The sequence below is a fragment of the Schistocerca gregaria genome, chromosome 4 (assembly GCF_023897955.1).
Source record: "Schistocerca gregaria isolate iqSchGreg1 chromosome 4, iqSchGreg1.2, whole genome shotgun sequence".
NCBI lineage: Eukaryota > Metazoa > Arthropoda > Insecta > Orthoptera > Acrididae > Schistocerca > Schistocerca gregaria.
The window spans coordinates 266,105,638-266,249,816 of record NC_064923.1 but is presented as its reverse complement, the minus strand read 5'-3'; the positions used below and the strand labels follow the sequence as shown (position 1 = coordinate 266,249,816).

The following is a 144,179-nucleotide window of genomic DNA, read 5'->3' as shown; positions in this document are numbered from 1 at the left end:
ACATGGATGTATAACCAATTATTGTTAAATAATAAATTTGTGTCAACATGGCTTAGACCAAATAATGTTCCTACACCTTCCCCATCCTGGCTCGGCTACCGTCTGTCCATTACAAATGCATTCATAGTTCATATAGGTCCTCCTGCCTACCAGAAAGTTTTAAACCAGCGGAACACTCCACTCCATAGAGGTAATTCATCCTGGATACTTTCTACTTTTCAGTACTACCAACGTTCTTTACGCTTAACCCAAATTCCTTGTTTAGAAGCCTTTCAGTTCTGCTTCAGATAAAGTAATTACATACTCATCAAATATCACTAGCGGACAATGTGATAATCTGGTCTAAAGCCAATGACTGTGGTTATCTATTACTTTCCACCAGCGTGTTATGAAGCGTGATGGATACTCCAAAAACTATTGATGAGTTTGTGGGTAGTGTGGGATGTATGTGTATGTTTCTCACGAACGAATGTATGTGAAGGGAAGAGAGGATTAAATCCGCTGTCAAGACGCACTCTACTCCTTTCAAATAGCAAAAAGTAAACATGAAATGAAATTCCCAATCCAACGAAAAGATTATAGGTAGCAGTCACGCGCATTCACTGTACGAGACAATGAAGAAAGATTATGAATTAATCACACGGCAATGGTGAAGAACACTACCTAAATGAGGGACACAAAATGAAATTTGAGGAAACTGTTCTTGTTGCCAACATTTCCGGTTTGTGGAACAGCATCTATAAAGAGGCGATTGAAATTAGGTTGGCTGATAATTTAATCAACAGAGACAATGGGTTTCCTCTCAGCAAAACGTGGAATCCTGTATTTTCTCGCATCAAAACTGAACGCTCTTCGGTGCGACCTTGATTGCGATATATCGTTGCCAGCAGTGTTTCACTAAGGGCGGCGCCACCTCCCTGTTTTGGAAGACCAAAACCGTGATGGGCGACTCATGCGCCGTGTACTGAACGGTGGCCTGTATAGGACATCGATTTGCAACCTGGCGTCACTTCTCAGTGGGACTCATCAGCAGAAGCAGCATTTTCCTGAAGATGGCGAACAGTTGCATCGCCGAAGTATCGAGTCGAGTCGATTTTAGGATCCGGCAGCAAACCCGAAGAGACTTTCAAGTGTGGATTATTTTATCAGCGCCCAATATCTGACTGTCCTCCACGTGTCCCGGGGCGGTGGACGTATGTAAGTGTGCCACGCGATGCGGCGCCGGCCGAAAAGCAGGGCTGGCGAGCGTCCTTGGCTTATGTCAGGGCCGTGGGCACGGCATACGCTCACACACGGGCCGTGCGGACGCGGCGTGCCTCACGTCCGGTGCAGCGCCGGGTTACGCATGCCTGTTTTATAAGAGGGAAAGCGGTGACGCAAGCGAAAGCAAAGCCCCCGTAACACACCGGCTGGACTTTCTCCAGCTAGCCCCGCAGCGGCCGTGCGGAGTCGGACGCCGGCTGGTATTGCCGCGCACTTCCGCGTCCCCGGAGCGCCGGCCGTAGTCAGGAAACCAGCAGGAGAATTGCGGTCTGTGCGGCTGACCAGCAGCGCACACCTGCCTGCGGTCGCAGCTCTTCCGCTTTCACGTCGGTTTCTCCCAGTACCGATCTCCGTAGTCACAAGTTTCAAAACAACTGCCGCCCGCGCGTTGCAAACGATGTTGACGTACGAAGGATACAGGTAGTCATAGAGTTTTTGTTGGTTATGTTGTTGTTGTTCCGGTCATCAGTTAAAAGATTGGTCAGATGGATCTCTCCACGGTACTCTATTACGTGAAAGCTTCTTCATCTCTGCATACGTACAGCAACCTACATTGACTTCAACCTACTTACTGAATCCATGCATTGGTCTCCCTCTACAACTTCACGCCACGCTGCCTTCCATCACCAAATTGGTAACTCCATAACGCCTCAGGACTTCCTTATCAACCGATCACTGCACCATCAATTTTGTTTTTCCCTAATTTGAGTATGTATGTATTGAACTGGGGACCTAGAAACGACGGAGAGGATTCGTTCCCGCCCTAGCCCTCAGTGGTACAAACCCCACAACAGGTTACAGCAGTCCACTCACCCCACCGCCGCCCCACCCGGTGCGGCCCCCAGTGAACGCACTCCCCCACCCCTCCCCGGGAACATCTCATTCCAGAAGAGTGTAACCCCAAATGATTGCGTGGTAGTGTAATTAAAGCGTACGCGTACATGGAGACAGTGTTTGCGCAGCAATCGACGACACAGTGTAACTGAGGCGGAAAGATGTCAAGGTGAAATGCAAAACATTATTCCTGCACAACCTCTAGACTTAGTCGCTGTTGACTTCAATGGGCCTCTTCCAAGGAGTAGGAGCGGCCACTGCTACATTTTTGTCATGGTGGATGTGTTGTGTGTTGTTGACTACACACAAAGAGACACCAGCTACCGAATTTTTCTCCACCAGCAGCTCGGAATATCCTTGAACTTACAGTGATCTCGCAAATAGGAAACCAAGAACCAAAATTAGATGACCGGAAGCAGTTTTTAGACCCTGTATTTTAAGTGGGCTTCAGTGAACATTGCCCTCAGTACGACACAACAAGTTTACAAAGCAACACATTTCTGATTTGAAGCAGAAAATGGATGCACTTAAAAAAAAACGCATTGTAACCCATTTCTTGCATCTCTCTATGGTTTTCTTGTCCTATTTTGACTGTTGTAGTGTTTGATGTCCTTCTGTGGTTTTTCCTTTCTCCTGGTATTGTGGTGCAGATCTGCTTTGTTTTCTTCTTTCCCTTGTGGAATTGTTTTAACGTTAGCTCCTCTTATATACGTAGAAAAACATCAACAAGTTTCTGGAAACTCCTGTATGGCACACAAACAGTGAAAAGAGTGTATGTAACTACAGATATATAGTTCAGATGTTTAGCAGTATAAGGGGAACCAGCCCGCATTCGCCGAGGCAGTTGGAAAACCGCCTTAAAAACCATCCACAGGCTGGCTGGTACACCGGACCTCGACACTAATCCGCCGGGCGGATACGTGCCGGGGACCGGCACGCCTTCTCGCTCGGGAAATTTGAGTCAGTACCTGCTTATTAGTTACTCGATCTATCCATCTAATCCTCACAGTTCTTCTGCAGCGCCCATTTCATATGCTTCTATTTTCTCCTTCTTTTCTGAACTGTTTATCGTCCTTGTTTCAGTTCCATACATGGCTGCACGCCATATAGTCCTTTCATGAAAGACTTTCTGACACTTAAATCGATATTCGATGTTAGCACATTGTTCTTCTACTTCAACGTTTTACTTGCCATTGCCAGTCTACGTTTTATATCGTCTCTGCTTTGGCCATCATCAGTTACTATTATGCCCAAATAGCAAAACTCATCTATTAATTTTACTATTTCATTTCCTTACACAATTCCCTCAGCTATCCTCATTTAATTCGACTGCATTCCGTTACCCTTGTCGTGCCTTTGTTGTTGTTCATCTTATAATATCTTTTCGAGATGCTGTACTTTCTGTTCAATAGCTCCTCCAAGTCATTTGTCATCTGTGACAGAAATACAATGTAATAAGCAAATCTCAAAGTTTTTATTTGCTATCTCTAAATTTTATTCGCCATTCCATATTTCTCCTTTGTTTCCTTCACTGATTGTTCAAAGTACAGACTGAATAACATCGTCTGCGATTATCAGGACGCAAACAGATACGAGTGTAGTCCGCGAAAAACACCCCACTCCAATTCTGGGTGTCTGTTCTACATGATTTCTTGCCTATCTGTAACGGAAATAAAAGAAAGGTTGAAGAGTGGAATTAAAATTAAGGTGAAACGATATCAAGATAACGTTTGCTGATGGCATTGCTATTCTCAGTGAAAGTTAAGAAGAATTACGGGACATATTGAATGAAATGAACAGTCTAATGAGTACAGAATATGGATTGAAAATAAATCGAGGAAAGACAATAGTAACGAGAAATAGCAGAGATGAGAACAGTGAGAAACTTAACACCAGGGTTGGTGATCAGGAAGTACAAAAACTTAAGGAAATCTAATAACTAGGTTGCAAAATAACCGATGGACGGAGCAAGGAGGGCATCAAAATCAGAGTAGCACTGGTGAAAATGGCATTTCTGGCAAAGAGAAATCTCCTGGTATCAAACATAGTCCTTAAACTGAGGAAGAAATTTCTGAGAATGTACGTTTGGAGCACAGCATTGTATGGTAGTGGAACATGGACTGTGGGAAAACCAGAAAAAAAGGGGAATCGAAGCATTTGAGATGTGGTGCTACAGGAAAATGTTGAAATTTAAGTGGACTAATAAGGTAAGGAATAAGGAGGTTTCTCCAGAGAATTGGCAAGGAAAAGGATGTGTGGAAAGCATTGACACAGAGAAAGGAAAAGGTTGATAGGACATCTCTTGAGTCATCCTGGAATAACTTCCTTGATAGTAGAGGAAGAGATTAAAAACCGTAGAGGAAGACAGAGACTGGAAGACTTCAGCAGATAATTTAGGATGTAGTTTGCAAGTGCCACACTACCCGCCAGGATAGCCTAGAGCGCTAACGCGCTGCTTCCTGGACTCAGGTAGGCGCGCCGGCCCCGGATCGAATCGGCCCGGCGGATAATGACGAGCGCCGATGTGCCGGCCAGCCTGGATGTGATTTTTAGGCGGTTTTCCACATCCCGCTAAGTGACTACCAGACTGGTCCCCATGTTCCTCAGTTACACGGCTCGCAGACATCTGAACACTTTCGCACTATTCCATGGATTACACTTAACGCAGACAGTTGGGGTACACTAATTCTCATCCCGGGGGGTACGGGGTGGCAGCAGGTAGGGCATCCGGACACCCCTAAACATTAACAACCCACGTACGATTAACGACGGCTGACCCTGCGTAACAGTGGGACAAGGCTCATAGATAGTTGCAAGTGCCACTGTCAGATGAAGAGGTTGGCGCAGTAGAGGAAGTCGTGGCAGGCCACATCAAATCAGTCAGAAGACTGTAGACTCATAAAAGAAAACCTGGAGCCCACGGTGTTGTGGTGTATGACATGATGCTCACTGTGGTCATCGGGAATGGAGATTCGTATCGTGTAGTGGTCTCCTAACAGTCTGGTACGATACGTCGAGTCCTATAGCCTCTTCGAACGACGAGTTCTGTTCTAGAGCACTCAGACTACGTTTCCTTTGACTCAAAACTCGTAGATATCAATCATTATGAGCACGTGTAGAACGTGAACGACCTGCGCGAGGTAAATCCTGAACGCCACCGATTCGAAGTCCGCAACACTTCACTTTGACTCCGGTGCACAGGTCGAGCAACTTCCTTGATTGACAAACTTTCTACGCATTTGCATGATGCGGACCCGATCGTTGGTCGCACTCCACTGTTCCATAGACGTCTCTACAGCGCCCCTACTGCGATATTTTTCAACTGAAATGCTGCAGTCCATTCGAATGCGGCGTTGTACCCGTAGATAACGATCATGGTAGCTGTGTTTATGTTCACAAACAATGTCATAGGTGACCTTCCGATCGGTACAGCAACAGTCACAATATCAGCACACCTGGGCAACATATGGGAGTGATGCGAAACTTTTAATGATGTTGAAAGTTCTCTATAAACAATAAAAATATGAGTGAAAGTTCTCTTTCGAACTGTTTCTGATAGTAAGATCTGAGTTGTAATAATAAATGAACTGTCGTAATATGAAGACAAAGTTGCATTATAATAACTAATTGTCGTAATGAAAAGGGAAGTATTTCATACTGTAAAAGTTATCAATCTGACTGCAAGAATTTTGAACAATATAAACTGTGTGTATAATGAACTTTGACATAAAACCTACAGTAATTAGGTCTGCAAAACTGATCACAAAAACTGTCCCTGAATGACATAAGTTGTTCCTGATCGAATAAACTAAAAAAAAAAATATTTAGTCCTTACCTCTATTCTGCGCAAATCTGGATTTCGCGTTGCAGTACTACTCTGTCTTACGCGCGGCTGTGCTCAAGTTGCAAATTACTGTATCTACATAGATACACTCATGAGGTGCAACGAGTTCTCTGTTAGTTGAACGCACTTGGTTCCTTCACCATTTAAAAAAATGGTCGAAAGTAGGTAATAAAATTAAATATGGGCCTAAATGACAAGACTAAGTTTTTTTATATCCTGTGAAAAAATGCCCATACCTGATTTCAAATTTAATGAACGTCTTAACATCACATTAATACACTTTCCTATCTTTCAAATGTAGCAACTCTCAGCACTATAACCAAGTTAGTTCGATGGCGCAGCAATAGTGAAAAAAAGTGACATCATTATAATATTTACCTCTGACATTCCGCTTCTGGTATGCACTTAATTCCATTAAACTTCCTCCATCACAAATCAGTTTTCGTTGCAATCTATATATAATTATGTTTATTAAACACCTTGATAAACTGAGACTTTATATTTGAAACGTAACATTACAATTGCTTCCTCACTCCAACACAGCTTAACATTATCTGCTCCTGCGCCTCCGCGCACACCAAAGATAACAACCTAATTTCTGCGATACAGCTTTGCAACATCGCTTCTCGCTCACAATCGATTCATATACCAAAATTATACATGACACCTATCAATGTGCGTGTATTCAATTTTTTCCCGAGTAAATAAGAGTGTTGTGGTTTTGCGTGTCTTTTGACTGACTGTCGTTCAACTGCTTTTTTCCCGCAGATATTGTCGGCAGAAGTTCATAGGAGCCAGTTGTAGGTGGTATAAGAACTGATAGCGGTGAGCATATCGAGTAATGTGGTCGCGTTTCGGAATTTTTCCAAAAGAAGCCAGGTTGATACAGGATTTACTTATTGAAATAGGAATAGTGAGAAGCTAAACCACGTCTCGCTGGTCTTATCGAGGCTGACAATTTTTATTTAAAGTGATTTCAGATGTGTGTCACCACGGACAATTAATTCGTGTCTCTCAATAAACGCTTCCCACCAAACCTGTGGAGCAGTCTTCTTCCGCCTATCCGACCTTACGACGTGTTCTGGCCTCACATCTGCTGAGCAGTACGTTGCGTAAGTCGCCTCACTCAGTGCAGACCGCCACGACTGCGCAGATTCTGACCGCGACCGCGAGTGTGGTTTTCGCGCGATGGCGTGGGAGATCCGAGGCACGGACGAAAGAAACGTTCAGTGAAAGAAATCTGCATTGTACCTGTTCCAGAAGCGTCCCTCGTCAAATAGCGCTATGTCGTCGTTCTGGAAATGTCTACCACGCAGTGGTTCTTCTTCCGAAGAAAGAGGAAGAGGCCCGCATCTCGTGGTCGTGCGGTAGCGTTCTCGCTTCCCACGCCTGAGTTCCCGGGTTCGATTCCCGGCGGGGTCAGGGATTTTCTGTGCCTCGTGATGGCTGGGTGTTGTGCGGTGTCCTTAGGTTAGTTAGGTTTAAGTATTTCTAAGTTCTAGGGAACTGATGACCATAGATGTTAAGTCCCATAGTGCTCAGAGCCATTTGAACCATTTTTGAAAGAGGAAGAAGTAACTTGGTATCAGGTGAGGGCTGCTGCAAAAATTGATAGGCCAAAAAAGAAGGGTGTGTGAATGTCTACAATGCACAACGAACTGAGGCGTTGTAGTGTAAATACACGCCCATGGACAACTTAGCGCGATGGTTCGTCTTGACACTTTCCCGTATCCCCGTCAAGAGTTTCTGTACCAAGCTCCCGTGACGCTTCGCCCCCAGCAGACGTAATCTGTAAGCATTATCCCATGACAGTTCCCTCCCCCTACCCCACAAAAAAGGAAATCAGCATCACCTTACCTGATTATGGTTGGGTAGTCTCCTTTTTCGGTGGATGTGAATCCAAATGTTGCCACTACTTGTTTTGCTCTTTCGTCCCTGTGTCATGGTGATAAATAACCCAGCACTCGTCCAAACTGCTTAGAATTCTAACGAATTTATCTCTATTGTCCTTACGCAGCAGCAGGGTTTCCGGTGCAGCTTGAATTCGGCTGGTTTTGAGCAGCCGCAGAAGCCATTGGGAAGTGACGTTTGTCAAGTTGAATATCTTTAAGGATACTGAAAATTAATCATTGACTGAATTTCAATTTTTCTATACTGCGTCGACTGCGATAAGGTGGTCTTCGAGAACCTGTGATCTACAAGTCTCATGCGATTCCTTGTTCTGTTAGGAGAGATGGTCTACCACTCCTTTCGTCGTTACTCAGACTTCTTTGACCACACTGGAACCGGCTGCGCCAGCGAATTAGTGTGCCGTATGGTGCATCAGTGCTGTAGACCTCCATCAACTCGGCATGTATCGTTGCAGTGTTGTTTCCTCGAAATGCGGAAAAAGCACTAACGCACGATACTCCATTACATAGATGAGTCATTTTCCTTTGTTACCTGTAGTGGCTTACTACGGTACAGTAGCGTGAGGATTTCAATGTTTACCAGGACCACAGACACATACCTGCCAACAAAGATGACAGTAACTACGAAAGATTTACTTTCCGGGGTATTAATCACAACTTTATGACGATCCCTCAAATTTTGTTTCCAACAGCTGAAAATAATAAAATGGCAACGTATTCATTGTAAAGGTTAAGCCACAACTTAGGAACAATCCCAGATGGCTTGAAGCTGTGCCTGGGAAGGAAACTTTTCTGTCTATCCCACCTAAACTGCCTCAAAAGAAAAGTGAAGCACCCAGAAGACATCGTCGGATATCAATGTAACTTTGTACACGTATACACCATCGGTGGGTATGTAAAACATTTGGAGTTGCAATTCTGTGCGACATGTAGTATGGCCAGAGGACTGCATTAGTATTATTCGTGATTAGCGTTGTTACTAGGCCTGTTAGGGCCTATATGGGACGTGAAAAGTGACAGATGTTGAGGGATCACAGTGAAGGGCACTGAGATGTGGCGTACTCGTGTGAGACAGCGTTATCAGCACCTGACAGTTCAAACGGAGCCTCATTACGGGTCTCCATTTATTCGGGTGATCGAATCGTGCAATATCCAGATTTTTGAGGCATTTGGAAATGACAGAGGTCCGATGTTGGACTACGTTGGCAGGCGTAGTCGTCGTCACGGTTGTGGTCCACCATGTAAGACCCCCACAAGGCAAGACCGCCGCATCGTGCACCGAGCACATCGTAACCCTTTCACAGCTGCGTTTGTCATTTTAGAACAGTAATGGACACCCAGCAACTTTCTGTGTCATCCAACACCATTGGTCGGACACCAGCAGCAGCCAGACTATGGAATTACCGCTCCATGTGAAGGCTGCGTTAGCACCATAACACTAATGGCGGTGTTTGGAGAGCGACCGTCAGTGGAAGGCCGGGACTGTTGATGAATGACGTCGCATTGTATTCAGCGGTGAATCGCCACGCTGTACTAACTTATATGAGTCAAGCAAAATTTGTGACTGGATGAAGATTTTTCGGTAGGGAGGACGCAGCAAGTTATCTTGGACGAAGAGCCTTCGACAGATGTAGAACTAAATTCGGACGTACACGAGTGAAGTACGATGGGTCCCTTGCTGTTAATGTTGTGTATTAATGACTTTGCGTTCAGTAGTAACAGTGATCTCAGACTTTATGCAGATGATGCAGTTATTTAAAGCGAAATACAGTCTAAAAGAAGCTGCGCAAGTATTCAGTCAGATCTTGATACGATTCCAAAGTGGTGCAAAAATAGGCGACTTGCTTTAAATGTTCAGAAATTTAAAACTGTGCACTTCACAAAGTAGATTTCTTACAAATCATTCGTGCGATCAGTCCTAGAATATTGCTGAAATGTGTGGGACCTGTACTATGTAAGACAGGCAGGGGATTTTGAACGTATACAGAGAAGAGTAGCACAATGGTCACAGGTTTCTTTGATCCACGGGAGATTGCCACCGAGATGTCGAAACAACTGAAGTGGCAAAATCTTGAATACAGACGTGAACCATCATGAGAAACCCTACCTACAAAGTTTCAAAAGCGGGCTTTAAACGATGACGGTAGGAATATACTACGACCCCCTAAAGACCCCTTCCGTAGGTACCGTGAGGGCATGATTACATTATCTACGGTATACATAGAGGCATTTGAACAGTCATTGCCTTGCTCCTTATGTTAACGGAGTGGGAGAAAACCCCTGTTAACTCGTACAGTGGGACGTACCCTTTGTCATGCACTTCACAGAGGTTTGCACAGTGTGAATGTAGATGAAGGTGACCATTGTCGGCGCATATGGCGGTGACCTGGCGAGATGTCCCATTTTTCCAATGTTTTAGTGTGGCACAGTGGTGTTATTCATGGCATTGTGTGTGGGCAGCTATCGGGTATGATTTCTGGTCACTGCTGGTAGTGATTGAGAGAATTCTGGCTCCACAGTGGTTCATCTCAGAGATTCTATGTCCTCATGTGTTACCTCTCATGAGACAGTATCGTGATGCCAGTTTTCAATAGGACAATACTCGTCCACACGTGACATGCGTCTCAGTGAACTGTCTGCGTAATGGTGAGGTATCCCATATCTGCCCTGATAAAACATTTGTGGAACCAGCTCAGACCACAACTCTGCCGCAGTGCCAGTCGAATATGTCAAGGATCAGCTACAATATACCGAGAGAGGTTGCGTAGTGATTAGCTAACTGGACTTGCTTTCGGGAGAACGACGGTTCAAGCACGCGCCTGTCCATCCTGAGTTAGGTTTTCCGCGATTTCCCTGAATCACTTGAGGTAAATGCCAGGATGGTTCCTGTGAAATGGCACCTTCTTTAATTCAGTGGAACCGATGACCTCGTTGTTTCGTCCCCTCCCCCGAATCAACGAACCAACCAGCTACAACAGTTGTGGGCACAGGTTGCCTCAGTACAGGATACAACGGCTTTATAACACACTTTCTAACTGAATCAGTAGAAGCATCCAGACAACTTCATGCTGAAGAGGAAGCTCATACTACCTAGTTCTTAGGTAATTCAACTAGATTATGTAATCGCTGCAGCAACATCATACCTCTCAGCGCGTGAAGTTTTATTGCCTTTCTCGGTACTTTACTTTTTTTTGTCAGCAGTGTGCTGAACTGTGTTAGCGAGAGGGTTCCGTTGGTTATAGATAGAGTGGTTGAAATCAGGACGTTGGAAGCGCGGAGTGGTGCTGCTAGAGATGGTAATTAGGGTTTTCTGTGGATTTACTCCTATTTTCCACGTATTGTATCACTCGACCATAGCATTCAAGTGTTGTTCCAGGGAGCCGTGAGAAAATCTGAATCTACCGTAGTCGGAAGTCGAAGAATCAGGTTGGTTGGACGGTTGATTCGGGGGAGGGGACCAAACAGCAAGGTCATCGGTCCCATCGAATTCAGGATGGATGGGGAAGGAAGTCGACCATGACCTTTCATAGAGACCATCCCGGCACATGCCTGAAGCGATTTCGGGAAATCATGGAAAACCTAAATCAGGATGGCCGGACGCAGGTTTGAACCGTCGCCTTCCCGAATGCGAGGCTGGTGAGGTAACCACTGCGCCACCTCCATCGTTGCCATGGGAGAGTTGGAGGTGTGGTGGGCAGCTCGATAGACGATGTCATCAGAGTATTGTAAGAGGTAGTTGGTGGGAGGCGAGGGGAGGGGAAGAGTGAGTACTGTCAAACTATTGCAAATTTATGGAGAGTTTATCGCCGTAAATATTGCCGACCGTCTGTTTGAAGATGTCTCGTGGTTGATGGACTGTTTGATCTGTGTATTACTGGCTGGAGGACGGGACGTGAGTGGCGTCTTGTTTGTTTTTATTCTTATGTTTGCACAAGCCGGTAATGTCTTCGTAGAACTGAGGACAGGCAGCCAAACTGCTGGTAGCCTAAAGCCATTGGTACGATAAAAACTGTTCGTACCTTTAGCAACCTCGACTGACTTCACGTTTACATTAGTATAGTGCTTTCGCTAAAACAGAAACATTAACGAAATCTATACCCTGGCTGAATGTTCCACTGCGCTCTGTTACGGCTGACTTACTGAATTGCTCGACGCGTACAGGTCATTTGTGCTCTTTTAGGAATAGGCCTGTGCATCGATTCGGAAGATTGTAGTGAGAATTGTGTGGTACCAGTACCCAAGAACTTCTAACGACATGCAGTAATATTTTGAGTATTAGGAAGAGCAGTTGCAGAAATCTATGGACTTGGATTGGTCCTACTTTGTTGGCAACCACCACTGATTAAACACATTTGGTTCCGAACAAATTTGCTTCGTGAATCTCGTTCCTAATGTGTCAGACATCATACATTTTCTGGCAAAACACGTAAATATACCTGTAGCAAAGCCCTCCTCCACTGCCAGTGAGTTGATCGAGCGAACTGAATTTTGTCGCAAAGTAAGGAGCCAGTTTGAGTTCGAAAGACAGCCTCTTACTAATACATCATGACGATGAGGTGCTTAGCGTTTTTTTCCGAACTTATAAATGCTTCAGTATCGGCTGACAGGACTGCACCGAGGGCTTGGCGAGATAGGTCCCTGCCAAATGCGGAGGCACATAGGGGGCGCCAGAAACTGATTAAAAAAATGATAAAAAACTATTGAAGATCAAGTATGTGTGGTAGCATACTCGCAAATTTAAATGTCTTGTCTACGGAACGCGACACAGATGCTAAATTCGAGGTCACTGGCATAAATCATTTTTTCCCTCAAAGCAAGGATAACACCTAAAAATTACAGGGGAATTCAAAAAGCAACTTGCGCATAACATCCAACGCTAGGACCATTGCGCAACAAGAGCAGCGCATTCTCAGAAGAGAGAGTAGATCTTCCGGGTTTCCCGCAAACGCAGTTCCGCTGCGGTACGGATTACGGGGACCAAATGCAACGTCACTTCCAATTCGGCCAAAGTTGCAAAGACTTGGGTCATGCTGATCGGAAAGAAGGCCATTGACATCGGACAGAGACGACCATGTCCACAGGCAATCGGGAAACTCAGTCACTGCAATCGCGAATTTTTCAACGTTGAGGACTTCCACACAGAGGTTCTCGAATGGTGCCATGACCAAGGACTGGACTTCTATCGTCGATGATGCTACGTTCCGGTCATTGTTTACGGAGATCTGGTGACTGTGTTGAAAAATCGTCTAATATAATTAAATTTTCCTCGATACATTTGAGTCTCATCTTTATCTACGATAATGATGGAAGCTGAAGAAATGATTAGATTATATTCAGTTTTCGGTCCATATACACAAAAAATGAGATGATTCTCGTGGATGTGGAACATGCCAGAAAGTGTAAATAAAAACATAAAACATCTGATCATTTGTCAGGAGATTGTCGAAATAGGTTAATACAATGCTATAAACTGGAATAGCTAACATTTCCAGAATTAGCACGCTGTCAGAATGAAACATTGTTATGTACTATTAATAAATTTATCATACACAAAATACCAAATCTTGCCTGTTATGACCAAGAGCAGTCAAAACCAAAATCTAACTGACATTTTCACTTAAGCTGCCATAACAGTCTCTGTTAAGATATTCATCTACAGAACAGAAAGAGTTACCTATCAAAAAGTGTTTCAAACTCTGATTAAATTGTGTTTTAACTGAAACCAAGTTTTTAATGGTTCCTGGCAATTTATTGAAAATGTGTGTTTCTGAATATATGAACCCTTTTGGGACCAAGGTAGTGATTTTAGGTCTTTCTATAGATTGTTCTTATTACTAATATTGATACTATGTATTGAGCTATTGGCTGGAAATGGAGATGTATTACTTGTAACAAAGTTCATTAAGGAATAAATAAACTGAGAAGCAGTGGTTGGAACACAAAGTTCCTTGAACAGGTTCCAACATGATGCTCTTGAATTTACATTACAAATGATTCTTATCACACGCTTTTGTACCATAAAAACTTCTGCTCGATTTGATGAGTTGCCTCAGAATATGACCCCATATAACATAATAGAATGAAAGTAAGCAAAGTATGCAAGTTTTTTATATTCAAATATTCCACATTTGACATCATTCTCACTGCAAGTACAAACTTTTTTAGGAGCTTATGGAGTTCTGTGGTATGCCCTATCCAGCTGCATTTAATATCGAGTTGTAATCCCAGAATTTTAACACTATCAAACTCTTCAATTTGCATATCTCCATACTTTATATACATGCTGGAAGGAAGTCTCTTACAGATTCCGAATTGCATATAGTGGGTCTTCTCAAAGTTTAATGACAGTGCATCAGCTTTAAACCACTTATTAATGTCAGTGAAAATTTGATTAGCAGCTATTTGTAAATCTGTACTTGACCTGCTACTTATTGCAATGATTGTATCATATGCAAAACAAGCTTAGCATCTGGCAATGTAACAGATAAGAGATCATTAATGTACACAAGAAAAAGCAATGGACCCAAGATGGAACCTTGAGGAACAACACATGTAATTAATTCCCAGTCAGATGAAGAGTGACTGCTTACTGCACAGGTATTTCGCAACGACACCCTTTGTTTCCTGTCAGATAAGACTCAAACCATTTCGCAGTCTTGCTGGTGACACCATTATACTCTAATTTACTTAAGAGAATGCTGTGGTTCACACAGTTAAAGTCTTTCAATAGGTCACAGAAAATGCCAGTAGCCTCTAATTTATTATCTAATGAATTAAATACATTCTCACTATAAGTATAAATAGATTGCTCTGTATCAGAAACCTTGAGAACTCCAAGCAGTGACTTGAAAAATGTATTATTTGCGGTCAGATCCATGAGGAGACGCTCGAACACAACTTTTTCAAATGGTTTTGAGAAAGCTGGCAAACGTGAAATTGTGCGATAGTTTGATGGTATGTCTTTATCCCCCTTCTTGTAAAGAGGCTTAATGGGAGTAGGACGTCAAACAGGCCGTCTTGGAGCAGGAGAGACACCACAGGACATTTTAATTTCCACTGCCTATACCTTTACGAATAAATTCACAAAACTTTGGCAGCATGATCAGGAAGGATTCAGGATTCACAATCATAGCAGTGGAAGTTCAAAAACATAACAAAATAATTTTTTTATATGTGAAAGTTCATCTTTTTTCACTTCTATTGCGTTTGTTGCTATAGGTACACGTTTCTTCATAAGTAAGAGAGTTTCTTCGATGGATTTTGCATAGCATACAAACCATACTTACAGGTGTATGAAACTCTAGAAATTATTTAATTTATGGAAAAATGAATGTGCTGTTACATTTTAAACTTCATGTTTAGAAAAAATTCAAATTTTATAGTTAATTATCTCAATTTTACCACAGTTCTTAACAGATTTAGAAAATTGTAGAGTTTCATACACTTGTAAGTATGGTGTGTATGCTGTGCAAAATTCATCGAAGAATCTCCCTTACTTATGAAGAAAAGTGTACCTATAGCAACAAATGAAGCCAATGGTATGTGAAAAAGGTGAGATACAAATGTAAAAAACTAATTATTTTCTTATATTTTTTAACTTCCACCACTATAAATGTAAATCCAGAATCCTTTCTGATCATTCTGACAAAGTTTTATGAATTTGTTTTTAAAATTATAGACAGTGGAAATCAAAAATTCCTGTGGTGTCTCTCCTGCTCCAAGTCGTCCCGTTTGACGTCCTACCCCCCTTAAGTTCAGCACATTCCAGCCAGTCTGGAAACGTTCCACTGATAAGAGATTGATTACACAAATAACTTAAGATGGAACTCAACTCGCATGAGCACTCTTTGATTAACTTCATTGATATGTTATTGTACCCACTGGAATACTTAGCTTTTAAGGATTTTATGATGGATGCTAAATCTTTGGGAGATGTGAGTGTCATTTCCATTTTACTGAAGTTATTATGAAAGACTGGTCTCAGATACTCCATTGCACTGTTCACCGAACATGATAACCCCAAGCTGTCAGTTGCTGAAATTAAGTACTTGTTTAAGAGGCTTGCAACACTACATGCACTTATTACCAAAGTCTCATTTATTTTTAGAGCTATCTGTTCCTCTTCCTTTTTGGCTCGACCTGTCTCTGTCTTCACTATTTCTCATACAGTTTTTATTTTGTTGCCTGATGTAACTATCTTTTTCACATAATAAAGCTACTTCGATTTCTGGATTACTTGCTACAATATTTTGCTGTGTTCTTTGTAATGCATCACAATTCTAACATCAGAGCTGTTCCTAGATAGTAGATGCTGTATCCTTTTTGTCCCACATGATATCTTTATTCCTTGTGTAATCCACAGTTTATTTTTTGACTTCTGTGTGATTTGAGTTACCTTTAGGGGAAAACAATTTTCAAAAGTGGAGGTAACTTTGTTAATGAATGCTTTGTATTTTCCATTTGAGTCAGAAGTATTGCAAACATCTATCCAGTTCATGTATTTGAGCAATTTCCTGAATTTCTCAATTTTTTGACTTATTTATTACCCCTCTGTACTCAGATTTAATAGATTTTTATCCTGACAAGTTTCATCATTTAAAACAAGATGCTGCATGTCATGATGAGATAGCCCATTTACTATTGGTTTTGAGATATGACGTTTTCCCTAGATTTGTCTACAAAGATATTATCAATGGCAGTCTCAGATCATTTACATATCCTTGTAGCAAAGTTCACAGTAGGAATTAAATTGAATGATAGTATTACTGACTGCAATAACTGTTCACTGACAGAGCTTTTCAATAAATCCACTTTAAAATCATGAGCAACCACTACTTCCTTTTTCATTTACTATGAGATGGGACAGCAGAGCTTCCAGATTTTTTATGAAGTGGTTAAAATTCCCTGAAGGTGATCTGCACACATATATATATATATATATATATATATATATATATATATATATATATATATATAAAGGATATATTATGAAATAGCACTTATGTTGCACAAGTTTTCAAGTGCTGCTCTGAGCAAAATTTATTAGTATCAATATTCTTGAAATCAAAACAGTTTCTGATAAATGTGGCAACTCCTCCTTTCTCCATATTTTCCCTACAGAAGTAAGAAGCTAACTTGAATGATGTAACATTAACATATCTGTACCAGTGGTCATATGATGTTCAGAGAGACAGATTATATCAACTGGTTTGCTCAACTCTAATTCTTCAACACAAATAAGTAACTTATTAAGCTTACCTCCTAGTCCTTGGATATTCTTATGTAATAACGATACATGATTTTGTGCACTGGTTGAATTACAACTGGGTGAACCTAATTTTCATGCCAATTTTTGGGTATCTCTAGTTTCAATCAGAGTCTGTCTGCATGAATTATGTACATTAAAATTTGCTTTCTGGCTGCATGTGTTATCAATGTGAAAGTTATTTTCAACCTGTCTGTGAACAGCTTTTGTTTCTGCCCTCCCTACCCCAAAGAAACTGTTGATCTGTCACTTGTAACCACTGGTATTTTACCACTTGTGACAGTGCCCCCCTTAAGTTATTTGCTATTAGCCCTGACAGTTTTCCCTTTCCTGTTGAGGCGAAGGCCATGTCTAGAGTAGCCCCATCTGCTGATAGAGTCAACAGAAACCACACTGATATGAGATCCCATATCTGATTCAAGTAGTTGTTCCACCTCTAAATTAACTCTCCTAACAGAAGAGTTTAAATGAGGCCAGTCTTGGCGCCCCGGAAGCCCAGCACAAGTATGTCTTGTTGCTGAAGCTATTTTTACCAGGTCACTCTCAGTTGAATAACTAGGTTTTCTACCTACTGTCCGTCCCACCCACTATTACCACCGTGTTGTTCTTTGTGAAGTCCTTGCAAAGTGAACCTACAAGTTCGGATACTAATTCAAAAGTTCTGCGGAAACAAAAACGATATAACTTGTACTGTTCACGTGAAGAAATAAAAAGTTTTACTTCTTTTTTAAAAGAAAAAGCTTACCCAATTTGTAACTTATTAACTACAGTCATATGTTTAATTTGCTGTGAACAATATTTTGACCAATTTAATTATTTTAAGTCCTATTTCTGAATAGTATTACATTTTTATTAAAGCTAATTAAAAATATTTGCATACAAAAACATTCAGAAGTTTTGGCTCTTCTCCCAGAGGCACAGAATCACATTGGTACGCAGTCCATTGATGGTTCATGTTTAATTGCATGAACTAAGGGCGCCTGAGTATACAAAAGTACGTTTTTCTACTTTTTTACCAGAATAATCATAACCGCATTTTTTATTAATCATGTTTTCAGATAAACTCACTATTACTTTTCTTATTCTCTGGCGATAGTGAGTAACTTCCAGTATCACCAGTGTCTGACTACGGTTAAATCAAGATGTTACTTACGCATTCTGCCCTTACTTCCTGTCGTTTTTATTATCGTCACTTTCAATGGGATTTCTTTTCGTCAATATTAATTAAGATACCCTTCAAGTGATTTCTAAAACTTTGACTATTACGTCAATAATGTAATTACTCACAGCCTGATTTTCGTGGCCTGGAGGTCAGGTCTCAACTAGGCAAACTTGATTTGAACAAAAATTTTAATGGATTAAGGGTACCTACCATCAAAAATATCCAATGAACCTTAAGGTTCTCACGCATAAACGACCTCACTCGCGTACAGAAACATTTGTGTTTGACTTTGTTAGCCGACTCGGACGTTAGTATTTTATTGTATTAGTATTAGAGTATATTGTTCGCAAACATATATGATAGCACTTATTGGTCTTTTCTTTAGTGTTCGATGTACACTGAGGTGTCAAAAGTCATGGGATACCACCTAATACCGTGTCGGACCTCCTTTGCACGGCATTGTACAGCAACTATACGTGGCTTGGACTCAACAAGTCGTTGGAAGTCACTTGCAGAAATTCTGAGCCTTGCTGCCGTTCATAATAAAGGAAATGTGGCCTCGACCGGATTTGTGCACAAACTGATCTCTCACTTATGTACCATAAGTGTTCGATAGGATTCATGTCCGGCGATCTGGGAGGCCAAATCATTCTCTCGAACTGTCGAGAATGTTCTTCAAACCAACCCCAAATAACTGTGACTTGGTGACATGGCGCACTGTCATCTATAAACGTTCCACCGTTTTTTGGAAACATGAACTCCACGAATAGCTGCAAATGATCTCCAAGTAGCCGAACAGAACCATTTCGAGTGAATGCTCGGTTCAGTTGGACCAGACAACTCAGTCGATTCCATGTAAGCACAGCCCACACCATTATAGAGCCACCACCAGCTCGCACAATGCTTTGTTGACAACTTGGGTCCATGACTTCGTTGGAGAGTGCGCGACACTCGAAACTTCCCAGCAGCTCTTACCAACTAATATCTGGACTCATCTGACCAGGTCTCGGTTTTACAGTCGTCTAGGGTCACGAACCCAGAGAAGGCGCTGCACAAAACGTGCTGTTACAAAGGCACTCGCGCCGTTTTGCTGCCACAGACCTTTAACGCCAAATTTCGCTGCACTGTCCTAACGGATGCGTTCATCGTACGACCCACATTGGTTTATGCAGTTTTTTCACGTTGTGCTTCTTCTTAGCACTGACAAGTCTACGCAAAAGCCGCTCTCGGTTGTTAAGAGAATGCCTTCGGCTACTGAGTGGTTAGCGGTGAGAGGTAAAGCCTGACATTTGGTACTTTCGCACGCTCGTCAAACTGCGGATCTCGGAATATTGAATTCCCTAACGATTTCCGAAGTGGAATATCCCATGCGTGTAGCTCCAACTACCATTCGGCAATCAAAGTGTGTTAATTCCTGTCGTGTGGCGAAGATCACTTCGGAAACCTTTTCACGCCTATCACCTCAGTAGGAATGACACCTCCACCAATGAATTGTCCTTTTATACCTTGATACGCGATACTACCGCCGTCTGTATATGAGAATGTCGCTATACCATGAGTCTTGTCACCTCAGTGTACTTGTCCTTATCGGGGACTATTTTTGGTATTTCATTCCATATTCTGTTCCTGACCTTCTCACCGGTTCCAGTCTTCCCACCTCATACATTACTGTGCATCTGTGACATTTGTTTCTCACTCGTATGAAGAGGCTCCATGCGATAGCTTGTTCAACAAATTTTGCAACATTCTTGCCTTGCCTGTGTTATGTATACTTTCGTCCCTCAGCACCCACCGCTCTTCCTCCGTCAAGGAAGGCTCTGACGAGCCAAGTCGCCCACTGCTTTGCTTTTTAATCCCTTTTCAGGTAGGCCTACGTTGGATACGAAAGATGACCGGATATAAAGTGGATTAATCTCCGAGATTGTAAATATCATCCGCCAGCATTTCTTTCTTGGTCAGAAAATATTTCATGAACAGTTCTCCCAGCGTCGCTGGCACCCCAAGCAGCCTGCCACTCTCTCATTAACTTATTCCTAATTTTCTGTCAGTACTACCACTTAGAAGATCACGGACTTTCTCTCTACGGCATCTCTGCTCTTCTCCTTCTGACGACATAGTCAATAGTCCGTATCCCTACATTCATAGTGCAAAGTTTTTTGCACGTGAAACTTTGAGCGAAATGTCGGAGTGTCTAACACACGGGACTTGTTTTCGGCACGTCAGGAAGCAAATCCCCACAAGTCATTAAGATGTGTTCTGCGTTCCTGTCTCTTGGTACAGGATGATTAAAAAAGAAAAAAACAGATTTCGATTGTTTCTTATGGGCAAACTATAAAAGATAGAAACACATTGCGCATGTCAATAGATAGAGAAGGGTTCAAAGTTTCAACACAGCTGCGCTTATGTTTTATATACCAATGTGGCAACTACACCACAAGAGAAATCATTTTGTGTGCACGATGTCAATCCATTGTTCTAAAGTAACGTGCATTCCTCCGTCGATTCAGCAAGAAGCCGCCTCTGCACAGGTATCTGTATGCATGACTAGCATACAAAATTCTTGGAAATTGGTTCCATATGCAAAGGGAAGAGCGCTGTCGATGACGGAAGTCTGACGAAAATATCGACTGTATCCGATTTGAGTTCACACGCCCTCGGAAGTCCACCAGACGGGCAGGTCCGGAATTTCAATTTCCTAAAACAACAGTGTGGCTTATTCTGACAGGACGCCTATATATGAAGCCGTATAAGCTGCAGTCACTGCAGCAATTGCGATCCGGCGCCCATAACAGAAGGTACGAATTATGCAGTCTAATTCTACAGGATATGACAGAGAACACTTTTCCCAAACGATTCATCTTTCCGAACAAATCGACATTTCAGCTATCGGGTAAAGTAAACCGCCGTACTGTATGAATTTTGGTGTCAAAAAATCCTGGGGTTGTCGTCAAATATGAAAGATACTCATAGAAAACTGAATGTGTTTTGTACCTTTTCTATCCACAAATTTTGTGGACCTTACTTTTTACACCGAGGAAACTGTTATAGAAGTGTCATACCTGGACATGGACAGAAATGTCATACCTGGACATGCTGCAACATTGGTTGTTTCCTCAACTTCGCAAAGATTCTAATGATTTCAGCTTAATGATTTCAGTTTTATGCATGACAGCGCCTTAAGTGAGGTTATCTTAACAAGCCATCTCACAACGTTGGATTGCAAGAGATAGACAACAAGACTTTGTTCACTGCTTTTGGCTTCCCATGTCACCAGACCTCACACCTTGCCATTTTTCTCCGTGGGTTTGTATAAAAGACAGAGTCTTTGTCCTACATATGACAGATACTCTTCAAGAGCCGAGAAATATAATTGTTAGAACTGTCGATTCCTTAACACGGGCCTGTTGATTCGTGTGTGGAATGAAAATGGGCTACCGTTTCCATGTTTTTTAAGCAACGCATGAACGCGTGGTATTCATGTTGAGTGCAACGTCGTCCATACGATAGTTTGCAGGGGAAGGCGGGGGGGGGGGGGGGGGACTAAACCTGGGGCTATGGAGTACTTTTAATATTTTGGAAGACAAATGGCGACTTGTAAGTAGCCAAAAACAGTTCCACTTCCAACTCTGTTAAAAACCTGCGTAATCTCGACATTTAAATCACTTTTTCTGTAAAAAAACACCTGTCTGCGCAATATTTTTTTCCTTTCCCGGAGGGTTAGGGCAGGGCCACAGGCCCTCCTTGCCCCCGAATATGGGCGCCTTTAGCTGAGCGTACGGTGTAGTGCGTGTGTGTGTGTGTGTGTGTGTGTGTGTGTGTGTGTGTGTGTGTGTGTGTGTCTGTGCGAAAATAAAACTTTGAATCTCCCTCCGTCCGTTAGAATGCACAATGTGCTTCTTATGTTTTTCTTAGTTTCTCAGTAATAAACAATTGAAATATGTTCTTTCTTTTCGAATCACACTGTATATTTTTTCCATAGTTTTCCCTAGTAGCAAATGACTAGATGGTTCCTTCAAAAGTGCGCAAGTGAGTTATTTTTACGTTCATCACCATATCGACCTTGGGCTTCGTCTCTACTGATTTCGTCGTTGAGGGGATTCCAACACCATTTTCTATTCTTCTTTCTCTTTATACCTACAAGAAAAATGATATTTTCCATCGTGGTTAGGTTTGAAATAGGCCTGTTTGAATAACTTGGCCCCGAGGTCCCAGCAGACCATTCCAGTTTAAGCACAAACAAAATTTTCTGTTGATGATTGTGAAAAGCTAAATTGATGGTGAATACAAGAACGGAACAGAAATTATTTTTACCTTCTCCTCACCGTAATAAAGCGCTCTCCTGTCCTCGGTGAGGGAAACTGCCTCCAAATGCGGAAGAATCAGCAATTGGCAATGGCATGAGGATGCAGAAGGCAATTCAAACCACTGCATTAAAGAAACATAATGTGTATCCACAGAACATGTGGCCTGTAACTGAAAAAGTGTCATAACGATCTCTGAATTGGCAAAAGATTCCGAAATAGTGCCCCTTTCGGATCTCCGGGACGAGACTCCCCAGTAGGAGGCGACCATGAGAAAACGGTTGAATAACCAACGTTCTAAGAGTCGGGGCGTGGAATGTCAGAGCTTGAACGTGGTAGGAAAGCTAGAAAATCTGAAAAGGGAAATGCAAAGGTTCAATCTAGATGTCGTAGGGGCCAGTGAAGTGAAGTGGAAAGAGGATCAGGATTTCTGGTCAGATGAGTATAAGGTAACATTAACAACAGTAGAAAATGGTATAACGGAAGTAGGATTTGTTATGAACAGGAAGGTGTGGCAGAGAGTGTGTTACTGTGAACAGTTCAGTGACAGGTTGTTCTTATCAGAATCGACAGCAAACCAACACCGCCAACGATAGTTCAGGTATACATGCCGACGTCGCAAGCGGAAGATGAAGAGACAGAGAAAGTGTATGAGGATATTAAAAGGGTAATACAGTATGTAAAGGGGGATGAAAATCTAATAGTCATGGGGGACTGGAATGCAGTTGTAGGAGAAGGAGTAGAAGAAAAAGTTACAGGAGAATATGGGCTTGCGACAATGAATGAGAGAGGAGAAAGACTAATTTAGGTCTGTAACAAGTTTCAGCTGGTAATAGCCAATACTCTGTTCACGAATCACAGGAAGAGAACTTATACTTAGGAAAGGCCGGGTTACATGGGAAGATTTCCGTTAGATTACATCATGGTTAGACAGATTCCGAAATCAGATACTGGATTGTAAGGTGTACCCAGGAGCATATATAGACTCAGATCACAATATAGTAGTAATAAAGAGTAGGCTGAAGTTTAAGAGATTAGTCAGGAAGAATCGATACGTAAAGAAGTGAGATACAGAAGTACTAAGGAATAACGAGATACGTCAGAAGTTCTCTAAGGCTTTAGACACAGCAATAAGGAATACCTCAGAAGGGAGTACAGTCGAAGAGGAATGGACATCTCTAAAAAGGGCAGTCACAAAAGTTGGAAAGAAAAACATAGGTACAAAGAAGGTAACTGCGAAGAAACCATGGGTAACAGAAGAAATACTTCAGTTGATTGATGAAAGAAGGAAGTACAAAAATGTTCAGGGAATTTCAGGAATGCAGAAATACAAGTCGCTGAGGAATAAATTAAATAGCAAGTGCAAGGAAGCTAAGACGAAATGGCTGCTGAAGAAATGTGAAGAAATCGAACAATAAATGATTGTCGGAAGGACTACTTAGCTTATAGGAAAATCAAAACAATCTTCGTTGAAATTAAAAGTAAGAGTTGTAACATTAAGAGTGCAAGGGGAACTTCGCTGTTAAATGCAGAGGAGAGAGAAGATAGGTGGAAAGAGTACATTGAAGGGCTATATGAGGGGGAAGATTTGTCTGAAGTGATAGAAGAAAAAACATGAGTCGACTTAGAGGAGTTAGGGGATCCAGTATTAGGATCAGAATTTAAGACAGCTTTGGATGACTTAAGATCAAATAAGGTAGAAGGGATGGATAACATTACATTAGAATTTTCCAAATCATTGGGGAAGTGGCAACAAAACCATTATTCACGTTGGTGTCTAGAATGTATGAGTCTAGCGACATACCATCTGACTTTCGGAAAAATATCATCCACGCAATTCCGAAGACCGCAAGAGCTGACAAGTGCGCGAGTTATCGCACAATCAGCTTAACAGCTCATGCGTCCTACTTGCTAACAAGAATACTATACAGAAAAATGGAAAAGAAACTAGAGGATGTGCTAAATGACGATCAGTTTGGCTTTAGAAAATGTAAAGGCACCAGAGAGTCAATCTTGACGTTGCAGTTGATAATAGAAGCAACACTAAAGAAAAATGTAAAATGGTGCAAGATGTTTGAAATTGTGAGAAAAATACCGGTCAGGAAGAGACGGGTAATATTCAGTATGTACAAGATCCCAGAGGGAATAATGGGAATGGACGAACAAGATCGAAGTGCTCAGACTAAAAGGGTGGAAAACAGAGATGTAGTCTTTCGCCCCTACTGTTCAATATGTACATTGAAGAAGCAATGTTGGAAATAAAAGGAAGTTTCAGGAGTGGGATTAAACTACAAGGTGGAGGATACCAAAGAAATGATTCGTTGATGACATTGCTATCCTGAATGAAAGTGAAGAAGAATTACGTGATCCGCTAAATGGAACGAACAGACTAATGAGTGAACAATATGGAATGAGAGTAAATCGCAGAAAGACAAAAGTAATGGAAAGTAGCAGAAATGAGAACAGCGAGAAACTGAACTTCAGAATTGATAGTCACGAAGTAGATAAAGTTAAGGAACTGTGCTACCTAGGCAGCAAAATAACCAGTGACGGATGGAGCAAGGAGGACATGAAAAGCAGACTAGCACTGGAAAAAAGGGCATTCCTGGCCAAGAGAAGTTTACTAGTATCAAACATAGGCCTTAATTTGAGAAAGAAATTTCTGAGAATGGATGTCTGAAGCACAGCATTGCATGGTAGTGAAACATGGATTATGGGAAAACCGAAACAGAAGGGAATCGAGGGATTTAAGATGTGGTGCTAGAGACGAATGTTGAAAATTAGGTGGAATGACGTGCGAAATGAGGAGGTTCTGCGCAGAATCGTAGAGGGAGGGAGTATGTGGTAAACACTGACAAGGAGATGGGACAGGACGATACGACATTTGTTAAGATATCATGGAATGACTTCTATGGTACTAGAGGAAGCTGTAGAGGGCAAAAACATTAAAGGCAGAGATTGGAATACATCCAGCAAATAATTGAGGACGTAGGCTCCAAGTGCTACTCTGAGATAACTTTGGATCAGAAGAGATTCTCTCTGGTTTCGAGCAGCTAACAGAAGTGGTAAAGGCTGCTGGTCTTGCTTGCAAGATGAAAGCAGAGCTGACCATTTGCAGCTTAGTCGACAGGACCGATTGCGGTCCTCTGGTACAGAGCCGACTGGAGGGTCTCAGACGGTTCTGCGATCGTGTAGGCTGCAGATTCCTCGACTTGCGCCAAAGGGTGGTTGGGTTTCGGGTTCGCTGAGTAGATTAGGAGTTTACTATGCGCAGGGGCGACTACACGGTTAGGAGGGGCTGTGTGGCGTCGACTGGGCGTTCACCAAGGTAGTGTTATAGGCCCTTTGCTATTCCTTATCTATGTAAATAATTTGGGAGACAATTTGAGCAGCCGTCTTAGGTTGTTTGCAGATGGCGCTATCGTTTATCGACTAATAAAGTCAAAGAAGAACAAAACAAATTGCAAAACGATTTGGAAAAGATATCTGAATGGTGTGAAAATTGGCAGTTGACCCTAAATAACGAAGGTTTGAGGTCATCACCATGAGTGCTAAAAGGAGTCCGTTAAACGTCGGTTACACGATAAATTAGTCAAATATAAAGGCTGTAAATTCAACTGCATACCTAGGAATTACATTTACGAACAACTTAAATTGGAAGGAACACACAGAAAATGATGTGGGGAAGGCTAACCAAAGAGTGCGTTTTATTGGCAGGGCTCTTATAAAATGTAACAGACCTACTAAGGAGACTGCCTACACTTTGCTTGTCCGTCCTCTTTTAGAATACTGCCTTACCAGATAAGATTAACGGAGTACGCCGAGAAAGTTCAAAGAAGGGCAGCGCGTTTTGTATTTTCGCGAAATATGGGAGAGATTGTCACTGAAATGATACAGGATTTGGGCTGGACATCGTTAAAAGAAAGGCGTTTGTCGTTGTAACGGAATCTTCTCCAGCGGAACCTTCTTCCAATCACCAACTTTCTCCTCCGACTGCGAAAATATTTTGTTGACACCGACCAACATAGGGAGAAACGATCACCACGATAAAATAAGGGAAATAAGAGCTCGCACGGAAAGATATAGGCTTTCGTTCATTCCGCGTGCTATACGAGACTGGAATAATAGAGAACTGTGGAGGTGGTTCTATGAACCCTCTGCCAGGCACTTAAATTTGATGTGTAGAGTATCCGTGTAGATGTAGAAGCAGATGATATGATGAGCTTGGCACAGGAGCGGAATTCGTGGAGGACCACATCAAACCAGTCAGAAGACTGATGACACAAAAATACAAAAAAAAAAAAAAATACCGTGACTAATGATACTGTGACATTGGACACGCCCAAACAAGACATTCATTCTCATGTGATTTATTTCTTTTTATCGCAGTGCCATTATTATCTTATCCGCCGTAAAGTGATGCGTAGCAATATGTACCTTCCTCGGCCCTGAACATCAGTAGTTCCTCGCTACTTCGCGAAACTGCGAGACACCAGACTAGGAAACGTCCGAAATGTTCGGTAAAGTTCCGATTATGCTGTTCGTTCGAGTTAACTCGAAATACAGTCCTATCATGGATCCACAAGGGAACTTCTCGGGCACAGAGGGGAGCAACAGTTGCAGTAACTGTTCATTCAGGATTCCGTTCAACAAGGGTTATTTTATGTTGTCACATACCATCGGGACATCTTCCACTCAACGAGCCTCGGGTAACTGGCGTGACCCACCAACCACTCAGAGGGATCTACGCCGAATGGCCGTTGAGGAGTGTGACTATCTGGACCAACAGTGCCCTGATGAACTTGTGGATAGTATGCCACGACGAATACAAGCACGCATCAATGCAAGAGGACGTGTAAGGTGTCAGGCAAATCCAACACCTTCCATGAAAACCCTGACATGATAAGTAAATCCAGTAGTATGTCACATAGCTCCGAATAAATCGTGACATTAAATTAACCAAGTAATACGAGTAACGAGTAAGCAAATGGAATACCACAGACTAACACAAGAATGCCTAAATGCATGTCGTACCTTCCCACTGTGAGACCGAAACAGTTCAGAGGGGAGAAACGAGAACAGAAGCCGAGAGCAGAACCGTGTTAAGCTAGAAGGCCCTACGATAAGGGACGGACTGGACAACCACACCGCCAGCCTACCTGTAAGACTACCACCCGCACGTTTTAGCGTGAGACTTTTTCGCGTCTCTGTTACGTCAAGGACCACCCCCCCCCCCCCCCCCTCAGCCCATGTTAAAAGCTAGAGCCCTCCAGCAAAACAGTACAGATCTTACGATAACACAAAAAGGTCCACTACCACCCGCAAGTTTTAGGGTGAGATTTTTTCGCGTGTCTGTTACATTAGGACCACCCGCCAGCCCATGTTAAAAGATAGAGCCCTCCAGAAGAACAGTATATATCTTACAATAACGCTAAAAGGACCACACCAGCTGCAGGTTTTAGCGTGAGACTTTTTGGCGTCTCTGTTACGTTGCAAACTTTAAAAACATTGCCCCACCACGAAAAGTATAACGTTTCTCATTGGATAGACAGAATTTTTGTAGGCGGAGCTTAAGGTTAACATTGAGACCCTGATTGGTCAGATGAAAACACAGCCAGATAGTTTTTTTAAACCAACTTCGGTAAATTGTAGTAAGGAGAAGTTAGGGGAGAGTTGCTTCCGAGATGGCGAGGTGAGCGGAGCTGTGCTGCCCGCCGCTGCCCTGACGCTGCCTAAACACCGACAAGGTAATGAACGCACGCGATGCCACATTTTTGAGCGCATAAGGCTTCACTCAGAACTGCAGAAGTCTCATCTGTTACACCCCCGTTTTGCTTAATACTAGTGTCGATCGTTAATTAAAACTCATGGTGTTCACATTTGCCACTTGAAGTAAAGATCTGAAACGCGATGATTTTTCTGTTATATAGTTATTGAGAAACCACATCAGCCACTGTAATTTACGACAAGTTAAATAAGTAATTAAAGATAATTGAGGGTCACTGTAGACCATTTTGATAGTTTTCTCATTTGTGAAACTTAAATTAAACCTAGATTATAGATGTGATATGGCATAGGTCATCCTTCGATCGATTGTAGAACTTGGAAACCCATTCAGGGAATATTCGTTCACATTTTTGTTGAACGCAGTTGGTTTTTACCATCCTGTATTAAAACATTTCCTTTTATCAATAATGCAATTTATAAACAATGTTTTGTGAGTAGAATAAAATTTCCAATGGTAAACGTAACTGCTTTTTCGACGTTATTTTACCAGCTAACTAAAATAGGAAAGCCTTGAACCCTTTCCACTAAATTTAATTAGTATTAAGATTCTTTTACAGGGAGTGCAGTGGAGCTGACGCTGAGATCATTTAGTATTTGGTTATATCATCGCTAGTCTCACTGAACTCTTCTGAATTCTACATGTCATGTGTGGTCTGGCGTCTCCTTACCAGCAACAGGTCCCAGGTTCTAACTAGTCAATTCCCTAAAAAACACGCTCAGAGCGTCGTTGCGCGAAAGTGGTAGGGAGACACGATGTAGAACAAACAGACACCATCATGAATGTTTAGAGACGTGCTACTGGGTATTAGAGGCACCGGTGTGTACAGCAGTCTGGACCACCACCTCTGAAGGTCTCGCTGTATGGTGGAACAACTTGCAATGTGTGGTTTTCATGAGCAATAAAGAGGGCGGAAATGATGTTTATGTTGATCTCTATCGAATACAGTGCATCCTACAAATCATTTCCTAATATTCAGAAAATACTCCTTTGAAGTTCGACTCTGTGAATTGTATGCATTATATTCTAATGCGTTTTTAATACACTGAAGGTGAAATTGGAATCCATTGTATTCCGTCACATTGTGTTCACTGGGTATTCGGGGACACACTTAAGACCCATACTAGTGTTCGAGGTGGAGCTCGATGCCGTCACTTACACTGTACGAAGCGCCGACTCTACCAGCTTAGTTCACTCAGTCGCTGGCTCAATGAAGCTGCCTTATATGGAACCTGTGGTCTCGATCTTTCCAACGTGTATCTCGATCTTGTCCTTATTGTTGTATTACATCTTCAATTTTCAGCGTGTAGCCTTAATATGAGGCCTAAGCCTTAATATTAGGCATATGTTCGTAGCGTTTTTGTTTTGAATGTTAGATTTCCGGATGCAACGTGTTTATTCATCGCTTGTCATTTTTTATATGTAGTTCACTGTTGCTATTTGAATTTACATATCGTTAATTTGTTATTTGGAATCAGTGAGTGGAGCTGTGGATGCTAGAAAATGGAATGCTAAGTGGAGAAATCGGGACATTTCCGACATATTCTTTTGTTTGAGTTCAGTATAGGGGTGACAGCAGCGAAGGCAGCCAGAAGCATTTGCGCTGTGTATGGGGATAATGCCATCGGACAGAGAACGACAAGAAAATGTTTTTCTCCTTTTAAGGAGGATCGTTTTGACATCGACAACTCTTCACGTTCAGGAAGACCTTCGGGTTTAATAAAAACCGTTTGAACGCATTAATCCACGATGATACATGTCAGTGCACTCGAGAACTTGCAGATGTGATAAACTGTGTTCATTCCAACATCGTACGACGTTTGCATGCAATGGGGAAGGTTTAAAAAAATCAAGCGAATGGATACGGTATGCTCTAAGCCAAAATCACAAAAATCCGCGGTTAGCCACTTGTGCACCTCTGCTTGCTCGTCATCAACTGGCTCGTGAACAACACCGACCATTCCAATGCTGTATCGTAACATGTGACGAGGAATGGTGTCTTTATACTGACGTAAGGAAAAGTAAGGAATGGTTGAATCCAAACAAAGAAGCAGCTCCCTGTACAAAGACCTGCGCTTACCCCCAAAATATAATGTTATGCATCTGGTGGGACAACGACAATGTGGTGTGCTACAAATTCCTTCCCCGGGATGTAACCGTCACTGTTGACGTTTATTGTCAACTTAGACGTCTTGCAAATGCAGTCCAAGAACAAGGACCAGGAAGATTGCGTGAAGTCATATGACCCCACGGTAACGCCCGCCCGCATTCTGCTAGACCGACGAAAAACATTATAAAAGTGTTGGATTGGGAAGTCATTCCACATCCACCTTATCCATCTGATCTTGCGCCCTCAGATTTTTATCTTTTCGCACTCTATCGAACAAGCTTCAAGGAACTTCGTTTCCAGAAGCAAATGTGCTCCGAACATGATACGACGAGTTCTTCGCCTCGAAACCACGTGATTTCTACCATCGTGGAATCAAAAAGTTGCCCCAACTTTTGTGCATATAGGTTGATTACTAAAGCCTCTGTTATGCGTATCTGTTTTGTTTATTAAACGTACGTAAAACGATAAGAACTTATGTACCAAACCAGTACACTGACGTCAGCATCTACATCTGTACCCCGCAAACCACCTAATATATATATATATATATATATATATATATATATATATATATATATATATATATGTGTGTGTGAAGTAAAATCTGGTTTGAATCTTCTACAAAAGAATGTTTTTGCAATTTTAACAGTACTCCACATTGTTATGCACAACACCTCTTTTGTTGTTCCTGCCATTGAAACTGAATGATTATCTCCACGATGCTTTCGCGATTGCTAAACGAAGCCGTGACGAAACGCGCTCTCCTTTTTTTTGTATACTCACCTCCATTAGTCCTATCTAGTAAGGGTCACATAGTCCCATACTGAGGAGCAAAACTCAATTGTTGGTAGAACTAGGGTTTTGTAAGTCATCTCCTTCCTGAGCGGACCACACTTTCTGAGAATTTTTTCAGTGATTCTCTGTCTACCAAACTATTATTTTATGTCGTCGTTCCGCTACGCATTTTCCCAGGTATTTCCATTGGTCGTTCAACAATCATATAATCATTCAATAACGTACCTTGACTCTATTTGTGCACAATACGTTATATCTGTCGTTTTTCTTCTTCTTCAAGATCAACTGCCCTTTCCCTACACAAAGCCTCGATCCTCCGCAGACGTTCCTGAATTTCGCTTCAGTTTTCTTGAAGTGCGATTTTTCTGTCTACATCGTCCGTCGAAAAAGTTCCGAGACCGATTATATTCTTGGCGTATAAGCGACGTCAGCGCAGTAACTACGATGGCAGCTGGAACTAACAACCGTAAACAACAGATATGTGTCAGCTGGCTTTTAATGAAGTAAGTCAGCATATATATTGTAGAAGAATGTGACTATAATTTCTACGTCTACTATTACTGTATTCATCTATATTTACATCTACTGGCTACTCTGCAAATCACAGTTAAGTGCCTGACAGAGGGTTCATCAAACCAGCTTTACAATAAGTCTCAACTATTCCACTCTCGAACAGCGCGCGGAGAAAACGTACATCTAAATCTTTCTTTGCGGGCTGTTATTTCCCTAATTTTATTACGATGATAGTTTCTCCATGTGTGGGTCGTCGTCAACAACATATTTTAGCATTCGAAGGAGGAAATTTCTGAGATCTCGCCGCAACGAAAACGCCTTTGTATCTTGTCCGTGCAGTCTCGTCCCTATTTCTCGGTAATACAAAAGGTGCTGCACTCCTTTGAACTTTCTCCATTCACTCCGCCAATTCCATCTGGTAAGGATCCTACATGGCGCAGCAGTACTCCAGAAGAGAGCGGAAAAGCATAACTCAGACAGTATCTTTAGTTGATCCGTTGCATCTTCTAAGTGTCCTGCCAATAAAACGCAGTCTTTGGTTTGCCATCCCCACAACGTTTTCTACGTGTTCAGTTTGTTTGTAATTGTACTTCTTAGGTATTTAATTCAATTTCGGCCTTTAGATTCGATTGATTTATCGTGTAATCGATGTTTAGCAGCCTCCTTTCGGCAATCACGTGAATGACCTTACACTTTTCATTATTTAGTCAATTGTCAATTTTCGCATCATACAGATAACTGAATCATTTTGCAATTTGTTTTAATTTCCTAATGACTTAACTAGACGACAAATGACGACATCATCTGCAAACTGCCTAAGACGAATGGTCAGATTGTCTCCTGAACCATTTATATAGGTAAAGAAGAGCAGAGGGCCTATAACGCTACCTTGGGGAATCCCAGAAATCACTTCTCTTTTACTTGATAACCTTCCGCCAATTACTGCGAACTGTAATCTCTCTGACAGGAAATCACGAACCCAGTCACAGAAGCAAGACGACATTCAATAAGCATGAAATTTGTTTACAAGCCGTGAGGTACGTGTCAAAAGCCTTCTGGAAATCTAGAAATGCAGAATTAATTTGAATTCCCTTGTCTATAGCACCCAACAGTTCGTCTTAGCAAAGGTACAGTTGTGTTTCACGAGAAGGATGCCGTCTAAATCTGCGTTGACTATGTGTCAGTAGATCGTATTAAGTAAAAAAAAAAAAAAGCCGGCCGCGGTGGCCGTGCGGTTCTAGGTGCTACAGTCTGGAACCACGTGACCGCTACGGTCGCAGGATCGAATTCTGCCTCGGGCATGGATGTGTGTGATGTCCTTAGGTTAGTTAGGCTTAAGTAGTTCTAAGTTCTAGGGGACTGATGACCTTAGAAGTTAAGACCCGTAGTGCCCAGATCCATTTTAAGTATAAAAAAATGGTTCAAATAGCTCTGAGCACTATGGGACTTAACTTCTGAGGTCATCAGTCCCCTAGAACTTAGAACTACTTAAACCTAATAACCTAAGGACATCATATACATCCATGACCGAGGCAGGATTCGCACCTGCGACCGTAGCAGTCGCGCGGCTCCTGACTGTAGCGCCTAGAACCGCTCGGCCACCCCGGCCGGCGTATTAAGTAAATATTCTGGTGTAATTTGACGCTTGTACGTATATGGTCCCGTTTCTAGATCCTTGCTAAATAATCGGATATATTACTAGTATGACATGTTGGCACCTACGGCACTTGATAATGATGTGTAAGGCCGAAACTGATCAATTGCGCGAAATTAAATAGAACTTGTAAACAACAGCCGAGGTGGAACCATTACAAATGGTTCATATGGCTCTGAGCACTATGGGACTTAATTTCTGAGGTCATCAGTCCACTAGAACTTAGAACTACTTAAACCTATCTAACCTAAGGACATCACACACAACCATGCCCGAGGCAGGATTCGAACCTGCGACCGTAGCGGTCGCGAGGTTCCCGACTGTAGCGCCTAGAACCTCTCGGCCACACGGGCCGGCGGAACCATTACAATGTCGTTCAATAAATATACGACGGAGGTACCCAACATGAAGAAAACGACTGACATGTGCGTTCGACCAATGAGCTACAATCAGCTCGTGGTAAGCAGTGGACGTAGGGCCGTAGTATGTCAACGTTGTCGTGTCACAAATCGCAATAGAGTAATGTCTTTAAATCAAGTGTCCAAGAACTTCTCCAGAATGTTTTGAGAAAGAGGAAAGAGTGTATAAAATTTGTTCGGCACACCTTGACTCCAGAACAAAACGACGGGCGGACGCCTGCCGCGACTTAACTGAAAAGCAATACACGGACAATTCTTTTCTGGAGAAAAAAATCATCACGCGTAACGAGACTACGTCTTATCAATACGAACCTATCACAATACGAACCTATTTCAAAATGACGACGTGCAGAAATTTACATGAACGGTCAACGCTTTGACGACATTACCGTCATTCAAGCCAATAAGTCGAGCGAGATGAGCCACATCACAAAGAATACCCGGAACGTTACGTGCGTTGTATTCCAGTAGGAGGAGATAAGTGTAACACCTGAAGCATTAAACCGACCATCTTAATTTTCCTCTACTTTTATTTAGTCCATTCTCAAAACTTTTAGAACTGATGGGATACCAACAGCACCATTCGCGAACAGCCTCATGAAGTTTACATTATCTGACAGGTAGTGTGAAAACAATTTCAGAGAGAATATTATGATCATGATGACTTAACCGCTCTACAGCTCAGATTTGGATCTCTGTTTTTCTTTGTACTGCTTATAAGACAGCTTGTGCAGTAGGCAAAATTCTTTGAGAATTATTTTTTACGAGTGGCTTCAAATATGAAGAGAATTCCTGTACATGTACCGAGAAGACACTGACGAGGGTCCGTTTGTTTACGTCTGATCACTTTGGCATCAATTTCATACTTCTATTCTTACAATAAAATGTTCACGTAACTGGAGATATTACAGCCTTGCTGGTTTGGTAACTTTTGCAGTGGATTCCAACACCGATTGATTACGGGAGGCCCAAAAATGGATTGATCAAGATTTTGTATTTAAGGAGGATGACTCATACTCTTTGTTGTGGCTACGAAGTACGTACTATGCATTTATCCAAAACAAATTGCTGCCTCTGGAACAACACGGGTGGGATCTCACACACTATTCGCACGTGATGGCTAGTCACTTCCTGTACAAATGAGGTTAAAATGAATTCATGATGCCGGCCAAGTGGCCGAGCGGTTCTAGGTGCTTCAGTCTGGAACCGCAGGACCGCTACGGTCGCAGGTTCGAATCCTTCCTCGGTAATGGATGTGTGTGATGTCCTTAGGTTAGTTAGGTTTAAGGAGTTCTAAGTTCTAGGGAACTGATGACCTCAGATGTTAAGTCCCATAGTGCTCAGAGCCATTTCAACCATTTGAATTCATGAGCTGGTGTCAAAGGATTAAAGGAAATTCATCCGAAGTAATTGTTGCTTACACCGTATTTTTTTCGGCTATTCGCGTTTGCTGAGCATATCTTACAGCCAGTATCATATCATATGGATGTTACTTCTGGTGACTAAAAGCATTGTGTAAGGAGATACAGAGCACATAACAGCTGATAACTGAACGTAGTAATATTTAATAGTGACTGTTAACACATGCAATTGTTTAAGTCTTGTAATGAAAAAGTAAAGAATAGTACAAATATATAACTTTACTCTGAAGTGAAATTGCTGTCTGTTCTTCAGGTTGTACGTTTGTTTTCATAAGGTAAACTTTAAACACGAAGTATGTAAGGTACTACTACCGACAAATTGTTGATAGGATGTTACAGAAATATTCCGTGATAATAAACAGATATTTGATTGTGCAGGTTGTTGTTGTTGTGGTCATCAGACCTAAGACCTAATCTAATCTAATCTCATCTTTATGCTGCTCTCCACATTCTTCTATCTCGTCCAAGTCTCTTCATCTTTACATAACGGCTGTAACCTATATTCATCTGAACCTGCTTTCTGTATTCAAGCCGTAGTGTCTCCCTACAATTTTTACCCCCGCACTTCCCGTCCTCGATGGTTCAGGTGTGTCCCGTAATAGTGTTCCTTGTTTTAGTCAAACTGTCGCTTAGAAGTATTTTTCCCCCGTTCGATTTAGTACATCTTCATTAGTTGTCTGATCTACCCTTCAGTACTCTTTTGCAACACCGCATTTGAAAAGCTTCTATTCTGTCATTGTGTGTAGTGTTTCTTGTTTCTACATTCACTAACATTGCACTTCATTTTTCAGTTTCAACATTTGGTTGATGGGGAACAAGCAATTTTATTGTATTTCTTACAGCGTTTATTAACGAATTTGTCATCAGTTGTAGTAGATATATTTGGCGACTAGTTTCGAACCTTACAGGTTCATTTCCAAGCCTGGCCTACGACGTACTGAAAGTGCCTAATGAGCATGAAAGTGGTAACACATCCTTTATAAAATGTTTACAGAATAAATGTCACAATCCATATGGGTATCTTAGCAAGTCAAAAATCAAACCTTTGAAGGGATGCAAGACAGAGGGAGTCAGGATGATACATGATGTGTTTTAGTTGAACAATATTTTTCTCCACGTAGGCTACATGTTTTACTTCACTTTGTTCTCTATCACGAGCCTTATGTTCATTACCACTAACCAGAGCACCAATATAAAATGGATTATCATCGAACAACTTATTCCTGGTTTTACACTCATTTTCAGTTGATGTCCAATCTGTAACTTCGTCTACAGACACAGATTGTTGCAGTTTGCTATAGGTATCAAAAGTATTAGCATACTTTTCTGTATACTTCCTCCATGGAACACCAGCTCAACCGAATCCTTGCTAACTAAATTTACCTAGCTTATTACTAATGCACAATCTGATATTTTTCATAGGTCACTGTTCCTCAAAGAATTTCTTACATGCTTGACTGTCGTTCGTTATACGCTCCACTCTAACATTAATCCTATAAAGACATGTTTCAGCCTTATTAATTGTGGGGCCTTGCCCACTCGCTGCTGATAGTGTGCTTACGGGAAGCAGTGTTCTCGGAATGCTATACAACAATTTCAAACAAACAACATTTGTAAGTTTATTTTCAGAAAAGCAAATTGACCATACTTTACTACAGCAAATGTCGCTAGCGAGAGGCGACGTAAAAACAGTACAGTTTCTTGGTAGGAACAGAGTCCAAGGAAACACTTGATGCTAAAAGCGTAGCACTAATCACGTTGCAGACTCGGGCTGATCTTGTGCAGCGGAGGCTACTTTTTTTATTTATTTATTGTAATTTCATTCCCCTGCCCCACATGGCTCTTCAGCAAAAAGGCCTTGTAAAATACAGAAAGGGGGATTCATACATAAAAAGGGGGAGAAAAAGGTGGACATTAAGACAAAATAAATGGAGATGATGGGAGTTAAAGTATATACTAATATGGGGACATGCACTGGGGGACAATTAAAAAGTGGACACAAAGTCAAAAGAACACAGCTGGAAATTCGTAGTGCACTTCAAATCACTGGAGTCAAACACAAGTTTAAAGTCGGGCACAGAATAAAAATCACTCAGAGCGAGACACTTACCAAAACAGAAAAACAAAACAAAAAACCACTGGAAATGAGTGAACACTCACAAAGAATAAAAACCTCTCGTAGGGACCTGCCGAGGGACTGGAGGTTGGAGAGGAAGGAAAAAGAGGGGAGGAGGGATGGGGGTCGAGAGGAAGAGGAAAAGGGGTGCCAGGGGGCGCACCAAGAGGCAGGAGACAGTCAGGGGAACAGCAGGACACGGGAAGTCTTCCACATGTTAGGGTGAAAGCTACTGGAGAAGAGGACATTGTACAGGGTAGCAAGGACAAACAGGAAGGATTGGGGGTCCTTGAGGTGGCGGTATGTGACACCATCATGACCAGAGGTGCGTTCTGGAAACGAGGAGCGAGTGGTGGGCCAGAGGTATCAGTCAAGGACGTTGGGGAAGAGGGAGTAATCAAAATGGGGATCGTCAGGAATGGAGAAGACCTCAGAGAGGTGGGAATCAAAATGGTTAGCCTTCCTGAGATTGTCAGGGAAGGGGTGATTTTCGTGGAGAATAGGGTAATGCAGGGTCGGATGGCTACCGATACTTGAATGAGTTGTCAGAGAGGGTGGAGTTGAGGTGTGTGCATGTCTGGCGCCAGTCCCAGTGTTTCTTTGCAGTAAGGAGGTCCTGAATGTGTCACTGCCATTGCCAGTGACAGATGAGTGCATCCCAGTCATGGGTGCAGAGGAAGAAGCGGTAGAGCCAGTGGGACTCATGAAGAAGGACAGCCTGTGGAGGAAGCGTAGGGCGGTGAGGGTGGATGAGTTTGGTAGGGATGTGGGGCTCCACAGGGTCATTGATGATCTTCTGAAGGAAGGAAGAGGCATGGGCGATGTCAGATGGATGGTGAAAGGTGAGGGGTTGACTTTCAACCTGTGAGGCAATGGATTCTTGGTAGGAATCCTAGTCAGTGCAGCAGTAGTCGTGAATAGACTTTGGTGGGGCAGCTGGGGCAAGGGCTGCAGGTGGGGCCAGGGGTAGAGGAGATGGTAGGAATGATGGGGAGGTGGTCACTGCCAATGGGATTGAGTACATCCACGACGATATGACCAAGCGGGATGGGGAAACTGAGGATAACATCCGGGGTGGCGTTACTTTCAGGACAGGTGTGTTATGGGAGAGGAACAAGGTCACCATGGAGGGTGGCAAGGAACTGATGCCACCGCTGAAGGGTGGCAAGGGCGTGGCTGTGGATGTTGAAGTTGGCGGCAAGCATATAGGTGGAGGAGGTAGATCAACATGGGAAATGAAGTCGTAAGGTAGAGTAGCTGCGGAACAGAAATAGATAGTGACACAGGTGATGGTGAGGGAGGGAAAAACAGGCTGAGGAGAAGGTCTTCAGTCAGGGCATTTAGTGGGGGTTGTGGTCGAAGAGGGAGATGCTTGAGGTGGCCAATAACGACTCTGCTTTGGGCGAGGGGAAGGGGATTGTTGGTTCAGCGAACGAGGTAGGGAGAGGTGCAGACAACATGGTGAGGTTGGAGGAAGGTTTAATTAAGGATGAAAGAGTCGACCTGGTGCTGGGAAAGGGTATGCATGAAGAGGTATTTGTTGGCAGGGAGGGAGAGAATGTTGAGGTAGAGGAGACAATACTGTTGACATGGCAGGAGGGGAAAAGGGTGGAAGTAAGTGGGACAAGGAGAGAGGTGTTTAACGAGGGTGTCTAGGTGGGTGAAGGTAAAGTGGGCCTGGTTGTGGAAGTAGGTGGCATAGGTATTTAAATGGAAAACTGCAAGCAGCAATGGAAATTTGCTGGAGGCTGTGAGGGTGCTGGAAGATGTGGATGCTCTGCAGGACGATGGTGAGGAATTTCGAGAGCGAAGGCAATTGTTGGGGTGGATGGGCTGGTCGAAGGGACAAAGGGAGACAGTGAGCTCAGGGTTGGTGAGAGGCATTTTGGCTTTTCAGGTGTTGCAGGAAGGGGGAGAAGGGGCAAGTGGGGGGGGGGGGAGGAGGACTTCTTGCAGTTTTGGGTGAGGTGGTCGTTGTACAGGAGACAGTGCTGGTAGCAGTAGGACTGAGGAGGGGAATGGGATGGGTCAACAGGGTGGTGGCGGTTGAAAATGAGGGCTCCCTGCGTGAAGAGGTGATTGATGGAGGAGGCGGACTCAGTGAAGATATGCATTAGGAAGGTAGGGCCAGACGAGTTGAAAATATGGTGGGCCGAGTGGATTTCCAGGACGGGGTGGGCGTCCAGTTCCGGCAACACCTCCACCTCCGTGATCACAGGGCTGAGTTTTGTGATCACAGTGGTGAGGGTTGGCAGATGACGAGGGAGTTGGGGCTGATGAGGAGAGGAGGATGTAAGGAAAGGAGTTAGGGACACATGGAGGTCAAAGGTGATACGGGGAAGGTGATGGAGGAGATCAGTATGGAAAGAGGGAGGACTTAATGGAGAACCGAGTCTTGAGGGATAAGTTGGGTAATGGCGGCACTGGGGATGTTTTTTCGAATTTCAAGGGTGAGGGTGCAGGCATCTGGAATTTCTGATCGGGGTTGGGAAGGATGAAGGTATACAGGGTGGGGGCTGTGGAGATGGGAGTACGGGTGGTATCCATAGGGGGATCTGATGGAAGTAGGGTGGGTAGTGGTTTTTTGGAGGAGGGGGTGGAGGTTAGGTCGTCACTTGGACACTTATGAGGGTGGGGCAGGTGTGGATTGGTAGTATGGGTGAGGATGGACGGGGAGGTGGTGGGAGGCAGGTCCCTCTTGTGGTGGCACTGGGTATGGGGGTGGGGCGCTCTGTGGTTCTAACTGTGACGCAGTGGGTGGTTACTTGGGTGGGGGAAGCAGGAATAGTTGTAGCAGGGTAGGTGAGGAGGAGAGAAAAGTCGTCGGGGTTTGGTGACGGCAGTGGGTGGGGCGATAGGAACAGGGCCAGGGGAAGGAGCAGGGGCAGGAGCAGCAAACTGTTGGGGATAAAGGGAAGAGGAGCAGATAGGAAGCGAGGAGACTGTGAGGATGGGAGGTACATTAGATCGATTGAGCCCAGAGGAAGCACTCCACGAGGTTACAGTGGGGGCAGGGGAAGAGAAGGTGTAATGATGGTGGTAGTGGGAGTGTCCATGATTAAAGATAGTGCCCACTGGCTAAAGGAACTAAAACAGGGCCAGCGGTGGAGGTGAGCAGTGGGCAGTGGCAGTGGCAGCCAGGACCTGGCGGAGGAGCGACGGCGGCGAGCACCGGGCCGAGGTGGCGAGCACCAGGCAGCGGCGGCTAGGACCTGGTGACGCTGGCGGTGGCGGCGGCGGCGAGGACCTGTCGGTGGGGGGGGCGGCGTGTAGGACCTGGCTGCGGAGGCAGCGGCAGTTAGCACCGGGCGGTGGCAGCGAGCAAAAGGTCAAGGGGGCGAGCACCGGCCGTTGGCGGAGAGCACCATATGGAGGCGGCGAGCACGGGGCGGAGGCGGCGAGCAGCGGGCGGAAGTGGCGAGCAGCGGGCGGAAGTGGCGAACACTGGGTGGCGACAGTGGCAGTGGCGACGGCGGCGTAGGTGGTGGCGGTGATCTTCAGCGATGACGTGCAGGCAGGCAAAAGGACAGCAGCGACTGGTAGACAGACAGACGGCAACGGCAGGGGGCTCTTCCAAAGCGACGATTACACCCTCTGTGTAGCCCAGGCAGCTTAATTCTTCGTCTTGGAACTGAGGCTAACAGGATGAGCATATACAGTACATTCACCTGCTGCAGGGGGCGCGCCTGGTGCGGCGTGGTCCGATTCCGCGCACCATTGGCTGCCCTTTCGTCACAGCCTTCTCTGCTCTTGCGTGCCACCTCTATGTTCTGGCTTTTGTGGTTAAACGTAATTATATTTATTTTTAAAGAACGTTAGTTTATCTTTAATGTTGTAGTGCCTAAATGTACTCATCTGTTTAATATATGTATCAAACAGACCTATGCCCTCTTTGTTAGTAATTTTTCCACCGTAATTAACCTGAGAAAGCCAGGCTTGAAAATGAATCTGTACGTTTGGAAACTAGCCGCAAAAGATAAGAACTCCAACTGATGACAGATTCGTTAATAAACGCTTTTCGACAAAACACTTTCGGTAAAGACTTTGTAACACTTCATTTCATATGCGATGTTAACATATTTCTCTCTTTTAAGAAAGCTTTCCCTGTTGTTGCCAGTCTACATTTCATATCCCCTTTACTTCTGCCGTCGTCAGCTATTTTGCTACCTAAAGAGAAAAAACTGATTTACTATTTATGGTGTTTTGTTCGCTAATATAATTCCTTCAACTTGACTTTATTTAATTCAGTTACATACTATAATCCTTCTTTTACTTTAAAAAGTCCTTGGCGATTCTGTGAGGTGTAATTTCTGATGCGAGCCTAGTGGTAGTCACAACATGCCGGTGATCAATATCGCGTCTCTACCGATTAGCTGCCCTTCGAATGCAAAGGCGTTGATTATCGAGCAAACAATATTATGCAGAGAACTGCGATTTACGTTCTATTGACAGCTTCCAATCATGTAGTCGCAGTGGCTCTATTTCTGTAGCGACATCTGTTTGCACACGGTTCTTCTCGCCCGAGAACGTACTTGATCTGTGGCATCTCTCTTATGCTGCCGTAAACGAGCAAGTCTCCTTTGGAATAGAATGAATGCTACGAATAACCGTATCTCAACACACACGTCTAATGGAATAAGTAAAAAAATATCAAGTTAATCATTTGTCTATTTAGACAAATCCATAATCATGCCTCACGTATGGTACACCAGTTCGAAAGCAAGCAGCGCCGTTTCTGTTAAAACCGAATGCGAACATTCGCCCTGTCGAAGTAGGTCTGGACTGGCGGCACTTCGACGTTGCACTGAAGATACACAAACAAAACTAAAAAAAAAAGGTTGAGTCGGAAGCTGTATTGCTCGTGAGTGCGTCATTCGCAGTATCTTTATTTGATTACAATACGGTGAGTCCCGTAACTGCACGTTGTTATCCGGTAATCGTCTACCAACCGGCGATAAGCGTATCAGCGCAATCGTGAACCAGTGTTATTTGCTGTGCGCCGCTTCTGTAGCATGTCTTAAGGAAAAACCACTCATGTGAAACGCAGCTAACTTTTTATGTGAATTGATGGTTGAGGAGGAAGAAAGGAAAGGTAAGGAGCTAATTATATCAGATGGTGAGAAGGACGGGGAATAAGCATCGAGGAATGAAAATGTGTGCTAGACAGGGACTCGAACTCAGGATCTCCTACTTACTAGGCTGCACTACCGGAACACACTATTTATCGCAAATGCGTGGACTATCTCGGAACGCTCCCCGTCAGACCCACGCCTCAACGAGAGCCACCTACCCGCAGTCTCTGTCTACGTCTCCATGCTTGTTAAGTTTAGATTTCCACTTGAGTTCGAGCGTAAATATGTTTCATCACTGAAGATTATGAATTCATTGCTCCTCGAGGCGAATCAGTTGTAGGAATGAGTCAGAAAGACAGACACCACACATTCGTATAACAGCTTGCTTTATTTATGCTTTATACCTCGTAAACAGTAGATGCAGGTAAAATGGTAGTTTCCATCTTAAAGACGTCCGAAAGGCATTCGACACCGCTTAATAATCAAGACACGATCGTAGAGAATTTCTTCACAGATATGAGAACGGCTAAGAGTTTCTGACTGATGGGAATCAAAATACTTTACTGAACGGAGAATGTTCAACTGCAACGAAAGTAACATCAGGTTTGCTCTTTCAGCAATGGTACTCTCTACCACACCGATTATCGAAATGACGGTCATATCTATTATCAAACGAAATTAGTGACTGAATTGAAGATTTGTTGCCGGCCGGAGTGGCCGAGCGGTTCTAGGCGCTACAGTCTGGAACCGCGCGACCTCTACGGTCGCAGGTTCGAATCCTGCCTCGGGCATGGATGTGTGTGATGTCCTTAGGTTAGTTAGGTTTAAGTAGTTCTAAGTTCTAGGGGACTGATGACCTCAGAAGTTAAGTCCCATAGTGCTCAGAGCCATTTGAACCATTTTTGAAGATTTGTTGAAGGGAAGACACAAGAGGTAATCTCTCATGAAGAGTCATCCACAGATGTATAAGGAGCTTCGGGTGTGCCCTATGGAAGTGTGTTGGGACTCTCACTATTCAAGTCATATATTAAAAGAAACGACAGTTGTTTTCCAGAAAGCTGCATCACTTTTCTATAATGAAGTACTGTCTGAAAAACTGCAGGTCTTGATAAATTTTCAAAGTGCTCAACAGATTGGTAACTCATTTTAAATGTTGACAAAAGTAAGACTATGAACTCCACAAAACACAAACACATGGTTTCTTGTTGGTACAATATAATACTAGCATAGTAGTATCTGTCAACTCACACATATACTTGGGTGTAACAGTTTGTAGTAGTGAAGTAATTAAAGTAATATGTCATGACTGGCTGGGAGTCCCTCAAGATATTCAGTTGCCTATTTACAAGTTCTTTCGAGTGCACGGCACTTTGGCGACTTGCGCTACCTTAATCTACCCCAGTTTAACACCATATTCAAGCCACTCGTCGTTCCTGCCATACACACTGAAATGAGAAAAGTCAAGGGCTAACGATATGCACATATACAGATAGCGATAATATCGCATACACAAGTTATAAAAGGGCAGTGAATTAGCAGAGCTGACATTTGTACTCAGGTGATTCATGTGAAATCGTATCCGACATTATTATGTCCGCACGACGCGAATTAACAACTTTGTATGAGGAATGGTAGTTGGGGTTAGGTACAGGGGAAATCGTTAGTGAATTCAATAGCTCGAGATCCACACTGTCAAGAGTGTGCCAAGAGTACCAAGTTTCAAGCGTTACCCCTCTCTGCAGACAATGCAGTGGCCGACGGCCTTCACTTAACAACGGAGAGCAGCGGCGTTTGTGTGGAGCTGTCAGACAGACAAGCAACACTGCGTGACATAACCACAGAAATCAATGTGGGACTTACGACGAACGTATCCGTTAGAACAATGCGGCGAAAGTAGGCGTTATTGGGATATGGCAGCAAAAGAACGACGCTTGTGCCTTTGCTAACAGCGCGACTTCGCCTGCAGCTCCTCTCCTGGGCTGGCGGCCATGTCGGTTGGACCCTACACGACTGGAGAACTATGGCCTGATCAGATGTGTTCAGATTTCAGTCGGTATAAGCTGATGGAAGGGTTAGATTGTGGTACAGACCCCACGAAGCCATGGACACAAGTTGTCAATAAGGTTCCGTGCAAGCTGGTGGTGGTTCAAATGGATCTGAGCAGTATGGGACTTAACTGCTCAGGCCATCAGTCCCCTAGAACTTAGAACTACTTAAACCTAACTAACCTAAGGACAGCACACACATCCATGCCCGAGGCAGGATTCTAACCTGCGACCGTAGCGCTGGTGGTGGCTCCATAGCTCATGTGGGGTGTGTTTGCATGGAATGGACAGGATCGTCTGGTCCAACTGAACCGACCATTGGCTGGAAATGTTCTCTTACTTGGAGATCATTTGCAGCCATTCATGACATTCATGTTCCCAAACAACGATGGAATTTTTATGCATGACAATGCGCTATGTCACCTCGCCACAATTGTTTGCGACTTATTTGAAGAACATTCTGGACAGTCCGGACGAATTATCTGGTCACCCAGATCGCCCAACATGAATTCCATCGAACATTTAGGGGACATAATCGAGAGCTCAGTTGGTGCACAACACTGTGCACTGGTAATAATTTCACAATTATGGAAGGTTATAGAGGCGACATGGCTCACTATTTCTGCAGGGGGCTTCCAACGACTTGTTGAGTCCCTGTCACGTACAGTTACTGCATTACATTGGTTAAAGGAGGTCCGACACGATATTAGGAGGTATCGCATGACTTTTGTCACCTCAGTGCATTGACATCATTGAAGGCTGGCTAAATGGCCGCATGATTGCATGATCCATGGGAGGCTGCAAAATCTAATTTGGCAGACGCTTGAAGATGGACGCAAACTACACCGCAAACGCCTTTGTACAAAGTTTCATAAAACAGTATAAAGTGAAGAATTTAAGAATAAATCTCTATGTATCGATGCCGTTAGATCTGGTAAGACATGTTTAGACCACCTGCAGTGCACACAGCCAAAAAAAAGTATGAGACTGACATCACTGCGAGCGATCTGGCAACGCTGTGTTGTCCTGCTTGTGTAAACCGATGTGTTCATCCCTACCAGTTGCTCAGTCCGAGTTTCAGCTCCGTACAGCCATCACGTTATTTCTGAGAGCGCCATCAGTGAAGTTGTGTTTTTGTTCTGTGTTACAAAAATGGAACAGCGAAGTTCAGAGCAAAGTTACGTCATCAAGCTTCATGTAAAACTTGGGGCATCCGCGATTGTAGCCTTTGAAAAGTTGAAACTGCCCAATGGGGAACATTCTTAATCAAGAGCCCAAGATTTTCGCTGGAACAAATCATTTTTAGAAGGCTGTGAACACGTTGAAGATGAAACTCGCTTAGGGAGACATTCAACTTTATAAACCAACGAAAACGTCGAAAGTATGCGTGCTCTTGTGAGATCAGACCTACTTTTAACAATAAGGATGGTGTGTGGCCTCTTAAACACTTTCACAGTTCATCAAATTTTGACCGAAGTTTTGCACCTGTGAAAGGTTTGTGACGAAATGGTGAAGAGAAACCTCATAACTTAGCAGAAGGACAATCTGAGAAATGTGTAAGTTGATCTTCGTGACAGGATCCACCGATGACCATGAATGGTTCAGTCATGTGATCACAGGTGATGAATACTGCATTTTTTAACGATCCTGAGACAAACTGGCAAAGTGACGAATGGCTCACTGAGACATCTCCTGGACCGAAAAAAGCTCGAATGAGTAAAACAATTCTGATTTGATTTTTTGACAATAGGGGTATCGTGCATAAAGAATTCTTTCCTTGTGGAGAAACCGTCAGCTAAGTGTTATATAAAGACTTTCTTGAAAGGCTCAGGAAAAAGGGTTAATCGAGTGAGACCAGACAAGTTGATGCTGCATCATAATAACCCTCCATTACACATGGTGACTTCCATCGCGGAATTTTTTCATAATCAACTTAGCATTGCCTCGTAACAACACATCCGCAGTTATATCTCAAAGTGCCCGTCGGCAAACTCATGTTTGCTGGAACGTTTTTGCTTTTGTTACTGTATAATTACACCTGTGTCAGCTTTCACTGCTAAACATTATGCTATCTGTATGCTACACTGCTCAAAATAATTTGGGGAATATGACTATGGGCGTCTGCCATACTCCACTGAGCAATTATTGGGAACTGGTTAGGTTACCAAATACATTTAGGTGTCACAGATTCAGTGCACAACAAAACATCATTACATCCCCAAGAGTTTACATAAAAAGAACTGAAATATCCGACAGGTGTCGGAAAAAACGGAAACAGTAATTCGTCCCGCAATTCTGGGTGCTTTTCGTTAGACTTTGAGAGCTTCAATAGCGTGTATGCGCTCCGTAAGCATTTATCACTACCTGACACCTACGAGGCATGCTTCGTATAAGTCTGTGGAAGTCACCCTGTGGTATCCGTTCCCATTCTTCAGTGAGAATCCATGAGCGTCTATGGTGGAAAAGGCGTCCATGAACATGTCTGTCAAACATGTCCCATGATGGGGTTAGGTAAGGACTCGGCACCAGCTACTGCATTACTTCAGTGCCCAGACTTCACAAGACAACCCTGCTGACGCCGGCCACACGGTCCCTGGAATTATCTCAGATGAGAAAGAATTCAGTGCCACCACCGTAAGCAGCAGTCACCTCATAGCCCAACAGGCTCTGTTTGATGTACAGCCTGGCGATAAAGCGATCATCGACAACGACAAGATCCGTACAGCAGTCACCACTGATTCTCCCCACTACACCATCCGAGAGAACCTTGGCCGAGTCCGTCAATTTTCCGGACAATATTTGGCAGGTACCGGTCACCACACACGAACACAACCATCACCTTGCATCAGAGTATATATGGTCTTGTCTGTGAATAACACGTTTCGCCAGTGACGAAGTTACCGGTTGATATGGGGCGAGCAGAACTGAAGACGAGATGCAAGGTGTTGTCGTGTCAAGCGGCGTGCTCGAACAGGATCTCTTGGTCGTACAATCATTTCTCGTAACTTGTTCTTTACAGTATGATCGGACATAGCGGCTCCAGTGGCTCTTCTGAGTAAGTCCTGTAGTGCTCTGTAGTTATCCGTACGACGCCGCAACGCAGAGACGGCCAGATACCGGTCTTCACGTAGGGTTGTAATGCTTCGGCGATCTTGTCCGAGGCTGGCCGGAGTGGCCGAGCGGTTCTAGGCGCTACAGTCTGGAGCCGCGCGACCGCTACGGTCGCAGGTTCGAATCCTGCCTCAGGCATGGGTGTTTGTGATGTCCTTAGGTTAGTTAGGTTTAAGTAGTTCTAAGTTCTAGGAGACTGATGACCTCAGAAGTTAAGTCCCATAGTGCTCAGAGCCATTTTTTTGACCTTGTCCAACTCGCTCTGTGAACTGACCTCTCTCCCTGTAGCATGTCCACAACCTATCGACTATACATAGAGAGACATTGGCATCTCCAGCAACACGACCGAACGTCCATCCTTTTTGAACCAAACAGTCCATCCTTACAGCTTGCGGTGCAATAAGATGTCGCATTGCATGAGCTTGGCTGAATACAAAGTCCACAAATGACAATTGACATCTGTGTACTACACTGGAAAACACTAGAACACCGGCACTCACTTCCTTCTGAGGGACCACCTCACACTGTAAAGCATAATACAGCCAATAAATGGCGAATGATTTTAATTGTTGCCTACATTGAAAGCGAAGATCTCAAGCCATGCAATAAGACCACAGACATCGAAAAATAATACTTAACACGTCGGACGGTGATAAACTTTCTCCCCTAATTCTTTTGAACAGTGTATACAGGGTGGTCCATTGATCGTGATCGGGCCAAATATCTCACGAAATAAGCATCAAACGAAAAAACTACAAAGAACGAAACTCGTCTAGCATGAAGGGGGAAACCAGATGTCGCTATGGTTGGCCCGCTTGATGGCGCTGCCATAGGTCAAACGGATATCAACTGCGTTTCTTAAAATAGGAACCCCCATTTTTTATTACATATTCGTGTAGTACGTAAATAAATATGAATGTTTTAGCTGGACCACCTTTTTCGCTTAATGATAGATGGTGCTGTAATAGTCACAAACATATGGCTCACAATTTTAGACGAACAGTTGGTAACAGGTAGGTTTTTTAAATTAAAATACAGAACGTAGGTACGTTTGAACTTTTTATTTCGGTTGTTCCAATGTGATACATGTACCTTTGTGAACTTATCATTTATGAGAGCGCATGCTGTTGCAGCGCGATTACCTGTGACAATGCGCTGACGCATGTTGTCAGGTGTTGTCTGTGGATCACGTTAGCATGGTATGGTGCTTCGACGACCAATCCACATGTCACGAAATATGCTATTCAGTACCGCTTCAATCGCACGCAAGCTATGTGCCGGACATCCATCATGTTGGAAGTACTTCGCCATTCTATCATGCAGTGAAACGTCTTGTAGTAATATCGATAGAACATTACGTAGGAAATCAGAATACATTGCACCATTTAGATTGTCATCGATAAAATGGGGGCCAATTATCCTTCCTCCCATAATGTCGCACCATAAATTAATGCGCCATGGTCGCTGGTGTTCCACTTGTCGCAGCCATCGTGGATTTTCCGTTGCCCAATAGTGCATATTATGCCGGTTTACGTTAACGCTGTTGGCGAATGACGCTTCGTAGCTAAGTAGAGCACGTGCAAAAAATCTGTCATCGTCCCGTAATTTCACTTGTGCCCGGTGGCAGAACTGTACGCGACGTTCAAAGTCATCGCCATGCAATTCCTGGAGCACAGAAATATGGTACGGGTGCAATAGACGTTGATGTAGCATTCTCAACACCGACGTTTTTGTGATTCCCGATTCTCGAGCAACTTGTCCGCCACTGAAGTGCGGATTAGACGCGACAACAGCTAAAACACCTACTTGGGCATCATCATTTGTTATACGTCGTGATTGACGTTTCACATGTGGCTGAACACTTCCTAACTAACCGGCGAACGGTCCGGACACTTGGATGATGTCGTACAGGATACGAGCAGCATACATAGCACACGCCCGTTGGGCATTTTGATCACAATGGCCATACATCAAGACGATATCGACCTTTTCCGCAATTGGTAAACGGTCCATTTTAACACGGGTAATGTATCACGAAGCAAATACGGTCCGCACTGTCGGAATGTTACGTGATGCCACGTACTTATACGTTTGTGACTATTACAGCGCCATCTATCACAAAGTGAAAAAAGTGGTCCAACTAAAACATTCATATTTCTTTACGCACTACACGAATATGTAATAAAATTTGTGTTCCTATTTAAAAAACACAGTTGATATCCGTTTGACATATGGCAGCGACATCTAGAGGGCCAACCATAGCTCCATCTGGTTTCCCGTAGTTTTTTCGTTTGATGGTTATTTCGTGAGATACTTGGCTCGGTCACTACCAATGGAACACCCAGTATATTTGCGTACATGTACAGGCACGACGTACATATACCGTACCTGTTAACTTCCGGCGAAAACGTCAGAGAGGTGATAACGTGTATGTTTCGTAAGCCGTTACTTCCGAGGTACGCTTCCCCTCTCCTGCTAATGAAGCCTGTTTGTCATGGCTTATGTCCTTCAGCCGGCGCCAGGTAGTTTGAGCCTAGGACGCTTCACTCGACACAAATGCACTTCCTTGCCTGCGGTGGCGCCGGCCACGGAAGTACTCTGTTCGAGTCCAGCTTGTGAGAGAAAGTTCCAGCGCGTCAGTTTCGCGGCTGGCGTAGGAGAGAATGCAGCTCGTAGTTACTGGTTAAAAAACTTAACAGCCAGGGTTCTCAGCTAGATTAAAAATTTCTAGCCAGTGTCTTCCACATATACATGCGCATCCATAATCTGCGAAACCACTGATGTTCCGTCTGCAGAAAATACTTCCGTTGTGTACGAGTTATTATTAGGTTTTCTACCCGTTACATTTGCATGGAGAATGCTGGAATGATGAGTACTTAAACGCCTCCTTGCGCGCTGTAACTAGTCAAATCTTGTCGTCTCTGGGGCAATGCATAGTGGCAGTAGTTTTTTTTCCAAGACTCTTCGCATCATATTTGTTCGTAAGACTTTGTAAGCAGGCATTCGCGAGATAGTTCGTGCCTATTTTCAGGAGTCTACCAGTTCAAGTTATCCACCATCTCCATGACGCACTCCCGTGAATCGGACAAACCTGTGACGATTCGTGTCATTCTTGTTTGTATACGTTCAAGATTCCTTCTTACTCAGATTTGGTATACACTAGAATGGAACGCTCTAGTGTTTTGTCTGCATCTTCTTTGCTTTTCCTGCTATCCTGTCAATGAACTGTGGTCTGAAACTGCTATACCAACGACTGAACCAATGAGATCACTCCGTACAAATCGTTACATTCAGGTATTTGTATGAGTTGACTGATTCCAATTGTGACTCATTGATATTGTAGTCACAGGATACTACTTTTCTGTGTTATGTGGAGAGCACATTTTTACATTTCAATCTAGCTGTCATTCTTTGCACCACTTTCAAGTCTTATCAGTTTCTGACAGCAGCATCTTTTTTAAGATTATATTTCATTAGATGTACCCCACCACGCTTTGCTGTGGCTCAGTCTGCTTAAATGGAAAAGAAAGGGAAGAGAAGGCACACGCTTTTAAAATGTATTTGAATTGTATATAAGTCATAATCTTCTACTCTCCCCTGTCTCTCTCCGTGGTTCAAATGGCTCTGAGCACTATGCGACTTAACTTCTGAAGTCATCAGTCGCCTAGAACTTAGAACTAATTAAACCTAACTAACCTAAGGACATCACACACATCCATACCGGAGGCAGGATTCGAACCTACGATCGTAGCGGTCGGTCGGCTCGAGACTGTAGCGCCTAGAACCGCACGGCCACTCCGGCCGGCCTCTCCGTCTCCCCTGCCCCTTTTTTTGTCCTTCCCTCCTCGTTTCCCCTCTCTGTCCCTCTTCCTTTCGCTCCTTTCTCTCCATCTCCTCCTGCACCCTCTCTCTACATCTCGCTCAGTCCATCACCTCCTCCCCCTTTCTCCGTCCATCTTCTCCTCCACTCCTCTCTCTCCGTCACTTCCTACCACCTCTCTCTCTGTCAGTCTCCTCCTTCCTGTTTTCTATGTCCATTTCCTCTGACCACTCTGTCCATCTCCTCTTCGCCCCTCCCTCTCACCTTGAGCCTTGCTTACTGTCATTGCAAATTCAGTTTCTGTAGTAGTATTCTAATCATAAACCAATAAGGCATAAATACAGTTTTCCTGTTTGCTAACAGCGCTTCAGTATTGTATATTTTATAACGTTTCTCTATTATTAAATTTCTATAAACTTATGTATTACATCTGATTAAAAAGTAGGTAAATAAAAACACGCGCGTACACCAGTGGAACACTGTGTCGAAATTTCAAAGCAATTGGCAAACTTTCCGAGATTAACGATTTTAAACAAATCAACTTTTACATTTTTATAACGTTTGCCTGATGGAATTTATTAGGTATATAAAAAACACGTCAGTATTCTAACGTAATGTTGTGTCAAAATTTCAGAGCAGTCTTTGAAGAACTGTCGGGGATTCGAGGTTTTGAAGAAACGAATAACTACGTTTGTACTTACATAGAAACCATAAATTTTACTAATCGCAAATCTCCGAAAGTTTTTAAACGTTGTTATGAAAGTCTCAAAAAAGAATGACATTTTAACAGAACATCGCATTCTAATACATTCCATTTTTATAAGTGAAGTGTCTCATGTTTCAATCCAAGTGAAATTTTCTTTGTGTCAGACACCCTCCACTGCATTAAATGAAACACATTTCGATGACGGGCAGCTAATTTTCCACAGAAGATGCGACGAAATTTCGACTATAAATCAATGAGGGTCACATGTGGTTGAGAATGACCTCCCTGGAATCGAAAAATTAAACCTACTACCTCTATCTGTCGTAATACGTGGAATTATTCACATAATCTCGTTTACATTACACGATAATAGATTTATAGTCTATCGTGGAGAGCATATGGGTCGTTCTACAACAACTGACGGTACCTGAGCAAGGCCAAATACCTGCACCGCATTCCTTTAAATCGAGTCACACTATTCTTTCGTCATGCCTCATCGTCAACAGACTATTCCTGCCCGCGTTATTGTTCTCGTTGAGGAAGGAAATTTGACGGCGTTGGAGGACGGGTCGCGGTAGAATGTTCCTGAGCACACTTTGACGATGAATCAAACGTTATCGAGATAGTGGAGAAGCCGTAGGGCGTGTGGGAACTGGATCATGGCGTTAAAAAAATGGTTCGAATGGCTCTAAGCACTCATCTCAGGTCATCAGTCCCCTAGACTTTAACTACGTAAACCTAACTAGCCTGAGGACATCACACACATCCATGCCCGAGACAGGATTCGAACCTGCGACCGCAGCAGCCGCGTGGTTCCGGACTGAAGCGCCTATAACCGCTAGGTCACACGGCCGGATAATTATGGCGTGTAACAATACTTGTTCAGGATAAAGATCTTGTGAAAACGTCGTGGGAACATCCTTTTTTAAAGGCGGGCCCGTTGAAACATAGGACTGCGTTTCTTGGGTTGGTGTATGCGGTTTGGCGCCGGGTTCGGGTGGCCGGACTATTGGTAAATTGGTGACCATGAAGGAGAGGCCCCTGTCGATCATAGACTTTACTGGTTAGTGTTTGTCAAGGACAATGTCAATCGTGACTCGTGCGGTGTGTGATATTTTCCAACGAATCGGCGTTGTCCTCAGCGAATGATGGTTCATTCGATTGTACAAGCCGCACGGCACCAGTTTCGACCCCAAATACATCCAAGAGTCATCTCGCGGTGGCTGTGTGTACGAGGCAGTTTGGGGCTGGTATGTTTCCCATAGACTTGTAATGCTTCAATGGTAGATGATGGAATTGATGTTGCCCAGTATACTTATATTATAAGTAATATTATGTCCCCATCAACGTGACAACTATATCCTGAGGGAGTAATCTGTTCCCAGCAGTACGAGTCTCCTTTAAACATATCATCAATGGTGCAGGGGTGTATTGCAAAAAATGGCTCAAATGGCTCTGAGCACTATGGGACTCAACATCCGAGGTCATCAGTCCCTTAGAACTTAGAACGACTTAAACCTAACTAACCTAAGAACATCACACACATCCATACTCGAGGCAGGATTCGAACCTGCGACCGTAGCGGTCGCTCGGTTCCAGACTGAAGCACCTAGAACCGCTCGGCCTCACCGGCCGGCGGTGGATTGCAGAACAGAATGTCATTTCTCGGTTCGCCTCCTCCTGCACCAGACCTAAACCTAATTGAAACTGTATGAGCAGAGTCGAAACGGGCAATACGAGTAAACTTGACTGACCCCGCGCCAAGAATCCGTTATAAGTCACGCTTGCTGCGTGGGAGGATGGGGCTGAGCATGAGAGATTTATCAGCCACGTTACAGATTCCCTTCCGCACACATTGCAGGCAGTCAATTAAGTTGAAAGCTTCTGGACTGAATAGCAAGTGGTAAAAAATCCACATCCTTTCGGGGACCGAAAATATCTTAATAAGAACTGTGAACTGTTCATTCTATTAACTTCGCGTTTTCTGTTCATTAAACAGATTAACGGAGTTAACTAGCACTAAGCCAGATACGAAGGCAAACTTTGTCCCCAGGCAGTCGACTACTACACCATCGACTACGCCACTGTTGGTGGGCGAGTGCGCCGGAAGGGGGGGGGGGGGAGGGGTCTCCTTCCGCTCCTTTAGCCTCTTCCTTACGCTCGTCAGTATTCTGCTTTCTCGGCCTGCCACTGAAATGCGAATGCATTATGCTACAGCTGACGACATGGAGTGTTCACGCCACACTACGAAATTAAATGACTCCGCTAGGTCTGCAATGCTACGAATGACCCGGTATCACGGTATAAGTGTATTTGTGTGGGTGTGTGGGGCCCACTTATCCCTGGATAATTATATATTTTTATTTTTATAATTATATGTTCTATGATTTTGGTTGGGGTGGCTTTAAATATTGTGGGCTGGCATGAGACTTTTAACTTATACCGCGATAACATTCGTACGAACATCGGCTGCCCCGAAGTACGTACGATATAATATGTTTTAAACACAACGCGCGACTCAGCATCTTCTAATAAATAGTTTGCGTGAGCGCTGCTATTTGGAAAACAAAATATGCGTATTCTTACACAAAGTGTAATTATTAATATGGGTCTCAGGGGCTACTGGTTATTTATGTACCAAATGTCACAAAGATTAACTGCGTTATTGTGGATCTTATTGAATATACTGATTTTCAATATTTATTGATCATTATTTGCAAGGCAAAACAGGAGAGCATCTCATCTGCCGTTAGGCGGCCAAACTGAAACATACTGAACTCATTCAGTGCCGTGGATTTTAGTAAATGAAATTTATCACTATTGTCTTTAACTTTGAAATTAATGAAAGATCAAAATTGAGAAGTCTCTCGCATGTACATTTAATATTATGATATATTTTAATTAAATAATACAGTCAGCGTAATGGCCGACTAAATCCTGCTAGGGGTGTTGAGCTCCCTGCACTACAAAATTCTGTAAAATTTTTGTTAATTATAATTAATGGTTGCGATAATGAGAGGTGACATTAAGACAATAATACACAATTTCTAATAACAATTGTAAGTATATTTTACTAAATTACAACCAAACTTACATTAAATATTATCCAGCGCTACAATGGCGGCCTACCTCTAGACGAAACAAAACATGAGAGGTTTCAATAAAGCAATGTCTCTGATCTTCATAGCCTATGTTACAAAGAGATTATACCAAAAAACAGTGTTTTGTTAATTACAATGATATTTGTGTTTTTATAATAATAACTTACGTTCTTTAGTATTTGTTATACTTCGCGCACACGTACACAGTCTTGAAATAATTTATGTTTCGCATATCTCATAGCAAAAACTTCTTTTCCTTTTCTCCAAATGTCCATTTATGTGACGTACCGGCACAGCGGCGCAGCTTTCTTGCGTGTTTTTAGAAGGTGCGACCTTACGCTGTATGTCAAATAGGTGTTAATCCTTCTGCTGCACTCACAACTACAAGTGTTCTTTACTTTTATGAGCAGGTCTGTACACCCCGTAATGTGAATGGCTCCAGCGTTAACATGGCGTGTAATTCAAATATCAGCCGCGAACATTTTTTGTGCTCTCAGTTGTATTTCTACTGAGGCATCAGCAAGAAGGTCGCGCGAGATTCCTTCGTAGCACCCAAAACTCATTAGAGATCGTAAAACCTTTCTTATCTTCCTTCCACCACATATATAGAGAACTCATCATTATCACACTAAATATTCTTCTCTTTGGATTTTCCGGTACCAAAGAAGGGCCATTCATTTCACTTTTATTCTAAAACACTTCCGTGAACATGTTTGTCCCTTTATAAACTTTAATCGCAAACGTTAAACAAAAATTTAACTGTATCTGCTTCAGCGAAATATAATCTTATGCGTTCACTATTACGTCTCCTTCAAACACGTCACCGTAACACACTTATATTAATTTCTGGTATATTTTTCATAGGTTTAAGCGTATCTCTCTGAACAGAATCGGAAAGAAAAAATAATTATTGTGCAACTTGACTAAAAGAAGGCATCGGTTGGCAGGGCTCATTCTGAGGCATCAAGGAACAGTTGTTTTTTAAAGGACATCACAGACGCCATTGACTGTAGAGATTACTTATTTCACGACTGCAGTTTCGGCCTTAGGGCCATTTTCAAGTGGCGTCGCAAAACATGTCAAACTTTAAAATGTTCCGACATATGTATATGTCGTCACCACAACTTAACATTTCCACTGTAAGAATGCAACAACACTGCAAGAGCACGAAGCACATCGTGAAATGATGTAAATTACATGTACTACTGTCAATGTCAACATTCTTAACACAAATCGCGTTTGTGAAATAAAGGCTCTACACTCAACGGCAAATATGGTGTCCTTTCAATAATTCTAGGTGTCTGTGAATCCCATCCATCAGAAAAGAATATTAATTTTATGGCGGAATGAAGTATGGGACAGGATCAAGGGGCGGGGGATGTACAAGTAGAGTCTTGAATTCATTACGCAGGTTCAAATGGATGTACGTTGCAATAGTATGAAGAAATGAAGAGGCTTGTACAACATAGACCAGCGTGGAGGGATGCATCACAACAGCTTTCGAACCAATGACGATAACAAATATATCTTCAGTTATTTGTGAGATGTTCTCTAGAAAACTGCAATGAAACACTCATTAGCATAATAGCCATCTTTCAACGTTGGAAACGTTAATAACGTTTTCAGTGTTCCCGAGCTCTTCTTGCCATATAATGTGGTTTCATTACAATCAGACTTGAGCTCTACCAAAACAACGGTTCGGTAGTTTTGGTACAGAACTTGACGTAGTAAATGATAGAATTACCGGCAGTATTGGTATCACTGGTAGGGAAAGAAACGTAAATGAATGTGTAAAAGAGAAACTGTTTTTTGTTTTTTTTGTACACAATTAGAACAATACATCGTTCAGAGTTTGTCCACTGTGTACTTCATATCCCTACAAAATATGAACTGCATTTTATGCGCAAAAACATATTTGCTCTTATTATGTAACCAAGACAATTACTTTTCATGCAAATACATGCACAAACGAAAAAATTCTATATAATTATTGTTGTTATTTTGTACTGAATAGAATTTTGTTTATCATGATCAAAGGCAAGAGTTTTGTATTGTAATTGATAAGTGTGGAAATTTTGTCTTTTCTTTAGAAAACTGCGTTTTCTAGCGCTGTATGATAAATCTGTATTGTTTCTTTTTATCTTTACTACAACATCCATCTGTTTCACCTTAAAAATCAGCTATTTTCAAATAAAACCTGAAATAAAGAGACAATTTCAGTTTTGCTATAAATACTGTTTATTTTTAAGTAACAGGTAGGAGGATAGCTATATAGAACAAAAATGCTCCTAAGGTTACGCGGCCCATTATGTATTCACACTCAGTTTCTAGATAGTTTTCCAGTATCTAGGGGAACCTGGTAAGACACTGATCGCCTTATACAAACAAAGCAATCGAAATAAGATAATGCCCGACAGGCATGCAACACACCTAACATGTAAGTAACATGGTTACTTAACTGACCTAAACTTCTAATAATACTCACCATAGTCTACACTCACTTACGATAGTATACGGTAACCTAAGGTAGCTTTACAATAATTACTACAGATGGGACTATCATTTTCCTGCTTCATAGTTAATTTGATATAATGGATAAAGGCAGATCTTTATCACAGAGAGTTTTCTTGTTCAAGATCCAGTCGTAATAAGTCACGAAGATACAAACAAAGTCATAGACAAGAGTAAACTTGTACATAAGAATAATCCGTCTTTGCGAGCTGGACGTTCATTGCTGTTTTCAACTAAGCATGTTTCATCTATTCTAATTAGGTAACTGTGGTTTTTATGTATCCTACTCATCTCGTGTGCTGATTGACTCTTGTTTAAGCACTAGATGAATACAATAAAAATTTCCAAATAACTCTATCACCATTGGGCATTTCAATAGAAATAACCAGCTTGTCAGCTTATACACAAATCAAGGTTATGTACAGTGAAATAATAAATTTTAACTTACAGATAATAGACAACTTATAATGTGTCCATCTAGTGCTTACACAAGAACCAGAGTGCACACTAAAAGAAATAGAGACATAAAAATCACCGATGATGCCTAATACAAACAGGTGAAACGTATTTCGTTGAAAACAGCAGTAAACAGGCATTTACAAAAGACGAATAGAACATATTCTTACCTACACGATAAACGTATAGCAAATAACAGTTGAGGAAAAATAGCAGCAATTATAAACGACGGAAAATAGTTCTTTCACACTACATAATAAAAGAATGCGTCAGCACTTGTTAGAAATTACGGTCAAACTTTGCTCAAGATTCTAACAGAGATTGAATCCACACTTTCCCTTTCGCGGGCATTCTACAGATTACGTGATGAGTGGCTTCCTGGAGAACGTAAATCCTTTCTTCAAGAAAACTGGGGCACCGCACGAGTAGTCGTAGTGATTAAGTCGTCAGACGCTTCTTCGAAATGAGTCCTCCATTGTTTCCACAAATCACCTCATTTAAATGCCGTGAAGGCTCCTTTAAAAAGGCCATGGTCGGTTTCCTCTTCCGTCCTTCGTGAACTCTGTATCTAAAATGGTTCAAATGGCTCTGAGCACTATAGGACTCAACTTCTGAGGTCATTAGTCCCCTAGAACGTAGAACTACTTAAATCTAACTAACCTAAGGACATCACACACATCCATGCCCGAGGCAGGATTCGAACCTGCGACCGTAGCGGCCTGGAGGTTCCAAACTGCAGCGCCTAGAACCGCACGGCCACTTCGGCCGGCTTTATCTAAAAGACCTTCGTATCGACAATATACTTAACTCTACGCTCTTCATTTCCAGGCTGTACTTAGATGGTACAGTCTAAGTCATCGTATTACGTACTACGTAAAATTTTGCATCATCTGCACGTCTTTTTTTATGTCATAGCCGCTTTCCGGCGTACAAGTCTATTTTCAAGCGATATCTAAAGTAAATACATGTGTAAAATGTAGCGGAAATGAGGTCATTATAACATCGAATTATCGAGAAATGCTATTAGCATATTTGGGTTAAAATAAAATACTGTAACATAAAAACTCATGTCCAATGCCAATAATCCATCCAGCAGTAGGAGATACTATGAAAATAAATGCCGGTGTAAGACTGAAATTGTAAACAGTCGTTGTTAGCAAATATTGTGCCATATTCCATGATGACCTCTACAAAGACTTCAACGTCATAGAACCAGATGCAACTACTACACCACTGAAGCCCGCCCGGCTAGCGGCGCGGTTTAACGCGCTACTTCCCGAGCGGGCAGGCGTGCCGATCCCCAGCACGATTCAGCCCGTCGGATTAGTGTCGAGGTCCGGTTTGCCGGCCAGCCTGTGGATGGTTTTAAAGGCGGTTATCCATCAGCCTCGGAAAATGCGAGCTGGTTCCCCTTATTCTACCCACACTGTCGGCGATTGCTCTCCACCTATGTGTTCACCATCATTACTCTACCACGCAAACATGTGGGGTTACACTCGTCTGGTATGACACATTCCCGGAGGGGCGGGGAGAGGGGGTGGGGTGTCCATTGGGGTCCGATCCGCACAACAACCCTGGGTTCGGTGTGATGCGGCGGTGGGGTGGGTGGACTGCTGTGGCCTGTTGTGGAGTTGTGAACCACTGAGGGGTACGGCGGGACGAAACCTCTCTGTCGTTTCTACGTCCCCGGTTCAATACACACACCCCACTGAAAGCTTTAGAGAAACTCTAAATTAATTTAGGTTATAAAATACCCTAAAAGTTAAACATAAAAGTTAAAATAAAACATTTTTTGATTTAATTTCCATCCTTGAGGTTATCGTCATGATGTTTCCCAGATATCAGCAGTCGATTGTTTGCACTTATTTTCGTACGTCAGCGCCTTCCAATGAATCCCGTACAGTAAACTTGATTTTAATGTTGGACTTTACATGAAATGTGGTGTTGTATTTTGGTGTAAATCCAAAAAAAATGGTTTAAATGGCTCTGAGCACTATGGGACTTAACGTCTATGGTCATCAGTGCCCTAGAACTTAGAACTACTTAAACCTAACTAACCTAAGGACATCACACAACACCCAGTCATCACGTGTTGTAAATCAACTATGCAGATAGTGCTTTTAGGTATTACCGGACGTTACGTGTATTTTATTTTAAACCAAGTATCTGATGGTATTGTTCGCTAATTTGATGTTCTAGTAACACCATTTATTCTACAATTCGCTTGGTTTTATTGTTTTTAAAAAACACTTAAAATGTGCTTGTAAAACTGAACCCGGTATGCCAGAATAATAGACGTGCATCTGAAGCTAATTTACGTGTAGCTCTTACGTCACCTGCTGCGGTTATCCCCAAATGATGAAGATATAGCTATCAAGAAGTGTATTCGCAAACAGCGAATGCCGTACCACCACAGCTATACAGTTTACTGAAAACAAATGAAAATTTGTGATGGAGCTCTACTCGGACCCGTATTTTCCGATTTTCCAGTGTTTGCTACTCATAGTGTTAACACGGTTTCGTGATTACCGCACAGTGAGATACTTGTTTACTTTTCTCTTCGGATTGCTTTGGATTTGACATGAAATGCTTTGGTGCGATGTCTGTATTTCACAGTGTCTGTAAAGTTCGATGCAATGTACCTTTGTTGATACATGCATGTAACATATGGAAGTCTGGGTCTGTCTGTGTAGGGGGCTCGGATAGTCAAAGCGGTTAAGGCGACCACTCTCGTAAAGAGGGAAATCGACATTCGAGTACTGTTCCGGCACAAATCTTCATTTGTTTCCAGTTGTATAGCTTTGGTGGTATTCCATAGTTTGATACGGCTACGAAGGTTCGAACTTTGCACTGTCAGAGACAGACGTTGCACTAACGTACTTCATGCCAAAGCCAAGTCGATCTGACGAGAAGATTAAGTAAGTCTCATCCTGTGCGGCAATCGCATATTTGTGGGAGACTGTAGGTAGCAGACACTGGTACGTTTGGAAGTTTTGATCTGCTCGGATAGCAAAAGTTGTTAAGGCGAACCCAAGAAGAACAATGTGGATTCACGGCGGGGGATCATGAGTAGACCATATTTTCACATTACGACAAATTTTGGAGAAACATCGGGAAAAATAAAAAAGAAATATGGGATTAATATTCATAGATCTAGAAAAGCGTATGATACTGTTCCAAGAAAATTACTTTGGAAGGCACTACATATGGCAAACATAAACCCTTCCTTGATTAAAATAATAATACAACAGATGTATAAAGATAACATTTGCCAAATGGAAGTTGGTAATAAACTTTTACAGAAATTTAGAACAAGCAAAGGCCTTTTACAGGGCTGTCCCATGTCACCATCATTATTTAAAATCTATATAGATGTCTTAGAACATGGTCTCGTAAATGTAATAGTATGGGATTAGAAATAAGAGGTAGAGTTTACCTACATCATTTATTGTTTGCTGATGATCAAGTAGTCGTAGCACAAGATGGGAAGGATGCGAACTATATGTGCAATCAACTAGCAGTAGCATACAAAACTTGGGGTTTGAAGATTAATTAAAAAAAAAACAGAATACTTGACTAATGATTCAGATGAGCTATACATTGAACAAAAGAAAATCAAAAAGATAAACACTTCCTGTTATTTGGGATTCATTTTAGAAATCGAGGGAAAATCAGAGTCGGAAATCAATAAAAGAATCAGTAGCGGGCGGAGGGTCATTGGGATGCTTAACTCAGTCTTATGGAGCAGGAATGTAATGAGAAGAACTAAAAATTAATATACAAATCCATATTAGAGAGTGTGGTTCTGTATGGAACGGAGACCTGGGCAATTAACATAAAGCACATTAAAAAATTACAAGCTCTAGAGATGGACTTCTGGAGAAGATCGCCAAGAATCTCCAGGAAAGAAAAGATAAGGAACACCGAAATAATAAGGAGAATGGAAATAAAAGAAAGAACATATGATCTAATGGGCAGGAAGAAATTACAGTGGTACGGGCACGTACGTCGAATGGAGAAAACCAGAATACCTAAATTGATACTGCTGTGGGAACCGGAGTGGAGAAGAAGAGGGCGACCTATGACCACGTGGCTCCAAAACCTACAGCACACAATGAGGAGAATAGGCGCAGAGCAAGAGGACATACAAGATCGAAACACCTGGAGGAATGTTTTGAAAATATAGTTTAAGAACGTTTATTGTTTGTAATGTAATTTCCGAGTAAATTATTATGTTGGAGTTAAGCCTCTGTAATGAGAAAAGGCTCACAATAATATAAAAAAAATAAAGCGACCGCTTGCGTAAAGCGGAAAAATTCGGTTCGATTGATGGTGCGGCACTAATTTTTGTTTCCAGTAAATTGTGTTGCCATATTAGCAATTTGCGATACATTTCATGATTTAATACAGCTATAAATCGTCAGTAGATTCTGCAATCCATCGAATTTTACAGCCATTGTCAAATATACACGGTGCACTAATGGATGAAAATATAGATTTTACCACCCATACGACGATCTATTGTGCTGCAGGAAAGAACAAGAACCGGTAGCCTTCTTCGAGTGAAACCGGTCCGTAGTGTACCCAGGGCCGTCTTTAACATATAGAACCCTTGGGTACATAGAATAGCGGGGCCCGTATGACCTTGCCAGAGAACTATTTTGTTAGAATAGACACAGAAAGTAGATAACCGAGGTTCTAGATATATTTTCACTTCTTTACAGTCACGTTAAATGAATAGATAACATAACATAATCAACAAAAGTAACTTTCAGCATTCACAGGTTATTGCTTAAAAGTCTATGTTGTACTTCTTAATTCATTTTTATTCTTTTCAATTTGGAAAAGAAGCTTCCGCACTGCAGTTGTTTACCATCATGCTTAAAAAGATTCTCAATGCGATTTTTACATTTGGAAATGTGTCTCTACTTTTGTTTCCTTTCAAAAGATGGTATATTACCAATATGCTATTATTTCCTCCACTTTTACTATGAACAGTTTTCAAGTATTCTGTTAAATGCAGACATTCCGTTTTCAACTCTTTCTCATTAGCGCCTTCATAATAAATTTCAGCAAATTCTTTGCAATATTGTCTCAGATCTTCGGAATTTAGAGTTTTCAAGCGAAAAAATAAACCAAAACGTTGACTAATGTTCTCATACAAACTTATTCGCTGTTATAGATGAATGCTCAGGATATCAGTTATGGGAAGAAAGGTTTCGTCTTTGAATTCCTCTTTTCCATTCAGTTTAACTGACGGTGGAGACCTATAAAAAAAATAACAAAAAAAAAAAAACTCTGACGCTAGCTTCTACGTTTTGTTCCTTGAGATAGGTCCTTGTAATCAAACACCGGGTTTCTTTCTTTGGCGGACTATTCGAAGTCATCAAATTTATCCCAGAGGTTAATGATAAAATCATCAAGTGAAGCGAACAAATTAGTTGCAACGTGCAGTGTTATTGTTTTGTCTGTTCTTTCCAATAAAATGATTCAAATGGCTCTGAGCTCTATGGGACTTAACATCTGAGGTCATCAGTCCCCTAGAACTTAGAACTACTTAAACCTACCTAACGTAAGGACATCACACACATCCATGCCCGAAGCAGATTCGAACCTGCGACCGTAGCGGTCGCGTGGTTCCAGACCGAAGCGCCTAGAACCGCTCGGTCACACCGGCCGGCTCCAATATAGAGCTCCAAATTTCCGTTAGTATAATAAATTCTAGCTTTCTCATTTTTCTTGAGAGACTGACTTCGTCTCTAGTTTCTCTTGCCCGTTCTGTAACTTCTGTGATGGACTACGAAGTTTCTATAATTTCTTTATGACCTTCATGCAAGGTGCTTACTGCATCAGCTCGGGTTGACCTACCGATTTGTGAAAGACTTTTGACAACTTTTTTTTAACCTAATTGGTCTGTCAGTATATTACATCGGTAGGTAGAGCTCGACAGAAAAGTTGTACACTTTCATTTCAAAAAACTTTGTTGCCTCTAATACACACCCACCAGCTTGGACACCTATCAAGTTTAGTGAAGGTCCTGCACATGGTGGAAAATTCACATTTCTCCTTGATTCTTGCTTGTAGACCAATATACTTCCCCGACATATCTGAAACATTGTTGAAGCTTTGTCCTCTGGAATATTTTGTGGGAATATCACGATTCTCTAAAAATTCAAGATGTTTTCCGATACTCAGATTTATGGTCTTTAATAAGTATAAATTTCAGGAAGCTTTCAACAGGAACACGGTCTTTTAGGCATCGAATTATGAAAGTTAGCTGGTCAACATGAGACAGATCGGACGTACTGTATGTAACGTTAATGAAAAAATAGTATGCTAATTTAACTTCGCTTATAATTTTTTAGGACCTGTTTTCCCATTAAGTCAATAAACTCATTACAGATATTCGTTTATAAATAAGAAGTGTTACCTTTTCCAGGATTCCGAAATTTTTGCAAGTGATCTGCAAGAAATTGATTGAATTCATTCAATAAATCCACACATCCCAAACAATTTACATTGTTGGGAGATCGTATAATTTCATTGTCACCGCGAAATGGAAGCCCTCTCGATGCCAAAAATTTTACAACAGCTACAATCCGTATAAGTACATTTCTCCAGTAGTTTTTTATGTTGAGACAATAAGTCTATATCTATTCCACCATCCGCTTTACTTCGTGCCAGATAAGTCATCATAGATTGCCTATGTGCTGGGCTATATTCATGTGTTAAAATTATGTGATTAATTTGCTTCCAATCTTTACACCCGCTGGGAGAGCATAGATTTACATCAGGAGGGTTAAATAAGCAGCATGAAAAACAAAATACAAAGTTTTTGGAAGGCGAGTACAACAACCATTTTCTTTCGACTCTTTCATTGTTCTTTAATTTGTGAATATATAATGCTTTGTTGAAATACCAAGTTACTGATTTATTATCACCTTTATAGGTTCTGAATGCCTCGGAAAAGTCAGAATCTTTATTTTGAAAATATACAGGTCCCTTACGAATCAAAATTTCGCGATTTCTTTCTGTAAAATTTTCATAAAAATAATCAGCGGTATCGTGTGATATTTCTTTTGGGTTGGAAAAGTGTTGTTCAACTGATACAGTCGTCATTGATGGTGAAGTCACCGAAATTATTGTACTTTCGTCATAGGGACGGTCGCTTTCTGATTCAGTCTCCTTCCCTAAATTGATAGAAATCTGAAATTGGTGTAGAACCTGAACGTTCAGAAATTCCCGCAATTTCTGATCGACGCGACTCATCATGTGGAAGATTGCTACTTAACAGAAATTGCTCCTGTAGTAGTAGTAAAATATGCTGCTAATTTTGGTAACTTTTCAATTACTTCATCTTGATGTACAGCTTTTTTCCTTTTCGCAGATCGACTAGGATATGACCGTTTCGACATTTTATATCATGAAATTACAATGAAATGAATACCCTTAGCCGCATACAGGTGTTGATACAAGTCAACTGGGACAGTAGAAAGTGTGTACCCCGATCGGAACTCGAATCCGGGATCTCCTGCTTGCATGGCAGACGCTCTATCCATTTTTTAATTTTTTTATTATTTTTTTTCTTGTTGGGTTTGGTCTTTGCGGACGTCACAGGACATCCGTTAAAGTTCGTTTTTTGATCCTTCCACTCAGTTTTTTTTTTTTAATTACAGAGACCAACCAGATCTCTGACCGAATACGCTGAGCTATCGTGCCGGCTCCATATGAGACACCGAGGGCACAGAGGATAGTGCGACTGCAGGGACTTATCTCTGGTACGCCTCCCGTGAGACCCACAGTGGCAATTTATTGTCCCGCACTATAGCATAGTGCCCTTGACCATCATACTCATTACTCGCGTCTTTACCGCCGATTCTCGTAAGAGTTCGGGCACTCTTTGTGCATCCGCACAGAAGATGGCCGGTTGCCTTAACTATGTATCAATGAAGATGGTATCTGTACTTTCGGACATGTTCGAAAAAGTAGAAACCATCTTCATATATACATTTTATATTATAATCCAGTGTTTATTTTTTCACAGAAAATAGTCGCTGACAAAAAACAAAACAGGAAAACGACCATTTAACCAAAGAATACCTCAGAGCACAGTCAGTAACAACTACAAACAAAACAAACGTCACAACACCGTAGACAGGGGAATTCCCGACCGTTGAGTCGGTTTATGTAAGTCGGTCGGTCACGTTTAATTTTACGTTGCTATCCGTTCCGAGCAGAACTGTGCACTGCGCAAAGCTAACAAACAAGTAGATATTGCAGTCAGTCATTATCGTTCGGTTTTTTCTAAATAAAATTGTTTTTCGTAATAAACGTCGGTTATCGTTTGGTGATCTGGCAGGTTGCCCAGAGTGCCTAGTGGGGGGGGGGGGGGGGGGGTCCTGACTGTACCTTCCCCGCTGAGGATTCCACGTGAAGCGCTAGGCAGACTGGGACGTGCTGTTGTCATGGTGACGTTCTCAGGACCCCAGCAGAGCCGCGCTGCAGTCATGATTCACCACAGCTTGAAACCTCTGTCCATTGTTCAGTATACCTCCTTGCGCCTGCCGTTGTTGACGTTTCACAGGGGACTCGTCGCCTCACATACTTACCGTCTACGTGAAGCCTTCCGCTCAATGTGCTCTGTAATCACTCTTCCCGTGGAAATTGCAGGAAATGAACGTTGACAAGATCTGGCTGCGGTCTTAGTCCTTCTTGAGTATAAGAACACACATCGCTCATTGGCGTATGCCGAATCTTGTAAATGCCGCGACTGTTATTAGAAAATGCTGCCACAGTTTAAGGATAACGGGAGGAGGACCATATAACTATCTGACTTACGCCCTGCAGCTAACTGAAATTGATGGATTTACTGAAAGCTTAACTGATCTGGTTAAATGAAATGGCATGAAATACTATAAAAGGTAGCCATTCACAGACAATCTTATTAAAATGGATTTAATTTTCTAATAAAATTGAAAAGCTCCAGTAAAGAATTTTCTTTTATTCACAGTCTGCCAATATTAATGTAACAGCCTTGGATGTCAGTGCTTGCGTGAAATACCTGATGGTGTGGATGAGAAAAGAGAAGTTCTGTCATGGCTACCTGTCCCAAGGATATCTGAAGTTCTGAGGGAATGTCGTGTACTACAGGAGGCTTGTTTCGACTTAGGTCCCTCAATGCTTTGTCAGATTCTTCTGGCAGTATATCTTTCATTCATCCTCTTCTCATTCTTCTTCAATATTCCCTTCAAGTTAATTTCGCTTGTATAGCCCCTTCATATATATCTTTCAACTTAGCCTTCTTTGCTTAATCCTGCTTTCCTGTCCGAGCTCTTGATATTCACACAACCGCTTCTCTTTCCTCCAAAGGCCTCTTCCATTTTCCTACACGTAGTATCTGTCTTTCCCTTGGTTACACGTACTTCTATAGACTACCACTTGTCCTCTAGCCATTGTTGCTTAGCCATTTTGCACTTTCTGCCAATCTCGTATTTTAGACGTCTGTATTCCATGTCGCCTACTTCGTTTGTTGCATTTTTATATTTTGGCATTTCATCAGTGACATTCAATATATCCTGTGATAACCAATGATTTCTGCTAGGTCTTGTCTTTTCACCTATTTTATCCTCTGTGCCTTCACTGTTCCGTCTATCAAAGTTACACATTCTTTCTCTGTTGTATTTCCTTCTCCTGTTTGAGTCAGTCTTTACTTAAGGCTCCCTCTGATATTGTCAACGGCCTGTTTCAGCTTTTAGAGGCCCCATCTCCTTGATTTCCAATCTTTTTGGAATTTCTTCAGTTTTAATCAACAGTTCAAATTCAATAAATTATGGGAAAGGTGCAAGCCTGTGCTTGGAAATGTCTTACAATTTAAAATCTGATCCCGAAATGTCTGTCTTAGTATCATATTATCATTCGGAAACCTTCCAGAATCTCCACGCCTGGTCCACTTGTACAGTCTTCCTTCACGATTCTTAACCCAAATGTTTGATATGATTAAATTATACTCTGTGGAGAATCCTGATTGGTAGCTTCCTCATCCATTCCTTTCCTCCAGTCCATATTCACCTACTATTTTTTCCTTCTCTTTCTGTTCCTCTCTTATTTCTCCCTTAATCCATTAACCCCATGCGGTTGTCTATGTGCTGATAACTTACGACGAATGCAACCTGTGTTATTGCTGTTTTGTGATCATTTTTCGTAATTTTTGTATGGTTGTACGTTAAAAGTTCAAACTGTTCAAACTTTGGTTCGATTACGTACCAAACTTGAGTATGGTATTCAACAACGAAGTATAACAGCGCTTTTAGTTCATGACTGTCTTAATAAGAAGTTATTTATTTCCTACAGACGAAATTTGTAGTACGCAAGCTAACGCACATGTTTGAGGGCAGGATACTTCTTCATATTCCTTAGGAATGGTTCGCCTGAAAGCAACTATCGACATCCATCAATATTTATCTAAAATTTACAGTCGTGGTCTTTAAGTTAAGTCGCATGCTGGAGGTAGGAATGTGTTTCCTGGCTCCACTTGAAACACGGGCTCCCCATACGTTTGAGAGTAAGGCTCTCTGCGACGGATAATCAATTTCTTTTGGCGTTTTGGGCAGAAGTACATGAGTCTTTCACGTTGTGAGAGAACACGCGGCCCTTCTTTGAATCTTCTGCCCGTCTAATTCAACTTGGTAAAGACATCAGAATGACGATTAATATTCAACAACTGGATATGTGAGATATATCTGTCGTGGCTGAATGACGTTTCCCTTAATTCGTCGGATAAATCTCAGTTTTGGCATCTACCTTTCCCAAAGCTAAGTAGATGATGTTGTTGCACTTTTACATCGCACCGGAAATATGCTCCTAGTTAATTTATTCTAGTTACTAATCGTCAATTGAGTTGTCAAACAATTTCGGTTTTTTCCACCTATTTACAGGCATTATAATGTTACATCTGTTCATGTTGAGGTTCAGTGGTCACCCTTTCCTCCAAGTCTTTATAGATTTGGCAACAAATTTCTAACTCTGAAACCTCTCGGTGCACAAGCGCGTTATTTGCGAACTGCTCAGTGTGCTAGAAACGTTCGCTGCCAGATCATTTATACAGGCTGACTTTCCAATATACAGTAGCGAGCCGGACCACTATGACACAGCCCAATGCTTTTCTACCTTTTGGCTAAGATTAAAGTGTAGTAACGTCGCCTGGCAGAGTTGCGAGCACATGTCACTGTAATGAAAGTATACAGAGTCATTGACCTAAGATATTCCCTGAACCGTTTAAATATCGTTATTCTGTTTTCATCGAGATGAATTGTAAACAGAAGTCGTCACTAAATGACGTATAATCTCTCTTCACAGCTAAATTAATTACACTGATATTGGTATCAACTTTGTTTTTCTTTTTTTCCGAATGGAAGATTATAAATTTCTGCTGCTAGTATCGTAGTTTTAAAAGAGATAAATGCAACAGCTTACACCTTTCACAGTGCGTTTCGGAGAAATCACAAAGTCGAAAACTTAATACTTGTCTGTTGTGAATATGAAACTGAAGACTGTCTTATGCGGAAGTTCGTGTCATACGTAACTATAGCATCAGCCCGATGTGGCGCCTAGTTTGGCGCTCCCAAAAGGGCCTGCTTACGAAAGCGGAACAGAAGAGAAACGTTTACTTTAAAACTGATTCGAGAAGGCGTAATTAGACTGTGGTATTCGAGGCAATGTCTTAGGACCTCTGAGGATAAAGGTTTCAGGCGTCCGGAAAAGAAACTAGAAAAAAAATAATAAAATGGAAAGAAAAAGGTTAAACATTTATAAACTCTGTCAGTAATGTGATATATTTCCCATTGTTAAAATAATCAAAGATGCCTTTGTAAATCATTCAGAAGTAAACATATGTGACTTATTTAGCTCTTTTATCCAGGTAAAAAATCAGTCGCGATCAGAACTCGAACATAAATTAGGTCTATAAGAACAAAATGGACTAGACGTGAGGAAATGATGTGGCAAAGTTTATGACAGAATTATGCACTTCAAGAGGTATTTGGGAAGTGCAGATTGGAAAGGTCCACACAGCACATTTGGCGTGAATGTAAAATATAGTATTGTCTATAACACACACAGACTACATAATTTGGAGAGATTTACTCTAAAAATTCGACGTGTATAAGATAGTGAGATGTTCCTACAGCCTGGGCTACAAACAGAATCAGAAAATCATGCAGAATAGCAAGGAAGTATGATAACAGCATTAAATAACATTCCAAACTGAACTTCAAAATTCTACGAAAAATCGTCGTCGACTCAAAATGTACGTATTTTCAAAGAATGAAGCGAGATTATCGTTTAACGTCCCGTCGACGATGGGGTCATTAGCGACGAACCACAAGCTCGAAAGCGGACACATAGATATCGGCTGCAGGATGATTAAAAAGAGTCCCATAGTGTTCGGAGCCATTTGATCCATTTGAGCCATTAGGTTAAAGAGACCCGTGGAAAAGAAGAGATGCAACTGTTCGAATATCAAGAGCTTAGACGGCACCCCAATTCTAAGCAATGAAGGGAAAACTGAAAGGCGGAACGATTTTTTTTAGAGGGGGCTCTATAAGCGAAATGAACGTCAAGGCAATATTGTAGAAAAGGGAGAGGAAGTAGATGAATATGAGATGGGAGATATGACACTACAAGAAGAATCTGACAGAACGTTAACAGATCTAACTGGAAACAAGGCCCTGTAGTAGACGACATTCGCTCAGAATTATTCACGTCCTCGGAGAGCTAGTCACCTGATGTCTAAGATGTATGAGACCCTCAGATTTCAAGAAGAATGCAAGAATTGCAATTCTAAAGAAAGCAGGTGCTGACAGGTGAGTAGTAAGTCATGGCTGCAAAATGCTGAACCAATTCTTTACAGAAGAATGGAAAAACTGGTAGAAGCCAACCTCGGGAAAGGTGGGTGAGGTACTGCAGAAAACTGGGATCACACTAGGGAATAGATAAATATCGCTTATATTAAGATTAAAGAGACCTTTGGACAAAATGAAAGGTTAAAGAAAGGCAAACATACGTTTACAGCATTTGTAGACTTAGATATAGCTTTCGACAATGCTGACTTGAATACACTCTTTGCCGGCCGCGGTGGTCTCGCGGTTCTAGGCGCGGAGTCCGGAACCGTGCGACTGCTACGGTCGCAGGTTCGAATCCTGCCTCGGGCATGGATGTGTGTGATGTCCTTAGGTTAGTTAGGTTTAAGTAGTTGTAAATTCCAGGGGACTAATGACCACAGCAGTTGAGTCCCATAGTGCTCAGAGCCATTTGAATACACTCTTTGAAATGCTGAAAGTAGTAAGGGTAAAATACAGGAAATAAAAGGTAATTCTGGCAGACACGGCAACGGACTTGGAAGCTCAGTTGAACGGAATGGACAGTGACTTGAAAAGAGATAAATGCAAAAGATGTTATAAGATGAACACCAGTAAAGCAAAGGTAATGGGCTGCAGTCTAAATAATTCAGGCGCTGCTGAGAGAATTATACCACAAAACGAGACACTAAAAGTAGTAGCTGAGTATTGCTACTTGGGCAGCAAATAATTGACAATGGCGGAAGTACAGAGGATATAAAATGCAGACTGGCAATAGCATGAAATGCACTTCTGAAAATGTGAATTTTGTAAACATCGAACATAAATTTAAGTCACAAAGAAATTACATTGGCTGCGAGCGGGCATTGATTTAAATCAATCGGGAAAGTTGAAAATTTGTGCCGGACTTGGATTCAAATCTGGGTCTCCTGATTACTTGGCACTTGCACTGACCAATGCGCCATCCGTACTCAGTAGTCATTACAACTGCATGAACTACCCTAGCAAGCCTCCCCAGACCCAAATTCTCAACTTATCGACACCCTTCTAATGCACATGAACCTCATTACTCGCGGTATTTTGCCAATTCCCAAGAGAGTTCGAGCTTTGTGTGCGCAACTGCAGTGAAGAGATCATTAGCTGTCCTCGCATTAATTTGGTGTCTGTACTTTCTGACATGTCCGAAAGAACAGACACCACATATATAAATTAAAGTGTTAGGAAGTCTTTTTCTGGAGCTGTTCGTATGGAGTTTAACCATGTGCGGCAGGGAAAAGTGAAAATTAGCAGTTCAGATAAGAACAGAATAGAAGTTTTTGAAATGTGATGCTGTAGGTGATTGTCGAAGATCAGAAGTGTACGAGTAACTGATGAAGAGGTACTAAATCGAACTGGAGACAAGAAAAATTTATGGCGCAACAAGACTAAAAGAAAGGATCGATTGACAGGAAACATTCTGAGGAAAAGTAGGGTAACAGGAAAAGCATCTGGTCACCTTCTACACTAACATAGCCAAATCCGTAAATTAACATGCCGATCCCGTGAAGAAACGGGATAAAGGCGAGGGGAAAGAAACACTTCAGTTGACGAGCCAATTACGAGTATCTTTTGCACAAGTGGCCCTGCAACAAACAGTCTGTGTCGTTCTCAACGACTAGATATGCCATGGCCAGTGTTTCTTGGAACGTAACAGGTAGTAGTCGCATTGACTGTCTTGCAGGGAGTAAAATAATAAGTGGAAAATACTACACGCCTCTTCTGTGTCAACTGAAACAAATATGACAGAAGAGCGCTGAATTGTGTAGGATAAATTTATCTTTCGTCACGATAAAATAGCTATCCACAAGCATCTTTTACGAATGGGAATACAAAAGTTTTTCAATATCCGTTCTGTTTTTCAGATATGTCACCCTCTGCCTTACAGTCATTTCCATATCTAAAGGAATTAGTGAGGGAAAATTCTTTCAGTGCAGTGAAGTTGTTATGGAGGTAATACATATGTGATTAGTAAACCATTCACGATCCCACTTCATTAACGGAATGCACTCACTGGAAAAGAGATGGACAACAAGGCTTGCGCTGAAAAAAAAACTGCACTTTCACCTGAAACAAATGTAGTTTTTTGATTGGCAGTACGAGAAATACTCATCTAGCTCTTGTCAGCTGAGTAAAGATAACATTTCTATAATAACAGAGGAGCCGGCTGCTGCGGCTGAGCGGTTCTAGGCGCTTCAGTCCGGAACCACGCGACTGCTACCGTCGCAGGTTCGAATCCTGCCTCGGGCATGGATGTGTGTGATGTCCTTAGGTTAGTTAGGTTTAAGGAGTTCTAAGTTCTAAGGGACTCAGATGTTAAGTCCCATAGTGCTCAGAGTCATTTTTTCTCATACAGAGGCTCTGTGAACAACGGACGAAAAGAAAGAGAGCGAAGCAGGGTAGTATCCTCCAAACTCTGACTATGACACCAGGATCAAAATACTCAAAAGTCATGGAATACTTTCTAGTATCGTTTCGGTCTTCCTTTTGTCCTCCGTAGTGCAGAAGCTCGACGTGCCTTAGACTCAACAATTCGCTGGAAATCCCTCGCAGAAATGTTGGGCCATGCTGTCTGCGTATACGTCAATAACTACAAAAGTCTTGGACGTTTTTGTGCGCGAATTGATCTCTCAATTATGGTCCATAACGGTTCGCTGAGATTCATGTCGGGCGATCTGGGTGGCCAAATCTAACGCTCCAATTGTCCACAATGTTCCATAAGCCAGTCGCGGACAATAATGGCGCGGTGACAGGGTATATTGTCATCCATAAAAATTCCATCGTTGTTTGGGAACATAAAGTCCATGAATGACAAAAACATCTCAAGCAGCCGAACATAACCACTTCCAGTCAATGATCGGTTCAGCTGAACCAAGCACGCAGTTCATTTCATGTAATCACAGCCCACACTATCATGAAACCACCACTAGCTTACACCGCGCCTTGTTGACAACTTGAGGTCTGTGTCACACTCTGTAAGCAGGCTGTTTAGTTTTTTATGTTGGTAACGCCACGTAGCGCTGTGAATGAAAATCACTGGCTGTGCTGTGTGCAGTCTGTGGCTGGTTGGCATTGTTGGAATATTCACTATTGTAGTGTTGGGCAGTTGGATGTGAACAGCGCGTAGCGTTGCGCAGATGAAGCTGAGCCGCCAGCAATGGTGGATGTGGGGGAGAGATGGCAGAGTTTTGAGAGCGGACGATCTGGATGTGTGGTCGTCAGAAAAAGGAAATTTGTAAGACTGGATGTCATGAACTGATGTATATATGATGACTTTTGAACATTATTAAGGTAAATACATTGTTTATTCTTTATCAAAATCTTTCATTTGCTAACAATGCCTAGCAGTAGTTAGTGCCTTCAGTAGTTAGAATCTTTTATTTAGCTGGCAGTATTGGCGCTCGCTGTATTTTAGTAGTTCGAGTAACGAAGACTTTTGTGAGTGATTCATGAAAGGTATAGGTTATTGTTGGTCAGGGCCATTCTTTTGTAGGGATCATTGAAAGTCAGATTGCGTTGCGCTATAAATATTGTGCGTCAGTTTAGTGATGATCAGAATAAGTAAAGAGAAAACTGTGTGAGTACGTTGAGTTTTGCTCAGCTGTTTGAAAATCTAATAACGTAAGAGTTTTTGAAGTGCTGTCAATTATAATTTTTCTAAGATTATGTTACAAGTCTAACCCTGCCATAATCTCTTACCAACTGAAATGGGGACTCATCTGACCAGGTCTCGGACCAGGTCTCTGTTTTCCAGGCTTCTAGGAGCCAACCGATATGGTTATGAGCCCAGGAGAGGCGTAGTCGGCGATGACGTGCTGTTAGCAAAGGGTCTCGTATAGGTCGTCTGCTGTCACACCCCATTAACACCAAATTTTGCCGCACTGTCCTAAAAGAAATGTTCATCGTATGTCTTACGCTGATTTCTGTGCTTATTTCAGGCAGTGTTGCTTGTCTTTTAGCACTTACAATCATACGAAAACACTGCTGTTGTCGGTCGATAAGTCAGGGCCGTCCCCACTGTGTTGTCCATGGAGAGAGGTAATGCCTTAAATTTGGTATTCTCGACACAGTCTTGGCATTATGGATCTCGAAATACTGAATTCCTGAGCAATTTCCGAAATGGGATGTTCCATGGGTCTAGCTCCAACTACCATCCCGCATTCAATGTCTTTTAATTCGCGTTTATCTATCGCTTGCGCCTTTGTGCCGCATTGTGCACGGAGTTGGCGTGGTTAAATCGGATTTAGCATGTTAAAATGAAGGGGTGGCCGGATGCCCCTCCTGCCGCCACCTCGTACCCCCCTGGGACAGAATCAGAGTACCCCATGTGTCTGCACCTAGTGTAAATCATGGACAAGTGCGGATGTGTTTCAAATGTCTGTGGTTCGTGTAACTGAGGTGGGACGGGGGGACCAGTCCGGCATTCCCCTAGAGGGATGTGGAAAACCGCCTAAAAACCGCATCTAGGCTGGTCGGCACACCGGCACTCGTCGTTAATCCTGCGGGCGGATTCGATCCGGGTCCGGCGCGCCTACCCGAGTGCAAGAAGCAGCGCGTTAGCGCTCTCGGCTTATCTGGCGGGTCTCTTTTAATTCGCGTTTGTGCTGCCATAATCACGTCGGAAACTACATGCCACCTGAGTAAAGTCACAGTACCGCTAACGCAGTGTCATTTTATACCTACTACTGCCATCTTTGGATGTACATATCGCTATTCCATGACTTTTGTCATCTCAGTATATTACTATTAAAGTAGTTCTCATATAACATAAATGAATACTGTGAACTGTGTCCTAGATAAGGTAGGTAAATTCTATAGACATTTAATGAGAACTAGGAGCTAATAATAATAATCTGTAAGGAGAAGCAGCGAAAAATGTGGAAAGTACAGGTAGTATAGGCTTTAGCTGGTAGGACGAGTAGCTCTCAGGAATGATTTGACAGTCTGCGAGAGCTGGTGGAGTGTGTGGAGATACAAGGATGATGGAACATGGTGACAAGAGGTGTGGCAGCAGTTCAGGTTTCTCATGGAAACGATGGGATAGGACCGGCGAGGGTAGCCCTGATGTTTAAAGACATGTTGTGAATTGTTTAGCCAGTACGGAACACGGGTGGAGGAGGGTAAGCTGCTGACGAAGTCGAGGTGCACCACGCTCAACGATTCGTAGGGTGTACTATAATCTGGAAAGGGTAGTGATCCAAGCAACGTCTGTGTAGGTGAGGACGGGACAGATGAGAGTGTGGTATGTATGTTCGATAGGCGAGGTATTTAGTTCCATGTTCGACCAGTTAGTAGTTTCAGTCTATTGTGAGTTTCCATTGGATGGGTAACTGGAGGATATCTTCATGTCGGCATTTGATTGCGTCTTGGCCCAAGGTATTGAAGCGTTTTAATTATGTGAAATGAACGGTTGTGGATTGTGAGGTAGTGATCTACAGTAGGGTTTCTTAACCTTTCAGTATTCGCGACCCGATATTCAATCACAATTTTCATCAACCTCCCTCCTTCGTCTCTCGTCCTCTCCTCCTTCCCCCCCTCTCCCTCATGCGAATGTGTTTTGCGTATTTTGATGCTAAAGCTACTAACCTTACAGATTGCGAAAAATAAGTAAATTTACTGCTATTTTGAACCAGAATCGCTGTAGCTTCCTGTCTTACAGCAAGCGCGCTAAAATGCTTCAAGAAGTCTATCAACTGGCGAACAAAATGTCTTCATAGACTTCACGGCAAGTGGCGAAATCGAAAGACAATTTAGTAACAAATCGCTCTTTGAACTTTAGACAGAGGTGGATTGATGAGTTTTCTGCACCGAAAACAAGAGCATTTCGTATAATATTACAATTTTCAACACCTTACCTTTGCGAAACCGAATTTTGTGCGTTGGCTGCTTTGAAGACGAAATATAGATCTCAGCTAAACATGGGAAAAAACTTTCTAATATTAAAACTTCCTTCTATAAATTTTGCCCTACAAGCCAGTTCCAAGTGATTCATAAGTAATTACAAAACTAGGTTTTAATTTATAACTGGAAGATGAATTATTAAAGGCATTCTCCAATACTAGTACAGTCCTATTAATAGAAGCACTGTATCATTGTAAATGCGAATTTTAATTTTTTATTATATCTGAATATATGTTGCAGCGCTATTCTTTCAGAGAATTATTCTGTTTTTCAATTAACATCTTCTTTTCAATAATCTCTACAGGTTGAGAGTGGCTGATCTAAAGGACAGAGAGCTCGTTAATTTTTCTTACAATTATTGGCTGAGATTGTGGAGGACTGATGCAGAGGTACCACCGGTTACAGCAACTAATGTGCCTCTTATTTTACTACGTCGAATATTACGATTTAGAAATATTATTTTACTTTGTAAATCTCAAATATATCTTCTGTGATTTTGACTGTGGCACATATTGTCACCAATTGCGAATAAACAAGAGGAAATGTTTGATTATCACTTAATTTAAATCGTCATTATATTCGGATTTTGTTGTTACTTACCTCTTGTTTTTACCTGTCCATTAGAAGTCATTCTTCTTGTTGGTACAGTTTGTCTAATTTGTGTATCCTGCTTGCATAAAGCAATTTCACCGTACTGTCTAGCTGGCCAGGTGGCCGAGCGGTTCTAGGCGCTACAGTCTGGAACCGCGTGACCGCTACGGTCGCAGATTCGAATCCTGTCTCGGGCATGGATGTGTGTGATGTCCTTAGGTTAGTTAGGTTTAAGTAGTTCTATGTTCTAAGGGACTGATGACCTCAGAAGTTAAGTCCCATAGTGCTCAGAGCCATTTGAACCATTCGTACTGTCTAGATCAAAGTACCCTTTTAAAATGAAATGTAACAGGCTTTTTCCTTGTATCTCGCACGTTTTAATCAACACTTCCAATATGCTTCTCAGAATACTTCCAAACGACACTGGGTAAAATTTACGACACACTACACATCAGACACGATACAGTTCCCGCCGAGAACTTATCGACAGAGAAGATACGTCAAAGATTGTGATCACAACGTGAACGAAACTAGTACATTCATATTGTACATACTCCTGACCGTTTACAAATACACTCCCGGAAATGGAAAAAAGAACACATTGACACCGGTGTGTCAGACCCACCATACTTGCTCCGGACACTGCGAGAGGACTGTACAAGCAATGGTCACACGCACGGCACAGCGGACACACCAGGAACCGCGGTGTTGGCCGTCGAATGGCGCTAGCTGCGCAGCATTTGTGCACCGCCGCCGTCAGTGTCAGCCAGTTTGCCGTGTCATACGGAGCTCCATCGCAGTCTTTAACACTGGTAGCATGCCGCGACAGCGTGGACGTGAACCGTATGTGCAGTTGACGGACTTTGAGCGAGGGCGTATAGTGGGCATGCGGGAGGCCGGGTGGACGTACCGCCGAATCGCTCAACACGTGGAGCGTGAGGTCTCCACAGTACATCGATGTTGTCGCCAGTGGTCGGCGGAAGGTGCACGTGCCCAGCGACCTGGGACCGGACCGCAGCGACGCACGGATGCACGCCAAGACCGTAGGATCCTACGCAGTGACGTAGCGGACTGCACCGCCACATCCCAGCAAATTAGGGACACTGTTGCTCCTGGGGTATCGGCGAGGACCATTCACAACCGTCTCCATGAAGCTGGGCTACGGTCCCGCACACCGTTAGGCCGTCTTCCGCTCACGCCCCAACATCGTGCAGCCCGCCTCCAGTGGTGTCGCGACAGGCGTGAATCGAGGGACGAATGGAGACGTGTCGTCTTCAGCGATGAGAGTCGCTTCTGCCTTGGTGCCAATGATGGTTGTATGCGTGTTTGGCGCCATGCAGGTGAGCGCCACAATCAGGACTGCATACGACCGAGGCACACAGGGCCAACACCCGGCATCATGGTGTGGGGAGCGATCTCCTACACTGGCCGTACACCTCTGGTGATCGTCGAGGGGACAGTGAATAGTGCACGGTACATCCAAACCGTCATCGAACCCATCGTTCTACCATTCCTAGACCGGCAAGGGAACTTGCTGTTCCAACAGGACAATGCACGTTCGCATGTATCCCGTGGCATCCAACGTGCTGTAGAAGATGTAAGTCAACTACCCTGGCCAGCAAGATCTCCGGATCTGTCCCCCATTGAGCATGTTTGGGACTGGATGAAGCGTCGTCTCACGCGATCTGCACGTCCAGCACGAACGCTGGTCCAACTGAGGCGCCAGGTGGAAATGGCATGGCAAGCCGTTCCACAGGACTACATCCAGCATCTCTACGATCGTCTCCATGGGAGAATAGCAGCCTGCATTGCTGCGAAAGGTGGATATACACTGTACTAGTGCCGACATTGTGCATGCTCTGTTGCCTGTGTCTATGTGCCTGTGGTTCTGTCAGTGTGATCATGTGATGTATCTGACCCCAGGAATGTGTCAATAAAGTTTCCCCTCCCTGGGACAATGAATTCACGGTGTTCTTATTTCAATTTCCAGGAGTGTATTACAGTAAGAATAGTTTCAAATGTAATTTTAACAGTTTAATATAGCAGTAAAGAACTATTAACGCACCATGTTGTGTATTAAACTAGTGTATCGTGTTGTTTAGTAAACAGTGAGAGCGTAACAGTCGCCAGTTTCATAACACGAATGATAGAAAAATTGTATAAGCGGAATTCGAGGTATCTTTGGAAAGAATCTAGGGAGGGATTTGAAATGATTATCTGATTCAGTTTATCCTATGCGTGGCTTCTTAAAGGTCGGCGTCTACTAGGACTAATAGATAAGCCGGCATCGTGCGCAACGGCGGTATTCTGATTTTCAACCATAGCTGAAAGTATTCCTGCGTGTAGAGTTTCGGAGGTACGTGACAGCTGAGATGCATTCTTTCGACATTATTTAGCGCGTGAGCGTCCGTGGTAAAACAGCATAACATTAGCGGCAGGCCGCGAGCTGTTTGTTTCCGTGTAGCGCTCCCAGAGAGGTTCACTGACTCTCCGCTTTCACCGGCACTTCCCCACTGGCTTCCTGAGCCCGAGACCGAGGAGAACACTGTTTTTCTAATGGCGGCGCTCGGCTCTAAGTTACTGCCCTCATCCACGACTAACGTGCGAAGTTCAAAGTCGCGGACTTGGCTTTTTGCAAGGTGTCCCGTTAGCAACCCTAGTAAGCTACACTTAACGCTTGGAGGTAAGTGGCTAGATTCAGAAATGTGTAGTAACGAAATCTTGACTTCTGAATGGAATACACACATTCGCCTCGATAGGCAACGAATCCATAACCTTCATCGCGGATGAACGTTATCGTTCCACCTCCGGCGGGAATCTAAAATTAACAAGCATGAAGGAAATTGACGGGGACTGCGGATACGTGGCGTTAAGTCGAAACGTGAGTCAGCCGGAGATCGCGCCGAGATAATTCGTGCATTTGTGACGAACACTGTGTCAGGGTGGCGCAGTGCTTAACGCAACTGCCTCGTAAGCAGGAGGTCCTGGGAGCGAGTCCCAGTACGGCACACTTTTTCACTCGTCGCCGGTGATTCCGTATAAAGTCCCGATGCACCTGATATCATTGGTTTCTTTCCTTTCTCCCCGTCCTTCCATCTTCAATTTACGTAACACACAGGAAAGGCAGGACAAACATCACTGGTAGCCGTGTTATTGTTCAAATGTGTGTGAAATCTTATGGGACTTAACTGCTAAGGCCATGAGTCCCTAAGCTTACACACTACTTAACTTAAATTATCCTAAAGACAAACACACACACACACCCATGCCCGAGGGAGGACTCGAACCCCCGCCTGGACCAGCCGCACAGTCCATGACTGCAGCGCCTCAGACCGCTCGGCTAATCCCACACGGCGCAGTGTTATTGATTTGCGTGAAAAACTGAGGAATGATTAATGAAACGTCCGCAGCTCGTGGTCCTGCGGTAGCGTTCTCGCTTCCCGCGCCCGGGTTCCCGGGTTCGATTCCGGGCGAGGTCAGGGATTTTCTCTGCCTCGTGATGACTGGGTGTTGTGTGATGTCCTGAGGTTAGTTAGGTTTAAGTAGTTCTAAGTTCTAGGGGACTGATGACCATAGATGTTAAGTCCCATAGTAATCAAAGCCATTTGATTAATGAAACACGTGTGTTGTTGTTGTGGTCTTCAGCTCGAAGACTGGTTCGATCCAGCTGCCCGCTAGAGCTGATCCTGTGTAACTTTTCTCCATTCCTTAATTAACTTTCTCTTGATGCTTCAGGATGCTTCCTATAAACCTACCCCTTCCTTTAATTAAGTTTTGTCATAAGTTTCTTTTCTCCCCAATTCGATTAGGTGAGTAGGTCGGATTCTTCTGTAGAGCCTCAGCGTCTGTGGCATCTACTCACCGCCTGTCTGAAACGTTTTTCATTCACGTTTCACCTCCGTGCATGGTGTAACTGCGCCTTTTAAGATATATTGAAAATGTTCGTTGATGATATTCGTGCTCCGACCAACTAGCGGTAATATTGCCTTATGAGGAACATTACATAAAAAATCTGTCCTGCCGTACTGCATTCACGCCGAGTGCGTATGAATGATGCCGACCAGTTCAAATAATCATACGTTCCAAGACGTGTACGAGCACAGCTACCCGTAGTTGCACACCAATGGCTATCCTTGTACTAACTATGGCTTCAGTCCAAGTACAGCAATAGTTTCTCCCCTAAAGTTTTCAGTTTACTTAAGCTTAATAGTTCGAATCGGTACAATAACTTTCTAACACGGCAAAGAATATTTATGTATGCTGCGCTCCGCTATTAATCTATGCCGCTGCACAAATAAATACTTCATAAACACACCATTTTAAATGGGTTGAAAGAAATGTCACACGGTAAATCCACTTTATCCTGGTTTATTCTATACTATTCACGTCCTATCATTGTATTAAGGAAGTAACTTTTCCCTAAGCTGGGTGGAATTAGTTATGTAAATTTCCGTCAAAGAGTTTTTAACAAGATCCAGATTTCATTTGCTACTTTAACGAAACTTCAGTACTTTCACACAATTCAATACCAATGTTCACTTCCTATGTCGGTAAACTGCCAACAGTTTATTACTTTGGGGCAAAGTTCAGTCTTCCCTGTATGATAATCAATTTAAGACAAATTCGGATCTTTTCCCCTCTTCGCCTTACGTACTGACATACTCTAGGTTGCTGACCTACCTATTTCAAGTTTAATGATTCCTAGCAGATCGCAAAATTTCCAAAAATGCACAAAAACAATCTCGTCGCGTCTACGTACAAGAACTAACTTTGAGATATGACCTGATCCAGCAAGCGCTAGCAGCACATTAACAATGTATGATTTTTTTCTTCTCTGTTACACAATGTCCTCATACAGCACTCACAAGGATTATTCTTTGAGTTCACTCGATAAGTACAATACTTTGCGATCTACTATTATTTTAATTTGAAACTAATAGATTCTTTTCTTTCCCTTTTCCAAATATTAAGTCACTTTTTCTTTTCTATATACTTGCTACTATTCAAGTGTTGCTATTCCAGTGGGACTTGAAATTTGGATCTTGGATTTTAGGACTTTTATTTGGTTTCGGATACTATTTTATATTTTCAGTTTTGCGTCCAAAGAAAGTGGCGTTACAAGTGCTAGATTCCAGACAAATACTTTCAGAAAATACGTCCTAACTCTGAAATTTGTACTAATATTAACATATTTCTCTTTTCCAGAAAAGGCTTTCTTGGTATTGCCAGTCTCGATTTTGTATCTCCCCTTCTTCTACCATTTAAGTTATTCTGCAGTGCAGGAAGTCAAACTCACATTCTACGTTTATTGTCTCATTTCCCAGTCTAATTTCGTCAACATCACATTATTTGACTGACTACTTTTCTTTATCCTTGTTGCACTTTTGTTGGTGTTCATATTAATTGCTCTGAGCACTATGGGACTTAACGTCTGAGATCATCAGTCCCCTAGAACTTAGAACTACTCAAACCTAACTAACCTAAGGACATCACACACATCTATGCCCGAGGCAGGATTCGAACCTGCTATCATAGCGGTCGTGCGGTTCCAGACCGAAGCTTCATATTAATCCTCTTTAGGTGACAATATTCGTTCCGTTCAACCATCTTTCAAGACCGTTGCTTTGTCTGACAGGACGACAATGTCATCGACAAGCTTCAAAGTCTTTTTTCTTTTCTTTTTTTGTTTTTTAGAAGAAGAGGTCGGATCCATCAAGCATACGCAGTTCTTTTCAGCTTATACCCCAGTAGACTGGAGAGGGCTCAGAGGAAATCCACATTGGGAATGTTTAGGAGGGGACTTTTAATTTCAGGATTCGCCCGACAACCAAGATAGACCTCTCAAAAAGATTTATCAGATATGGGGGACTGAAACTATGTTAATTTATTTCTTGGATAGTTTACGCACCGTCTGAGATAAAAGTTAAAATTTTGAGTATATAGGAGTGTGTTTACATGTAAACAAACTTAGCAAATGTCTTGGGATAGTGGGGCATAGGTGGCGCAGGTGTCTTGTATGCGCACAACATTCAACCTGTGCCAGCTGCAGTTGATAGGACATCTTCATAGAAATGGTTGTGCAAGTGATTTCTGTAACATGCAACGTCATTCTTTGCTTCACACATTCAACCGTGTCCACGGTGTATCGTGAATAGTCGAATGAGGAAGTCATATCTACCACAGACGAACTACCGGCCGACCAGCCACCCTCGGTGAAACTGACCAGAGACAACTGAGAACGATCGTCAGCATTGACAGAAGGGCGGTAGTGCAACAAACAAATCGTGCTAGACACGTCTCCCAGTGGACAATCCGTGGGAACGTCGGTTCCATGGGGTATGCGAGCCGACGCCGCGCTGGGGTACCATTGTTAACCCAACGACATCGGGCAAAACGGCTTGCATTTGTCGCCAGTCACCAGCAATGGAAACTGGATCAAAGGCGTAACGTGGTATGATCGTACGAATCACAATTTCAACTGTATCATGCCAATGAAATGAAATGTCGTGTGACGAAGGCCTCCCGTCGGGTAGACCGTTCGCCTGGTGCAAGTCTTTCAATTTGACGCCACTTCGGCGACTTGCGCGTCGATGTGGATGAAATGATGATGATTAGGACAACACAACACCCAGTTCCTGAGCGGAGAAAATCTCCGACCCAACCGGGAATCGAACCCGGGCCCTTTGGATTGACAGTCTGTCGCGCTGACCACTCAGCTACCGGGGGCGGACATCATGCCAATGAGACCACATGAACCGATGAATCCCGCCTGCCAAGAAGATGGGTCTCTGTTACGGTCTGGGATGCATTTTCCTGGAAGGGAATGGGCCCCATAATTCTTCTGGAAGGGACTTTGAGCGACCCACTGTATGTTGAGCTGCTCGGGGACCATCGCTACCAATTTTTGGCCTTCCAACACCCTGACGGTTCTGCAGAGTTTCAAGACGATAACTTGCAACCACATTACTGCCCCGTCGTCCAGGAATATTCCAGGAACTTGCTGGAGAGGTCCAAAGAGACTGAGACGGCCAATCCCATGCCCAGACTTGAACCGCATCGACCATATGCAGGATCTCATAGAACGCAGGCTCCGTGCCATGGAACTCGCACCCATGAACGGACCAGACTCGGCTGCCTCTTTGTAAACAATTTGGTGTTAGCTGCTTCCAGAGGATTACCAGAGTCTTGTAGACTCACTGCAGTCCGCAGGGCCAGAGGCGGCCCCACGCAATATTAGCTGCCTTCGTAAGTCAGTGCATAAAATTAGGGTTTAAGGTCCCGTCCTCAAAGAGGTCATTATAGATGGAGCACAAGCTCGGATTGTTTAGTTAATGGGGAAGGAAATAGGTCGTAACCTTTCAAAGGAACCATGCCACATTACCCTGGAGCGGTTTAGGGAAATCATGGAAAACCTAAATCTTGATGGTTGCACGCAGATTTGAACCGTCATCCTCCCAAATGCGACTCCAGTGTGCTAACCACTGCGACGCCTCGCTCGATAATACAGGCTGTTTCAAAAATGACCGGTATATTTGAAACGGCAATAAAAACTATACGAGCAGCGATAGAAATACACCGTTTGTTGCATATATGCTTGGGACAACAGTTCATTTTCAAGCGGACAACCTTTCGAAATTACAGTAGTTACAATTTTCAACAACAGATGGCGCTGCAAGTTATGTGCAAGATATAGAAGACAACGCAGTCTGTGGGTGCGCCATTCTGTATGTCGTCTTTCTGCTGTAAGCGTGTGCTGTTCACAACGTGCAAGTGTGCTGTGGACAACATGGTTTATTCCTTAGAACAGAGGATTTTTCTGGTGTTGGAATTCCACCGCCTAGAACACAGTGTTGTTGCAACAAGACGAAGTTTTCAACGGAGGTTTAATGTAACCAAAGGACCGAAAAGCGATACAATAAAGGATCTGTTTGAAAAATTTCAACGGACTGGGAACGTGATGGATGAACGTGCTGGAAAGGTAGGGCGACCGCGTACGGCAACCACAGAGGGCAACGCGCAGCTAGTGCAGCAGGTGATCCAACAGCGGCCTCGGGTTTCCGTTCGCCGTGTTGCAGCTGCGGTCCAAATGACGCCAACGTCCACGTATCGTCTCATGCGCCAGAGTTTACACCTCTAGCCATACAAAATTCAAACGCGGCAACCCCTCAGCGCCACTACCATTGCTGCACGATAGACATTCGCTAACGATATAGTGCACAGGATTGATGACGGCGAGATGCATGTGGGCAGCATTTGGTTTACTGACGAAGCTTATTTTTACCTGGACGGCTTCGTCAATAAACAGAACTGACGCATATGGGGAACCGAAAAGCCCCATGTTGCAGTCCCATCGTCCCTGCATCCTCAAAAAGTACTAGTCTGGGCCGCCATTTCTTCCAAAGGACTCATTGGCCCATTTTTCAGATCCGAAACGATTACTGCATCACGCTATCTGGACATTCTTCGTGAATTTGTGGCGGTACAAACTGCCTTAGACGACACTGCGAACACCTCGTGGTTTATGCAAGATGGTGCCCGGCCACATCGCACGGCCGACGTCTTTAATTTCCTGAATTAATATTTCGATGATCGTGTGATTGCTTTGGGCTATCCGAAAGATACAGGAGGTGGCGTGGATTGGCCTCCCTATTCGCCAGACATGAACCCCTGTGACTTCTTTCTGTGGGGACACTTGAAAGACCAGGTGTACCGCCAGAATCCAGAAACAATTGAACAGCTGAAGCAGTACATCTCATCTGCATGTGAAGCCATTCCGCCAGACACGTTGTCAAAGGTTTCGGGTAATTTCATTCAGAGACTACGCCATATTATTGCTACGCATGGTGGATATGTGGAAAATATCGTACTATAGAGTTTCCCAGACCGCAGCGCCATCTGTTGTTGACAATTGTAACTACTGTAATTTCGGAAGTTTGTCTGCCTGAAAATGTACTGTTGTCCCAAGCAGACAAATACAGAGTCTGAACACTAGAAAATAGAAATCGGGTGTTTATATCATCCACCCACATCACGAAGTTTGATTAGTCGGCGCAAAAGCTTGCCAGGAAAATTCATTTATCTCCAATGGGGGACTTTACAAGAAGGGTGCTGAACTTGGCGGACATTGCTGAAAAGCCTAAGAGGTCGTATTTGAAAACGAGTCATGAAAGGCATGACTGGATCCAACTTACGTTCTGTGGCCGAGCGGTTCTAGGCGCTTCAGTCCGGAACCACGTGGCTGCAACGGTCGCAGGTTCGAATCCTGCCTCGGGCATGGATGTGTGTGATGTCCTTAGGTTAGTTAGGTTTAAGTAGTTCTAAGTTTAGGGGACTGATGATCTCAGATGATAAGTCCCATAGTGCTTAGGGCCTTTTGAACCATTTGAACCGACTTACTTTCCACGTAGTGACTACAAGGGTAAAATTAGAGGAATTCGAGAGTGTACCGAGTGGAATCAACACATCTGACCGTACACATGAAAGAGGAAAGTTGACGAAAAGATTTTGGTACACCACGTAACCTCCGTCAGAGCTCTTACGGTGACTCAGACACTAGAGATGTAGATGTAGATGAACTGTAGAGTAACGGCAAATCACGGTCGCACTCCTAATATTTGGTTAAAATGTACACAGAGAGTGTTCCTGTGAGAGTTTAATATTGGAAGAAAGGAAGTTTGGAACACATCACAACGATATCGAGTTTGACAGAGACGGAAGATAGAGAAGTAAAGCGTCATTTCATGTGTCACTGGAACTATGCCAGATTTATGTAACGCAAGACATTGTGCTTCACAGAGAGGTTTACTTCTGAAATGTCGAGAGAGCATTCTCCACATACATCTCGCACTTTACACATGCATCTCGCAGTTTCCAGATACATTTCACGTAATGACCACGACAAGAAAATTCGAGAAATTAGAGCCAATGTAGAGGCTTAACGGTAACCATTCTTCCCACGCACCATTCGCGAGTGGTACTGGTCGGGCGGGGGCGGGGGGGGGGGGGGGGGGGGGGGAGGTAGTGTGACGCTTAGTGATATCGGAAATATCCTCCGCCGCACACCATTAGATGGCTTACAGAATATGATGCAAATGTAGATGGACGACAAACGTAAAATTAGACGGGCGTTCTTCCCTTCCGTTGATAACTGTATATTTACATTTATAAGTGAAAACTGTCATCTAGTACGTTAGCGGATTGTTACGTTTTACACGTTAGATATAGCACCTGTGCAGTGACTGTTGCAGTCCTTAATTGTATCTTCTGTCTACGATCGCTTTGGTCTTCAGAGGCGAATCCAAGGCCATACCCAGGGGAAAGTCAGCTGTCAATTAAATTAGGAGTGATACATTTATTCTGGTTTTTTTTTTTTTTTGTCTACTAGAGTATCACTCAGACGTAGTGAGGTAGCGTGGTGATTAAGGTACTGATAGTGTGTGCGAGAAGAGCGGGGTTCGAATCCGTTTACAGCCACTCGGATTTAGGTCCTCCGTGATTTCACCAAAGGCAAATGTTGGGATGGTTCCTTTGAAAAGAGTACGGCCGATTTCACCTTCATGACCAACTTGGGCCTGTATTTCAGCTCCAACGATCTCTTCGTTGAAAACTCAATTCTTCCCTCATTCTTTTTCTGAATACGCCGGGGAGAAAAACGCTGCTCTTCGTAACAGGCAGCCATTTCCTGGCTTCCTTTCATCCTATATCTGTATGACTATTGACTTATGTTCCCCGATCATAACGCAGTAAGTTGGTAGCTCTTTGAGTCAGGTGCTACCATTTAATCCTTTGACATGTGGAAGTTGCTTAGCGGCTAAATTTGATGGGTTACTTTGTAACAAGGATACGTAGATTAGGCAACCAGAAAACTTAATTATAGTGTTAATCCTCCTCTACGAATTCACCATCGAATGCAACACATTTTTCCCAACGATGGCAGGAATCTTGGTTGTACAAGTCTGCGTTTCGTGCTCTTCATGAGATGTTCCAGCTCAAAGATTACCCCGTCGTCATTTTGAGAATCCTTGTGAGGTAACGGTGTCTTCGTCCGAGGAAAGAGGGAGAAGTCACATCAGGCGTGTGCAAAGGCCGAAGCATAATTTGAGAGCGCAATAAAGCAGCCTGTATGACTGTGTCCCGTGGAGAATGAGCTGGCGGGTGGGGTGAGGGCGGTGGTGGCTCAAAAACACCCCCTTGGACAGCTTCCCCTGACGCTTGGTCTTATTGGGGCCCGTAATCTCGTCAAGATTTGCGTAGTAAGCTTCTGTGTTGGTTTGCCCCTTATGAGCTTAACTGTAGCAACACTGTAGTCTTAGGCAACACACTGTATCGCTTTGCATGATGGTTGAGTCTTCGTATACTTCGCCAGTAGTAAATCCACACGCATCCACTGCTTGCTTTGCACCTTTGTCTAGAGGTCTTAGTGATTAGGTCGCCAAAGAAGTCATCCGGATTCGCCTGACACAGCCACAACACTTCAGCTGCTGCCTCTGTTCGAGGGGCTTTTTGAATGGATGTGAACAGTCGCGGTACCCAGGGAGCGGCGACCTTTCCCGTTTTTAAAGTGTCATACAGGACGTCGAAAACAAACCCAAGACGGATTTCCACTTTTTCAGTATCACCTCGATTTTGGTACGCTTGTTTTCGAGTATCATGGCCTCCATTTCTCCTGCGATTCCCAGTTCGTCATAGACAGTCCTGCAGACTTGTTTGACTGTTGCAGCGTTGTTTCCCTCCAAATGCGGATATCGAATTGTCGCACGATATCGTACTTTATCAATGGGCTACAATATTTTGTTTTGAATCCTCTAGCGTCGTGCAACGGTACTGTGGCGCGGCAGTTGCAGCGTGTACTAGAACAGCATCACGTACCCGTAAAGAGACAAACACATTAATTACAGGACTTTTTTTAGGTAATTGTTGAAAACTGATATTTTATTCTTCATATGGAGCCACAGTCATTTAAACTTACGAAAAGATACGATCGCCATTTGACTGTACGATATGCTTTATTACGCGATCTAGATTTTAGCCTTAGGCCATTTTCAAGTGTTACAACTGGAATGACTGAAAACACAGTAAAAGTACAAACGGCAGAAAAGAAGAGCAAAATATAATTAGGAACACAATTCACTGTTATCATTTTCTTCCTTTATTGTTATTTCATTCCCCACACCCCATATAGGAGGGGAGCGGGCTGTCTGTGGTACAAATCTCCGCTCTTCAGCCTAGAGTGCTAATAAAAAGATAAGAGAGGTGAGAGAAAAATAAAAATATGAGCACTGTTTACATTTTAAGTTAAAAAGATTAATGACGGGCGACTAAAAAGACGGAGAATATATACAATTTACCCTGAAGCGCCAAAGAAACTGGTATAGGCGTGCATATTCAAATACAGAGATCTGGTGTAGTTGTTAGATCGGTTACTGCTGCTACAATGGAAGGTTATCAACACTTAAGTGAGTTTGAGCGTCATGTTGTAGTCGATGTACGAGCGATGGGACGCAGCATCTCCGAATTAGCGACGAAGTGTGTATTTTCCCGTACGACCATTTCACGAGTTTACTATGAATATCAGGAATCCGGTAAAACATCAAATCTCTGACGTCGCTGCGGCCGGAGAAAGATTCTGCAAGAACGGGACCAACGACGAATAAAGAGAATCGTTCAATGTGACAGAAGTGCAACCCTTCCACAAATTGCTGCGGACTTCAATGCTGGGCCATCAACAAGCGTCAGCGTGCGAATCATTCAATCAAACATCGTCAGTATAGGCTTTCGGAGCCGAAGGCCGATTGGTGTACCCTTGTTGATTGCACGAAACAAAGCTTTACGCCTCGTCTGGGCCCGTCAGCACCGACATTGGAGTGTTGATGACTGGAAACATGTTGCCTGGTCAGACGAGTCTCGATTCAAACTGTATCGAGCGGATGGACGTGTACGGGTATGGAGACGACCTTATGAATCCATCCACCCTGCATGTCAGCAGGGGACTGTTCAAGCTGGTGGAGGCTCTTTAGTGGTGTGAGACGTGTAGATACGACTCTGACAGGTGACACTTACGTAAGCATCCTGTCTGATCACCTGCATCCACTTATAACCATTACGCATTCCGACGGATTTGGGCAATTCCAGCAGGAGAATGCGACACCCCACACGTCCAGAATTGCTACAGAGAGGCTCCAGGAACACTAATCTGAGTTTAAACACTTCCGCCGGCCACCACACTCCTTAGTCATTAACATTATTGAGCATATCTGGGATTGCTTGTAACATGTTGCTCAGAAGAGATTTCTACCCCCTCGTACTCTTACGGATTTATGGACAGCCCTGCAGGATTCATGGCTTCAATTCCTTCCAGCACTACCTCAGACATTATTCGAGCCCATGCCACGTCGTGTTGCGGCACTTCTGTGTGCAGGTGTACAAGTTTCTTTAGCTCTTCAGTGTAAAAACTGTTACGATAAGGTGAAATTCTTCTTTGAAGAAACACTGGAGTACTGCACTTTCTCTTTACATCTGATGGACCTGCGCTGGGTAAAGAAGTATTCTGGGAGTAGAGAATATGTTCTATAGAGGTTCGGGGGGGGGGGAGGGGGGGAGGGGGAGGAGGGGGGCGGGGCGGGTAATGAGATAGGGGTGTTAGGTGGAGATAATAGGTAAGAGATGAAAGAGAAAGTGGGAATACAAGCATTGGGAAGGACAGAGGACAGAGGGTGAGGAGGAGTAATGGTGTGTGGGGAGGGCAGTGACACAAGAAGAAGTGAATACAGGTGGTTGCAGAGGGAAAGGAGAGAGGAGCCCTGATGTAGAATGAGATAGATTGGGAAGGGTTAAAGTTGGTAGGAAGGATAAATATCGGTGAGGCTCTCAGTGTCTGGGAGAGAGAGTTGGTTGAAGATGATTAAAATGTGGATCTTCGGCTGTATAAACCTGATGTTTCGTAAGTAAAAGTGATAACATTTTTATGATATATTAATTTGTTGGCGACTTGTGTGACCTATTAATAGGATTAGGCAGTGAAATAAAACATTTGACCAAATCACACGTTTACAGTTCGTTTCGCTGTGTCTAAGCAGCAACCATCATAAACATAAGCAAGGCGATCGTCAAAGAATGTGATACGTCTGTGAAGAATTTAGATGATTGTTGTACTTATATTTATGTTGGTTGCTGCTTAGGCACAGTGAAAAGAAGTGTAACTGTGATTTGGTCATCCGTTTTATTTCAAAGCCTAATCCTGTTAATAAGTCATGCAAGTCGCCAGCCAATTAACGTACTTCAAAAATGTTCTCATTTTTACGTACGAAGCATCAGGTTTATATAATCGAAGATACATATATTTACGTCAGATGATTTTTGACTTGTAACTAAGAAAACAAATCATGTTTATATATTTTCATAATAACTGGAACTCTCAAACTACTCCTCATAACTCCGTAAGTTGTCTCTCAAGCTAAGTTAGTGGGTTATATATACTTAAGTGCCACTTTTTTTTAACTTATCTGAAAATGGGTTGTTTGTAATACGAAGCCGCTAATGTGTGAATAGACGTTGGGACCCCGGGCTATTAAATTAAATCTGTTAGATAATGGTCACTGTTCTCCTTTTACATAAAAACTGTGAAATTTTGTCATTTTTTTATTATATTGAAATGTGCGACTTGTTGAATTTTTAACGTTACATGTACTTCCGGGTCGCAAATTCCTTGTGTGATGTGTTTATTCCAGATTTGTGGTGAGTGAAAGTGAAGTTTGATGTTCAATTACGTTTTGTAACTGCTTCTGCACTGTTTCGGTGGTAGCAAATTAAAGCAGAAGCACTCACTTTCGCGTTTCACGGCACTTGCGTGAATGCAACCATTGGTGCCCATTCATTTGTTCCGCCAGCCTTTCGAGGAGTTAAATTTCGATGTACGATAGGATGTAGTGCATCTGATCACATTCACTTGCAACTGACTGAGAGAAAGCTCACTGTTTTCGCTTTATGTTAAAAAATATTTCCAGTGTTGACTTTGCAAAAGAAGGTCTGCTGCTTTCTGTCTACAAAGTTGCTTACCCTCACAACACGTAAACTTCACAGTGTTCATCTTCGTTCGATTCCATTAGGGCAATGTTGTTAAACATGCACATCAAGTTGTCAGAAATCTTTCTCGTCTTTCAGCACTAATAATGCGGGACAATTTGAAATTACAAGGTTCGAAATGTTGCGTCGAGTTAAAACCTCGCAACGATTTCTGCATTGGCCCAACAGGTAGCCTACTTCATAGGCGACTCCGGCTGCCTGTCAGACTGCTATAATTGATACGTTTCCTTGAGAGTCTCTACAATAACAGACAACCAGAAGCGTGCTCTCTGAAATTTCACTTCTGCTAGTCGATGTAACACTTTAGAATGAGGCAAAAGGTGTAATTATCATTAGTGTTTAAAGGCGCAGTATCGCAGCTACCAATACTGCATCCACAAAATCTCCACTTGCTGTAATGAATGCCAGTTCTCTTTAAATATGGTTAAAAGCAAAATAACACCTATAACAAAGTTAAAATCACTATAATTTCCGAGTACAGCCTTAGTGGTAACATCAACAACACATCACATCGTTTAAGTATTTACCGGTAATACTAAGAAACGATATCAAATGGGACGAACATATGAAATCAGTATTAGAGAAGGCGAAGGAAAGACTTAGGTTTGTTGGAAGGGTTCTGAGAAAGTGTAGGGCATCTGTAGAGGAAATCGTGTAATAGACGCTAGTGCGACCAAGTCTACAGGATTGCTCCGACATTCAGACTTCCTATCCAGTAGACATGAAATCAAACACCAACCAGTGTACGGGCACGCTGCCTGAGCTTTGTTACTAACATAACAAGTGAAGGCAAAGAAGTTTGCTGCTCGGGCTATAGTGGGCGTCTCAGACCACATCACTTGAAGCTCTGTGTGTGGTCTTCGGAATGTACCGGATAGACTATACCATCAGGTATCAGGCCACAGTGTACTGGCTCAGGACTGGAAGACTGGACAAGATACCTACCATAACAGGGAAAGAAATAAGAGATGGTCATTTAAAGGGGTAATGGTCAGATAGCTGGCAACGGGAATGGAACAGCAGTGATAAGGGCCCAAGACTTTATACCTAAAACTTCCGCGTAGATTGAAACTGTTCGCTAGGCAGGGACTTGAACCCGGGACCTTTGCTACTCGCAAGCTCGAGTCTCGGTCCGACACAGTCCTAATCTGTCTTTCAAAGCGCACACCTCGCTGCAGAGTGAACAATTCATTCAGGAGTTTTATATCTTATACCTCCAGCAGAAGCATGATCGACTTCCTGACTGGACATGGCCCTTACCCAATGCACTTAACACCGCGTGCATCTCAGTGAAAGGGAATAATATACTTTTGGGGAGAGAGGCAGCCACAGAGCACATCGTATACACTGGACACTTCTCACATAGGCCAGACGATTAGAGCACACATACGAGGATTTATTTAATGTGATTAGAGCCGAAACAGCGTGGAAAGAAACAAATAGTACGGAAGACTGGATCCCAAGGCCTGCACCTTCAATACATAAAAGAACGACAAAATAGACCTGAGGCCAAACCTAAGTCACAAGTATCAACGTCACTGACACGTCAGAGGAGGATGGAGAAACTGACCCAAGCAACAATACAGACGACAATGACAACTACAATGACCAAATCACCAAGGCTGAGTTAGCCCCTCTGCTAACTACACTCCTGGAAATGGAAAAAAGAACACATTGACACCGGTGTGTCAGACCCACCATACTTGCTCCGGACACTGCGAGAGGGCTGTACAAGCAATGATCACACGCAAGGCACAGCGGACACACCAGGAACCGCGGTGTTGGCCGTCGAATGGCGCTAGCTGCGCAGCATTTGTGCACCGCCGTCGTCAGTGTCAGCCAGTTTGCCGTGGCATACGGAGCTCCATCGCAGTCTTTAACACTGGTAGCATGCCGCGACAGCGTGGACGTGAACCGTATGTGCAGTTGACGGACTTTGAGCGAGGGCTTATAGTGGGCATGCGGGAGGCCGGGTGGACGTACCGCCGAATTGCTCAACACATGGGGCGTGAGGTCTCCACAGTACATCGATGTTGTCGCCAGTGGTCGGCGGAAGGTGCACGTGCCCGTCGACCTGGGACCGGACCGCAGCGACGCAAGGATGCACGCCAAGACCGTAGGATCCTACACAGTGCCGTAGGGGACCGCTCCGCCACTTCCCAGCAAATTAGGGACACAGTTGCTCCTGGGGTATCGGCGAGGACCATTCGCAACCGTCTCCATGAAGCTGGGCTACGGTCCCGCACACCGTTAGGCCATCTTCCGCTCACGCCCCAACATCGTGCAGCCCGCCTCCAGTGGTGTCGCGACAGGCGTGAATGGAGGGACGAATGGAGACGTGTCGTCTTCAGCGATGAGAGTCGCTTCTGCCTTGGTGCCAATGATGGTTGTATGCGTGTTTGGCGCAATGCAGGTGAGCGCCACAATCAGGACTGCATACGACCGAGGCACACAAGGCCAACACCCGGCATCATGGTGTGGGGAGCGATCTCCTACACTGGCCGTACACCTCTGGTGATCGTCGAGGGGACACTGAATAGTGCACGGTACATCCAAACCGTCATCGAACCCATCGTTCTACCATTCCTAGACCGGCAAGGGAACTTGCTGTTCCAACAGGACAATGCACGTCCGCATGTATCCCGTGCCACCCAACGTGCTCTAGAAGGTGTAAGTCAACTACCCTGGCCAGCAAGATCTCCGGATCTGTCCCCCATTGAGCATGTTTGGGACTGGATGAAGCGTCGTCTCACGCGGTCTGCACGTCCAGCACGAACGCTGGTCCAACTGAGGCGCCAGGTGGAAATGGCATGGCAAGCCGTTCCACAGGACTACATCCAGCATCTCTACGATCGTCTCCATGGGAGAATAGCAGCCTGCATTGCTGCGAAAGGTGGATATACACTGTACTAGTGCCGACATTGTACATGCTCTGTTGCCTGTGTCTATGTGCCTGTGGTTCTGTCAGTGTGATCATGTGATGTATCTGACCCCAGGAATGTGTCAATAAAGTTTCGCCTTCCTGGGACAATGAATTCACGGTGTTCTTATTTCAATTTCCAGGATTGTATAATCTATCGCAGATCCCTCGAACAAAAAACCGTGCTCAGTTCTTGAGAAAAAGCATTGGTCCCAAACGTCTACAAAAATTGTAGTAGAACTGATCCACAAAAATACCGCGAAATATCCTTGACTTGATTTGATGTAGATACTTAGAACATATTCTGAGCTCAAACATAAAGTGGTATCTTGAAACAGAATGATCTCCTCGGTGTCAACCAGCACAGATTCCGAAAACATCGATCATGAGAAACTCAACTCGCACTTTTCTCACATGACTTACTGATCATGGCAGTCAAGTAGATGATGTATTTCTTAATTTTCGAAAAGCATGTGGCTCAGTACCACACCTACGCTTATTGTCTAAAATACTATCATATGGGGTATCAAATGAAATTTGTGTCTGGATTAAGGACATTTTGATAGGCAGGACACAGCATGTAATCTTGGATGGATAGTCATTGTCAGATGGAGTACCATCGGGTGTATCCCAGGGAAGGGTGTTGGGACCCTTGCTGTTCATGTTATACAGTAATGACCTTGTAGAAAATATTAACAGTAAAATCAGGCTTTTTGTGGATGACAAGTCACTTCTTGATCCCCCCGTTCAGTTGCATTTAATACCTGTGTGAAGCGGGCCGTACTGAATGGTGGGTGCTGACTGAAAGGTTCTTACACGACGTTGCCGATTCCGGCATATCCTGTGTCTATTGCGGAGTACAACAATAAATCTCTAATCAGGTGTGTGGCATTCTAGCATGAGTCTTTGTGCCCGCCCGGCGTATTTCTGAACTCGCGTTTTACGTGCGTTAATCACTGACGCGCGGATGCAAGGACGCCACAGACCCCGAGGGCGCGCTCTTCAGGCGTAGCAATTACCTGTTTAGCGTGGATGCCATCAAGATTTCTGCCTTTCCGTTCTCATGAAACATGAGAAATTTAATACCTTGATTATGTGTATTTGTACGCCATACCAGGCAAACTTTTACAGTGGTTTCAAATGGTTCAAATGACTCTGAGCACTATGCGACTTAACTTCTGAGGTGATCAGTCGCCTAGAACTTAGAACTACTTAAACCTAACTAACCAAAGGACAGCACACACATCCATGCCCGAGGCAGGATTCGAACCTGCGACCGTAGCGGCCGCTCAGCTCCAGACTGTAGGGCCTAGAACCGCACGGCCACTCTGGCCGGCACAGCGGTTTCCTCTGTCTTCATATTGCGTGGCACATTTACGTTCGTTACATTGCTGCCGCCCCTCCAAAGACAGTCTGGATTGAGAGCAGAGAACTTTGTAGGCTTTTCTTTCGTGTCCTGGTACTCACCCGTTCCATGTATCATTCGTTCCCAGACCTTCGTTCCGTGCTGAAGGAGAAATTTTAAGATGTAAGCGTTGCTTTTTGCCATAGCATGAAGGTTTAGTTTCATATTTAACAGTTCCACTCTAAGAAGCTCGCAATTTAACTGATTCTTCGTGCATCTTGGGAGTTCATTGGCTCATTTCTCTCACTTATTTGAAAACGCGATTTGTACAGACGTGGAACGCAGATTTTGTTCTTCTTTCAGCCTTCCTAACGATACCAATCAAAGTCCCACGTAACTAACTTCATTATTTCATGTTTTCCTCCCTATACTCACGCTGAATTAAGATGCCATACAATTTTTAAATAAAATTTTGGTAATTTGTGGAATCGGCTTCTACCAATGAATTCTATTTCTTACAACTTCTGCGATGATTAGGCGAATCTTATTTAATAAACATAGCCAGGAGAACACAGAATTATTTCATTGTGATGGTATTTCCGTTTGGTGCAGTAGCCAAATTATTTATGGAATGTTGCAAAACATGCAAAATTTTTAGGTGACGATTGGGTAGCGCTCGCAGTTTTCATTTTGAAGCGCAAAGCGTTATTAATGCGTATTAGTTCTAGCCGCGATAGGTATTGGTACCTTTTTTTTTCTTTTTGAGTCATCCGTCTTCTGACTGGTTTAATACGGCCCGCCACGAATTCCGCTCCTGTGCTAACCTCTTCATCTCAGAGTTGCGCTTGTAATTTACGTCCTCAATTCCTGAATGTATTCCAATCTCTGTCTTCCTGTACAGTTTTTGCCCTCTACAGCTCCCTCTAGTACCATGGAAGTCATTCCCTCATGCCTTAACAGATGTCCTATCGTCCTGTCCCTTCTCTTGTCAGTGTTTTCCACACATTCCTTTCCTCTCCGATTCTGTGCAGAACCTCTTCATTCCTTACCTTCGCAATCCACCAGATTTTCAACATTCGTCTGTAGCACCACATCTCAAATACTTAGATTCTCTTCTGTCCCGGTTTTCCCACAGTCCATGTTTCACTAACATGCAATGCTGTGCTCCAAACGGACATTCTCAGCAGTTTCTTCCTCAAATTAAGGCCTATGTTTGATAATAGTAGACTTCTCTTGGCTAGTAATGCCTTTTTTTGCCAGTGCTAGTCTGCTTTTGATGTCCTTTTTGCTCCGTCCGTCATTGTTTAGTTTGCTGCCAAGATAGTAAACTTCCTTAACTTCATCTACATTGTGACCATCAATCATGATGTTAAATTTCTCACTGTTCTCATTTCTGCTACTTCTCATTACTTTAATCTTTCTTATATTTACTCTCAATCCATATTCTGTACTCATTAGACTGTTCATTCCATTCAGCAGCTCATGTAATTCTTCTTCACTTTCACTCAGGATAGCAATGTCATCAGCTTATCGTGTCATTGATAGCCTTTCACCCTGAATCTTAATTTCACTGTGCTGAAACTTCCTTTCATTCCCATCATTGCTTCTTCGATACAGATTGAACAGTAGGGGCGAAAGAGTTCATCCCTGTCTTACAACCTTTTTAATCCGAGCACTTTGTTCTTGGTCGTCCAGTCTTATTATCCCCTCTTGGCTGTTATACATATTGTATATCATCCGTCTCTCCCAGTAGCCTACCCCCATTTTTCTCAGAATTTCGAACATCTTGCAGTGTTTCACATTGTCGCGCGCTGTTTCTGGGCCGACAGAACCTATGAATGTATCTTGATTTTCCTTTAGTCTTGCTTCCATTATCAAACGTAACGTCAGAATTGTCTATCTGGTGTCTCTACCTTTCCTAAAGCAAACTGATCGTAATCCAACACATCCTCAATTTTCTCTTCCATTTTTCTGTATATTGTACCTAAAATAACGTAAAACTTGCTTGACAGAAGTTTAGTAATAACATGGACAAGCTGTGGGCGCATGGCTCGATGTCCTTCCACTGTACCTCCCATGCCCACCCCCCCCCCCCCCACCCCCCCGCCGCCCTGTCCCTCTACCCCACCACCTGCTGGACTTTGGTGACGAGTTTCTACAATTCATCTCTGATCTTTCCTATCATCTTCATCCTCTTTCAATTTCAATAAATTACTGACATCTAACATTCTTAATTAACAGTCATCGTTTCTGTAAACAAACAGAATTTTTGTTTGAATATATTATTATTATTTAGATTTTTAATCTTGAAAACAACATTTGCTTCTATTAGGGAACAATTTATGTTATCACATGGAAAAATTGTAAAATTTACAAAGTGTTTTTAAAATACTAAGCAACAGGTCTCTAAAATGCAATGCAGGAAATGAATTCCCAGAAACGCATCCGACGAACTATACTGCCTGTTGGGCCCGTTTCAGTGCAACCACCTTCGTTAAAATGAATGTAACACGTATTGTGTATTTTGTCTTACAGTCTGGCAGAGTATGTGGTAAACGTCAGTGACACGAAGTTTCAAGATATTTGACCGAGTAGTAAGGCCCAAATTAGTGTTTTTACGATGTTTTGAGAGGCACACAGGTTAACAGTTACGAATGAGAAATTTTACTGTTAGCTGGTGAGTAAATAGAAAATTTTGCCCTGAAAATCTAAATCTGGTGTTGGTTATCTTTGAAAACAAAATTTTCATTTAGTTGCGATTTTTAGTATTTGTGAAATAAAGAAAATGTTGTGAGCTACGTACTAGAAATATGTAAGATACTTTATTGATTTTTCAGTGAAAGACAGAGCAGTTAATTTAACTATAATATGTCAATTTGTAGTCTGTTAAAACATATATTCCAGGTCCTGGGAATTTTTTTATTGGTTTCCTCGTGGCTTCCCTCCTGTAAAAAGAACCGATTCCAAATTATTATTGTGGCAGTTTTATTTCTCCGAGAGAATGGTAACCCATTCAACAGAAAATACATATGAGGATAAACTCCATCTGTATCGCGATAGGTGATTTTGTGTGATTCACAGATACGCAGATGTCTTTTCCTCAAATCTGGCGTAGCTAAAGAGCACCGAGTCGTTTGCATTCCAGTTAATTGGCCGACTGAGTGCTGACTGGCGCTGGGTCCTCTTTGAAACTATGGAGTTGTGTTCATAGTCAACGAGGCTATGAAGCTTCCGAAAACCAAAGCCCAAATGGCCAATAAATACTCTCTTGACTTGGGGAACATTGCTGATTGATAGCTCACCTGAGTGAACACTGCAATTGCGCGAGGGGAAGAGAGTTGCTCTGGGTTTGGTTTACCCCCTCGCTAACCGGCATTAACTTGGCATGGTTGGACTTGGTAATATCACAAGTGATGTGGTGTTGGGGATTTGCTGAGTTGTGAACAGCCTCTCACCACACTGACCTCTATCGCTATTATTGTGCGTCATTCATAATAGACCACGCGGCAAGGACACCCGTTTTATGACTAAATTAAACAATAATGGATAAATAATTTTATTATTATTTTAATTTGCTACTGCTGTTTTTGTTTATTGTAATAACAGTTTTGAGAGAGTGATGACTATGATGCCAACTTGTAAGCTTCTTAAGCAATATTGCCTGTGTCTTAAGGTTAATGTGTCATCAATCAAACGTTTGGTTTCAACACCACAAGGCATCATGCTAGGCTTTATCCTATTCGAAAGTGGTAGGTCGTTGCCTTCCTCCGACCTTTGAAATGATTCCCCCAACCAGTTATAGGGGCACCCACAGTCCAACGTGAACTCCGAACCATGCTATAAATTGGCATTTTTCACATTAACAAAGCTTTGACGAAAGAAGTAAAAAGTAACAGGAAATATCTTTGGACAGACTGGGGATCGAACGCCATAGCTGTGGACGTGTAGATCAGTAGTTGTACTCAAGAACCCCGTTTTACCTAAAAAGTGTTGTACTATGTGTGAATACAATGAGTTATACTGTTGTACAAATGTTGATACCAAGCTTAACTCATCCTTCTAATAACCTACATGAAACAGATAAAGTTATTAGAAAAGAAACAGTAAAAGTGTGTATTTTTGTATCCACAAGAATTTAAATTTTTAAACAACATAAATTAATTTTGAGTTCTTCTTGCAAAACGTTTTCTCTTTGCCGTGCTGAAATATTATTTGAACCGGTTTTAGATATACACTACCTGATCAAAAGAATCTCGATACCTATTAGTGGACATTGATTTTGGGTGTCCAAGATTGGCTTTTCTGACACCTTGAACTCTGCTGGAGACACTTTCAATGAGTTGTCTATATCTCTTTGGAGGAATGACAGCCCATTATTTCTCAAGAGTTGGACGCTGGTGGCTGCTGCGAAGTCGACTTTCTATGTCATCCCGGAAGTGTTCCATGTGGTTCAGGTCGGATTTTGGACAGGCGAGTCTATTTCAGGAATTTTATTGAGCACAAACCACTGCCTTCCTGTCGCTGCTTTAATGACCGAGTCAACTGTCATGTTGAAACAATCATCTTCCCGGAACCGTTCCTCTACGGTACAAAATCTACAATGCTGTAAAAAGTCTTCACATCCTTTCGGACTTAACGTTTGCTTAAGTATAATAAGGGGACCGCATCCTAACCATGAAAAACACTTCTGTACCATGACACCACCTCATCCACACTTCACTGTTGGTACTACACATGTTTACAGGTAATGGTCCCCAGCCATTCGCTAAACCCAAACCCGTCCATCGGATTGGCACAGGGTATAGCGTGATTCATCACTCCAGATCACATGTTTGCAGTTATCGATTACGCAGTGGGGCCGCTCTATACACTATTATCTTTTCACCCACAACATTTTTCTCGAACAGTGTGTCGTTTTGGGGATATTTAGTTGTCTCAGTTTAAAACATACACCCTGTATATTTATTAAAGTGTAATCGTCCTTCCTTTTTTCTATTGTGTAGATACATGAAAGGCGATAAGCTATACCCAGAGTGGCTGATAGTGCATTTGTTCTAAGAAAGAAGTAGCGGGTAATGATTCGTCTGTCGGCTGAAAGCGTCGAACGAACACTCCAAGTCTCACGTATCAGCCTTGAACGGCCGTGAGGTAGTCACCTGCGATCGCGATCAGTTCACGGATCTGAGACTCGACGTGAAGGCCACGGTCACAGCAGCAAAGCCGACTGGAGGGAACTGCAACCTGCTGAAACACTGCGCGTGTTACGAGGAGGAAGGCAGTCTTAACACGTCTGTGGCTAGTAAACATCTGGACCTTCCAGGTTAGACGGTTCTTGCGTTACTCTGTTATGTGTCGTACGTTTTTGTATGTTCTACAAGTTTTTTTTATAGAACCAAAAATAGATTGTATGAAGAAACAAAAATACCATAATTACATTATTACTTTGTAATGCTCACCGGAAACCAGAGATCCAATAGACCAAAATACATCTACATCTACGTGCTTACTCTAATATTCACAATAAAATCCCTGGCAGAGGGTTCAATAAACCACCTTGATGCTGTCTCTCTACTGTTCCACTCTCGAACGGCACGCGGCAAAAACGAAGACTTAAATTTTTCCGTGCGAGTCCTGATTTCTCTTATTTTATCGTGATGATCATTTCTCCCTATGTAAATGGGTGCCAACAGAATGTTTTCGGAATTCGAGGAGAAAACTGGTGATTGAAATTTCATGAGAAGATCCCATCGCAACGAAAAACGCCTTTGGTTTAATGATTACCACTCCAATTCACGTATCATGTCTGTGACACTATCTCCCCTATTTCGCGATAATTCAAAACGAGCTGCCCTTCTTTGTACTTTTTCGATGTCATCCGTCAGTCCCACCTGATGCAGATCTCACACCACACAGCAGTAATCCAGAATAGGGCGGACAAGCGTAGTGTAAGCAGTCTCTTTGGTAGACCTGTTGCACCTTCTGAGTGTTCTGCCAGTGAATCGCGAGTCTTTGGTGATGGTTCCAATTGAGGTTATTTGTAATTGTAATCTCTATGTATGTAGTTGAATTCACAGCCCTCAGATTTGTGTGACTTATCGCGTAACCGAAATTTAGCTGATTTCTTGTAGCACTCAAGTGAATAACTTCGCACATTTCTTTATTCAGGGTCAATTGCCACTTTTCGCACCATACAGATATCTTATCTAAATCATTTTGCAAGTCGTTTTGATCATCTGATGACTTTACAAGACGGTAAACGACAGCATCATCTGCAAACAATCTAAGACGGTTACTCAGATTTCCTCCTATGTCGTTAATAGGAACAATATAGGGCCTATGACACTTCCTTGGGGAACGCTCGATATTAGTTCTGTTTTACTCGCTGACTTTCCGTCTAATACTACGAATTGTGACCCTTCTGACAGGAAATCACGAATCCAGTCGCACAACTGTGGCGATACTCCGTAGGCACGCAATTTGGTTAGAAGACGCTTGTGAGGAACGGTGTCGAAAGCCTTCTGGAAATCTAAAAATATGGAATCAATTTCACTTCCCCTGTCGATAGCACTTATTACTTCATGAGTATAAAGAGCTAGTTGTGCTTCACAAGAACGATATTTTCTGAATCCGTGCTGACTATATGACAATAAATCGTTTTCTTCGAGGTACTTCATAATGTTCGAATACAGTATATGTTCTAAAACCCTACTGCTAATCGACGTTAGTGATATAGGCCTGTAATTCAGCGGATTACTCCTACTTCCCTTTTTGGATATTGCAATGACTTGAGCAATTTTCCAGTCTTTAGGTACGTATCTTTCTGTGAGCGAGTGGTTGTATATAATTGCTAAATAGGGAGCTATTGTATCAGCATACTCTGAGAGGAACCTGACTGGTGTACAATCTGGACTGGAGGCCTTGCCTTTATTAAGTGATTTAAGCTGCTTTGTTACATCGAGGATATCTACTTCTATGTTTCTCATCTTGGCAGTTGTTCTTGATTGGAATTCAGGAATATTTACTTCATCTTCTATGGTGTTGGAGTATCGGAAACCGTGTTTAATAACTCTGCTTTAGTGGCACTGTCATCAGTGACTTCACTGTTGTTATCGGGCAGTGAAGGTATTGATTGTGTCTTGCCATTGGTATGCTTTATGTATGACCAGAAATCTCTCTGGGTTTTCTGCCAGATTTCGAGACAGAATTTCGTTGTGGAAATTATTAAGAGAAGATGTCCCTGAACAACTTTCGGAGTTACGTGGAGAAGTAAAAGAAGATACTAAAAAACAAATAAATCTATGTATGGCCTATTGTATACATTACAAGTGCAACATTAAGAATTGTAATGTGAGGAGTTGAGCGTAGAAATCTGTATGTGGGAAGAAATGTGATCGCGAGAAAGAAATTGTTTTTACACTGCCTGATAAGAAAGCGAGGCACCCAGAATGGAAAGAGGAAACTAAATGAAACCTCACAGTTTGAGGGGGTGATTACAATATCTGCTCAGATTTGCAATGAACTTGCCAATATGAGTCCACATATTAGTATGAAGCCAATGGACCTGCCGCAATGGTAACACCGGTCCCCATCAGATCACCGAAGTTAACCACTGGTGGGCTTGGCTAGCACTTGGATGTATCACCATCCGGGTCTGCCGAGTGTTGCAAGCGGGGTGCACTCAGCCCTTGTGGAGCCAATTGATGAGCTACTTGATTCAGAAGTGATGGCACCAGTCACAAAAACTGACAGTGACCAGGAGAGCGGTGTGCTGTCCACATGCTCCTCCATATCCTCATCCGAAGACGCCTAAGGGGTGAGGATGACACGGCAGTCGGTCGGTACCGTTGGGCCTTCGTGTTCGGACGGTGTTTGTTTTATTAATATGACGTTGCTCCTCGTTTGGCCCCGATTCACGGAATTATTCAGTTTGGAAGAATGTGGTAAATTTGTTGCAGCCTCTTACAAAGCAAGCTGGTCCACAACTGTTGTAACAGCTGCTTCACTGGCACTGGGACGAAGTTCACGTCCGATCGTTTCCGTACGTGTTCTGTGGGAGAGATGTGAGGAACTTGTGGCCACGGCAGTATCTCAATATCCTGAAGACAGATCATAGAGACACGTGCTATATGTGGACGAGCGTCATCCTGTTGAAAAATGGCTCCATCATTTTGTCACATGAGAGGTAATACATGAGGAAGCATAAAATCCGTGACGCACAGTTTAAGTGTCAGAGTTCCCTTAAGTACTACCAGCGGTGATCATCGTGGGAAGGGGACCCCTCTCCAGGTCAATGGAATATTCGCGTAGGATGGTCATCTGGGGTAGTGCAGAACCGCTGAAAACAATGCGACGCCATTCTTCAACAGTCCAGGGCTCCTGGCCAAGGTACCATTCCAAACGTAGCGGAGCGTGTTGTCATCTTAACGGCAGACTACACATGGGATAATAATTCCCCAGTGTGGGTGCTCTTACGTCTCCAACTAATGGTGCGGTACGATACAGGAGGTCCACCACTTCTTGCTGGATGGCAGTCGCAGGTGTGAAGTGGTCATGTGTGGTTGGCTGGAACCTTGAAGACGAATATGCCCTCCCTCTCGTTCCCATGCAGCCCAACACTGGGTCACTGTCACATCCAAATGCCTCGCAAAACTGGATACTGCACTATTCGACCATATGAATACCCACACTGAGGCCCCTTTCAAACTCTGTCAGATACTGATGACGCTGTCTCAGACAACTACGCAGCATCTCCGTATCCTTCACAGTGATAATATCTGACGCTTTTCATGCCTCTTATATACCCTATAGGCCTGGTAACAACACTAAACAGGGACAGCACTAATGCACCCTGGTGAGCGTCCTACGAAGTCATAGAGAATTCCAACTCTAATCATTTACATACCTGCAGATGGAGTGTGCCTGTAAGAAGTTACATTCACATCCGAATATGTCTACTGACTGCTCCAATTTATTTGTCAGGCAGTATACATGCAGTTAACAACAGTGATTACTGTATACGTATATGAGGTAGCAGAGTGATTATGTAACCAATTCTTAATTTTAAAAATTAGATAACATCGGCTCCTGATTCAACCAATCCGTTGGTTTACAGTGGAGTCTTCGCCAATATTGTTCAAGCGCGTCAGATAGAGCTAACAAGGACGCACAGAAGTTTGACGGAGATGCTCATTCATCTTAGGTGACAGACACTTGAAAAGAGGCATTTTATGTATCACAGCAAAATTTATTCTTAAAATTTCGAGAGTGTACATTGTAAACCGAGTGAGCTATATACTACTTTCATGTATCCTACGAGACGATAACGACAGTAAAATCAGTGAAATCCGAGCTCGTGTGGACGAACACTTGCAATGGACACTTGAAATAGGTAGTCCATAAACATTTCTTGAATGTGTTTGACTAGAATAAAACAATTGAGGTTTGTCTAATAAGGCTTGATGTGAAACCATTACACGTCGGGCAATGTGGTCAGACGAACGAATTACCTAGAGCAGGCCAATACGTTGCTCATGGCAGTCCTTCTCTAGTCAACCAGTGGCGACCAGCTGCAAGTCACAAACTACGATGATAACCTGATGAGCAGGAAAGTAATTTTTAAGTAAAACGAGTAAAAACATAAGTCATCAAATTACACGCTGGCATTGCGGACAAAACAGCAGTGAAAGGTTGCTAACAGATAATAAGGTAACTGGACAAGGCAACCATCCCCCACATACACCTGATAGTGAAGAAGTTCAGCGGCCAACCGACGTTCATCTTCAAATCACACCACGAGGCGGAAACGGTAAAAACTTAACTGTCGCTTCAGTCTGGAACCGCGCGACCGCTACGGTCGCAGGTTCGAATCCTGCCTCGGGTATTGATGTGTGTGATGTCCTTATGTTAGTTAGGTTTAATTAGTTCTAAGTTCTAGGGGACTGATGACCTCAGATGTTAAGTTCCATAGTGCTCAGAGCCATTTGAACCATTTTTTGAACTTAACTGTCACGCGGGACGGAAAACATAGGTGGAAGGAAGACGCGAACACTTGCCCGATGAACCTCACCAATGTAAACACAAAATTGGCTTGGAAGTATAACCCAACAAAATACTTGCAACAAGATTCGCTCCGGTAAGGAGCATAAGCTAGCGGGCTCCAAATACACTAAAGAAAGCAAATTGGTGATTTAGTGCACAATGTACTAGACATAAACTGAACGTACCAAATAATGACGCATTAAACAATAAAGGAATTTACAAAACCCCTCTAATTTAAAACACACTATCAAATCACAACCTTATGGCAATTATCAAATGGAAGCTATTACTTTTGATACGAGCGACACGCTTCTCATCTTGCCTGACAAGACCCAGGAACAGGCGGCCGTTGTGGCCGAGCGGTTCTAGACTCTTCAGTCTGCAACCGCGCGACCGCTACGGTCGCAGGTTCGAATCCTGCCTCGGGTATGGATGTGTGTGACGTCCTTAGGTTAGTTAGGTTTAAGTAGTTCTAAGTCTAGGGGACTGATGACCTCCGATGTTAAGTCCCATAGTACTCAGAGCCATTTGAATCATTTGAACCAACCCAGGAACACAGAACAACAACAACCGAAGAATACCGAACCGAATCTGATAAAGAAGCAGCAGGGCACAAACACGCGCAGGAAGCGAACCAGTCATAATTATCACGCTCACAGCGAAGAACGAGATGAGTCTTTACGAATGCCGCGTAGTCTCGGCACCGAAGCAACGAACTATAAGTAGCTCTCCGAGCATACAACGCTTCTGTGCGATGACCGACAGTGTTAAAAATCGCAGCTGCCGAAAGATGTGTGACTTACGATGACCCACCGCTCGCCTCCAGACCTGGTCGGCCAGAGGAATCATGTGTCCACTCCCGGTGCTGGTTCCTCGCGTCCAGAAGATGCTCAGCCAGACCGACTTGGAAGTCACCATGGGCGGTACAACAAACAGACGGGCCCGTTGCCCCACAGACCTGCACTGCCCGTCCTGCTTCGCACACTGCCTCTTCCCGGAAAATCACCTCAACGGCACTTGCTGCAAACGAGCTATGAAGACAGTTTTCCAGGAACGTGGCGCGAGCTGTCGATCGCACAACGGTTCACTCAGCCATTGCATTCTGTTCTTCGTATAGCTTCTCGTAAGCTCTTTTGCCATTTGTACGTTCCTCTTCTACGTCGTAGGCTTCCTTTGTGTGTGGTCCAACAACAGGGATCAAGTTGAACTGACGGTAAGATTTACCATGATATTTAAAAACATTCTACAATTCGAACAGTGGTGAGGTTGTTGGCTTCAAGGGGCAGGTGCTGTCTGTGAAAATCTTCTGAAGGTGCGTTATTCGCGCAGTACACAGCATATGCGTAGAGAAATTAAACTACCTCAACTTCTGTTGTCTATGATAGTAAAATTAGATTGTCAATAGATGGCGCCTTCTAAATTCTTTACCTCGACATGTGTGACCGTCATCGCGTGATAGCTTACGCTAGCGTAAAGACGCTAAACAATTGAAACAGCAGTCGTGCATGTAAGTTAAATAGATAGCTGCTTCTACATTATTTTCATAAAACTGTTTTTAAAATAATTTTTTAATGAAAATAAATTAAAATTATTTTTTGAGGCAGATTTGGAGTGGAGTGTCTTTGTTTTTGGCTCTTTGCCTTTGTCACGGTGGGCTTGATGGAAATGATAAACGGTATAAGTAGGGAAAAAGTGTTTGGTTTAACAGTTTACCGAACCTGAGAACCAACGTCCTAACCTTTACAATGCTTCTGGCGCTCGGTTCCTATTTGAGTTAGGAACATGAGGTAAAAAAGATTTTGGTTTAGCCCGTACGAGTGGCCATTTGTATAGCCATTTGAAAATCCATCTTACTGTATCTATGCTATAGCTTGTTAAGCAAGGTTTCAACGACGAACTGTGCGAATCGATTAATTCCTTTTGAAAAAGATTTTAACGGGGCTCAAATTAATGTTCAGCTGATGGAGTGATCGGATTTTAAGTCAAAATATGAAAAAAAACACGTTTTTCTGCGGGGTTATTGAAGCTCACCACTTTTACACCTTAAACTTGTACGGACAGGTTCCAACTTTCCACGAAAGTAGATAAATCGTTAAAATCAAAGCAATTTTTTTTTAATCCAATAAACTTTATCCGTTGTCGAGATACGATGTTTAAAGTCGAGGTAAATGTAGCGCATAAAACTGTTCTTATGTGAATTGAATGTGCGGAAACGGTTTAAAGTGAACCAAATAATTAAAAAATGGATTCTTACGATAAATTTGAAAACTTGCATTCAAAAATCTAGCTTCATTCCGATTTTACGTCTCCCCCAAATCCACCCTTTGTTACATGTATGGTTAGGGGTGTAAGAACAAATACACGCAAATTTATGTACTTCTAGAGAGTGGGATGCATCTAAAATAGGAAGTATCCGCAGATGGGGTTGCATGTGTAACAGGAAATATCCCAGAGATGGTATACAGGCATCCCGAACTTTAATGACATTTTGAGTAATACTGCGCGACATGACAGTTGCCATGTTGGATGACAAGAAGTCATGTGTTATGCTACACAACATAACATTATGTATCATGCTACTTTACTTGACACGATGCGCTTTTTTCCATGTATATGGTACTAATAATAACGAGTAAAAAAGCGTGAATGTGTCAAGATGTTTTGATTCAAATGCCTTTGAAGGTGGCACATCAGGTTCCCTACTTTTGCATCCATAGATCCGCCCAGCAGCCCAGCACATAAACACATTTTTTGTGCCTTGTTAGGAGCATTTTTCCATTCTGGTTTTAAATATATGTACTTTTATTTATTTTCATATAATACGATGTACATCCATGCACGCACATGATATAGTTTCCATTTTGTTATTTAGTTCAAGTTTCTGCTACCAGTCACTTTTTATTTTATGCTTAATCTAATATAATGCAACGCGTTTCAAACATGTTCTATTCATCTTCAAGCGTTTATACATACATACATAGAGAAATGTTACTTAAAAATAAACAGTCTTAAACTAGATTAATCTAGAACACTTTGTCCATTGTTTTTTACTGCAGCTGCTGGTGTGGCATTTGGGGGGAAGGAGCTACAGTAAAAAACAATAGATGAAGTGTTCTAGATTAATCTAGTTTAAGATTATTTATTTTTAAGTAACATTTCTCTATGTATGTATGTATGTATAAACGCTTGAAGATGAACAGAACATGTTCGAAACGCGTTTCTTTATATTAGATTAAGCATAAAATAAAAAGTAACTGGTAGCAGAAACTTGAAATAAATAATTAACCCACACATTCACGGTTCACAAACATAGCCATTATGGCTGAAAATAATTCCATTTTGTTATTGCAGCGAAACATTATCACCTTGCAAGACCAACTAGTTCCTGGTGTTTTGAATCCATGTATTGACGGTATGCAGTGTTTGGGTGGCGGCACCGGGCAACGAACCGCGGCCGGTGGAGGCGCCAGCTTTCGCAGCACTTTCTCGCTATCGCTGCACGCCGCCGCAGTCATCCTCACGCCCACGCCCCCACTCGCCGCCCCCACCACTGTGCAGCCGCATACCTTCGCTGTCTGCACCGCCTCTTTCAGTATGGGTATTACTTTTTTTTACAGTCCACGACAAACTGTCTAGCTTATCAACTACCCCTAATGACATCTTGTAGTTCAGTCTGCTTGACGGGAGTCAGATGTTTTACCATGCACCATTTTCAAATCAGCGTCTTCCTACTGTGAAACAAACTGTTGGTTATCTTCCTGTAAGGGTTGGTCATTACTTTATTTGAAGACCAGCAGATGACAGCAAAGTTCTGTCGAAACTAGCTGTCGAAAATAAAGTATTTATGCGAGCTTGGATATAGAAAGTTTTTACCAAGGTTACCTTATTTTTCAGAGTATTCTCCTCACTTTAGACTTACTCAAAATGGTTCAAATGGCTCTAAGCACTATGGGACTTAACATCTGAGGTCATCAGTCCCCTAGACTTGGAGCTACTTAAACCTAACTAACCTAAGGACTGCACACGCATTCATGCCCGAGGCAGGATTCGAACCCGCGACCGTAGCAGCAGCGCGGTTCCAGACTGAAGCGCCTAGAACCGCTTGGCCACGGCGTACACTTACTCCAAAGTTGATCTAGCTATATGATCTGTCCAGGAAAGTAGTCACTGAGAGAGAATTCTTTTACTCTTCGTGGAACAAACACTGTGTTGATTGTATGTGACAAGTCAAAATGTGTGCAGACCAGGGTTCGAACACGGATTCCTGCCTTTCGTGGCGAGTACATTACCAACTGTGATCGGCTCAAACGTTAAACCAGTCACAGACTTCTTTCTCTTCCTCCCATACTCTTCAGAGTGTCTCCCATGATGCTGGGAGACTAACATCGCTGAGAGAGTGGATATAGTGAGGAATTTGGCTTGCCCTGCGCTGCCTCCTCGTAGAAACGTTTGGAGAGCCTTTGCACAGCTTATGAAAGGCTTTTGCGCTCAGTCGATCCTGACGTATAGTCGGATGACGAAAAACATACTGAATATGAAAGCTAATCACCTCCGTTCGAATTCCATAACAGCACACTGTTCTGACTTGTCACATGCAATCAAAGTAATCAATGCTGTCATGGATAATATACGGGAGACTTCACAGAGAATGAGCTGTTTAGAAAAAACATTTTATCGATGAACAAATGCTATATGGACCGATCAAAAAGTTTCCGTTTGAGCGCCTGGCGCAGCATACAAGCAACGTAGCGCGACTCTGCTGCGGGTGGCCAATACGGAAACTGTGGCGACGTTATTACCCAATGCTTCCAAGCAGGACCACCGTGCTGTTACTCTGTTGTTGGTTGCCGATGGGCAAAAAAATGGTTCAAATGGCTCTGAGCACTATGCGACTTAACTGCTGAGGTCATCAGTCGCCTAGAACTTAGACCTAATTAAACCTAACTAACCTAAGGACATCACACACATCCATGCCCGAGGCAGGATTCGAACCTGCGACCGTAGCCGTCGCTCGGTTCCAGACTGTAGCGTCCAGAACCGCACGGCCACTCCGGCCGGCGCCGATGGGCAAACACCGGTAGACATCCATCGGCGAATGAAGAATGTGTATGGGGCAGCATGTCTTTCGAAAACCATAGTTATGGAATAGTGTGCCAAGTTACATGCTGGTCGCGCTGTGACGCAAGACGCCTCCGTATCGTAAATGTCATAACGCCGAAGTTACACCAGATCAAGTGGGAGGCACTCCAGCACCGTTCCTGTAGTCCCGATCTCTTCCCACGCGATTATTACATCGTCGGTCCCTTAAAAAGGGCCTTGAAGAGTCGACGGTTACTATCGGATGAGGATGTGCAGCAGGCAGTTACGGACTTCTTCACGCAAATGTTTTAGCAAACGGTTATCTTCAATATGGTGCGTCGGTGGGATGATTGCCTCAATGCTCACGGCAATTTTGTCTGACTAGTTACCGATTATGGACTGTACGGCCATCGGACAGAATCTTTTAGAGTGCCCCTCTTACAAAACTGGGACAAATTGCCAAAAAACGTGATGTTGCTATGTTATTATGTCAAGCTTTGCTATATTACAACTGCGCTATGATCCTTTTGTAAATGACTAAACTATGGATACAATGGGTACTGTAACATTACAGGACATATTGGGACATATTGAAGTATTCGATACTGTAGACTTTTAGGGGATGTCGATACAGATATGCAAAATGTAAAGGGAAACTTTGGTGATGTTTAAATATTGTACTGTGTCAATATTAGGACATTTTGCACAGAAAGAACAAAAATAGAATTAATGTAAATATATATTAGTGTTAGTAACCTATTTTCATTCAATTTTGTAATTATATTTCATTTTGTAAAAGAAAGGCTCACTGTTTGCTGTAGCTCTGATTAATTGTATAAATTATCAGTTTTGAGCTAAATTGTTTCGTATAATATGGACAAGATACTTTTAAAAACTCACCAGCTAAAGAGAAAGTCTGTAAATGAACGTTTAATGCACACTTCTGGAACTTTCTATGGAGAAATTCTATATTATGATCGCAAAAATACGAAAACTTGTGAAAACTGTTTCATAACCTAATTTCGAAAGACGATTTGTATCAAGAAATATTGCTAAAAAGATTTATTTACGTTTTGAAACACGATTTAAATCATTTTACATATAAATAGTTGTTCTAAATCACTCAAGAAATATCCAGTATCAAATGTCAAGATATTTCTGGAAACATCGGTACAAATCTGGTGGTTATCCAGAAGCTGGTAGAAAAATGTTATAAAATCTATTTGGAAATTATGCTTGTAAGAATTTATATGTACTGATCCTTTTACTTACTTTAATCTGTACTAAAATTCTGTAATGTCTAATTTAGTTTTAAGTCGTTAATTGCTATCGTATTGTAAACAAAACATTGTCGAAGACTCTCATGTTTGGAAAGATATTAATACACCTAGGAGTTGTCAGTTGCCAGTTCGGATATGCAGTGCGGTTAGCTCGGAGAGTCAGTTGTTGAGTCTGTGAAGTCTGTCAGTTCTGTTTTGTAAATAAACGTCTGTAATGAAGAATTACTTGTTGTCGTCAATATGAACTCAAGACCTTTTGCACGAAGCAGACACCTCCTAATGCAACGTTTTAATTTGGTGTTGAGGAGCTGAAATGTTATAATTTGGTTGAGGAAGCTGGGATCGCTATAAGTGCAAACAAATTGAAGTGGAATGTTATAATTTGGTGGAGGAAGCAGAGGATATGACGACCACCCAGTGATTCTTCATAATAAAATACGTCTCTTCTGGGATCACAAGAAGAAAATACGTCTGTTTTGGGACCACAAGAAGAGGATATACGACGGACCAGTCATTCTTCAGAAGTAAATACGTCGATTCTGGGGTCACAAGAAGAGGAGTGAATCAACCGAGCGAAACCATCCTGGAATTGAAGAAATTTCGCAAAACACGGACACCAACGACCGCCGACGGACACTAAGATAAGTACCTGCTTCCTAAAATAATGGAAAAAGACGCAGATTTCAGTATTGACAGCGGTGTAGCGAGTACACCTATTAGGGAAAGTGCTTCTGACAGTGTAGGAATGTTGGAAATGTTAAAACAAATGTTTTCAGAGTTAAACTCGAAGCTGGATAACACAAACTCGAAGATGGACGATTCTCGTGCCGAATTACGTCAACAAATTGAACAGACATAACAACAGATGGACAGGTCGATTTCGAAGGCTGTGTGTGATTTAAAATCAGAAATAAATTCAAATACAAAACAGATTGCTCACACTAATCAGGTTCTCGAAGAATGGCGAATTACTTTTGAGTCAAACCAAAAAGAACTTAGTTGTCGTGTGGACACGGTTGAGAGCAAAATTTCTGTCCTTGAAACTGATTTAAGTAACGAAATTTCAAATAACCAGTCAAAACTTAAAAAAGTTGTTGATTTTGTAAATGAGGAAAATTCTCAATTGAGAAATGAATTTGACCAGACAAAACGATTTTTTGAAAGCGAAATTGAATCTTTCAAATCTGATTCTGACAAAAAGGTCACAGAAATTTGTAGTAGAGTAGGTAATGTCGAAAAAACTGTAGACAGAAAATTTGTAGAAATACAAGAAACTATGTTGCAAAAAGGTTTTAGTAGAGTTGTAATGGGGTATGGGGAAATTTTCCCATTAAAACTTATCCCGGTGACAAGAATATACACCCAAAAGACTTCATGCAATTCTGCAAGGAGCAGTTCACGTCCATAATGACAGATAGTGTAAAGATAAAATTTGTAAAGAAATTACTTGATGGTGAGGCGCTTTCGTGGGCCAATCAGAATTGTTCCGCGGAAATGTCCTTTGAAGATTTCGAAAAATGTTTTCTAACCAAATTTTGGTCTGAAACTGAGCAAGCTCGAATCAAAAGTGAATTCTTGAATGGTCCTAGTTACAGAGAATCTGATGGGTCAATGAAAGCCTATTGTGAGAAACAGTTGCAAAAATTAGTGCATCTGGATAAGCCATTTGATGAGCTAACTCAAATTGATGCACTAAAACGGACACTTCCGAAAAGACTACAATGGGGTTTAGTATATGGTCCAGATGAGTCCATAGAACAATTCTTGAAATATGTGGACAAACTTGATAGAGCCTTTGAACAAAACAACAGATTTAACGACTCTGTAGGTTCATCACACAGAGGGTGGGAACCAAACCGTGGAAATAATAACAATAATAGTGAACGAAGAAACTTTAACAACAACAGTGATAATTATAATAGCAATGCCAGAAGAAATTTTGGTAGGAATGATCAGCACTTTAATTCAAACAGAGAATGGGAAAATCGAAACAGGTCCTGGGGTAATGACATGAGAGAAGGTAACCCGAGGCAGGGAAACGACAGAAATAGGCCTTTAAACGACTAAATGCTCCACTGGGAGTCTGTCAGTTTGGGGCAAGGAATTTTCAAAATCAGGCTAATTTCACCCAGAACAGACAGCACTATAATCAGAGACCTAACCAGTATAGACAGTATGCTTATGATCGATCTGTAGATAGAGGTAATGAAAAAATTAAATTTGACAGGAAATTTTGGAATGTCATCAGAGAAAATACTAGAAACAACTGTAATAGGAACAAGGCTACCTTTGATGAAGTAGGCTTAGAAGATGATATAATTGCAAATTTATATAATCAAGAAGAAGCACCTAATGCTGAAATGAAAGGTAAGGGTAACTTTGATAATTCTGGATTGTACAAACTTATGTGTGGTGATGTTATAGCTGTAAGTTGTCATAATGATGTTCGTACTGAAGTTTCTGGAAAGTCTGATATTCATGTGGATGTGGTTGGTGAAGATGGTGTTGTGAGTAATGTTGGTGATACTAGTAGTGTTTGTAGTGTAAGCTCAGGCAATGATGATGATAATGTTGATGTTAAGGCTAATGGTGTTTATGTACTAGAAGATTTTGATGGTGAATTGCATGGAATAGTTTATGTTGAAGTTAAGGAGGATGTTATAAGCAATAGTGTTGAGAATAGTTGTGCCAGGAACTCTAACTACATTCCACATGAGAATCAGATTGTGCCAGTTCAGCTTAGTAATACATCAGGAGACAGGGGGGTTGATTGTGCTGATGCATCTGAGATTATTTTGAAATCTGTTTGGGACAAATTTAAAGATTACAGTGATGACAATGATGTTAAGATCAAATTAAGGGAAATTTGTGAACCAGTTTCTGCTTTTAAGCCTAATGAAATCATCAAACGGGGTACTAGTCAGGATGTGTGTGAGGTAAATAGTAATCCAGACATTCCAGTAAATTCCAGTAGACCTAGAAGTTTGAAGAAAGTATTGCCTAATAAAGAAAACCTAAATATGGAACAGAGGTATGATGAGATAGCAGAAGATCTTTTGTATGAAGAACAGGAAGAAAGGGAAAACACCACTATTGGTAGTCCATACATAAAAATTAAAGCTGCAGGTCGGGAAGGGTATTGTTTGATTGACACAGGGAGTCCAATTAGTGCCATTTCAAGCAAATTAAGAGATATAATTAAGCATGATCCTGACTTTGTTGAATTACCAGTTGTTGAAATAAAAATTAGAGGCATTACCGGCAAACTGAGCAAAATTGTTAATAGACAGGTGTTGTTGTCCTTCAGTATAAATGATGTACAGTTTACTCAAGGATGTCTTGTAATAAGTGACCTAAATGAGAATGTACTGTTGGGTATGGACTGGATATTAAAAGCTAATGCAGCATTTGATTGGGAAAAGAGTTTGTTTACCTTTATTGATCCTAAGACGAGAGTATGTTCCAGTACTGACATGTCGGTTCAAAACTGTGCTGATAAGGGAATTGAAATTAGGGACGTTACATTTTCTAAAGACAGTGGTTATTGTGTAGAGGAAATTACTGAGGATTATGATGACGGAGAATATGGGGATATAGTTCAAGAAAAATTACGGGAATCAGATAATTTGAACCAAGAACAGAAGGTAGAGTTAGAAAGATTATTGTGGAATTACTGTGATGTTTTTGATGATAGACCTGGCAGAGTAAAGAATTATCAATGTAAACTCAGATTAAAACCACATGAGCCATTCTTTATAAAACCTTATAGTGTACCCATTGCAAAGAGAAAAGATGTAGAAAAGGAACTTCAAAAGATGGAAGAGTGGGGCATCATTGAGAGAAGTAAGAGCCAATACAATAATCCTTTGGTAGTGGTTGCAAAACGTGATGGCAGTGTCAGGCTTGTACTATATTCAAGACACCTAAATAAGTATCTGGAAAGAGAGACCGATCATCCCGAGAATATAGACGAATTACTTCATAAATTTGAAAGAATGAAATTCATGACCAGTTTAGATCTCACATCAGGATTTCACCAAGTAGAATTAGAAAATGATTCCAGAAAGTATACTGCCTTTTTGTATGGGGGAAGATGTTACCAGTATTGTGTGGTACCATTTGGCTGAATGTCTCAGTAGCCGAATTCATTAGAGCACTTGACTGTTTTGGGAAAAGATCTTTTATCAAAATTAACTGTGTATGTAGATGACATTTTGATCACTGGAGAAACTTGGGAAGAACATGTTAATACTTTGAGGGAGGTTTGCAATAGATTAAGGAAAGGGGGAATGTCACTTAAATTATCTAAATGTAAGTTTGGTATGAAAAAATTGAAGTTTCTGGGGCACAGTATTTCTGAGGAAGGTATTTTGCCAGATCCTGAAAAACTCGAGGTAATTGCTAAATTCCCAATTCCAAAAACCACGAAACAACTAAAGTCATTTTTCGGGATGTGCGGTTACTACAGAAAGTTCATTAGTACCCAAGCTCTAAATGCTCCAAGTCTTAACAGATTGCTGAAGAAAAATGCAATGTGGGTTTGGGATCAGGAATGTGAAGCTGCTTTTGAAGAAATAAAAACACAGTTATGTAACAGTCAAATTTTGTACCGTCCTGATTTATGTTTACCTTTTTGCATTATGGCAGATAGTAGTGATTATGGCCTAGGTGATCACCTTTTCCAAGAAGTAAATATAAATGGGAAAATAGAACACAGGTCTATTGCTTTTGCTAGTCGAACCTTGAAAAAACATGAGAGGCAATACACTGTTACCGAGAAAGAGCTTTTGGCCATTTAGTGGGCATTTTCTAAATTCAGAAATTATTTATTGGGAAACCAGGTAGTTGTCTACACAGACTATAAGGTATTAATTTATATTCAAGAATGTAGGTTGCATCATGGAAGGATTACCAGGTGGGCACTCTTGTTACAACAATTTAATTACTCAATAAAATATCTTAGAGGACCCAATAATGTAGTTGCTGATGCTTTATCTAGACTACCTGTGGGGGGTGACTTTGAAGATGACAGTGGGGAATGTGAAAAAGAATTCAAAATTATGTATTTAAGAGGGGTGGACAATGCACAAGAAATCAGAGACATTTGTAATGACATCCGACGGAATCAGAACCACGATGAGAACTGTAAACTGGTCAAAAGTTATTTAGGGAAAAAGGGACATGAAAAAGTGGGAGATTATTACAAAATCTACAAGGGGATTTTATTCAAGAGAAACAGTGTAGATAGCGATGTATGGAAATTATGTTGGCCTGAACAGTACATCAATGTACTCATCAAGTACATTCATGAAAGTTTTGGTCATTGTGGGATTCAAAAGTGTATCCAGAAAATCCAAGAAAATGTGTACTTTAACAACATAGCCAGGAGGGTAAGAAAAATTTTGACGGGTTGTGTCAGGTGCCAAAGAGTAAAAGTATCCAACCAAACTTGTCGAGGATTGATGCAAAACATCTTACCAAAAGAACACGAGTTAGTCGCTGTCGACTTATATGGACCATTACCAAAGACCAGAGGAGGCTATTGCTACATTTTTGTTATGGTTGATGTTTTTTCAAAATTCATTAAGTTATACCCTCTTCGCAAGGCAAACAGTAAGAGCATTATTTCAAAAATCAGAGGAGACTATTTTGGCAGGGTTGGAAAACCTCAGAAAATCTTATCAGACAATGGGACTCAATTTACTTCTGGAGAATGGAAAGCTTTTGTTGAAGATGAAAAAATAAGTCACATTCTTATTTCAGCTTATCATCCGTCAGGAAACCCTTCGGAGTGATACATGAGGGAAATTGGGTGATTCTTTAGAACCTACTGCAATACTGATCATGCTAGTTGCATTGACTATGTTGAGAAATTCTAAGATGTTGTGAACAGCCTACAGCATTCCTCAACAGGTTTTTCGCCTTATGAAATACAGTATAATAGCAAACCACTACATCCAATTAGTGATTTCATTGATTTTCCATTCTGCAAACCATTAAGTACTCAAGAGAGAGAGGAAATAGTGAGAAAGACCATGAAATCTCAAGGTGATAAGAGGAAATGTAGACATGACAAAAGATTGAAGCCTACTCAATTTAAAATTGAAGACTTGGTCCTTGTTAAAACACAAGAGAAGTCTAAAGCCATCAGTGGTGAATTAAAAAAGTTTTTTGACATATACACTGGACCTTTCAAGATTCAGGACAATCCTCATCCGAATGCTTACCGTCTAGTCTACCCAAATTCTGGCAGACTGTTTGGCCTACGAAACGTGACCGAACTGAAATTGCATAAAAAAATGTAAAAAAAGTATTTTAGATAATAGATGTTTATAGACTTTTATATGTAATCTTACCAGGATATTTTTGTATACTTTGTTATGTTGTATTTATCTGATTCCTCAGGGGAGCATACATTCTTTGTGTGCTAAGTGTTTGGCGAGCACTAGGTCCCCTAGCTATGCAATTGTCATATTTCATTTTCGTATTCTGGCATTGCATCTTACACTTATTCTGTAATCCTGTATAATCAATTTTCTCCATCTGTCAGTCTATCCTCTCTTAGCTTTAAGAAATTATTTAGAGTAAATTTTCTTGAGTAATTAGACTTTAGAGAATTCAAATTTCTGTGTCCTTAAAAACCAGTCCACCGACTATTAAATGCTTTTGCTAATGTTTAACTGGGTTTGACCACTGTATGCTGTATATTCATAGCGGACTGTGTTATTGCAGCCTGTGATAGCCTGCAGTGTATATGGAAACCATATGGACTGTGAAGATGAGACTGAAATACAGTGTGTGGCATTGAGGTATACCGACCTTTAAGGAAGAAGATCACCGACCTTCAAGAAAGAAGATCACCGGTCTTCAAGAAAGAAGACACCAAAGATATGTGTAAAACTTTTCTGTTTTGTAATGTAAGGACATCAACCCTTCCGTGTTTCACGTGGAAGTGCTGATGGGGGGGTTGTGTAACATTACAGGACATATTGGGACATATTGAAGTATTCGATACTGTAGACTTTTAGGGGATGTCGATACAGATATGCAAAATGTAAAGGGAAACTTTGGTGATGTTTAAATATTGTACTGTGTCAATATTAGGACATTTTGCACAGAAAGAACAAAAATAGAATTAATGTAAATATATATTAGTGTTAGTAACCTATTTTCATTCAATTTTGTAATTATATTTCATTTTGTAAAAGAAAGGCTCACTGTTTGCTGTAGCTCTGATTAATTGTATAAATTATCAGTTTTGAGCTAAATTATTTCGTATAATATGGACAAGATACTTTTAAAAACTCACCAGCTAAAGAGAAAGTCTGTAAATGAACGTTTAATGCACACTTCTGGAACTTTCTATGGAGAAATTCTATATTATGATCGCAAAAATACGAAAACTTGTGAAAACTGTTTCATAACCTAATTTCGAAAGACGATTTGTATCAAGAAATATTGCTAAAAAGATTTATTTACGTTTTGAAACACGATTTAAATCATTTTACATATAAATAGTTGTTCTAAATCACTCAAGAAATATCCAGTATCAAATGTCAAGATATTTCTGGAAACATCGGTACAAATCTGGTGGTTATCCAGAAGCTGGTAGAAAAATGTTATAAAATCTATTTGGAAATTATGCTTGTAAGAATTTATATGTACTGATCCTTTTACTTACTTTAATCTGTACTAAAATTCTGTAATGTCTAATTTAGTTTTAAGTCGTTAATTGCTATCGTATTGTAAACAAAACATTGTCGAAGAGTCTCATTGTTTGGAAAGATATTAATACACCTAGGAGTTGTCAGTTGCCAGTTCGGATATGCAGTGCGGTTAGCTCGGAGAGTCAGTTGTTGAGTCTGTGAAGTCTGTCAGTTCTGTTTTGTAAATAAACGTCTGTAATGAAGAATTACTTGTTGTCGTCAATATGAACTCAAGACCTTTTGCACGAAGCAGACACCTCCTAATGCAACGTTTTAATTTGGTGTTGAGGAGCTGAAATGTTATAATTTGGTTGAGGAAGCTGGGATCGCTATAAGTGCAAACAAATTGAAGTGGAATGTTATAGTACTCTAAGGATGAATTATGTGTTGACAAAATCAATGTGGGGCAGAGTTTTGGAGGAACTCTGCTAGATGCCAGTCAATGAACTGATCTGTTTTATAAGCTGAAGTACTATGGTTTAGGATAAGCTGAAGGCATTTTACGTGTTGCATTTGAACAAATGTGAGTCAGTGATTGCAGTCCACGGTGGTAGTCGTCGGCGGTTTGGGACTGTTCTGCTGGTGCCATAAACATTGCACATTAGCATCGCCGACATGAAGAGACAGTGTCTCTGTAAGTAGTAATATTCCACAGTTACATGCTCACTAATCTACTTGTCATGAGGGTCAAAACCCTCCCTATCCTTCTCGAGGTCACCCTCTTTCCGTTCCTCTCAAGGTAAACCCCTCAAGGTCACTCCTTCCCCCTTCTCCCATTCCCCTCCTCCAGTTCTGGATAACCAACGACCTCCCGTAACCCCAAGCCACGCGAGCTAAAAAGAAGAACGGCACATTGGAGAATGATCATGTGAGTTGCATAATGATGAGGTGCCAGTGTAGGGTGCATCATAATGAGACAGGTGTGTGTGGTGTGACCCTGACATGTCTAGTTTAGGTGATCCGTGCTGTGAGTGGTGTGCGAAGTGTTGCTGTTGAGGTACATAATAATGAGCTGTCCTGAACTCCCAGCCACCTCGTCCCCGTCCTCGGCGTCAGTCTGTGTCCACAATGCGTTAACACTAAATTCACAAAAACTCAGTCACATGTCACGTCATTTTTGCGTCACAAGCTGTATCGAAGATGAGAAGAGTCATCGACTTCCGCTATCGTTCAGTTCACAACACGTGAAGCGCACATGCCGTTCAAAACAATAACATTCGCCTCAATTAGAGATAACTTACTGTACGGTATCTTAAACTTGAAGTTATATTGTTTGTAAATATGAAGTCCTCCATTGATGTAGACTGAGCTGTCGATAAAGGAGAGATTACAGTTTTACCAAGATTTAATTCAGAAGCTTACTGAAAAAGTTGTACTAACTATTTTTCCTAACACAGCTTCTTCAACCCCGAAAGAGGGATGACTTGGTGAGTTGCATGCAAAGAAACAAGTTTAAGTCATCCAGAACCGAACCCAGTAACGTATATATTCGTTAAGGTGTCTGAACAACATAGATTTACTTTTAGAAACTATGAAAACTAGTTGCAAGAGATGGTCTGTAATTAGAAAAAGGGAATAGCCATTCCAGCAGACGAATTATAACAGCAGCTATTTTAACTTATGTCCTACGAATAAATGCTGTTTCAAACCACCAGCACAATGAGAATTTCTCGAAAACACGCCGGTACTAGCACAATTTGTTGTAATAAATGGACAAGAAACGTCATGTTGGTGGTTAAAGATGTACTCTCATTGAAGACGTCCTTGTTTCGAAAAGAAATGTCCTCCAACAACTCACCGTTAATTTTGTTTTATACTTTATTGATGGCCGAAACTAAGTTATCATTTAATTCTTTTGTAAATCTATCAATCTATTCTATGCTTTTTATTCTGAGTAGTAGTTTGTTTTACCAGTGATCAACGTGTTTTGCATATTTACTCGCATTTGCGTGCTCCAGGCTTAATTTGTAAATGACTGACAATGACAACTCGCTCCTTAGAAAGAGAGCACTCTTATACGTACATAACATTGAATACTACAGAACATACTTCTATTAAATTAATGAGACAATCCCAGAATCTTTTAGAAACACGAATGTGAAAAGAATGGAAAGAGCAGTAAATGAACCCATTACCTTATTCTGTCATTTCGTCGTTTTTTGTCAGTTGTTCTGTGCGGACTTCGCATGACATGTTTAAGATTCCATCTTAGAGAGCTTCACTCTCTCTCTCTCTCTCTCTCTCTCTCTCTCTCTTCTTTTTTTTTTTTTTTTTTAGTTGCAGCGCGTGGCCATCTACTGACCTAACAAGCGGAGTTATCCAACCGGCACACATTGTTGTAACTTCACACTTACAGCCTCTGCATCACAATGAACTTGCGAAACTTTTGACTCATTGCTGTACCTTAGATCTCATGAAGGATTTAACGGGCAATTCACACGGATCAGCCAAAACATTATGACCACCGACTCTCTATCGACATAAACCAGCCGAGGCGATAGCAGAGTCACCTGGCGAGGAATGACTGCTAGTCTGATACACGCACGGTGCTTGTAGCATCGGTGAGCGTGCTGTCCGTGTGTAGAGTGGGGAAGGCGCGCGATCTATCTGAGTCTGACCGAAAGCACATTGTGATGGCCTGGAGGCTCGGCACGATCTTTTCGGAAATTGCACTACCTGTCAGGTGTTCCACGAGTGCTTCGGTGAATGTCTTCAACGTATTGAGAAATCAGGGTGGAACCACATCCAGACGTCGTGGGGCCGGGCGGCCACCCCTCATTACAGATGTCAGACGTTGTAAGCCGGACAGACTGGTGAAACAGGACAGGCGGCGAACTGTGGCGGGACTAATACCACACTTAAATACTGGACAGAGTACGAGTGTGTCTGAATACACAGTGCACCGAACACTCCTAAAGATCAGCCTTCGCAGCCGACGACCCACGCACATGCCAATGTTAACACAACGACATCGGCAATTGCAACTGAAATCCGCACATGACCATTGATACTGGACGTTGGCGCAGTGGCAGAGCTTGGCATGGTCTGATGAATCCCATACCTTCTTCATCATGCCGGTCGGAGGACGTGAATCTTCCAGGAGAACAGCTCCTTGACACCTGTGACGGAAACGAGCTGGTGGCGGTTCCATTACGTTCTGGGGAACTTCCACATGACAACCCATGGGTCCAGTGGAGATTGTACAAGGCACCATGACGGCCAAGCAGTATCGTACACTAGATGCAGACCACATATACCATGACGATCATGTTTCCCGACGGCAGTGGAATTTTTCAGCAAGGTAATGTGCCCTGGCACAAGACAAGGAGTGGGTGGAGTGGTTCGAGGAACACAGTGGCGAGTTCCAATTGATGTGCTGGCGACCCAACTCGCCAGATCTTAAACCGATCGAACACATCTGGGATGTGACTGAAAGTGGCGTCAGAGCTCATTGCCCCCCGACCCGGAATTTACAGGACTTCGGTGACTTGTGTGCGCGCAGATGTGATTCATAGACCTACCTAGGCCTCGCTGCTTCCATGCCTCCACGCTTCGCCGCTATTATCCGTGCCAGAGGTGGATGCCCGCATCTCGTGGTCGTGCGGTAGTGTTCTCGCTTCCCACGCCAGGGTTCCCGGGTTCGATTCCCGGCGGGGTCAGGGATTTTCTCTGCCTCGTGATGGCTGGGTGTTGTGTGATGTCCTTAGGTTAGTTAGGTTTAAGTAGTTCTAAGTTCTAGGGGACTGATGACCTAAGATGTTAACTCCCATAGTGCTCAGAGCCATTTGAACCAGAGGTGGATATACCTGCTGTTAGATATCGATCATAATGTTATGGCTGATCAGTGTATCGTTATGTGACGTTTAATTATAACAAATCGGACCAAAAATGACCTGTTTTTTATAATTCTTCACTGTGTTGTTGCCTTGAGCAGCATATATTCGTAGGTATGGCAAGAAAAAGGAATAAAAACTAGAAGTGATAATACTTTCATCCTTCTTTACCTCCTCTGCATTACTGGAGATGACGTGTCACTGAGTACATTTGCACTGTGCATGCAGTACACGTGAGGTGCCTAGTTGTTTCCGCTGCCCTGTGTGGAATACATAAGTTCTTGTACACTTCACTAACCTGCTGTCTTCATGATGATCATGCCCCCAGCGCAGAAAACAGCACGCAGGAAACTATTCTTGATGACAACGTATTGAACATATCTTTCCACAGTCATTATATCTGGCTAAAATAACATGAAATACATCCTGCCACAGACAACATGTCTGTCTACTGGAGCCATCAGAACTGTAGTAAATAAAATTGCACGAAACAAGTACTGCTATAACAGACAACATGTCTGTCTACTGGGACGGTCAGAACTGGAGAGCCTGACTGCCCGAGACACTTCGCCCGCCGAGCCAGCAAGGCGTGACCAGAACGCCACCGAAGTGCATCGGCAGTAATATCGTCAGTATTTTGTTTTAGTAATATTTTGATTTTAATAATTTTGAAATGACTGATTGATAGCTGGCTGTTGAAAGATGTTTATTTTAAAAAATGAAGTATTTTGGATGACAGGTTTAATTAACAATAGCAAGTAAAGTTTAACGTTTTGGCGCCCTACCTCCGAACACCGCAGCCAATCACAGAGCAGCAGCATCATGCAGGCGGTCTTTCTCACGGGAATGGTACCGAATCTAACATCCGTCACCGGTACCTCATCCCACATTGCGTCATCTCTATGCTTCTTGCATCTCCACTGCCCTGGGAATAGCTTCCTGGAGCCTAATATGATGGTTGAATAAGCCAGAAATTTTACGTAGGGCATTAGCTATTAAATAAAACCCAGCAAATAAGAGCTTCAACTAAAAACTATGAAATCCAAGCACCCCACATCGAACACTCAAGTAAGTCGATAACGTGTCCTCCGGTCATAGATACCGCATGTGGCTTAAAAATTAATTCACGTGCGTCTCATGTCATGAATTTATTGTTACCTGCACGCGAAGTGCGGGGACTGAGGGATGGCACTCGCAGCAGGCACCAGCTAGGGATGCTAGTGGGACAGGGCAAGAAGACCCCATACCTGCAATCCTGCCGTTTCTAAGACACATTCGGTTCTCACTATGATTGTGTCATGAGGGACCACTCCAGGGCTGGAAGGACTTGTCTCCCACGCCATGTCCGCAGCAGCCAACTTTCGAGTTGCAACCGGCTGTGTGGCCTCGTCAGGCGCAACTATGGAAACTCTAGTGCCAAAATTCGTTAACAAGGAAAGCTAAACACCAATTAGAACCTGAAACAGAGAATAAAATTAGCCTGCCGATGCAACAGAAGCCGGCTGGTGTGGCCGAGCGGTTCTAGGCGCATCAGTCTGGAACCGCGCAACCGCTACGGTCGCAGGTTCGAATCCTACCTCGGGCATGGATGTGTGTGATGTCCTTAGCTTAGCTAGGTTTAAGTAGTTCTAAGTTCTAGGGGACTGATGACCTCAGATGTTAAGTCCCATAGCGCTCAGAGCCATTTGAACCAATTTTGATGCAACAGATCAATACAAAGAAATTTTAAATGACACCGACACATATACGTGATAGTTTGATGTAAATGTTTTTTAAAATAATGAAACACATACCAATACTCTGCTAGCAACCGTAAAAGCTATATCAGGCTGAATTACCCACTCACTAACACCTATCCTTGTGCAATAATAAACAGCCTTAAAAATGTGATAATTTGAGCACATGCAATGCGTAAGTTTACTATAAGTCTGCTCGCCAAAAAGTCAGTGACTTTCCATTTTTTATTATAATGGTAACACAGTAATTGTCTCTCATTTGAAACTTGGCTCAAAGGTAGTGGTGCAAACGCTTGGTGCCCTGCGGCATCGCCCTCCGGCTCTTCCACGCTTCAAAAATCAAGGTGTCGATACGTACTAAAAAAAAAAAAAAATGCCAGAGCTCAAATGTTCATGTGAGTTGTAAAGAATTTCACCAAATCTGCCCAACGCGATCGTGAACTTGTCACATTGTGGGAAGGTCGACAGAAACCCCTTGCTCTCCGACGCCTCTTTGAAATCGCGCGGCTTTTCTTATGCGTAGCCGAGAAAAACATCTCAGACACGTCGTCTCTCATAATCGACATGAAAAGGTCTCAGGCGGTGAAATAGAGAGCATCAATGAAACCATCACCTTCCTTGTGGTGTTGGTTCGCAAACATTTCGCGGTAGGAAGCGATAGTTCGTAGTGCGATGAGCGACAGGACGACGTTATTGATAGATTTTGCCACTGCTGACACCCCCCTGGCCGATATCAACCTAAGGGCATCGCGTTGCCCAGTCCCATTGAATGTGGCGTCACCCTTTTGTATTGTAGCGCAACAGCATATTTTGTTGTGGCATACAGATTGGAACCGCTAGCGACAGTTCAGAACCATTCGACGTAATTTGAACTCGATCAAAAGCAGAAAAGCGTTTTTATGCTTTTTCATCTTTCCTTTTTCGCAACCTCCTGTGGTATTATCACAGCGGGGGAGGGCTGTACACTGACACATCCTTGATTTAATACGCCAAAGGATCAGCTCTAAGACTACAAAGTTTGGTAGCACCGTTGGTGCCACCCACCCATCTTTTTTCAGCAATTTAAAAATGTATCTGTACAGAGACGACTGGTGATGGAATCCTAGGCAGGCTACGCTAGATCCTGCGAGCGAGCACATGGAATTGAAGGATAGCCGGCTCGAGTGGCCGAGCGGTTCTAACCGCTACAGTCTGGAACCGCGCGACCCCTACGGTCGCAGGTTCGAATCCTGCCTCGGGCGTGGATGTGTGTGATCTCCTTATGTTAGTTAGGTTTAAGTAGTTCTAAGTTCTAGGGGACTGATGACCTCAGAAGTTAAGTCCCATAGTGCTCAGAGCTATTTGAACCATTTTTGAACCAATTGAAGGATGTCATACAGTTGCCTGCCTATAGGCGCCTAGAAATCCATCACGTGTTGTCTCTCTGCACATACATTTTTAAAATGCACAACGAAGTTGAGCAGATAGCACTGAGATTGTTGCTGAAATGGGTGGTCTAAGAGGGACCCTCTGCTATTACAATGTGCTATGTCAATGTCGCACTGCCCCTCTGATCACGCCACAGGAGCGCACGTAAAAGGAGGCACTAAAGGGATAGAAATGCTTTTCTGCTTCGGGTCTCGCTCAGATTTCTCCCAATGGTTTTGAACCTAGTGGTTTCACTTTGTATGCCACAGCAAATATTGCTGTCATGCTACACTCTAAAAGGATTTGATCATGTTCAGTGCTATTGCAGCAGCACGATGTCCTTAGAAGAGGTTGGAATCGGCCAGAGGATGTGAGCAGTGGCAAAATATCCCAAGAACGTCGCCCTGTTGCTCCTCATTTTACTGTAAATTGTCGATTTTGACCGCGAAATATTTGCAATCAACACCGGTAGGAAAGGGGCGGTTTCGTTGAGCCCTTTATGCCTCCCTCTGAGGCCTTTTCGTGTTGATTCTAAGTGGTGGTGTGTCTGAAATCCTTTCGCCGGGGTGTCATAAGAAACTGCATGATTTCACGGCTACGTGTTGCCATTCTAACCTCCGTCGCAGGAGGCTTCGAAAGAGGTGGTCAGATGTCGGTAAGAGGGGTGTGACGACCTTGCCTGTGACAAGCGCACGCTGAGTCGAGCAGAGTTGTGGTGTAATATGGTGCCAATGTCACATCATTAACCCACCTTAAATCTCAGCTTTTCATGTGATGACACCTCGCTGTTGGAAGCATCGCCGAGCCCGAGGGGAATATTGCAGGCCGCCATGCTTTCGTGCCATTACAGAGGAAAGTTATGGGAATCGTGTGTGTGTATGTGTATGTGTGTGTGTGTGTGTGTGTGTGTGTGTACTAGTGTCAGGCAAAAACGGATTTCTTATGAAAGTGTGCCATTGATGTAGGTGCACATTATCTGAATAATACAGACCAGAACTACGTCAAACTTAGATACGTTACCAGTGATACTCCTTGTGACATTATGTGACTGCCTTATCATTTTAAATCATTCACTAATCGAGCAGTCGCTCGGCAACAGCTGCAGTTAGCTAATAATGTTGCGAGAATGTCAAAGGTGAACGACCTGTGACATAACTTGTTTATTGTCGAAGCGCCGTCAGAGGTGCAGTGAGTTACTGACTTTGAAAACCGCGGCGCGAAAAACGGACAGAAGAAGAACACTTTTACACATTCTTTTGCTGTAAGAGATATTCTCGATTAACAGTTACTCAGTTGCTCATTTTTTTCTTCTCTTGTCTCTTGTAACTTGTGTCGGACGCGCATATCTTGCCGCTGTATTATTATTGTTAAAAATAATATTATTTTAGTGTAAAGTAAAAGTGCAATACTAAAAGTGCAATACTAAAAGTGCAATACTGCATAGCAGTAGATTTATTGTGCGACGTGTATGCAAAAACGTCAAAGGAATTATTTTCATTACGAGAAGTGCCACTCAAAACGGCATCCATGTTAAATCCTTCATTACAGTGTAAGTTCATCTATTAATTGCCATAAATTCTGAGTTAAATGGAACTGGTGTATGGACTATTTATTTAGTATAGAATCTATGTGTCACTCCTTCATGAAGTTATTTAATTTTTTTATGTTTCTGCCAAATAGAGAGTTTACAGTCACGAATTCTTTCGTCGAAATCGGACGGAAGTTGCATGCGGCGAAATATTTTCTCCGCGCCATATTCTACTGGTAAATGCTTGATAAACTACGGTCCCTATTTTGAGTAGGTATTTACTATCCTCTGCAATGGAGCTTCCAACTGATCAGACGATCCAACAAGAAACAGCCGCACACGGTCGGCGTTCGCAAATATACACTCCTGGAAATGGAAAAAAGAACACATTGACACCGGTGTGTCAGACCCACCATACTTGCTCCAAACACTGCGAGAGGGCTGTACAAGCAATGATCACACGCACGGCACAGCGGACACACCAGGAACCGCGGTGTTGGCCGTCGAATGGCGCTAGCTGCGCAGCATTTGTGCACCGCCGCCGTCAGTGTCAGCCAGTTTGCCGTGGCATACGGAGCTCCATCGCAGTCTTTAACACTGGTAGCATGCCGCGACAGCGTGGACGTGAACCGTATGTGCAGTTGACGGACTTTGAGCGAGGGCGTATAGTGGGCATGCGGGAGGCCGGGTGGACGTACCGCCGAATTGCTCAACACGTGGGGCGTGAGGTCTCCACAGTACATCGATGTTGTCGCCAGTGGTCGGCGGAAGGTGCACGTGCCCGTCGACCTGGGACCGGACCGCAGCGACGCACGGATGCACGCCAAGACCGTAGGATCCTACACAGTGCCGTAGGGGACCGCACCGCCACTTCCCAGCAAATTAGGGACACTGTTGCTCCTGGGGTATCGGCGAGGACCATTCGCAACCGTCTCCATGAAGCTGGGCTACGGTCCTGCACACCGTTAGGCCGTCTTCCGCTCACGCCCCAACATCGTGCAGCCCGCCTCCAGTGGTGTCGCGACAGGCGTGAATGGAGGGACGAATGGAGACGTGTCGTCTTCAGCGATGAGAGTCGCTTCTGCCTTGGTGCCAATGATGGTCGTATGCGTGTTTGGCGCCGTGCAGGTGAGCGCCACAATCAGGACTGCATACGACCGAGGCACACAGGGCCAACACCCGGCATCATGGTGTGGGGAGCGATCTCTCACACTGGCCGTACACCTCTGGTGATCGTCGAGGGGACACTGAATAGTGCACGGTACATCCAAACCGTCATCGAACCCATCGTTCTACCATTCCTAGACCGGCAAGGGAACTTGCTGTTCCAACAGGACAATGCACGTCCGCATTTATCCCGTGCCACCCAACGTACTCTAGAAGGTGTAAGTCAACTACCCTGTCCAGCAAGATCTACGGATCTGTCCCCCATTGAGCATGTTTGGGACTGGATGAAGCGTCGTCTCACGCGGTCTGCACGTCCAGCACGAATGCTGGTCCAACTGAGGCGCCAGGTGGAAATGGCATGGCAAGCCGTTCCACAGGACTACATCCAGCATCTCTACGATCGCCTCCATGGGAGAATAGCAGCCTGCATTGCTGCGAAAGGTGGATATACACTGTACTAGTGCCGACGTTGTGCATGCTCTGTTGCCTGTGTCTATGTGCCTGTGGTTCTGTCAGTGTGATCATGTGACGCATCTGACCCCAGGAATGTGTCAATAAAGTTTCCCCTCCCTGGGACAATGAATTCACGGTGTTCTTATTTCAATTTCCAGGAGTGTATTTCCACCGCTGACTATAGCTATATGTTACAGCACAAAAGTAAACATATTGTTATAATCAGCGTCTAAGAACTGGGACATTTATAACAGTATGTTATGTTTATGTATACACATTACGTAAACATATTGTTATATCCTTCGAACCAAAATAAAGACATGGTGTGAAAAAGGGCAGTACTCAACATAATTTAGCTTTATAAATTTTGGGTAGTCTCCGTAGGAAAGGTCTTTATTAATTTGTAAAACACGTGTTGAGTAATTTTTCTCGTGTTGTTTACAACCTGCAGTGTGAAACCAACTCTTGTGTTCTTTTTTGTTCAGTGAGCGCATAATGATAACAGAAGTCTGGCTGTGCACCGTCGGAGTAGCTAAGGAAATTGGACGCTAATGTGCTAAGGTCACTACCACATTACCGAACCATTTATTAAACGAGGGTGAATCATCATGATGTTTTGCAACAGAATATTAGAACGTCAGTCCCGTAACATCTGTAAACAAGACTTAGTGACGCGAGAGAACAGTCCTTCCCGCAATATGGCCAACACAGAATTTAGTAAACTTCGAAATTTCACAATGAAATTTTCATTCTGCAGCGGACTGTGTGCTGATATGAAACTTCCTGGCAGATTAAAATTGTTTACCAGATTGCGATTCGAACTCCGCCAGTAACTCGTCTCCTACCTTCCAAACTCCACAGTTTGACAAATCAGTTCGCAATAAGAACAATATCGACTGAGTTTAATGTCCGAGAGAGGTTCGGATTCTCCGCCTGGTCCGAGTGTCGATAGAGAGAACACGTCAGAGATACTCGGCCTCCAGGTGATAACCGCAGTGCTCAGCCTTTGAAATGGATTTGTCTTCCTGGATGGTGCCATATGCTTTAGACCACTTGACTATGCTCTGAACTAACGTTGATTAAAGCTGACCTAGTAATCTCCGCTGTCTCTCATCTGTCTGTTTCGTTCCACTGGTCTCTACGTTACCATCACCGCGAGTGATCATAAACTGTTGCTCCACCTATGCAAAGTAGGACAGAAAATGGAGTATGCAGACCACTCCCACAAAATGTGAGCAGCGTTTGTTTAGTGGAGAGTGTGTCGACCGAGGGCAGCTTTCCGACAGATGTACTGTGGAACGACAGTACATTGAACACCTAGTACGAGTTCAGTGACAGTTGAGCTAGTGGCTACGAAATGCCTTTAGTCCTTCATGAAACATTTCATAGGTTTTTCCCAATTGGGATTTTGCTAAAGCTTCCTCTATAACAGAAGCTATGGAACTTTGCACTTCAACTCTTCAAGTATAAATTTACCGCGCAAGGGGTTGATATGATACAGTCACAACTTTGAATATGAGTTTTGTTTATAATAAGACCATCCACAAACAGCAAGAGACTTTGCAAGCATAATATAGTTTTCATCCATAGTGCCTGAAGAAACTGGAAACTTCAGTGTTCAGTCATTAAAGAAGAAAATTCGCTTAGTAAATAATTACCACACACAATACAGAGATCCGTCAAAACACGCAGATCTGGGATGCCATAGGAAACATCACTTATTGTCAGGTAAAATTGTCGGGAACGTTAGTTGAGGAATAAACTGCCTTTACGCTCTCGTAACGTGACAATTAGAATTCAGTGCTGCTGGAAGACTAGCATAGCAACCGTGAGAACGTCTCCACCATGTATGGCAGAGCGCTGCGTTTACTAGGTAATTACTGTCTCGCTCAAAAAGTGCACACACTCTTGGAAAAATGACAGTTTTTCGCATATTTTAGGCTTGCAACTGGGCCTGTTCACAGCTTCGTCACGTCCTCAGGAATAATTTGTTCCAGGATTTTTAAGACGACTGGGCACAGTAAATTTGATACAAACATCGATGTTTTGCAGTCACCTTACCTTCAAGAAAAAGTGAGTACCCTAGCATTGGGTCACTACAACATGAAAAATGTGAAGATCTTTCTATATGAAAATAGAAATTTATTTAACTTTTTTTAAAGATGAAGATGTCCTCAACTCATTTCGTGATGAATGTTTTTCTATTATGTATTCGCTTCCAACGTACGTAGTTTCTTATTGTTTGAAAAGAGTTTGACGAAAAAATCGCATACAGGAAAATAAACTATTCTGTTATAATATTTTTTCACCCTTATCAGTTTTCACATCTTCAGGAAACTAAGCAGTCTTTTACTTACATATCAGTGCTTACATCATTTAACGGTATTTTTAATAAAAATAAAGAGCGAATTTTGGATTACTTGCACAGCTCGCAACCATAATACTAGAAGTAAAAAAAAATTTCCCTTTACATTCATCTTCTTATGTAGCGTTGAGAATTGCTTTTTGTACTCTGTTTGCAGAACCTATAACATGTTACCAGCAGACATCAGACAGGAAATTGAAAATCCTTGTATCTTCAAGAAAAAAAAGAATATTTCATTAGCCACTCCTGCCATTTACCATAATTACTTGTGCTCAGGGATGTAAGTTCCGCGCAACTCCGGACGGGGGTTCTGCAGACCTAGGCTTAATTTAACAATAATTTATTTAGTATCAAAGTATCAATAAACATTACAGAAACCAGTTACATTAAAACAATATAATTCCATGTTGCCCAAAAGAATTCAAGTAGGGCTGGAGCAGTCAAACATAAGATATCCTTTCACCCCAACAGAAAAAAACTAAATATGCATACATCAAAAAACGTTTTGCATCACCTCGGTTCCGAGAGTTCCGGAACCTGTACCGAAAATTGGTATAGAGATCAACATAAACATCATTTTCGTCCTTTTTATTGCTAATGAAAACCACACATTGTATCTTGTACCACCATACAACGAGGCCTTCAGAGGTGGTGGTCCAGATTGCTGTACACACCGGTACCTCTAATACCTCTTGATTGATGCATGCCTGTATTCGTCGTGGCATACTATCCACAATTTCATCAAGGCATTGTTGGTCCAGATTGTCCCCTTCCTCAATGGCGATACCTCAGAGTGGTTGGTGGGTTACGTCGTCCATAAACAGCCCTTTTCAATCTATCCAAGGCATGTTCGATAGGGTTCATGTCTGGAGAACATGCTGGCCACTGTCGTCGAGCGATGTCGTTATACTGAAGGGAGCCAAACACAAGATATGCACGATGAGGGCGCGAATTGTCGTCCATCGAGACGACTGCCTCGCCAATATGCTGCCGAGATGATTGCACTATTGGCCGGAGGATGGCATTCACGTGTCGTACAGCCGGTACGGCGCCTTCCGTTACCACCAACGGCGTAAGTCGGTCCCACATAATGCCACCCCAAACATCAGGGAACGTCCACCTTGGTGCACTCGCTGGACAGTGTGTCTAAGACATTCAACCTGACCGGGTTGTCTCCGAACACGTCTCCGACGATTGTCTGGTTGAAGACATATGCAACACTCATTGGTGAAAAGAAAATGATGCCAATCCTGGCGGTCCATTCTGCATGTTGTTGGGCCCATTTGTACCGCACTGCGTGGTGTCGTGGTTGCAAAGATGGACCTAGCCATGGACGTCGGGAGTGACGCGCATCATGCAGCCTATTGCGCCCAGTTTGAGTCGCAACTCGACGTCCTGTGGCTGCACGAAAAGCATTATTCAACATGGTGGCGTTGCTGTCAAAGCGGTCATCCATTGCAGTAGTAGCCCTTGGGCGGCCTGAGTGAGGCATGTCATCGACAGTTACTGTCTCTCTGTACCTCCTCCATGTCCGAACAACATCGCTTTGGTTCACTCCGTGACGCCTGGATACTTCCCTTGTTGAGAGCCCTTCCTGGCACAAAGTAACAATGCGGACGCGGTCGAACCGTGGTGTTGATTGAACTATAGAAATACGAGCCGTGTACCTCCTTCCTGGTGGAATGACTGGAACTGATCGGCTGTCGGACCCCCTCCGGCTAATAGGCGATGTTCATGCTTGGTTGTTTACATCTTTGGGCGGGTTTAGTGACAGCTGTGAACGGTCAAAGGGACTGTGTCTGTGATACAAATACACAGTCAACGTCTATATTCAGGAGTTCTGGGAACCAGGGGTGATGTATGTACAAAAATTCAATGTGACCCTACAAGGGGCAACCAGGTAAGAACTTAACAAGCGTCGGCCGCTCTGCCCTGATCATATATGACAACCGAAAAACCTAAGAATCTAGATAATAAATTTACCTAAGATCGGAAATATATCCTAGTAGTGCACTTAGCTTTACTGCTACTACCGTCACCCAACAGCTACATCACGAACTACCAACAAACTACCAATCTACTCACGGTAATGTCTAAATGAATAGTTGCCCTGTTACATACATGACCATTCATTCACACAAGAAGATATAAAACAAAATCTTAATGAACATGAGTGAATAACTGGTTCAATCAAAAGAATTCAAAACAGAATCTAATCTTAAAAGCACCAGACAAAGAACTGACTCAAACTCATAGAGAAAAACAATTAACTTTCATTTAATTTGCTTAATAACGCACGTGGCGTGTACTTTCGCTCAAAACACACTGCTGCGCGGTCCGCTTACCATAAACAAAAACAAGCTGTTACTCAGCACCCACATACTTCCATCCAGGCAGTTATTTACAAGAGGTTCCACGTAGCACACGTACTTGCGTAACACCGGTCACTGCCACAAACCGAAGGCCACGAGGATGCCACCAATAACTGTAAAAGCAATCGGGTTGTGCTGCTTACGGTCTGCCGACGCCATTCCCTCGTCTTCATTTGCAATACTGTGCGTCCAACCGGGGAAAACAGCAACCGCTCAATCAGATTGTTGTCCACACTGCAGATCCACTCGAACTGACCATTTTCTCGTCCAGTATTATCTCGCACACCAGCTCCTTGGGACCCTCAGTCTTTGCTCCGTCGCGACCTATCTTCTTCCGAAATTAGAATTAAATTAATACCTTCAGCTGCTAACGGGCGTTGATATATGTCAACGAGGACAGGTGAAAATGTGTGCACCGAACGGGACTCGAACCCGGGATCTCCTGCTTACATAGCAGACGCTCTACCCATCTGAGCCACCGGGGGTACAGAGCAGAGCACGACTGAGGGGCTATCTCGCGCACGCCTCACACCAGATCCACATTCTCACCTTGTATGTCCGCACACTACATTCGTAGTGTCCCAACTCAACACACTCATTACTCGTGAAAGTCATTCTTACCAAGTCCCGTAAGAGTTCGGGGAATATGTGTGCATGTGCACATTAGAAGAAGGTCATGGCTGGTGTTGCCAGAACTATACACTTATATGGATATGGTGTCTGTTCTTTCGAACATGTCCGAAAGAACAGACACCATATCCATATAAGTACATCTTCTTCCGTGTCACTCCCGGAATTGGCTACATTATCGTCCGTCCATCTCCAAGCACAACCCGAGCCGCCGGGCCGGGTGGTCGAGCGGTTCTAGGCACTACAGTCTGGAAACGCGCGACCGCTACGGTCGCAGGTTCGAATCCTGCCTCGGGCATGGTTGTGTGTGATGTCCTTAGGTTAGTTAGGTTTAAGTAGTTCTAAGTTCTAGGGGACTGATGACCTCAGAAGTTAAGTCCCACAGTGCTCAGAGCCATTTTTTGAACAACCCGAGCCGCCATCGGGAGACGCTAGATTCACCTCGGTAACACTTCCGTACGTTTGGAGCACAGCATTGTATGGTAGTGAAACATAGACTGTGGGAAACCGGAACAGAAGAGAATCGAAGCATTTGAGATGTGGTGCTATAGAAGAATGTTGAAAATTAGGTGGACTGATGAGGTGAGAAATGAGGAGGTTCTAGCGGAATCAGAGAGGAAAGGAATATGCGGAAAACACTGACGAGGAGAAGGGACAGGATGATAGGACATCTGTTAATACATTAGGGAATGACTTCCATGGCACTAGAGGGAGCTGTAGAGGGAAAAACTATAGAGGAAGACGCAGATAGGAATACATGCAACAAATAGTTGAGGACGTAGGTTGCAAGTGCTGCTCTGAGATGGAAAAGGTTGGCAAGGGAGAGGAGATCGCGGCGGGTCGCATCAGACCAGCCACAAGACTGATGACCCAAAAAACAAAACAAAATTTACTTCTCCAAGATACCACTATGATTTGCACGATTATCATCTTGTGTTTACGGAGTTAACCTACCTTCCCACGATTTCACTTGGGCGTTAGCACCGTCATCGTGCTGATACATGCAACTACCATTATTTTTGTAAAAGCAGTTAACCGATCTGAAATAACGCGACTGTTGCTGCTTCCAGTATCTCATTATTTCCAAGCATTAAAGTAATATGTAGATTGTTGTGGTTGGCAGGAGAGCCAACCGTATTGCTAAAGGAGGCCGAAATGCACGCGTTTTAGCTCACGCAGGCTGGCGTGAGGTCTGGAACATGACAAGGGAATTAGAATTGAGAAAAACGAACGTAGCTGGTGGAATACTTAACTTTAATCCATTAATGTAGAACGTCGCTCTTTATGGTACGTGATTCACAATATCAATAGTACGGATACTGGCGACTTGCTAGGTCGTAGCAAATAACGTAGCTGAAGGCTATGCTAACTATCGTCTCGGCAAATGAGAGCGTAGAAGTCAGTGAACCATCGGTAGCAAAGTCGGCTGTACAACTGGGGCGAGTGCTAGGAAGTCTCTCTAGGCCTGCCGTGTGGCGGCGCTCGGTCTGCAATCACTGATAGTGGCGACACGCGGGTCCGACGTATACTACCGGCCCGCGGCCGATTTAAAGGCTACCACCTAGCAAGTGTGGTGTCTGGCGGTGACACCACATAGATAATAAAGTTATGTTCTTCTCAGAATTAGTCTATAAATTCCCAATCATTGTGCGTGCCTCATTAATATTGAAACGTATTTGTTGGCTGTGTACCAGGGAATAAGTCATCTTCCCTCATCTTATTTGATTTTACCTGTTTATTGACTTCGTTTTAATTGATCTGTTTATTCTTTTGAGGAGCATATACATAATGTAATTCTGTCTAGTTACATAAACAAAATTATACGTGCTTTGCACACCATGATAATACAGAGGGGTCTAAGAAATGTATCCATTGTTTAAAAGTCCATAACTTGCAAACTAATTGACGGATTTGTCTCATTTTTGGCGAAAGTGTAGCTTAAAGTCCAACTTAAAGATATCACTGCAGGTGTTCGAAATGGTCACCATTAACATCCACACACAAACGATGCCGCCAAACTGCAGCAGGAACTACTGACTGCAACATGTTCAGTTGGATATTTGTACATGAATCTACGTTGGATTCTCGAAGTTCATCCAATGTGCGTGGCTTTTGTCGATAAACGACGTCCTTTAGTGTTCCCCACAGGTAAAAGTCTAGATGAGTCTGGGGAACGTGGTGGATACTCCACAGCACCTCTTCGGCCTATCCATCTTCCTGGTAGATTTTCGTCGAGATACGCCCTAACACGATTTTGGTAGTAGGCTGGGGCACCATCTTGTTGAAAGTAAACTCTTCCGTCTCCGTACAAGTCTCGGGTGGCAGGTAAAATGGATGTCTGAAGCTTCTGAAGGTACACATTACCGGTAACTGCACCGTCAAAGAAGAATGGCCCAATCAAGCCCCAGTAAGACAACCCACACCAAACATTTACTCCTGGCAAAATCACGGCTTTGTCTACATGGACGTTCGGATTTTCGGCGGCCCAGTAGATACAGTTGTGTCGATTTACTGTACCACTGAGTTTGAACTGTGCCTTATCAGACTCTCCATCGTTGCGCACCATGTTGTTAAACCACTCGCAGTACTCCAGTCTATGAGCTGGGTCGTCCTCGTTCATTGCGTGTAGCAATCGTGGGATGTAGCACTTCCACTTTGCTGTCTTCAAAATTCGCCGAACACTTGAGCGACTCACTCCAGTTTCACGGGCACACCACTGTCTCACTGACTTCTGTGATGAGCGAGTGAATTGTTGTTAACTCACGACGGGAGTTAGCTGGACTAGTTACTGTTACAGGTCGTCCAGATCGTTGTTTGTGTACATATTTAACACGGCCTTCGGCTTCAAATTTGTCTCGAATGCAACAAATCGTTAAACGTGTCGGTGGCTCTGTTTGATACTCATTTCGCCATTGCCGTTGAACCTGTTTTCGTACTTAAAATACCACTTCAAAACTGACTTCCTTTCATCAAATGTAAGCCTTGAGCCAGCCATTTTTACTCGAGTAAATAGGTGCAACTAAGAACAAAACACTGCTTATCTGGCGACTGTCATCTGACAAAACAAAACAAGGCAATACAATGCTTGTGTGGCGATTGCCGGAACTACAAACTATTACACTACCAAAGATGAGAGAACTCCGTCAATTAGTTTGCCAGTTATGGACTTTTAAACAGTGGACACCTTTTTTTTGGACCCCTCTGTATGTGTAGTAAACTCTTCTGAAACGGTAAAAAGACTGTAAATTAATTAAAGTAGCACCTCGTTTCTGCAATTGGTACATGCCTTGGAATTTTGGAAACTATTCTTGCCTTTTATTTCTCTCAAAGTGAGAACCCGCGAACTTCATACTCGTTAGTTACATCCCATAATCATGTATTACGAAAAGTACCTTAACAATAAGCTTCTCCCGTGGTAAAATTGTGGTGGTTGTGTGAAGTATGTTCTAATTTGTGCAAAAAATTACAATTCCCTGCTAGAAAAAGGAAGTTCTTCTTCTGCAATTTTGAAAGCAACTGAAACAACGAGGAAAAAGAGCTGCACTTACATTCCTGTAACGGTAGCAGAATACGTCTGCATACGCACAACATGTTCTTGTTTGGAAAACAAGTCTCCTAAAACAACGAGATTGTAAATTTTCTTTTTTACTTTAAAGGCAGCTGAGACTAAGTTGCGCTGTAATTCTTTTTTTCAATGTATCAACTTTTCTATGACTTTTATTTCGAGTGGAACTTTCTTTCTTTTACCAGATGATCAACGTAATTCGAACATTTACGGGCATTTGCGTGTCCACCACATACACGACACTAGAAACACTTTGAGAAAACAGTGAGGCTGTTTAATGATCAAAGTACTTAGAATCTCAAAGAAAGCTTCAAAAATGTGCTGAAGTTTTCAATGAGCCTAGCGCTAGCTCAAAATTCAACGTATTTCTTAATACATTTGTATCCATCTGCGAAAATAATTTTCATAAAACCATAATTAAATGCAATACTGAAAGGTTATAAAAGGTAGCATAATATCTTCATAACAGTTACAAAATATGCAGAACAACTAATAATCCAGACTTTTCATTCACGTTACCAACAGTACTGTAACAAATTAAGGAAAGTTGTGAAAAACGGAGAGTATGCACGTATTATCTGAAACCCAAAGACCAGACAATAAAATCAAATCAACGTGGAATATTCTTAAAAGAAAGACAGGGAAAGAAGCCACAGAGTGCGACATTATTTCTGTTAAAGAGAACGAGAGCATTCTAAAACACAGTTCATGTGTACCAGATACCTTCACTAATTATTTTTTTTAAATGGTCGAGAAAGTTTATGAAAATACTTCAGAAGAGAAAGTAAAGCAGTACACAGAAGATGCAATAATGAAGACATTTACTGAAATAAAACTCAGTCCTTCATTTTCATGTGAAATCATGTCTAGAAAGTAAAAGGCCACATGGGATGACAATATCTCTAAAAAGACATTTAAAACTCTGCAGATACCAATGAATACCCCCTAGTGTCACCAATGGCATCATTTTCTGAAATTTTTGAAATGCTATTGTACTTCATGGTTGTTCCCCACTTGTGTATAATTGGAATACTTAGCTAATCATGCTTTAGGTATCAGGTGGTCTATTTATTGAGTCAGCATTACTGAGCATATAATAAAAATCTTCAAATAATAAAATATCCCCAGTTGGGATATTTTGCGGCTTATCGAAGGCATTGGATTGCATCAGTCACAGTATTCTATTAGAGATGTGAAGTATTAATTAAATATGTAGCTCATCACATGCCACTTTTAAATCTTATTTACGAAACAGAAGGAAGAAATGAAGCCTAAGCTGACAGACCCCATTTCGTCCTCTTTGCGAGAAATTACGATGGGAATCGCACAGGATTCGATCGGTGGAACACGATTGTTCTTGCTTTATGGTAATGATCCGCCATTTTATTTGAATCAGGAGGCAAGACGAGTCCTATTTACAGATGATAGAAGCATTGTAGTTAAGCCAAGCAAATAAGCATCAACAGAGAAAACAGTAAATGGTGTTTTTGTAAAAGTTACTGACTGGTTTTGCACATATGGTCTGGCTTTAAGCTTTGAAAAAACACGACTCATCCAGTTTTGTGCCGTCAGAAATATCCTACTTCCTTAAAAACTAGTCAACCAACAAGAAAAACACTACTGGCCATTAAAATTGCAACACCACGAAGATGACGTGCTACAGACGCGAAATTTAACCAACAGCAAGAAGGTGCTGTGATATGCAAATGATTAGCTATACAGAGCATTCACACAAGGTTGGCGCCGGTGGCGACACCCACAACGTGCTAACATGAGAAAAGTTTCCAAACGATTTCTCATACACAAACAACACTTGACCGGCGTTGCCTGGTGAAACGTTGTTGTGATGCCTCGTGTAAGGAGGAGAAATGCGTACCATCACGTTTCCGACTTTGATAAGGGTCGGATTGTAGCCTATCGCGATTGCGGTTTATCGTATCGCGACACTGCTGCTCGCGTTGGTCGACATCCAATGACTGTTAGCAGAATATGGAATCATTGGTTGAGGAGGGTAATACGGAACGCCGTGCTAGATCCCAAAGCCCTTGTATCACTAGCAGTCGAGATGACAGGCATCTTATCCGCATGGCTGTAACGGATCGTGCAGCCACGTCTCGATCCCTGAGTCAACAGATGGGGACGTTTGCAAGACAACAACCGACTGCACGAACAGTTCGACGACGTTTGCAGCAGCCTGGATTATCAGCTCGGAGACTATGGTTGCGGTTACTCTTGAAGCTGCATCATAGACAGGAGCGCCTGCGATGGTTTACTCAACGACGAACCTGGGTGCACAAATGGCAAAATGTCATTTTCTCGGATGAATCCAGGTTATCTTGACAGCATCATGATGGTCACATCCGTGTTTGGCGACATCGCGGTGAACGCACATTGGAAGCGTCTATTCGTCATCACCGTACTAGCGTATCACCCGGCGTGATTGTATGGAGTGTCATTGGTTACAAGTCTCAGTCACCTCTTGTTCGCATTGACGGCACTTTGAACAGTGGACGTCACATTTCAGATTTGTTACGACCCGTGGCTCTACCCTTCATTCGACCCCTGCAAAACCCTACATTTCAGCAGAATAATGTACGACCGCATGTTCAGGTCCTGTACGGTCCTTTCTGGATACAGAAAATGTTCGACTGCTGCCCTGGCCAGCACATTCTCCAGATCTCTCACCAACTGGCTTGTCACAATATGCCAGTCACTACTCTTGATGAACTGTGGTATCGTGTTGAAGCTGCATGTGCAGCTGTACTTGTACACGACATCCAAGCTCTGTTTGACTCAGTGCCCAGGCCGTTATTACGACCAGAGGTGGTTGTTCCGGGTACTGATTTCTCAGGATCTATGCACCCAATTGAATGAAAATGTAATCGGATGTCATTTCTAGTATAATTTATTTGTCCAATGAACTCCCGTTTACCATCTGCATTTCTTCTTGGTGTAGCAATTTTAATGGCCAGTAGTGTACTTAACAGGGTAGAAAATTCTAAGTTTTTAGGTGTGCATATTGATGAAAACTTTAAGAGGAAACCATACAGTGAACCTGCTAAAATGGTTAGGTTCGTTTACTTTTCAAATATAAATAATAGCCTACTTTGCGGATATGGAAATCAGTAATTTAACATATTTGGCATATTTTCATTCACTGACCTCATGGGGAATAATACACTCTAAACAAAAAGAAGACACACTACGGAGCAGTTACCCGAATGGGACGGAAATCGATAGATGTGATGTACATGTACAGCCCAGCAAATGACAAAATGGATCATTTATTCAACGTACTCACGAATTGAGCAAATCAACAACGTTGGTCCACCTTTGGGCCTTGTGCTAGCAGTTATTCGGTGTGGCATTGATTGACAGAGTCATTGGATGTCCTCCTGAGGGATATCGTGCCAGATTCTGTCAAATTGGTGCGTTCTTCAAAATCCCGACCTGGTTACAGGGTCCTACCCATAATGCTCCGAGTGTTCTCAGTTGAGCAGAGCTCTGCTGATCTCGCTGGTGGTCAAGGTAGTGTTTCGCAAGAACGAAGACAAGCAGTAGAAAGTCTCGCCGTGTGCGGGCGGGCATTATCGTGCTGAAATGTAAGCCAAGAATGGGATGCAATGAAGGGCAACAAAACTGTGCGCAGAATATCCTCGCTGTACCGCTGTACTGTAAGAGTACCACGGATGACAACCAAAGGGGTCCTACTACGAAAAGAAATGGCACCTCAGACCATTCACTATTCCTGTCTGATGAGCCGTATGGCGTGCGACGGGTTGGTATTCCATGGCTGTCCAGAGCGTCTCTAGCCATATTTCGACCTGGAATCTCATTGGCTGGAGTAAAATTGTCATCACTGATGAGTCCCAACTGAGCCCCGTGGACCAGCGAAGTACATATGCTATGTCTTTTTTCCCTCCTAGGTATTTTATTCTTTGTTAGCAACTTCTTGTTATGTACCTGTTCTAATTTGTTACAGAGTTTGATGACTGCTAATCCAACATAGTTCATTTAAAAAAAAAAAAAAAACTTTAAAAATAATCAGGTACTTTTATCCAGCCTCTGTGTCTTCAAA

At 42.7% G+C, this 144,179-nt stretch overlaps 1 protein-coding gene across 1 annotated transcript; it reads right to left on the bottom strand.

Annotated features, from left to right (window-relative positions):
* Positions 1–40,479: 40,479 nt before the first annotated feature.
* On the bottom strand, positions 40,480–136,065 carry LOC126267684 (uncharacterized). The gene is made up of 2 exons (XM_049972986.1): positions 135,993–136,065; positions 40,480–40,928 (listed from the first exon to the last, which is right to left on the bottom strand). Exons 1-2 carry the CDS (start codon positions 136,063–136,065, stop codon positions 40,480–40,482), a joined length of 522 nt encoding a protein of 173 aa, XP_049828943.1.
* Positions 136,066–144,179: the final 8,114 nt, after the last annotated feature.

What these genes read in the sequence shown, in the direction of transcription:
- LOC126267684 (XM_049972986.1), bottom strand. Translation starts at nt 136,065, where the DNA reads ATGGCGTCGGCAGACCGTAAGCAGCACAACCCGATTGCTTTTACAGTT. An exon ending in TGGCATCCTCGTGGCCTTCG is followed by an intron (nt 40,929 to 135,992) that starts GTTTGTGGCAGT and finishes TCTGTCTACCAG; the next exon opens with TCGCTGCTGTCCTTTTGCCT.